This window comes from Mesoplodon densirostris, chromosome 2, assembly GCF_025265405.1.
Source record: "Mesoplodon densirostris isolate mMesDen1 chromosome 2, mMesDen1 primary haplotype, whole genome shotgun sequence".
Lineage (NCBI taxonomy): Eukaryota > Metazoa > Chordata > Mammalia > Artiodactyla > Ziphiidae > Mesoplodon > Mesoplodon densirostris.
Window position 1 is genome coordinate 103,342,291 of NC_082662.1, and position 103,348 is coordinate 103,445,638.

Here is a 103,348-nt window from a genome sequence, read left to right on the forward strand (position 1 = left end):
ATTTCGCATTCAGGGCGTGTATAAAATCCAATCATTTTGCCTTTAGAACTTCTGATAATAGAATAGTTTCTCATTGCCTCCGACCACTCCTGCTACTGCTGGTGCCCAGTCTCTGGTCCCTGGCTTCCAGTTCCTTTTGACTAAGCAGGGAAAGACCAAATAAGGTAGTCGGACTATATACCGTGCCCGGTGTGCAAATCTAGACCCCGACTTTGCCAAGAGCCTGGAAATGTTGGCCACGGTAATTGAGCTTGGTTACTCTTGGATCGATTATCTTTTACCTACAATTAGATAAATGTGTTAGCTATAGATTTAAGTGAAGTAAAATATCTTTACAGCTTAAGCAATTTTATTTCAAATTCTCCAGGAGATCCATGGAATTTTTTGTGTTTGTTTATTCATTAAAAGATCTATAAACATTTTATACAAATTTTCAGCGATTATTTTACAAATGTGTCCAGAATTTGTAATACTTTACAAACAAAAAATAAAACAGACTGAAGAAAAGGAAGCAGCTTCAGATCGCAGGGATAAAACTCCCATCCCTGAAGAAAAGGTCTCCTCACAGAGGGATGTCTGGGATTCACCACATAACACCTTATACCCCCATTTTATAAACACTCAATTCCCAGTTACTAATTGTTCCCTCAGGATGGGAGTGTCAGAGGAGACCAAATGGGGAAATGTCTGGTAAAAGCCCCACTGAGGTAAGCTGCTTAATAAACTTTTTTTTTTTTTAAACATAGGCTTAGTTCTATTTTCTGGACCCACATCTATAGGAATTGAATTATACAGCACCCATCTTAAATGGTGTCTGCTTCAGATCCATTCACGCACACCTGAATGGGTTGTAATGACAATACTGCACAAGTTAATAAGTTGTATCATAACACAACTTATAATGCTTTAAGTTTGAATAAATATTTTTTATGCCAGTTAAAGCCATCAGCAGGAGTTGAAGAAATCAAACTGACACTTGCTGTAACATTTATCAATTAGCGTTACACCAATGATGACAAATTCCTCTTTCATACCACTACTACTACTTTAGATATTAAGGGTTGGAGTGATTATGTGGTGTGTGCCCAGGAAATGTCCATATTCTGAGTCCAATTTAACTAGAGCAAAAACTCCAACATTTCTAGAGGAACCAAAAAAAGTCTCATCTAGACACCTATAGTTTGAAGTCCCTTATTCTCAGAGCTGCAAGTTGACTCTGGTACACTTCAGCTTAAAAAACAAAAACAAAAACAAAAAAAAGCTTTTTCAATAACTACAGTCCCACAGAGTTCAAATTTCCATCTGTAGGAATAACCAACTTTCTATGTGTTCATAAACTAATAGTCCTGGCTTCAGTTTAAAGTTATTTAAACTCTGAATTCCATTTTCCTCATTAGTAAAAATGCAGATGCAAATATCTCACAAAGTTGATTTAAAGACTAAACAAGATGACATACATACATGTACCACTCATGGCACATGATGGACACTAAAAAAGAAGGTAGTTCTCATGCCCTTAAAGGACATTTTCCTGTTAGGTATATATATTTTTCTTTTCTTGTTTTTGGCCATGCCACATGGCATGTGGAATCTGCATGGGAGATCTTAGTTCTTGGACCAGGGATCAAACCTGTGCCCCCTGCAGTGGAAGCATGCAGTCATAACCACTGGACTGCCAGGGAAGTCCCCCATTAGCTAAAATTCCCCAAAGTTTAATGTTGACATGCGTGGGACAAGCTGCCCAAGTGCCACACAATGTGGAGGAGGAGCTATAAAATGTCTATTTTTATAAGATACTCAATAACAGTGATAATACATAGGGCTTCCACGTAAGTGAGATTCCCCTAGACAGAGCATTAGACCAAAAAAAAAAAAAAAAAAAAAAGATGAGTATAGTCCTTAGCTCAGCTCAAACAGCCCATAGGTTTAAAGCTGCCATGGTATTTCAGTGATGAGAATTATGTGTGAAGGGCTAGTCCTCTACTTCTATCATGCCTCCGTAGTACCTTAAATGCAGCACTTTTCTCATTGTGCTCATCTTTGAGCTGTTTTTAAAATGCAACACCACCTCTTTCTTGTAAAAGACAAGTGCCTTCATAGTCTAAGCTCAAAACACAAAGAATGAGCTCAAGAATCAAAAAGAAAAGCCACTTAAAAAAATCTGGAGGCAGAGTAAAGGGAGCATTGGTTCCAGACTACTCCCAACAATTCTCCAGTGATTACTACAGCAGCAACAGGAGAATCCTCCTCCGAGAACCTGGCCCGCTCTGTAACCTTTCAACTTTCAAGATTTTGTAGAATACTTCAGGGCATCTTTACTCTTGGAAAAGTAGTTTCTTTGTCACTTTCTGTTCTATTTAGGATGGAGGCTGTCAATCAAAGATTTCATTTCTTCTGCAGAAATTTCATTTTACTTCCTAAAGGAAAAAAAGTAGAGTGAAACTCTCATTAGTTCATTTTTATTTATTATACATTATTTGAAGCAAGGGATTAAACCTAGTCATTCAGAACAGCCTAGAAGTAAGCTGCCATCTCAAGCTATCAGTTGATGTGTTTAACCACCAAAAAAACCCCAAACCAAACCAAACCAAATACACACACACACACACACAAAATCCCCACATTTCTAATTGTAGAGGTAGAAGAGAACTGAGACATCATCTAATCCCATGGTTTTCAAACCTGACTATAGGTTAAAGTCAGCTGTCCTGCTCCCCAGAGATTTCGTGGAGCCTGGTGTGGGCTGTGGGGTGGATTTTCTTTTTGTTTTTTCTTTTTCTTGCCGCACCACACAGCTTGCAGGACCTTAGTTCCCTGACCAGGGATCGAACCCATGCCCCTGCATTGGAAGCGTGAAGTCCTAACCACCGGACGGCCAGGAAATTCCCAGGATTTTCATTTAAGTTCCCCAGAGATTATAATATTGTAATCAGAGCTGAGAACCACCGATCTAATCTAACACCACGGGTATAAAGATGAAATAATAGCCCTAGGCATAATTTGTCCATGGTCTCTCAGCTAGTTAGGGGCTAATTTTAATTAGGGGGGCATATATTTCAAAGATCAATATAAATACCATAGAATACAGGTTCTTCATTGTTTGGGGCTACCACACCACTGTTCTCCTACATCATACTGGATAATTAAAAGTTAACTTATAATTGAAAAATCATAAACAACTGTGTTTCCTTATGAAGAGTAAAATTAGAGACTTGCAGGAAATCCTCTTTTGCCTCAGATGCCCTCTGAACCAGGTATTTTTAACCTGGAGTGTATGGATGGGCTTCAAGGGGGTTCATTAACACCCTAAAATTATATGCATAATTTGTTTGTATGCTCCAAGTATATTTTTCTGGGAAAAGGTGCAGATTTTAATAAGATTCTTCCAGGGATGTGGCCTAGAAAAGATTAATAATCATGATATGCAAAATTCTAATATCATGAGGGAGCTTCATCTGAGGAAAACAGCCCCATGGACAACTCTGATGGAGAATCCTAACTTCTGAGAAAGAGTTTTGTCTTTCTCCAAAACACTTTGAAAATACGGTCATGGTTTCTGGTCACCCTCCTTGAGGTTATATTGTTGATGTGATTATAAAGCTTTTGTGATGAGGCATGCTTACCGCAAAAGTTTTTTTTTTTTTTTTTTTTTTTTTACTATATTTATCTAACAGGAAAACACAGCAACTTACCAAGACTCCGCAAAATTTTATTCACTCCACTGGGCTCAGACTCAGGAATTGTTTCCAAATACTGGAGGGCCCGGACCTCAAACAAACCTACAAGAAAAACTCATGTTGATGAAACTGCCATAAATTCAAGACTGAAAATCAATTGAATAAAACTCTGTACTCACTACCAATGTACTTCCGTAGCTAAAACAACATCACAAAATAAATGTTTCCCATAATAAACAACTCATAGTGAGCCCTTGTACCTTTATGCTGTTTTTTGTTTATATTATTTTCAAATCTTTCAAGTACTCACTAAATACAGAGGGAGAACTTTATGATGAAACTGACCTTTCACCCCACTTTTCCGAAGCTCTCGGTCCTGGATGAATCCTGCAAACATCTGAGTTTCCATGAAGAGATCCAGGAAGTGGCGTACACTTCGGGAGGTGTGGGATTTACGGAATGGCTCCCTTTGGAATACACGTTCCCCACGCTCAGTGACAGTCATGCTCAAAGAATAATGTCCCACCAGTTCAACAAAAAACCTGACAAATGCTTCAGACACCAGAGAGTTGAGTGTCACATCTTCTACAAAATGAATGAAAAAAGAAAGAAGGGGGGAAAAATCCCCTAAGTTTTGTGTTTATAGGGACACTGGCTCCAGTTATAAAAGTGATGCCTAGGGGATCATAGATTAAAAGACAGAGAATAAATGTAGGAATCCTCATTCTTAGCTTTCCTGTACTCTTCATGACCTGAAAAAAACCAAATGGCTTATATCCTTACCTTCATGTTCTTCCCATGCATACTGTGGTCTGCACATCTGTGATTTCACTGTAATGGCTCTTCCAAAGGCCATCAGTGAGAACCAGCCAAATTTAATCTCCTTTTCTATTTTTATCCTCCTTTAAACTCTGTGCTGCATTTGTGCTGACCTCCTCCTCATTCCTCTTGTCTCCCACAACTTTATGCTCTCCTGATTTCCTGATTCCTCTCCTGCTTTTATGACCAAACATTTGTTTTGCTCTTGCCTCTTCTTCTTCTTCCTAGGCATGGTCTTTGGACCCCTTCTCTTCAACATTCCTTTCCTTAAAGAGCTAACTGGTATATACAGAGAGAGCTGGCTTTCTTTGTCAATAATTCTCAACTTCAGATCTCCAGTCCTGATATTTCACCAAAATTCACTTTCTACATTTTCAGGCTACCTGTAGGTGATCATCATTTGGCTGTCCCATTAGCACTTACATTCCATTTGTCTAAAAGTCACCATCTAGGGAATTCCCTGGAGGCCCAGTGATTAGTACTCTGTGCTCTCACTGCTGAGGGCATGGGTTTGATCCCTGGTCAGGGAACTAAGATGTTGCAAGCTGCCCAGCACAGCCAAAAAAAAAGTCACCATCTCAGGTCCTTTTGGGAAATTGGTAGACTACAAATCAAATAAACAATACATGCCAAAAACCAAATTCATTATATTTCTCCACCAAATCAGTTTCTCTCTCAACTTTCTCATTTCATATTGCATCATGATTATTCCATAATAAATAATAATGTATTGCGTGCTTTTACAAATTTTAAAATAATCCAGTGAGGTAAGTCTATTATTTCCCTTTTACAGCGGAGGAAACTGAGGCTCAAATCAAAGACATTCTCCAGGGTCATCTCATCCAGTACCATGGAGAAGCTGCAGGACTCCCAAGTCAAGTGATTCTTTTTTTATTTTATTTATTTATTTCTTTTTTGCGGTACGCGGGCCTCTCACTGCCGTGGCCTCTCCCGTTGCGGAGCACAGACTCCGGACACGCAGGCTCAGCGGCCATGGCTCACAGGACCAGCCGCTCCGCGGCATGTGGGATCCTCCCAGACCAGGGCACGAACCCGCGCCCCCTGCATCGGAAGGCGGACTCTCCACCACTGCGCCACCAGGGAAGCTCCTATATATATATATGTATTTTTTTTTTTTTTTTTTTTTTGCGGCATGCGGGCCTCTCACTGCTGTGGCCTCTCCCATTGCGGACACAGGCTCTGCACGCGCAGGCTCAGCGGCCATGGCTCACGGGCCCAGCCGCTCCGCGGTATGTGGGATCTTCCCGGACTGGGGCATGAACCCGTGTTCCCTGCATCAGCAGGCGGACTCTCAACCACTGCGCCACCAGGGAAATCCCCCAAGTCAAGTGATTCTTAACTACTATAATATAGCACAATGTGTTGCCTTCCAGGTTCCAGGCTCAAACCTCAGTTTCAACTTAGACTCCTCCTTTTCCTCCCATATCAAAATAGTATTCTTTCCCTCACAATGTCTCTTGCTCTTTCCCATGGGCTGACTGAGAATCTGGGACCCAGGCTTAATCAGACTTCTACCATGAAGCAGCTGTATAATAGTGGGCAACTTGCTTTACCTCTCATGGCCTCTCTTTCCATATCTGTATAATGAGGTGGCTGATTATGCAATTTCTGAGCTCTCTTCCAACATTACATTTTTATTCTTTTTTTTAATTTCATTTTTATTATTTGGCTGCATCAGGTCTTAGCTGCAGCACGTGGGCTTTTCTCTAGTTCTGGCACGTGGGCTTAGTTGCCCCATAGCATGTGGGATTTTAGTTCCCCAATCAGGGATCGAACCCATGTCCCCTGCATTGGAAAGCAGAGTCTTAACCACTGGACCACCAGGGAAGTCCCTACATTTTTATTCTAATCTAGATTTTTGTTATATTTGTTATATTTTGTTCAACAGACTTCCTTCTTATCTCTTTCTTTCTGCAGCTGAAAATCCATCACTGCTTTATCATTAACGCTTTTGCCCCACTCTCCCATCGCCTCCAGTTACTGTCCCGTATCTCCTCCAGTTCCCAGCAAAAAATTTCTTGGAAGAGTTGTTTATACCTGTTGTACCTACTTTCTTACACCTAATTCCCTTTCTTTAAAAAATTATGTTTTTCTGTAACTTATCTTCCATTCTTTGTTTCTGTTTTAATGAATAACTTTATAGATTCTTGTAACATGTATGAATATTTCATAAGATCAGCAGTGAGATGACCACACAAGTGCCCAGCACAAAGCTTAGAATAGAACATCACGTGTATCTCTGAAGTTCCCTGTGTGATGCCCTCTCAGTGGTGTTCTTCCCCTACTTTGCAATAGAGGGTGACCATTTTTTGTAATTTTGTGTGTATCATTTGCTTTACATTACAGTCTTACCATACACATCCAACATCAACAACATATTGTTAGGTTTTGTATGTCTTTGAACATTATATAAAACATTATATTCTTCTGCAACTTACTGTTTAATTCAACGTGTTTTAAAAAAAATATTTATTTATTTGGCTGTGCTGGGTCTTAGTTGCAGCATGCCGGATCTTTGAAATGTGTGTTTTTAAGCTTCTTTTTTTTAAATGCTATATTCTGTCAGTGGACATTTAGGTTGTTTCAGTTTTTGCTATCACATACCACTATAAAAATTATTGTACAGGGGCTTCCCTGGTGGCGCAGTGGTTGAGAGTCTGCCTGCCGATGCAGGGGACACGGGTTCATGCCCCAGTCCGGGAAGATCCCACATGCCACGGAGTGGCTGGGCCCGTGAGCCATAGCCGCTGAGCCTGCGCGTCTGGAGCCTGTGCTCTGCAACGGGAGAGGCCACAACAGTGAGAGGCCCGCGTACCGCAAAAAAAAAAAAAATTATTGTACTTGTTTCCTAGTTATCATGTGCAAGAGTTTTTCTGTGTATATATCTAAAATGGAATTGTTGGGTTGCAGGGTATGTACACCTTTAATGTTACTAGATGATGCCAAGTTGTTTTTCCAAAGGGGCTGAAGTAATTTACACATTCTCATCAACACCTGATACTGTCAGACTTAAATTTTTGCCAATATGGTGGGTATAAAATGGTATCTCACTGTGGTTTTAATTTACATTTCCCTGATTTTGATGGGGTTGTGTATCTTTTCATATATTTATTGGCCTTTCATGTTTCCTCCTCTATGAAATGACTGTTCATATCTTTCCCCCATTTTCCTCTTGGGTTGTTCATCTTTTTACTTTTAAATTGTAGGAATTTTTAAAACTAAATTCTAGATACTATTCCTTTGTTAGTTATATTTGTTGAAAATGCCTTCATCTAGTTTATAGTTTGTTTTTTATTTCTTTTAGGGTTAGGGAGATTGGGGTTGACATATATAAACTATTGATACCATGTATAAAACAGATAACTGATGAGAACCTACTGTATAGCACAGGAAACTACTCAGTGCTCTGTGGTGACACAAATGAGAGGGAAATCCAAAAAAGAGGGGCTATATGTATACATATACCTGATTCACTTTGCTGTACTGTACAAACTAAAACTAACACAATATTGTAAAGGAACTATACTCCAATAAAAGTTAAAACAAAAATAAAAACAAAAAAACATAACTGCTTACTCTTTCCTTCATGGAATACTTTCTTCACTCAGTTTCTACAATATCACATACTCCTGGTGGAAATCTAAGCACATCATTCCCAACCAGGGCTCAATCCTTAAATATTTTAAACTTTCTTTCTATACTTACTCTATTAGGCTATCTTATCTGGTCCCACAGCTTTAAAATAGCAACTTTTAAATGTATGTCTCTAGCCCAAATCCTTCCTCTGAATCTCAAATTCATACTACTTGATATCTCCAGCTGAAAGTCTGCCAGGTATTGGATGTCCAATAGGTATCTCAAACTTAATATTAAAAACTGAACTTTTAGTTACTCCTCTAAACCTGCCCCTTCTCTAATGTTCCCCATTGGTAAACAGCCTTAGTGTTCTCATCTGTAGAATGGGGATTAAATCATAACACGTGCTTCATAAAGATATTACAAGGATGAAATAAGATGTGTGCTAAGTGCTTAAAACAATGCCTGGCACAGAGTAAGCCACCCAGAAAATGTTATTCATCCTTTATTCAACAAATACTTATTGAACACCTATTTACTGAATGCTGTTTAAAGTACTGGAAATAGAAAACAAATAGACGGTCACTGCTCTGATGGAACTTACATTTTAGCACATCAGATGGTGATGAAAGCCATGGAGAAAAATAAGGTCAGGGAGGAGGATAGGACGTGCTAAGGGAACAGGAACAATTTTAAACAGGACAGTCAGAAAAGGCCTCACTAAGAAAGTGACATTTGAGCATGGGCCTGCAAGAACAAAGAGCAGGAGCCATGTGGATATCTAGGGGAATAGCATCCCATATATGGAACTGAGCAAGTGCAAAAGTCCTGAAATAGAAGGGGACTTGGCACATCTGAGGGTGAGCAAGAAAGCTGACTATAAGCTTATGAAGGCACAGGCAATCTCATACTACTATTGCATATGCTTTGGCAGGGTGCTGGGCATTTGGTATTTACTGCCTTGACCTTAAATCCTCAGACCACTTGTCTCATACCTTGTAAAAAATTCTGCTCCTGAGCCAAAATTTCATTTCGTTCTTCCAAAATTTGTATCAGGGCAGCTTGGAGTTTAGGTGGTAGAATTTCGTCCTCATCAGACACCTTAAGAGAAGAAATTGAGATTTTCATGAGCTTTGAGAGAGAAAGTCTCAAACATGCCCTATTTAAGTCCCTCAAATTCCACAGGTGGCTTTGTATATATTTTGGCTGAAGAGGCAGTCTCAAGCTTCCTTCCCTACATTGAGCAGAATCCACAAAACTTATGGTGTATACATCTTCATTACATTTAAGAAAAATAAATAATATGCCTTATAAAATTTTCTGGCACTTTCCCACAAAATGTTTCTCATCTCCAAGTCTTATGCTATATTACAAAGATACTCCCCAAATAAATGGTGCTTCACATGTGACGAGCTGACTGATTCTGAAAAAAGACAATCTTGGGAAACATTCTTTTCACCCTGTGCTCAGTGCTCACAAAACTATATATGGGTTACATACAGAGGGTTGCTCTAAGGCTTTACTAACTCTCCTCTTCACTTCACTATCCAGAATAAATGACCACTTCCTTTCTGCCCCTACTGTATCTTGTATAAGTTTCTATTACACCATTTATGGCTATGTCTGCTCCCCCTCCCCTCCCCTTTAAACTATAAGGCCTGAGGGATCAAACTGAGTATCTTACTCATCTTTAGTTTCTGACTGGCCAACAGAATATCTAGAAATAATTGGTGCTGAATGCTTGTTAAATTTAATTAAATTAGAGACCTATACATCAACCCATAAGACTTGAAGGGAGGGTTACCTCTTTTGAGAATGACATTTAATCTGTTTCCTCCTTCCCTTAATTGGGACAGTCAGCTATGAACCCAAATCAAAATTTTCAGGTCAGTCTTGTATGATTGGCCGCAGTGTCAAGTCAAGTATGTGTAGGAACTATAAGTCTTGCCTGAGTCACCTTCTCTAAGTACTTTCACATATTTTCTGGCCAATTATACCCAAACATTATGTAATCACCTCCTTTGTCACTCACCTCCTGTAAGAACTTGTCTGCACAGAGATCAACTATCAGCACCTATGGAATAAAGGAGCCAGACAAGTTAAACCAGAGACATTCACAGAGAAATACATTAGACACTGCTAGATCAGGAAGAGTGTTTTGATTCTTTCATGCAAATGGGAATAGTTTTAAATAAACTTAAAGGTTTATTTGCTTGTTTTGTTTTCTTTCTTTTTTTTAAATTGAAGTATAATTGACTTAAATATTATATTAGTTTCAGGTGTATAAAGTGATTCAATATTACCCTACAGTAACTTAAAGTTTCAGCCCATTTAAAAGTTAACTGATCAACACAAGTAAAAAGAATTTCAAGTTAAAAAAAAATGATGGCAGCATACCTAGAGATTAAAAGAGACTAAAAAAACCACACCAACCAAATGCACTGCATGGACTTTATTTGGAACTTAATTCAAACTATTTAAAATTTATGAAATAATTAGAGAGCTGAATACTGTACTTTTCTGATATTGAGGAACTGTTATTAAGTTTTTTAGGTGTGATAATGGTATTGTGATTATGTTAAAAATGACCTTATAGAAATTCATATTGCAATATTTAGAATTATGAAATTATGTCAGGATATATTTCAAAGTATTATGGGAGAGAGGTAGAAGTATGAGTGGCCAAAACTTTGTAAGTATTTAAGAAGGGTGATTGGGGGGCTTCCCTGGTGGCGCAGTGGTTGGGAGGCCGCCTGCCGATGCAGGGGACATGGGTTCGTGCCCCAGTCCGGGAGGATCCCACGTGCTGCGGAGCGGCTGGGCCCGTGAGCCATGGCCGCTGGGCCTGCGCATCCGGAGCGTGTGCTCCGCAACGGGAGGGAGAGGCCACAGCAGTGAGAGGCCCGCGTACCACAAAGAAAAAAAAAAAAAAAAAAAAAAGAAGGGTGATTGGATTTATTTTACTCTCTTGTTTATTTTTACATATGTTTAAGATTTTCCATTATAATAAGTTAAAAAAATAGGTTAATACAAAAATCAGAAGTGTTTCTATACACTAACAATGAAGTGTCTGAAAAATAAATTAAGAAAACAACCCCATTTTCAATTGCACCACAAAGAATAAAATACCTAGGAATAAATTTAAGCAAGGAAGTAAAAGATATCTGTGCTGAAAACTATAAGACACTGATGAGAGAAACTGAACAATACACAAATAAATGGAAAGATATTCCATGCTCATGGACTGGAAGAATTAATATTGTTAAAATGTCTAAATTACCCAAAGCAATCTACAGAGTCAATGCAATCCCTATCAAAATTCCAATGGCAATTTTCACAGAAAGAGAACAAACAATTCTAAAACTTCCATGGAACTACGAAAGACTCCAAATAGCCAAAATGATCTTGAGAAAGAAGAATAAAGGTAGAGACCATCATACTTCCTGATTTCAAACTATATTACAAAGCTATAGTAATCAAAACAGTATGGTACTGGCATAAAACAGACACATGGCTCAATGGAACAGAATAGAGGGTCCATAAATAAACCCCACACATAGTCAATTAATTTTTTTTGTTAATTTTTAAAAAATTATTTATTTATTTATTTATTTGGCTGCACTGGGTCTTAGTTGCATCACATGGGATCTTTAGTTGTGGCATGAGGGATCTAGTTCCCTGACAGGGGTCGAACCCGGGCCCTCTGCATTGGGAGCGCACAGTCTTCACCACTGGACCACCAGGGAAATCCCAGTCAATTAACTGATGACAAAGAAGCCAAGAATATAGAATGGGGAAAGGACAATCTCTTCAGTAAATGGTGTTGGGAAAATTGGATAGCTGAATGCCAAAAAATAAAATTGGATCCCTATCTTACACCATACACAAAAATCAACTCAAAATGGATTAATGACTTAAACATAAGACCTGAAATCATAAAACTCCTAGAAGAAAACACAGGGGGTAGCATCTTTACATTGGTCTTGGCAATGATATTTTGGATTTGACACCAAAAGCAAAGGCAACAAAAGCAAAAATAAGCAAGTGGGATTACATCAAACTAAAAAGCTTCTGCACAGCAAAGGAAACCATCAATAAAATATAAAGGAAACGTAAAGAATGGGAGAAAACATTTGCAAATCATATATTGGATAAGGGGTTACTACCCAAAATATATAAAGAACTCACACAACTCAACAGCAAAAAACCCCCAAACAATCCAATTAAAAAATAGGCAGAGGAACTGCATAGACATTATTCCAAAGAAGACATACAAATGACTAACAAGCACATGAAAAGGTATTCCACATCAGGGAAATGTAAATCAAAACCACAATGAGATATCATCACCTGTTAAATGGCTAGCAACAAAAGACAAAAGATAACAAATACTGGCAAGAATGTGGAGAAAAGGGAACTATTGTGCACTCTTTATGGCAATGTAAATTGGTTCAGCCACTATGGAAACAGTAAGGAGGTTCGTCAAAAAATTAAAAATAGAACCAGCACATGATTCAGCAATCCCACTTCTGGGCATGTAACCAAAGGAAATAAGATCACTCACTATTTTGAAGAAATAGCTGAACCCCCATGTTCACTGCAGCATTACTTACAACAGACATGACAATGGAAACAACCTAAATGTCCATCAACAGATGACTAGATAAAGATGTGGTATGTGTGTATACATACACACACACACACACACACACACACAAACACACAATGAAATATTACTCAGCCACATAAAGAAGGAAATCCTGCCATTGGTGACAACATGGATGCTAAGTGAAATAAGTCAGGCAGAGAAAGACAGATACCACTTACATGTGGAATCTAAAACAACTGAATTCACATATACAGAGAACAGATTGGTGGTTGCCAGAGGTGGGGGTCGGGGATGGATGAAATGGGTGAAGGGGGTCAAAAGGCAAAAATTTCCAGTTATAAGATAAATAAGTTCTGGATATGTAATGTACAGCATGGTGACTACAGTTAATAATACTACACTGTATATTTGAAAGTTCTAAGAGTCTATCTTAAAAGTTCTCATAACAAGAAAAACATTTTTCTAACTATGTGAGGTGATGGATATTAACTAAACTTACTGTGTAATCATTTTGAAATATATGCATATATCATATAATATCATTATGCTGTACATCTCAAACTAGTACAATGTTATACGTCAATCATATCTCAATAAAACTGGGGGAGAAAAAAGGGTTAACCCATCAGTGTAATAGGGAAGAAGAGCTATTTCAATAAGTGGTACTGGGATAGCTGGCTATCCATATGAAAAAAATGAAACAACCCCTACCTCCATTTTTCTTTTTGGCCACACTGTGCGGCTTGCAGGATCTTAGTTCCCTGACCAGGGATTGAACCCATGCCCACAGCAGTGAAAGCAGGGAGTCCTAACCACTGGACTGCCAGGGAATTCCCCCTACCTCCTATTATATAAAAAAAATAAATAAAGCCCCCGACTTCAGAAACAAAAATTAAAGGCATAATAATAAAGCTTCTAAGAGATAATATAGGAGGCTATGTCCATCAAGTTAATATAAAGAAAAACTTAAGCAGTTCACACACACACACACACACACACACACACACACACACACACACACAAACACTAACCATAAAAAATTGATAATTCTGACCACATTAAAATTAAAAACATCTCTGTATTTAAAAAACACCATTTGGGAGAATGAAAAGGCAAGCTACAAAGGTGCTCATATCCAGAGCTATAAAAGAAGCTATAAAAAGGCTTCTTGTAAGAAGCTATAAAAAGGCTTCTTACAAATCAGTGAGGGTAAACAATTCAGTATAAGGATATAGCCTATGAATTTTACAAAAGATGACAAAAGATGACATTCAAATGGCCAATAAACATATAGAAAGATACTAACCCTCAACCATAATCAAGGAATGCCAATTAAACCACAACGAGTGCAACTACATACCCATCAGATAGGCTAAATTACACAAACTGATGACAACAAGGGCTGACAAGGATGTGGAGCAACAGGAACTCTCATACAGTGCTGGAGGAAGTTTAACTTGGCACAGCTACTTTGGAAAAGCTTGACTTTACCTACTAAAGTTGAAGGTATGTTTACTCTATGACCCAGAAATTCCATTTCCAAGTATATGTCCATAAAACTGCATGCACATATGTACCAAGGGTCATGAACAAGAATATTCATAGCAGCATTATTAATAATAACTCCAAACTGGAGACAACTCAGATGTCAATCAACTGTAGAACGGATAAGAAAATTGTGGTACATTCACACAATGGAATAGTATACACAATTAGAATAATCAAACTACTGTTGTTAAACCCATCAACATGGATGAATCTTAAAGACATAATGTTGGGGACTTCCCCAGTGGCACAGTGGTTAAGAATCTGCCTGTCAATGCAGGGGACACGGGTTTGAGCCCTGGTCAGGGAAGATCCCACATGCCACGGAGCAACTAAGTCCCGCAACTACTGAGCCTGCGCTCTAAAGCCCAGGAGCCACAACTACTGAGCCCACGTGCCACAACTACTGAAGCCCGTGTGCCTAGAGCCCGTGCTCCACAACAAGAGAAGCCACCGCAATGAGAAGCCCACACAACACAACAAAAAGTAGCCCCGCTCGCCAACTAGAGAAAGCCCATGTGCAGCAACGAAGACCCAACGCAGCCAAAAAAAAAAAAAAAAGACATAATGTTGCTCCAAAGAAGCCAGACTGAAAAAAGAAAAGAAAAGAAAGAAAGAAAGAAAGAAAAAAAAATACTGTATGAGTTCATTTATTTCAAGCTTAAAACCAGGCAAAACTGACATTATATTGTTTAGGTATACATGCCTAGGATGTTAAACTATAAACAAAACAAGAAAATAAGCACCATGAAACTCAAGATAATGGTTACCTTTTGCAAGGGGTGGGGAAGGGAACAGTGATTAGAAGAAAGCATGATGGGGGACTTCCCTGGCAGTCCAGTGGTTAAGACTCCGTGCTTCGAATGCTGGAGGTATGGGTTTGATCCCTGGTGGGGGAACTAAGATCCCACATGACACACGGCATGGCCAAAAAATTTTAAAAATAATAATAATAAAAAAAATTAAATTAAAAAGGCATGATGGGGCCTCCCTGGTGGCGCAGTGGTTGAGAGTCCGCCTGCCGATGCAGGGGATACGGGTTCGTGCCCCGGTCTGGGAGGATCCCATATGCCGCGGAGCGGCTGGGCCCGTGAGCCATGGCCGCTGGGCCTGCGCATCCGGAGCCTGTGCTCCGCAACGGGAGAGGCCACAACAGTGAGAGGCCCGCATACCGCAAAAAAAAAGAAAAGAAAAGAAAAAAAAAAAAAAAAAAAAAAAAGGCATGATGGGGACTTCTGTTTCCATTGCCATAATATTTCTATTCTATTCCAATGTTGGTTACATAAGCATTCACTATGTGATAATTAACTGAGTTATACATTTTGTTTGGGCATTTATCTATACGTGTTTTATATCTGAAACAATTTTTAAAATTAACCCAGAGTAGCTTCTGTGAATGATTTTTTAAAAAAGACCTATTCTTCTATACAACGGAGAAAAGACAGCCTCTTCAATAAGTGGTGCTGGGAAAACTGGACAGCTACATGTAAAAGAATGAAATTAGAACACTCCCTAACACCATACACAAAAATAAACTCAAAATGGATTAAAGACCGAAATGTAAGGCCAGACACTATCAAACTCTTAGAGGAAAACATAGGCAGAACACTCTATGACATAAATCACAGCAAGAGCCTTTTTGACCCACCTCCTAGAGAAGTGGAAATAAAAACAAGAATAAACAAATGGGACCTAGTGAAACTTAAAAGCTTTTGCACAGCAAAGTAGACCATAAACAAGATGAAAAGGCAACCCTCAGAATGGGAGAAAATATTTGCAAATGAAGCAACTGACAAAGGATTAATCTCCAAAATTTACAAGCAGCTCATGCAGCTCAATATCAAAAAACAAACAACCCAATCCAAAAATGGGCAGAAGACCTAAATAGACATTTCTCCAAAGAAGATATACAGATGGCCAACAAACACATGAAAGGATGCTCAACATCACTAATCATTAGAGAAATGCAAATCAAAACTATAATGACGTATCACCTCACACTAGTCAGAATGGCCATCATCAGAAAATCTACAAACAGTAAATGCTGGAGAGGGTGTGGAGAAAAGGGAACACTCTTGCACTGCTGGTGGGAATGTAAATTGATACAGCCACTATGGAGAACAGTATGGAGGTTCCTTAAAAAACTAAAAATAGAACTACCATACGACCCAGCAATCCCACTACTGGGCATATACCCTGAGAAAACCGTAATTCAAAAAGAGTCATGTACCAAAATGTTCATTGCAGCTCTATTTACAATAGCCAGGACATGGAAGCAACCTAAGTGTCCATCAATAGATGAATGGATAAAAAAGATGTGGCACACACATACAATGGAATATTACTCAGCCATAAAAAGAAATAAAATTGGGTTATTTGTAGTGAGGTGAATGGACCTAGAGTTTGTCATACAGAGTGAAGTCAAAAAGAGAAAAACAAATACCATATGCTAACACATATATATGGAATCTAAAAAAAAAAAAAGGTTATGAAGAACCTAGGGGCAGGAGAGGAATAAAGATGCAGATATATCTATATCTATATCTATATCTATATATATATATAGAGAGAGAATGGACTTGAGGACATGGCGAGGGGGAAGGGGAAGCTGGGACGAAGTGAGAGAGTGGCATGATGGACATATATACACTACCAAATGTAAAACAGACAGCTAGAGGGAAGCAGCCACATAGCACAGGGAGATCAGCTCGGTGCTTTGTAACCACCTAGAGGAGTGGGATAGGGAGGGTGGGAGGGAGATGCAAGAGGGAGGAGATATGGGGATATATGTATATGTATAGCTGATTCACTTTGTTATAAAGCAGAAACTAACACACCATTGTAAAGCAATTATACTCCAATAAAGATGTTTAAGAAAAAAAAGACCTATTCAGAATAACACAAGAATTAGCCCATGGTTCAATACTGCAAATAAGATACAACTTCAGATTCATATGTACTATAGAATTTTTCTCACTTTCATAAACAGATACAAAAATATATCATAATGTATTAACAATCATAATTACATATTATTATTAATTAATGACATATCCACCACTGTTAAAGATCACTTGTTTTCATTTGCCAGTGCCCCAGTCTTTTCCACAGGTACTATTTCTCCCATCTCACCTCTTCAATGGGTAGGTCCTGGAGCTGTGGTAAGGAGCAAGACAGGATTCCAATAAGGAATGGAGTAGGTGAGCACACAATGTCGATCATAGATACTGGCAGGACTGGGATGTAGGTATGCTGCCAGGTGAATGGATACAGTGTGGCAACCACAGCGTGGCCACATTTTGACAGGGTGCTAGCCAGAGGAGAAAGCAAATGGTGTCACATAAAGAACAACAATGGAGGGCATTTCAGACATTACGTTACAGAATTACAAAGTGATGCCAGTTAGTGATCATAGATTAACAATTCTGTGATTACTCATTAAATTTTAACATTTTATTTAAATTTTAACTTAATTTACTGAATACCTTTAATCTCAATCTAGCTGTTTCCCACAATTTATATTGCTAAAAGCTAGTGTGTACTTAGAAAAGCAATACCAATTTTTAACAACAGTTTAAACAAAACACATTTTGAAGGTAAATTAATTGCAACCCCCAAAAGTCACTGTTATAGCAGAATGCAAATAGCTTTTGGATTATCCATGTCACTATAGCATTAGGTAATTAAGATCCTACCTAAGTGTTTTCTAATATGCCCAAATTTTAAAATAGTAAGAACAAGTAGAACAACAGTCTGAAGTGACATATTTTACTTATTTCTCACCTTAGGCTGTTGGCAACAAAGATTATCCTTCGCTCCAAAAGGAGAGAGGCACAGACCCGAATGAGATGGCACACACTCAGGCACTTAAAGAGACATTCAAAATCAACATGTTCCAATCGTGAGTCCAGTGGTCGGCACAGTTCAATTGACTGAAATGCAAAATTTGAATCAGGGGAGCTGAGGTGGGAAAACAATCCCTAATGACAATACTAATGGATCCTGTCATTCTTTTACAGGTTAAGTTCAAGAGAGAGGGTCTGCTACAAAGAGTTTGTGAAGCTGCCTACACTAATGCCAAGACTTAATACCTCACTTTTGGGCTGTAAATTTCGGGTGAAATCTTTCATCCCACTGGACAATAGTATGTATAATCTTCATTTATCACACTGAAATAGACATTATGCAGGGGTTCAATCTATGAATGATAGAAAACCTCTGGTTCCTGGGTCTAGGATCAACTATCTCACAGATCAACTGGATGTTTCTCCAGTGCTTTTGTGACCAAAACATATTCTGTGCAGTTTATGAAAAAGAGAAAACTATCCTGTAAGGTTTCTATCAGGTAAGGCCTACTAGTGTAAGGCCTGCTTTTTGGCAGCTATTAAACCTTTTCAAAATGAATTAACTTACCCCATCTCCAGCCCCAGGGAGGTAGCTCTTTACTGTGATGGTGCGTCCAGGAGCTGGGAAAGGAGCTTCCATGACACTTCGCAAAAATGGGTAAACCAAAGCTGGAGACATTTCTCTTCTCTTCTCTACTTCATCCAGAATCTACATACACACAAAAGAATTTTTTTTTAAAATTAGGGACTCAGTTCAAAAACATAAAAGAATCCTATTGAAGGAACTGCCAAACTGGGTGCACAAACTTGAAAATAATACCAACAGATTTTAAGACAGATAAGCTTCTGCAACCAATAGAAGTTCATTAAAGGCATCATTTCTCTTAGAGGTACCTTTAAATCTCCAAGAAAAGTTACTAAAATAAATCAACTTAATTTTAGAAGAGAAGCCCCTTTTTATATCACTAAGGCAGGGGCAAAGAAGGTGACACAATAATACCCTGCAGTTTGGTGTCTGGGAAAGACATGAGACAAGATAAACTTCAGGCAATGTTTTGCTTTAAGCTGGGAGGTTTAGCAAACCAAAATGAGGATGACGGGGCAACATCATCTGGATTCAAGGTCTAAATTTAAGACTTCAAACCCGTAGTTCTAATCTACTAATGGGGAACCCTTTCTAAAGTAGTATGTTAAAGTCTATGCCACTTAACATTGCCTAGTGAAGTCATCAGAAACAAAAACTTACTCAGAGCTCAGAAAGGACACCACTTTTCATAGGGCCCATTCTCCACTCACCTTTGAAAAAAGGTTGAAGCAGCCTAGGCGACTGACCATGCAGTATACCTCAGGGAGTCGCTTTCCTTTGCCTTCTGGCTAAAAAAAAAACCAAACAACAAAGCAAAAATTAAGCAGCACAAGTCTTTACTAATTTGGACTATTAATACCTCTTAATACTCCTTAGTATAGAGTAGGAACCAAAGCTCTCATTCTCAATGAACACTGAAAGATGAGTAAACGCTAAAAACAAAAAATGATAGTATGATTTATTCCAGTTTAGTGACGGCATATAAGCAAGAAGTAACTCAGAGCTCCCTCGATTGGCTCACTGTACTCCATTCCTCAAATATAACCAGACTGACTTCAGCTACGTCAGTGTTTTCTTCATCTATTACAAACAAATAAATAAAATAAATCCATACCGTTTCTATTATGGAACACTCTGTGGCTAACCTCCACCTTGCTCTTACTGTTTAAAGCTAACATAGCTTCGGGACTTCCCTGGTGGTCCAGTGGTAAAGAATCCTCCTTCCAGTGCAGGGGACTCGGGTTCAATCCCTGGTCAGGGAACTAAGATCCCACATGCCGCGGGGCAACTAAGCCCGTGAGCCACAACTACTGAGCTCATGCGTCTCAACTAGAGAGCCTGCGTGCCGCAAACTACAGAGCCCACACGCTCCGGAGCCCATGAGCCACAACTAGAGAGAGAAAACCCACACGCTACAACTAGAGAGAAACCCGTGTGCCACAACTAGAGAAAAGCCCGCATGCCACAACTAAGATCCTGTGTGTCGCAACTAAGATCCTGCGTGCTGCAACTAAGACCCACCGCAGCCAAAAAAAAATAAAGAAAATAAATAATAAATAAAATAAAAATATAAAGCTTAACTAGCTTCTTTATAATACACAGATCACTGAGTAGCCCCCAAACTCATCTAGAGATCGTGTTTCTGAAGTTCCTAGTCTGACTCTTTTGTTCCTCTACCAAAGCTGCCTGTAGCACAAGTCTGGGACTTACCAAGAGCTTCTTACAGTAACCAAACCACCGGCTCCCATCTTCACCAGTTAAGACAAAGGAGAACGTTTCACTGAAAAAAACAGTCAATAGTTTGAGATCCAAACAACTGCTAATGACATTCCTCGGAACAAGCAATTAAAAATTAGAGTCCAACAGCAGTCATTTTGTGATGTAAGAGGAGGCAGCAATATTATATTTATTGCAAGTCACATTCCTCCTGAGGGAGAACGTCCAGCCCTTGAGAATATTTTGCTTTGTACTGGAGTGAGAGAATAGAATGTGATGAGCTGTTGATGCCGCTGGCTCCTTTTACTTTCTTATTTATCCAGTCCAGCTATTAATCGAGCCTATTTTCCTTCTGTTGAATGTCCAGTTTAGTCAAATATATAGGTAAACTATAAAGAATTTTGATAAGCTATTCTTCCCTTCCAAATTCTTCTATTTAGTTCTGAGAGGTCATATGGAACTGTGATAGGGAAAAGATTATACCCTTAATACATAAAAATTATTAGGAAAATTATCATCTCATTAGAAACACTGGCAAAAAATATGCATAGATAATTTACAAAAGGAAGACCTAGAGATGCCCAAGAAATAAATTCATTAACAATCAAAAGAAATTCAAATCTGAACAATATATACATATGTCTATATTTGGCCACAAATAAAGATTGGAAGGGAACATCTCAAAACATTTACAGTGATTATTTCTGAGTAACCAGAATGCCAGTGATTTTTAATTTCTGCTTTTTATTTACTCCTCTGTATTTTTCAGACATTCTAGAATAAACACACATAACTCTTAGGGAAAGCCAACCATGGAGCAGCCAGGCCAGTAAGAAAGAAGCTGCCTATGCAATTAGTACAACTGACAGCACAAAAGCTTCAGGGTTGATGGCTCAGAGATGAGAGAGGCGATCAGGCTAAACTGGTTAGGAGAGACAGGAGCATAGTCTGGAGGCAACGTAGGGTGGAAGGGCAGAGCTACTTAGGCAACAGCTGAGGCTGTCTTCCAGCAGGTCATTGACATGTGATATGGTTCACATAATCACGCTTTTCAGCCTAAATACATGATCAATAATTACAGTTTTGAACAAAACAGTTATCTATTTATAAGCAGGATATGAAACGATGATGGTTTATTAATTGAAAATAGTGATTTCCTCTAGATACTGGGAAGCAATTTCTTATAATCCCCTTCTCAATATACTTACACCTTCCAAACTAGAGCCCCCTCTTCGCACAAGTTCGACAGGGAACATACAATCTGGGCTACGGCTTCTTCTAACAACTTGAAGGAGATAACAAGATGCAGATATTGCCATGTTTTATCTCTGTTTCTCAGTCCCTAAGTTCAAGTCTTTTTTCCTTTTCTGTCCACTTGGTGGCATTTCTGATTATATGTAAAGTGGAACTTTTTTTTCTGCAGAATTGGCAAATTGAAGAGACTCTCAAACTTGTTTTCCCTTTGACACTGTTTTTCTTTTTTGAGCCCCACATAGGAGATGTCCTAATTGTTTCTTCCTTTCCTCTCACTGCATCCTTGATCTGCCAGAGTCCACATAGCTTCGCTGCTGACTCTATCTGTTTCTCAAAGATTCTGGTTCTACTTTTGCTCGTCCAACAAATCGAAATCAGATAAAGTAGTCTATTCACCTCTTGAGTTCTGAGGTTGGCACCCAGTCCTTTGAATCAGGAAAACAAAATTTTGGGATAACTTTGAGCCTCTCTTCAGTGTCTCTGGACTGCTTAAGGCCATGATCACCCTGAAAAAAAATAACACTGTAAGTGACTAATATTCTATGTAAGCGGAGTATAGAAATAAACTCAGCCTGGACTTAAGAAAAGAGGTCTCTGATAAGTCTAGGTAGGTGTCTCAGAGTGGTTTTGTGCTATTTAATAAAACAGGAAGGCCAAGACTGGTAATCACTGAAAACATACTGAGAACTGAGTTTCTAAGGAAAAAGAATTCTGTTTTACATAGAGAGGGTACTTATGGAGATCCTATAATCTGATGTAAGAGAAATGATTGAAAAGTTTCTTAGCTAGAAGAAGAATCTTAATTCAGAATTCACATACTAGTGAGAATATTTTTATGAATCATGGGACATAATATAAATGAAAATCTATTCTACAATATACTGATAGCAAAAACCTAGTTAGCTCAAGACACTCTCTGATCAATAATCCAAGATGTTTTGAAAAGGCAGATGAACATTACTTAGAAAAGATACTATTTTTAGAATCCACCCCATATATAATCATTTCCCTTAGCATATAATCTTTGCTACCTAATTATGGGTTTGCAACTTCCTGTAAGATTTTAGCATGGAAGACCTTTTGTGCAAGTCTGGTATTGTACCTTAAAGGACAGTCTAAATTTAGTTAAACCAAAAGACATTTTAAAATTAGTATAAAAACAAGCAGATAAGTCTAATTACCATATTGCCTTCATGTAACGGATACCAATGATCTATCCTTTAATTTCTAAAACAAAACATGCAGCCATTCTGGGTCACTTAGAGATTAAGCTCTTAAGAAATGGAAAAGCATTCTAACAAAATTTTAGTTGTGTCATATTCTATTATTTTTATATTGTTAAATGATTCACAATCATCTTCATTCAAGGTTTTCCACATCAGAGTCAAGAGGGGCTCAGGCAGCTCTTTCCCTCCCAGACTTATAGATGCCTAATGCACAATAACACCAAGTAACTTGCTTAGAGACATCCTTGAATTACTGTCAGAGTCAACTGGGTCCTCATCTGGTTCCAAACCCATAACTCAGGCTGTGCTGAAAACAGGTTCAACCTCGAGATTTCTCTTTGCAAATGTAAGACTGATGAACAACAGAGAAAAAAATTAAGCTTCTCTTTATGGGAAATTTGATTCCTCAAGACTATCTAGATTACATTATTTTAGACTCTTACGGTACTGTGTTACTAAAGAGTGCAATGACACTCTGCTCTCAGGCCACACTGAGGAATTTTATAAGAAATTAAACATTGATTTATTTACAGTAGGAATGTTGGTGAGGACTTTCTTAAAAAATGAGAACCCATGCAGGAAATGTCTCAGATTTCAGTTCAGTTGTGCTTCACTAGCTTTTCTTATTTTTATTTATTTATTTTTTGGCTGCATTGGGTCTTTGTTGCTGCTCATGGGCTTTCCCTAGTTGCGGCAAGTGGGGGCTACTCTTTGTTGTGGCGTGCAGGCTTCTCATTGCAGTGGCTTCACTTGTTGTGGCGTATGGGCTCTAGGCGTGCGGGTTACAGTAGTTGTGGCTCGAGGGCTCTAGGCTCAGTAGTTGTGGCGCACGGGCTTAGGTGCTCCGCGGCATGTGGGATCTTCCAGGACCAGGGCTCGAACCTGTGTCCCCTGCATTGGTAGGAGGATTCTTAACCGCTGCACCACCAGGGAAGCCCTTCACTAGCTTTTCTAGTGAAACATGCAACTCAGGGTTTAAACCCAAAGTCCTAAAGTTCCTGAGCAGATAATGAGAGAAGTGGTCGAAATAGTAAGCTGGAGTGTGAGTAAATGTCCCTGTTTAAAGGGATCACTCCTTCCCAAGGCCAGCTACATAATTTGCAGAGCACAGTGCAAGATGAAAAACTGTGAGCCCCTTGTTCAAAAAGCAGGAAAAAAATAAATGTACAATGAAATACAAAACTTGTTACTTTCTTCTGTGGTTTCTTTCTCAACCTGCAATGGGGTTTTTGATTTTCTACTTAATGGCATGCTCCCTCAGGCATGAGGATCCTGGGGACAAGTGCAGACCCTCACAGGTGCCCAGGGACCCTGGCCTGCAATCTGGTGCCCAAGTGGCCCACCAGCTGCTGGGGTTCCCCTCGGGCCAGCTGTAGGACTGAAACTCTGTGTCCTGACTAAGGGTGGGAAAGTTGAGCCAAGGACTTGCCTTCCCATGGGCCCACTACTCCAACCCGCAGCAGCTAGGCGACCCTCAAGGGGTTGTAGCCTCCATGTGGGGATGTGCCTAGTACTTGGATTGGGGGTGGTAAAAAGGCTTGCCCCCCCAGGCCACCCACTGAACACAGGAGCAATGCCCAGGGTAGGGAAGGATCTACCATGTGTTGCTTAAGACACTTCGGGGTTAATGCTTGCCTGATCCCGACCCCCTCCATGCCCATGCAGAGGGTGGCAGCAGTCACTGAGTGAGGATGGAGAGGGGGAAGCCAGGCAGGGCCTGGGGAACCAAGGGGTAGGAGTGAGGACAACTGGAGAACCCATCCTGGAGAGGTGACAGCATACATGAGCCAAGGCTTTAAGACCCTGGCACGTGCCCCACTGTCTCATCAGATCTCACTCCTCACTTACAAAACACAGATTCAAATATAAAAGTATGAAGAACTTCGACGGTGACTGCGGAGCAGGGTGCAGGGCCCTTGCAAGTGAGGGCCCTTGTGTGACTGCTTGTGTGACTGCACTGGTCACATGCCCATGAAGTCAGTCCTGCTCCTTACTCAGCTTCAGCCAATTCATGCCACTTAGGAATGTAGGCTGAATGTTGGCAGTCTTTCTAGTTTCTCAGGAGAAAGCAGAAATACAGATTTTCATGTGAAATATGACTTTTAAACAAAAAATTGACAACAAAACTTTTATTATTTTATTACCGTGCAAACCCAAAAAACATATCTGTGGGCTAAATATGCTCAGAGGCCATCAGTTTGTTAAGCCCTGATGTAATGATCATGCTCTTTGTATTTACTGCTACAAAGCTCAGAGCCACATTTGGGGTCTATTTTGTAAGCTCTGTGAGGGCAGGGACCAAGGAGATCTATTTCAGTTGTATTCTCAGCACCTAATCTTGGCAAATAGTAGGTATTTATGAAATACTGATTAAATAAATGAATGAATTATTTTGTGAAAAAGGTAGAGTAAATGAAATAATACCGTTAATAACAGTTACCATTTATCAAGTGTTACTATGTGCAAGGAACTGGATTAAGCACGTTACATACATTATCTCATTAAATCCTCACTAATAGGGAATAACATTACATAGTGCTTACTGTATGCTAGACACTGTTCTAAGTGCCTTATATTAATTATAATTAGCTCATTTAATCCTCACCACAACTCCATGGGATAGACACTATGAAGATTATCCCCCTTTGACCAATGGAGAAAATGAGGCACAGAGAAGTTTAACTGCTCCAAGTCACAGAGCTAATAAGTGGCAAATGCAGATAGTTGGCTCACAGTCCATGCTCTGAACTGCTACCCTACTCTGCCACATTTATCACTCCCCTCATTAAGGATGAGAAAAACCGAGGCTCTGTAACTTGCTAAAGGTCACTTAGTAAATAGCAGAGCAAAAGATAAAAACCTAGCTTGAATAATGAGCTTTAATTCCCCCTTGGTTGCAGCTCATGCCTGACACAAGATATCATTAGAGTGCACCGGATCCTACAAGAAGTACAGTATTAGTAAAAGCTAACTGAGACAATAGTAAACGAGAGGGAATAAATACACAGAGACACAGAAACGTTCCTGGATGCCTCATAGCCTCCATGCACTTACCTTGCTAGGGAATTGTTGTATGACCTGGGGAATGTAGCTTATTTCTGATGGCTTCTTCTGTAGAGACACCACCACAAAAAGTTCAAACAGCTGCTGCTCCTGTAATTCAATTAGATCCCGCTCTAAGGTCTGGTAGTGAGGATTCCTCTTGGAAGATTGCTGCAGTTGTGCTATGCGCTTGTACCGACCTGTGATGAGATCACGGAGTCTTGTTTTCCTTTATAGCCCTATCTTCCCTCTAGCACCCAGAGGTCATGACCCACGCGGGACTAATCTTCACTCAGTCGTTGCGTTTACTAACCAATGTCTGCCACCCAGACACACTTGTTAGGGCTATGACACACTTGGAGGACAAGTGCAGATTCTCACAAGCACCTGGGGGCCCTGCAGCGGGACCGATGTTCTGTGTCCCAACTGATGCCTAGGTATGTCCCAACACATACTCTGTGCCATCCCATCTTTCATGGCATGACACCAGGATACACGGAAAATGTCAGGTACAAGCACTGGCCTGACAAAAGATGCCATTTTGGGGACCATGAAGTCATAGGTGGGGGAAAAGATTTGATAAAAGAACTGAGTCCTATAGAAGGTAAGTTCCTAAAGAGACAAGTTTGATAAAATTAAAACAAAAACTATCCTCACATTAAAGAAATGTTCTTTTCCCTTCTCTCCTTGGCATATATTACTAATAATGGACATATACTTATATCAATAAATGATGCTAAATGCAAGAGAGAAAAATGACATGTAAGAAGGTATCCATTAGCAGACTATTTCTCAAAAGAAAGAATTCGTAGAAGCATACTATGTAAACAGTATGAGCAGTCCCACCGAAAAGTGGATACCATTTATCCTTTATTCTCATTTATCTCTAAATTCTGAATAATTTGGGGTAGTCTCCACTAGGGGACATGCAGTACTTGCAGAAGAAATAGTCTAAGCATCCCAGAGATTTGCTTATGTGTCATTCTGAGCCAATGATGGAGACTCATCATCTAATCGTTTTGCTTTTCTTTTGAGATATGATGCATTCTGCCCCCAAAGAAGTTACAAGGTAAATCAAAATATTAAGAACACTTAAAAAATAATTTTGGAGTGCCTCTCCAAAATTATCCAGTACATTTAGTGCTCTAGGCAAACCTTCCTTACTCCAAAGGGCTCAGTTCAAGTCAAGAAAATTTTAGGGCCTGTTTCTCAGTAGCAACAGAACAAAATTAATCATCTTTACACATCCAAGCTGAACCTGATGATGACTTAAGTTTCACCTTCAGTCAGCCTACAGAATCAAGCACCTGAAGCAATTTAGGCTACTGGTAGGAGCACATGATTATTAATCATAAGATCCGAGTATCAGACCTGGAACTGCCCTGTACTCAGCTTTGATAATTCAGGTCTCCTATTTTTTCCATGCTTCAGTTAAACAGAAACTAAATAATTTGCTGTGAAAATCCATTAGATGAAGGATACAGAGCACTATGACTACTTGAACAAATACAGCCAAAAAAGCACGGCATCTTCTGTATTCTAACAGAAAGTAAATGGCACAATAATTTAGAATATAAATACCTATGAATAAGAAACAGATCAGTGTTTCCTGTCCCAATGTCAGAGATATCTAAGATACTCAAATGAATGACTATGAAAAAAATCAGATATTTAATGCAAAGTATCTGCCTCAGAGAATGACTCACATATTCTGTTTTGGGTGCTGCACATATGTCTGAACGTGCAGCTCTGCCACTCCCCTCTTAAGATGGAAGAACATTCCATCTTAAGAACTACACTGGTCTGCCTCACTCCACCATGGGAGATTTTTAATGCTGTCAAACATCTGACAGTGTACTGTTTAGTTCCCCAAATCTCAACAGGTTCTTATAATGAAGAAATCACCGACAAAGTGAAACATCGTGTAGAAAAAACATGCTTCATCACAAAGGTAGGTGCCACTCCACCTACAACCAGGATCATCACGCGAAAGGGAGCAGCCCCACTGACTCACTCACTCTTTGGCAGATACTCGGCATCACTTTCGTACCCAGTGGTTTCACCTGAAAAGAAAGAGTTTCCATTTGTATTGTTCAACAAGAACAGGCAGAACATGAGAACGAAAACAATGTAAAAGCTCCACAGACCTGGGGACTTATTGGAGTAAGGAATAATTAAGGATGCTGAGCCTTTCTCCAAACCACTTAGCTGTATCAGGGCAGGACAGGTGCAAAAAAGAATAAAAGGCTCGGAGAAGAAACTATTCCATTCCATCTTCTTCCCATACCCACCTCCCTCCTCAGTTCCCCTCTCATCCCTAATTCTAGAAATTAACAGCAGTTCAGACTAGTTTTAGAAAGTCTTGATCAGAGTGGATTTTACTTCTACCTTCATATCACTGTCTTTATATTCCCAAATAAGGTATCAAAGGTAAAACACCAACCTGGCTAAACAAAAATCTCAATATGGAACAAACTATGAATTTAGATTAACAGGAAAATGTGAGGCTAAGAAAGATTACCAAGTAAGTTTATGAAGTAATATTTATGATGCCTTTATGATGCCTCTAAGCCACCTCTAATGCCAAACTAAACTGAAGTTTACTCTGAATTCTTATAGTACTCAAATGGCTTTGAACTGCTATTATTTTCCACAATTGGATTTTAAGTATCTTGAGGCTAAGGGGCTTTGTTGTTAGAAGGGAATGTTCTGTACAATACTAGGCACATTGTCAATTTACAAAAAAAAAGAAAGAAAGAAAGAAAACAACCAAAACACAAAACAAAACATTGCGAACAGGTGAACGAAAAATTTCTAAATTAAGTCTGAAAAGTTAAAGCAAAATTTTAAAATATAAAGAAAGGGAAAAAATTTTAATGTATCAGGAAAAACAAGGAATATGAGTCATAAATGAAAAATGTATGGAAGTTTGATTGTATAAAAATGTAAAATTTCTAATCTAATAAAAAATCATTAGCAAATTCAAAAGGTAAATAAACTGGGGGAATATTTGTAATCCACATTGCAGATGCAAGACTAAGTTTCTTAATATTTAAATAGCTGTTACAAATGAATAAGTAAAAACACAGCACAACAAAATGAATGAATAAAAGAGTAGGAATAGGCAATTTATAGAAAAAGATTGATAACTATTGATAAACATAACTGTCCAAATTCATAATTAATAAAATAAATTTAATAAATTAAAACAATAAGTAAGATACACTTTTCAACCATGATACTGGCAAAAAATAAAAAGCTCTAATAAAACACAGTGTTAATGAAGATTACGAGGAAAAAACCATTTTCAAAAGCTCTTCATAGAAATATAAAGCTTTTTTTTTAGGCTGTTAAGATCTATTTGTGAGACAATTTGGCAGCAGTTATAAAAATTTTAATTTATGTGTTCTTTAAAGTATGTGTTCTTTGATTAAGTACACTGCTAGGAACTTATTCTACAGATGTATTCTTACTAATATACAAAAAATATATAAACAAAAAATGTATATTACAGCATTGTTTGAAGAAAAAAAATCTGTATCTATATATCTACCTATTTATGAAACTTAATTATCCACAGGTTAAATAAAATGTTAGAAACAGCCAAAATGTCTACCAGCTAAATAAAATTCTTTTACATCTATACCAAGAAATACAGTACAGCTATGTGGATCTCTATGTGCTGATACCAAAAGAGCTCCGAAGTATATTAATTATATATTTTTTAAAATGGCAAGACATACAAAGTCTGAATAGTATAAAACTATTTGGGGAGAAAAAATATTTTCATGTGCATAAGATTTTCTGGGATTAGTAGGAGGAGGTTTGGGAAACTTTGGCTTTCCGTTTTGTTATTTTATATTATTGTGATTTCTTGCTGTGCTCATTTTAATTTTGTAATAAGGAAGAAGAGAACATAAAAAAAAATACCGTCTCTTCATTAGATATGTGGGAAAGGTACACAAGACATGTTACAGAAAAAGCAGGTATTTAAATATTGTGTACTGTACAGGCTTTATAACTTCAAACTAACTACAATGACAAAAAGTATACTGGGGCTATAAAATATTGTTCAGTATGAAAGAACAAACACTGTGAGCTCCTGAGTCCTATTTGTATCCTTAGCACCAAGCACCTCTTCGGAGCCCATGAAGTGTTTGGAAAGAAAAAAAAAAGAAAGAGGGCAGGGAGGAAAGGTAATTTACCTGGAAAAGACCTTACAAAAGATCATTTAAATGGCTTTAACATATTCACATCTATGGGTTTTGATGATCTGCATTCCAAGACACTGAATGAAGGTTAAGGGGTTTATAAGCCAATAGGAAAATCTGTTGAGAATCTGTAGGGATCAAAAAAGTACTAGGTTGTCCCTTTTTTTAATGTGACTTCAACACACAAAATTATAATTTTGAAGAAGGACAATAAATCATTTTGTGATACCTGATAACTGAGAGTTAAGAACTGTTTATGCTGGAACAGATTCGGTAAAACCTAGCATGTACTGGCAGAGTAGGTAAATATAACTATCTGGTTCTATGAGGCACTGTTGATATACAGACAAAAGCTTAAGGAGGTAAACAAAAATCTGAGAACTGTGACTATTGAGACAGGAGATCCTCAGGCATGAGAGAAATTCCTCGGGTCCATTGAAGGAGTTGGCCACAGAGACTGAGTAAATGTATATTTCCTTTGAGCCATGCAAAAGAAAACAAATTTGTAGGGACTACTCCTTTTTGTATGTGTATGTGTTAGAAGTTGGCAGTTTATGCTCTTGAATTTTTTCTTTTCAATAATGATACAGTGAAAAAAAGGATTTGGCTCTTCAAAAACTTTTCTTAGAGCCAAATTTACTAAAATGTTCCTAATCCATAAAGCATTCAAATAAAATAAGAGATCGGTGATAATCTACCTAGGGTGGCATATCTGGTGAATACAGTTATCAGTAGAGTGCTGTTAATATGGGAAAATGATAATGTTTTCTAAGAATTTGTCCTGGTTCCAGTGTCTTGATATTTCACAAAATTTGCAATTTATAATTTATTTCCTTATCTATAAAACAATAATATTTGCTACATGCGGTTATTTAGAAAAACAATCATAGTAGAGAAGAATAAGACTTTGTGGTATCATGTTCCTTGATTCAAATTGATGTTTCCTCCTCTGGCTCAGCTTCTTCCTCTGTAAAATTAGGATAGTCCCTACCTCCCAGTGTGGTCATACGTTATACACCAGATAAAGTACATAAAGAAACTATTACTTCATTCAGTAAATGGTAGCTATTATTATTAACAATAACCAGAAGTATTTCTTCTACAGAAGAGAAGGCTAAAATGTTGTAATAATTGCTTTTGAAAATATGAAAACTCACATTTAAAATGGTGACGAGAGATTTTAATCATCACAAAGTAAGAAGAAAGAGTCTTGAATTACTGAAAGGGGAAGTTTATTTTCACATAGTAATTGTTAGAATGAAGAAGAGATTTTCAATGGAAATTAAGAAATTTCTGTCTTTGGAAGTCTGCAAAAATACGAAATATTCTTTTCTGGTATGACTTGGCTGTTGTTTCTCACTTATGAATCTCACAGACAAAAATTGCTAAACTCCACACATCCTTTGCCAGACAACTAAGTTAAAGTTGTAAAGAAAATTCTACAAAAATAATTCACTATAGATGTTAAAAGTTTCTTAATTAAGACAATCTAAGTTTTATCTCGGCATCTGAAGGATAAAACTACTAAACTTATTAGGTGACTATAGGTTGAGTACCACATACATTCAGTATATATATACTTAATATTTTCATTCCTCCACTGAGAGAGTCTATACTGACAAAAGACTATAAATCAAAGTAGTACTACAAAATAAGGATGCAACCTGTCCATGAAAATTAGTCTCATTGGTTTATAACTATTTTAAAATTTATTTACTTATTCATCTAATAGTTATTACTTGGTACAGAACTAAACAAAAGGGATTTGAGGAAGAACTAGAAATAATCCCTTAGCCTAAAGAAGTTTTATGTTTAAGTGGGATGGACAGGAAAGTAAACCAAAAATTATAATTCACATCAAACATTAAATTATATAATGATTCGCCCCTCATATGCTAATAGCTATGGACAGTTGGAACAATTCTTACCTTTAGAGGGAGGTACATCTTTTCCAGTGTAAGGGTGTAACTTTACCCTCTTCTTCCCTCTCTTAGATTCAAATATATCATCTATTTTCAATACAAGCTGAAAAAAGACCAGAAAAGTACAAGTTAAAACAAACACCAACATGTTTTGCAGCTTGATATTAACTTATTAGTTGATTCTCATTCAGAGAAAGATCTACTTTATACATAAAAACCTTTACATTTTTCGATTTTGAATCTAAAATTATCTTTAGTAAGATGATATGCTATTCTAATACATACTCCATTTAACATGGGTAAGAGAAGTGGGAAAGGATATTTCCTTTCCAGAGGAATTTACCACAGGTTCTTAGAGATTGCTTGTCATTCCAGGTCACAACATGCAAGAAATCTGGCCACTGCACTCCATATATTGACCAAGCCTTACCAATGGACTCAAGTTTTTGTTTGCCCAGAGTAGGAAGTGGGATATTTACTCACTTGTAAGGCAGGGTGAGGCACAGTTAAGTCTGCTCCCAGGAATTTTTGCAAAGAGAGGATAATCACGCTTAGAAAGCTTTAGCCAAAAGGAATACTCCTTTGCTACCGGGAGCACTAATACTATAATTTATTTTGGAAACATGTCATAAAAATAGGAGATTCTCAAATATGCCCAAGTATAAAACAATGTTCCATTTAATATGCATTATTCATTAAAGTTCTTTCTTTGCTTCTGGGAAGTGTGTATAAAAGAGACAGACAGACAGACTGGGCTTAAAAAAGAGAAAAGAATTAAAGCTGATCAACAGCCATTTTTAAAAGGAGAAATTGATTCATTTTTCTATGTATATTTTTCTTAAAATTCCAAACTTTTTCTTAACTATCAATCTTGATTTAACATATTTAATGCCCAGAATTACAGTTGTTAGGAACATTATATAATGTGATAACCAACAAAGTTGTTTGAGAAAAATGCTCTTGTTTTTTCCTTTGTCCTTGTTTCTCTAGCAATCCTGGCAATCCATAGGCAGTGAATCAGTCCACTGCAAGAAAAATAACATGTGAGAAACATGTGCTTCCAATATGCAGATTATTCCCACATTTTTGGAAGAGTTTATTCTTTTAAAGATTTTCATAGCTATAATTCAAACGAAAAGTTACCAATATTCTTAAATATTAGCATTATAAAAAAAATAAGAGAATCCAACATAAAAAGGTATTGCTAGGGGCTATAGGAAAGATGTATGAGAGTAAACATGTATTTTGGATACATAAGGACCAAAAATAGTAGAATTATTCATGTGTATTTGAAAAGTATACTTAAAAGTATAATCAAATGTTATAAAGGAAAGGGATCTATTCTAGAAATATGAGATAAAGTAATAAACTTAAATTTTGATTATGAGCTAGGAGCCTATAATTACCTTCTAATTACAGGAAATACTGTAAAATATTCTTCCTAAGAAATGATGGAAACCATATTGCTGTACACACTTGACACAAACAATATAAAACATTAGGAAATCTACTCTAGCAAACAATCCCACACAGATTGCCACAGTAGAGGAAGAAAGGAAGGGTAGGGAAGAGGCATATGGACTAGATCAGTTACTTTCAAACTATGAAACCAGTTTCCCTTCCAGAGATAGCTCTAGTCATCAAAGAGGAAATAAGTGAAAACTGCTTTCCTCATGGAGTGTTGTTCCCGAAGATAGTCCAAAAGCAAAATTTGTATTGCAAATGAAACATCCTAAAAGGATTTAATCCAAGGAGGGTCACAGGTAGAAATGCTAACAGTCTGTTCCTGCCTGACAATCAAGAATTCATCACCATTTTTCTCTTCCCCACTTCTCAAGAAAACCTTTGGGAAAATATCCGAACATGAAAAGTTGGATCATCTCACCTATAATCAGAAAGAGAACAGGCTTTGAGTACTCAAGGGATCCACAGTACATAAAATACTGAGGCGTGAAATCAAAAGCACTGCAAATATCCTTGGGTCTCATTAAATTCCACAATCCATAATTTCTAAATATTTGTTAATGATATTCCAAGAACCACATCTTAAATACAACTCCTTATGTGTTTGTGTTCTAGCCCCTGTGAACACATGATCTGCTGTTTCTGGAACATGTGGGAGGCTGCTTTGTTGTGCCAGCAATTCTTTTTTTTTTTTTTTTTTTTTTTTGGAAGTATAGTTGATTTATAATGCTGTGTTAGTTCCTGGTGTACAGGAAAGTGATTGTTATGCATTATATATACATACATCCTGGAAATTCTTTAAACCTCTGATTTTTAAGTAGTCCTCACTAAACACAGGAGAATAAACACCTAAAGATGTTTTTTTCCCAGAGAGATCAGTTTAGTGCTTTAAAAAAAACTCTGTGTCTTTAACACTTCACATATTAAAGAGGGAGGGGCAGGAAATGGATCAGAAGAATTAAAGTAACTGTGGAACAGAATATTTCCCAAGGAACCAATCAGCAGTTACTACACCAAGAAACAGCTATGACTTTTGTTTAATGTTAAAATCAGGTATAGAAATCATGTGCTAAATGAATATAGCTAATTCAGATGGGATTAAAGACAGGAATACTATTTAAATGATTTTATTTCTGCATAGTAATCCTGAAAACATTCTGAATTACAGAACAAAATAACATAAAGAGTTTTTAAATATTTTCATGTAATTTCTTAAAGTCTCTCCTAAAAAATATATATTACAAATAATCCAAATTTCTTTATTTTGGTTCAGTGGCTCTCACTGAGATGATTTACAGACTTATTGCCTTTTCTCCCTTGAGAGAAGTTATTTATTTAATATAATTGGCAAAAATTTCTTTTCCCAAGTAATAGTAAAATTTCTTTCTTCCTTCCTTTGAGTGGACATTTTTGGCATATACTTTGTCATTACTGAAAATTTGTAAACTCAGGCACAAAACTGAATTAACTTTGGCTGTTATACAAATGAGTGAGAAAAACACTGAAGCCAGCTTACTAGGAGGTCCTTTTACATGAGGTTCTAGGGCTTCCTTCACACCGGCAGCTGATTTTAATGAGAACTAAGGTAACTAGACTGAAGCCCTCCATCTAAAATCAATTTTCCAAATCCACACACACACACAAAAACCTTGGCAAAAGCCATTCATGCATTTTTCTTTCATGAGCAAAAACTTAGCTTAAGGCTGCTTTCCAAATCTTCTAATTACAGTAGGTCAGTTCTAACCTATTATTCGTTTCAGTCTAAAGTTTATTTATTCACATTTGTGGAAATGTTGAAGTAAGAGTTGAAGAATCAAAGTACTGGAGTCCTTACCCTTGGAAGATTTTTCCTTTTCCTGTTTGCAACTTCTCCAGCTCGGAAAAGCTTCCATTCAGTTAAAGTGACAGGCAACGTGGTATCCTTTGTGAGCTTTGACCATAAATAAACTTGTGAGTTCTTCAGTTCCATAGTCCTCCGGTGAAGGAACTGAGGTTTGGAAGCAAGCTAAAACAGAAGAGGTACTGCTAAGGTAAGATCATCTAGGTAATGCCTGTGTTCTCAAAGTCAAAGCTATCCCCCCCAAATATTTACCTTTCCTTTAAACTCATCTAAAGTGAGGACACCGTAATTTCTTTTTCACTGTTTGTAAAGAAGTTTCTTGGGTTTCTAATCCAAGTTCTTCTACAACAATGTAATCAAATTTCCAGAAAACAATAGCTCAGAGTTCTCATTAACTCAAGGCAGCCTTTGCTTTCAGGGCTGGTGAGTGTTTTCAGGGACCAGACAGGTAATTTAGGCCACAGGTTGATGTGAGACTATTACAGTGCTGTGGTAACTATAGTGAACTAAAAGTTTTATGGTCTGTCTAAAGGTGTTTGTATTCAAGTCTTCTGAAGCGCTAAAAAAACAAACAAAAACCCCCTCCCCAAAACCAAAAAAAAAGTTTTGTGCTGCTCACCCCAAAACAAAACAAAGAACAATAAACCCACATTTCAGTGCCTCTTAGTTTTGGCCTAGTTAAACCATTTTAACCTTTTTGTAGGATCATAAATAAGATTCTAATATTTTCTTATATTATTTCCCTGGTTATACCTTGGGTGCTTTGAAAGCACTTTTAGGGGGTGGTAGCTTCCATGTTGAAAGAGATCTCCACATGGGCAAAGGCTGTACTGGAATATCTTCATATGGATTTTCTTTGGTGGGATCTTGAAAAATAATGAAAAAAAAAGTTTAGAGGAACATAATTAAATGGGAACACACTGACTACACTTAAAAGGAAAAGAAAGCAAAAACTGACTAAATATGTTCAGCTTTCTACTCTACATTGCTGTAGGGATGTAGGTCTCAAAATCAATGGTACTTTAAGCTCACAAACCACTCAGGCATCCAACCAACCTCAAAGAATTCTCAAAATACCATATTACACACATCTACTTCTGAACTGAACAGTCCAATAAACTAGTTGTAAAATCCATTAGAGAATTAAGGAATTTATACAACAAAGGTTTCAATATTAGAAAGGAAAATCTAGAGCAAGACATGCTTGATTGTAAAAGAAAATAACAGACTCTAGTTAAGGGCTCCACCAACTACATACTCACTAAATTTAATTGCAAAGTTTGTGGACACCTACATATGATATCCTCATAGATATTGTCCTCAGACTGTGTGTAATAAAGTGCTGAGCCAGAATTTCTTCTAAGTTCTTCATGAATCTTCCATGAGTTCTGATTTCGAAAGTGCTGAATGTCCTCAAATTCAAAGGATTTCCTTAAGAAAGAAGATACATTTTAAAGTTGTATCTTGTAAAACTCTAGTATTCTTTATATTGGTATGATAGACACAAATTGATAAGAAAAGGACTTAGTGTACAAAATTACAAAGGTGTTTTATCAGATACCTAAAAATAATAAATTAGGCTGATGCCCTTATACGCACCATGAGAAAACTGGAGGCTTTTAGCCAATTACATTCATGTTCTTCTTTGGGTACTTTATTAAATTCACTCTGTAATAAAAAGTGAGGCTAACGCCAGCATGTTCTAAATGAACTAGAAGAATGTACTTGCTTCCCTATACATTTTTTTTTTCCTTTTTGGCCGCACCACATGGCAGGTGGTATCTTAGTTCCCCAACCAGGGATCGAACCCACATCCCCTGCATTGGAAGTGCGGAGTCTTAATCACTGGACCACCAGGGAAGTCCCCTATACATTTTTAAAGATATAAAATGGAAGTTTTTCTACTGTACTTATGTCAGTAGATTGTCCTGGATATTACCTATACTCCTACTGTTTCGCTTGTACGTATTTCCCCTTAGGTTAATCAACATCTGTATAATCAAATTATAGGTGTAACCCACACATGGAAATGGAAATTGGTTTGAAAAGGAAACAGAAGCTCAATAGTTCTATAAGGAAAATACTTAAAATCATTACCTTTCAAATAAAAACATACCTTTTAGATCTCCCTCTGATTTTTCTGCCATAGTTCTTTGGTTCAGGTTCCTGAGAAGAGGCTAAAGAGGACTCTGTACAAGAATTATTTTCACAGTATTTTCTGTCACAGTTTCTATCTTTACATGGCATAACACCAGATTCAGATAAATATCTGAATGTCCTACGAGGTTTTGGCAAAGGATTTATAGAAGGTCCACATTCCTGTCCCTCAGGTTCAGAGTAAATGTTTTCTAAGCTCTTCGTTACTCCATGTGAACTATCCAGACCTCTGAAATTCAGTTTTTTTTCTGAAGAGTCACAATGTTCTAAAGCTAAATTTAAGACTTTATCTGGAGGAAGTGCTTCTATCTTCTTCCACAATATCTGTGAGGTATAGAAATTTCCTGGAGGTAATGAAGTCTCTGGATCCAAAACTTCTTTCCAGCTTTCAGTTTGTTTGGCCTGAGAACATACCCAGTTGGATCCTGATTCATTTTTAAAGAAGTGTGTATCATCATATTCACGTTTCTCACTTTCATCCTCACTTTGATTGTGGCTTTTGGCATTTTCATTAATACCTTGATCAACATTTTGAGAGTTGGTGACATCTAGCTTTTTGCCCTTTCCCTCAGCAACAGGATTTCTCTTAAGAAGAAGCTCTTGATTACAGTTATCATATCTCACTCCAAAGTCCTTTGGATCGCACTTATCTGGATTAGATTTACCATTAGTTCTTCCTTCCCACTGAGAAATTTTTTGTTTGATGTTTTTGCAGTGGCTTCTTGACAGTGTATGAATAGCAGAACGAGAAAAACCAACATCCATGTTCCCAGTTGGGTGCATGACAAGTGATGAATTTTACTGAGGTTCCATTACAAGTAACTGTGAAGTACTATATTCTTTATCCTGTCAGTTAGAATCCAAACAATTCCAGTATTTTCCTTTCATCTTTAACTTGAAAATGTTTTAAAAAGAAAAATTCTGATCATCAATCCTTGTTGAAAATGGCTACAGCTTTATCTTCAATAATCCTATTAAAATGAAATGAATATGTTAACACAGTTTTATAATTTCCTAATTTAAACTCCACTAAAACACTGCCCACCTATCCCTAAATAAGTCGCTTATATTTCATATGTAAAGATGTACCTGTCACCCATTAAGCAATTCAACCTCATAAAGGCATTCCTAAGATGGTGGTATAATATTACAGAGAAAATATTACTTATGGTATTTCTCAAATTGTCTGCTTTAACATTCTGCATATTTAATTTCCTAAAGTTAAGTAGAATGAGGTTTTATAAGAGATTACACATAGTAGTAATACAATATTATTTTGTGATAAATCAATTCTTTATGAAACCTTCTGTTAATGAAACAAGGACCAACAGAGTATTATAAAAAGCATACAGAAATACATCTCAAATAACCAAAAAGTTTATGTATACATCCAGAGGAAGAGCCAGTTAGTCTGGAAACACACCAATAGCTGATTTCCTTCTCCAGTGCTACGCTGCGATAATATTAGCTCATCACATACCCTTATTTCAACTTTACTATTAGCAACACAGAATTCCATACACACCACTGTCACTAAAGACAATCCAAGGTACTATTAACTATCAGTTACTTTGAAATGTAATAACCTATTTTGTCACTGACTGAACTTTCCACATCTCTGCCACCACACACTCGACCCAAATCAGCAAAAATACTTACAGTCACATCCCTTCCTTTCACATAGAGGCTTCACTCATTTAGGCCCATTAACTGTTTCCTCAAATGCAAAATTTGGCAGAGAACTTTTCCTGTCAACTGAGTAAAGACCTGATCTCAAGTTCTACTGTATACTGTTTAAAAATAGCAACTGATTCGATACTTCCTGAGACAGGGGTCATCCTTCCTTGAGCTTTGTCTGTGTGGCCTTGATTAACAGGCAGGAAAATGTCTTGGCCCAGCTCTGTCAGGGTAGCTGACCAAAACTGATACATACACAACACACACACACAATTTATTCTAGGCAGAGCAACTGCTAGTCAGGACTACCATCAACTTTCAATTATTTCTTCAAGTTTGTAGGAAAACCAGGTTTGCTAGCAAATAAACTTTGATGAGGGTCTTATGCAAAGAAAATCATTCTAAAAAACCTTAAGAAATTGAACTCATGTGAGTGGAAAAAAAACAAAACAAAGCATGCAAAATATAAAAGCTGTTGGGCAGAACTCTTCACAAAAGACTAATGCATAGAATTTGAACATCCAATCAGCTTCTACTGCTCATTATTAAAACTCTGAAAATTCTTTACTAGTTTCTGATGTTTACAGAGAATTCCTAAGGATTTTAAGGTGTCCTTTAGACTCAGGTTTTCTTCACTACAGTCAGATAGGAGTATTTTTCTCTCTCCTGGGAGCCTAGTCAAGGTTTTTGGCAGTCCCAAACTCTTTCATTACTCTTCCCTTGTTAATGTGTTTTAAGTATGAATGCATCAAACTGAGAAGAAAAAGATGAAAATTGCTTGGGCTAAAAAAAAAAAATGTTTAACTTGAAAAGAACTGGCAACAAATGGCTTAATCTATGGAATTCACATACAAACATAAGTGATGTGTATTCATGGTGTTTCAGTGGCAAGAGAGTAGCATAGCAACATGAAACTCCTTAAATCTAGGTAGGTATTACGAAGAGAAATGCTACTTTCTCCTAACTAGGTATTAATACATTGCAGCTTTTAAAAAATGACAAATTATTTCAAAACCAAAAAGTTTTAATGCATTCTAATTAGATCGATGCCTGTATTGATATTATAATCTGTCTTTATACATGATTGCACAGCTCCAATTTTTGCCAAGTTAAACTCTTTATAATGTGGCTTGCCTATACTTATACATAAATTGTGATTTTGTCCTATCCAAAAAATAAGAATCACCAAACCAAGAGTTGCCTGTTTTTTCCTTACAGGCATCTCACATCTAACTGTCCTTTTAGTCTAATTAAATTGAGTCACTTTGCTACCCAGCACCTCCTCCCCTATGGCTCTCCTAGCCTGCAAGATTCTTTATATCCCATCCTTCACCTCTAGTTTCTTGCCTTGACCTCCACTATCAGTAGACATTCTAATCCCTACATGCTGGCCCAGTGTTCAAGTCCTAGATCTCTCCAAGCTTCATCTTTTGAAAGCTCCCTAAAGCCAACTTATTCACATATTTGCCCCTAGACACTGCTTTCTCAGCCTTGCTTCAACAGTTCTCACAGAAACACAGATTGAGAAAATATAACAGCTTCAATAATTTTTAAAATTTTGTTTCTTCTCTTAATACTACAAAATGAGTCAAAAGCTTCTCCAACTATTAAAGACTATTAAGTCAGGCAGGACTCACACGAAGAGAAGCTAGAGCTCACGATAACCACAATGGGCAACCTCAAGAGAAGAAACCAGCAACTCAGTTCCTCGGGTGGGCAAAATAAGTGTAAATGTGAAAAACTAAGCATGATTTTAAAAGTATAATAAAACAGAATGCCTGGAGTAAAGGCTACTAATCAATTCTTTTCTCCTACTCTTTGTTCCCAAAGAGGTGATTCTTAATCATGTCCTTTTGTTTTTACAGTAAGTCCTCCAGATACAAATGAGTTCCATTCTGAGAGCACATTTCTTAAGTCCAGCAAAGTTAGCCTAGGTACCCAATTAACACAATTGGCTATACAGTACTGTAATAGGTTTATAATACTTTTCATACAAATAATGCATTAAAAATAAACAAAAACAAAAAATAAACATTTTTAATCTTACAGTACAGTGCCTTGCAAAGTACAGTAGTACAGTACAACAGCTGGCATACAGGGGCTGGCATCTAGTGAACAGGCAAGAAGAGTTACTGACTGGAGGAGGGATAGGAGGTGGGAGATGCTAGCAGTGAAGGATCATCAGCAACAGGGGACAGAGGGCAAACTGCAAGTTCACTCACACCTGACGTTGATGGCACAGGTTCTGGTTCCTTGCTGGATTCAATTCTATCTACCCTCTTGAAAAAACAATCCAGTGATGTCTGGGTAGTAGCCCTTTTTTCTTGTCATAGATGACACGATAACACCGGATTGCATTCTGAACGGCTGCTTCAACCTTTGTGTACTGTTCTACGTTCGGGTCCTGTGCCTCAACAACTAACAGTGCCTCCTCAAATAAAGAAAATCCCCTTGCCATTCCTGCACCATGAATCTCTTTGGCTCTTCAGTTACTTCTTCCTCCTCTTGTCTCTCTTCGTCCTTTCTCTGGACCTCCAGTTCCTGGTCTTTTAGCAGTACCAGCTAGATCACCACTGCTTTTACACTTGCTTCAGGACATCCTGGGCTTCAAATAAAGATACTGTACTACTGTACTCTATACAGTACTGTAAAGTACACAAAAGTACAACCTCTTGTAGAGGATGCATGTACGTGACAATGTACACCAGACACGTGAACTAACTTTCGTGACTGGACATGTGAACACACATTCGCATCTTTGAAAGTTCGCAACTTGAAGGTTCGTATGAGGGGACTTACTTGTTTTCTATTGCTTTTCTGAGTATTTACTTTCATCCAAGATATACATCAACTACAGTTTATCAGGTTAAGATGTAATTTATAGTATAACCTAACACATATAGGATTCTGTGTTCTTAGCCTTTTAAAAGAAACCAATCTAAATCCATTCAGGTAAGTGAAATTCTCTTTAAGAAAGAGAATATTAACGTTCTATTTTACTGACTCAAGTCTATATAAGGAAAGTTTCTCACTCCAAATCCTTTAAAATATTTTATTTGATTAAATATAATCTGGCCAAATATGAAGAATTTAGAACATTCTAAAAGTTGACTTAAAAACTGATGAAAGGATATACTTTTAAGTGGTTAATTTTTGTTATGTGAGTTTTACCTCAATTAGAAAGAAAACAGATGAAAGGGACCGAGAAGACTCTCGCTTCTGGGATGATAGAAAAATTGGACTAGACTTGCCTTCCCAACATAAAAAACTATAAAACTGGACTTAATGTAAAATAAATGCTTTTAGATATTGAATAATAGCAAAGGACTGTGATCCCTGAAAGAAGGAAAACAAATGAAGTGGGCACCAAGATGGCCCAGCTTTCACCCTGGAGGCTCTTTTCAGAAAACAGCATAGAACATGGTAACCATGCTGAGTTAAGGATAAAGAGACCAGAGTGTGGAGGGGCAGAGGCAAATACAATCTTCAAGGTACATTATCAGAAAAGAGGGAGCAACACAGAGGAGAAGCTCCAGAAATCTACATAGGATCTACTCGAGTCTTGGGCTGAATACTAAGCTGGTAAGGTATAAGGTAACACTGCACGAGGCTAGACAACATATTACTGGGAAAGAAGAGCTAATGGAACCCTGTAAAGCTGACTAACACCCAGAGTTAACAAAGGTCTGGGAAATGTTCAACTTCCAATGATCTTCACAAGGGAGGCCTTGTCAAACACCTGGGTAATTCAGTAGAAACAGTAGGAGGTCACGGCTTGCCAGTGAGGCTAAACTAGCCCTAGAGTGAAGGCTACTTTAGAACCACCACCAAAAAAAAGCTTTAAAAAAGCTTTTCAGAAGGATCAAGTTGATTCATAAGTAATTTAAATAACCACAGAAACAAAAGTCAATAATTTTTACATGAACACATCAAAATCCAGACACACCACAATGTAACATTTACAATGTCTAGCATCCAATCAAAATTACTAAACATGCAAAGAAGCCTGAAAATGAGACCCATAATCAGGAGAAAAATCAGTTAACAGAAACAGAAGCAAAAATGACAGACATGATACAGTTGGCAGAGAAAGACTTCAATTCAGATATTTTAAATATATTCATAAACTTAAAGCAAAATATGAACATAATGAGTACAGAAATAGAAGACATAAAAAAGAAAACAAGGGGAGCTTTGTTTTGTTCTGGAGCTTAAAAATACCCCATATGAAAAGAAAGCTTCTCTGGATTGTTTGAACAGCAGATTTTAGATACTGCAGAGGAAATGATCAGTGAAGTTGAATAAGTAGTAATAAAAACTGTCAAAAACTAACACAAAAACTGAAGCACAGAGAGAAGAAAAGAGTAAAACAAAAGTCTCACTGGGACAATACCAAGTGGTTTACCTTACATATAAATGGGAATCCCAGAAGTGAGGGGGTGGGAGGCAGGGAACAAATATTTCAAGAAATAATAGCTGAAATTTTTCTAAATTGGATGAAAACTCTTAACACATAGATCCATGAGGCTCAACAAATTCCAAACAGGATAAATATAAGGAAAGCCTTACCAAGGCAAACCATAATCAAGTTGCTGAAAACTGGTGATAAAGAGAAAATTCTTAAGAGCCAAAGGAAAGAATATACATTACATATAGGAACAACAAGGTAAGCCAGAAAACAATGAAAAATATTTAGAGAATTCCTTGGAGGTCCAGTGGTTAGGACTCGGTGCTTTCACTGCCGTGGGCCCGGGTTCAATCCCTGGTTGGGGAACTAAGATCCCACAAGCTGCCCAGAACAGCAAAAAAAAAAAAAAAAAAAAAATTAAAGTGCTAAGGGGAAAAAAAATCTGTGAATCTAGAATTCTAGACATATCCTTCAAGATGAAGGTGAAACAAGAACATTTTCAGTTAAACAAAACCGTTGTGAATTTGTTAACAGCAGACCTGCACTTAGGGCCAGGAACATAATTTGTGGGTCCCCAGGGCAAATTGAAAACGTTAGGCTCCTTGTTCAAAGTGCTTTAAAGGTACATATGAAGCTTTTCCTTTTTCTGCAGTCTTCTTTTCAGCTTATCATGGAGTTTTAAATTTACTATTTAATGTTTTATGTGAAAAAATTTTAAATTTATATTATTAGCATGAGTTTTACCATTCATCTATATATTGTGCAATATCATTTTAAATGCAAATATCAGAGTGATACATGGAACATTTACCAATAGACAATACACTGGGCCATAAAATAAGACGTGATAAATTTAAAAGGATTGAAATCATTCTGAGGATGTTTTCTAACCCACCATGGAAATGAATTAGAAATCAGTTCTAAACAAAAAGGAAAATCCCAAAATATTTGGAAATAAATGTTTATATTACAAAAGGAAGAAAAAGTTTAAAAACAATGAATGAGAATACTATTTCTTGGTGTTTTAAATTGGAACACCTTTTACCCTGTTAAGTTACAAGTTATATTTTATCTATTTTTTATATTTAATTTTATTTATTCTTTTATACAGCAGGTCCTTATTAGTCATCAATTTTATGCACATCAGCGATTGTCGATCCCAATCACCCAATTCATCACACCATCACCACCACCACCCCACCGCTTTCCCCCCTTGGTGTCCATACGTTTGTTCTCAACATCTGTGTCTCAATTTCTGCCCTGCAAGCCGGTTCATCTGTACCATTTTTCTAGGTTCCATATATATGCAATAATATACGATATTTGTTTTTCTCTTTCTGACTTACTGCACTCTGTATGACAGTCTCTAGATCCATCCACATGTCTACAAATGACCCAATTTTGTTCCTTTTTATGCCTGAGTAATATTCCACTGTACATATGTACCACAACTTCTTTATCCATTCGTCTGTCGATGGGCATTTAGGTTGCTTCCATGACCTGGCTATTGTAAATAGCCAGGTATTGTAAATACTGCTGCAATGAACATTGGGGTGCATGTGTCTTTTTATCTCTGGGTATATGCCCGGTAGCGGGATTGCTGGATCATATGGTAATTCTATTTTTCGTATTTTTGTTTTTGTTTTTGTTTTGCAGTACACGGGCCTCTCACTGTTGTGGCCTCTCCGTAGCGGAGCACAGGCTCTGGACGCGCAGGCTCAGCGGCCATGGCTCACGGGCCCAGCCGCTCTGCGGCATGTGGGATCTTCCCAGACCAGGGCATGAACCCACGTCCCCTGCATCAGCAGGCAGACTCTCAACCACTGCGCCACCAGGGAAGCCCTATTTTTTGTTTTTTAAGGAACCTCCATACTGTTCTCCATAGGGGCTGTATCAATTTACATTCCCACTAACAGTGCAAGAGGGTTCCCTTTTCTCCACACCCTCTCCAGCATTTGTTGTTTGTAGACTTTCTGCTGATGCCCATTCTAACTGGTGTGAGTGATACCTCATTGTAGTTTTGATTTGCATTTCTCTAATAATTAGTGATGCTGAGCAGCTTTTCATGTGCTCCTTGGCCATCTGTATGTCTTCTTTGGAGAAATGTCTCTTCTGCCCATTTTTGAACTGGGTTATTTGTTTTTATAATATTGAGCTGCATGAGCTGTTTATATATTCTGGAGATTAATCCTTTGTCTGTTGATTTGTTTGCAAATACTTTCTCCCACTGTGAGGGCTGTTTTTCCGTCTTGTTTATCATCTCCTTTGCTGTGCAAAAGCTTTGAAGTTTCATTACGTCCCATTTATTTATTTTTGTTTTTATTTCCATTACTCTAGGAGGTGGACCAAAAAAGATCTTGCTGTGATTTATGTAAAAGAGTGTTCTTCCTATGTTTTCCTCTAAGAGTTTTATAGTGTCCGGTCTTAAATTAGGTCTCTAATCCATTTTGAGGTTATTTTTGTGTATGGTGTTAGGGAGTGTTCTAATTTCATTCTTTTACATGTAGCTGTCCAGTTTTCCCAGCACCACTTACTGAAGAGACTGTCTTTTCTCCATTGTATATCCTTGCCTCCTTTGGCATAGATTAGTTGAACATAGGTGCATGGGTTTATCTCTGGGCTTTCTATCTTGTTCCATTGATCCACGTTTCTGTTTTTGTGGCAGTACCATACTGTCTTGATTACTGTAGCTTTGTAGTATAGTCCGAAGTCAGGGAGTCTGATTCCTCCAGCTCTGTTTTTTTCCCTCAAGACTGCTTTGGCTATTCCGGGTCTTTTGTGTCTCCATAAAATTTTAAGATTTTTTGGTTCTAGTTCCGTAAAATATGCCACTGGTAATTTGATAGGGATTGCACTGAATCTGTAGATTGCTTTGGGTAGTATAGTCATTTTCACAATATTGATTCTTCCAAACCAAGGACGTGGTATATCTCTCCATCTGTTGGTATCATTTTTTTTTTTTTTTTTTTTTTGTGGTACGCAGGCCTCTCACTGTTGTGGCCTCTCCCGTTGTGGAGCACAGGCTCCGGAAGCGCAGGCTCAGCGGCCATGGCTCACAGGACCAGCCGGTCTGCAGCATGTGGGACCTTCCCAGACCGGGCCACGAACCCGTGTCCCCTGCATTGACAGGTGGACTCTCAACCACTGCGCCACCAGGGAAGCCCTTTTGGTATCATTTTTAATTTCTTTCATCAGTGTCTTATAGCCTTCTGCATACAGGACTTTTGTCTCCCTAGGTAGGTTTATTCCTAGGTATTCTATTCTTTTTATTGCAGTGGTAAATGGGAGTGTTTCCTTAATTTCTTTTTCAGATATTTCATCATTAGTGTATAGCAATGCAAGAGAATTTTGTGCATTAATTTTGTATCCTGTAACTTTACTGAATTCCTTGATTAACTCTAGTAGTTTTCTGGTGGCATCTTTAGGATTCTCAATGTATAGTATCATGTCATCTGCAAACAATGACAGTTTTACTTCTTCTTTTACAATTTGTATTCCTTTTCTTTTTCTTCTCTGATTGCCGTGGCTAGGACTTCCAAAACTATGTTGAATAATAGTGGTGACAGTGGACATCCTTGTCTTGTTCCTGATCTTAGAGGAAATGCTTTCAGTTTTTCACCATTGAGAATGATGTTTGCTGTGGGCTTGTCATATATGGTCTTTACTATGTTGAGGTAGGTTCCCTCTATGCCCACTTTCTGGAGAGTCTTATCATAAATGGGTATTGAATTTTGTCGAAAGCTTTTTCTGCATCTATTGAGATGATCTTATGGTTTTTCTTCTTCAATTTGTTAATACGGTGTATCACACTGACTTACGTATATTGAAGAATCCTTGCATCCCTGGGATAAATCCCACTTGATCATGGTGTATGATCTTTTTAATGTGTTGTTGGATTCTGTTTGCTAGTATTTTGTTGAGGATTTTTGCATCTATATTCATCAGTGATATTGGTCTGTAATTTTCTTTTTTTTGTAGTATCTTTGTCTGGTTTTGGTATCAGGGTGATGGTGGCCTCATAAAATGAGTTTGGGAGTGTTCCTTCCTCTGCAATTTTTTGCAAGAGTTTCAGAAGGATGGGTGTTAGCTCTTCTCTAAATGTCTGACAGAATTCGCCTGTGAAGCCATCTGGTCCTGGACTTTTGTTTGGAAGATTTTTAATCACAGTTTCAATTACATTACTTGCGATTGGTCTGTTCATAGTTTCTATTTCTTCCTGGTTCAATCTTGTAAGGTTATACCTTTCTAAGAATTTGTCCATTTCTTCCAGGTTGTCCATTTCATTGGCATAGAGTTGTTTGTAGTAGTCTCTTAGGATGCTTTGTATTTCTGCGGTGTCTGTTGTAACTTCTCTTTTCTCATTTCTACTTTTATTGATTTGAGTCCTCTCCCTCTTTTTCTTGATGAGTCTGGCTAATGGTTTATCAGTTTTGTTTATCTTCTCAAAGAACCAGCTTTTACTTTTACTGATCTTTGCTACTGGTTTCTTTGTTTCTACTTCATTTATTTCTGCCCTGATCTTTATGATTTCTTTCCTTCTGCTAACTTCGGGTTTTGTTTGCTCTTCTTTAGTTCCTTTAGGTGTAAGGTTAGATTGTTTATTTGAGGTATTTCTTGTTTCTTGAGGTAGGCCTGTATAGCTATAAAGTTCCCTCTTAGAGCTGCTTTTTCTGCATTCCATAGATTTTGGATTGTCATGTTTTCATTGTCATTTGTCTCTAGGTATTTTTTGATTTCCTCTTTGATTTCTTCAGTGATCTCTTGGTTATTTAGTAACGTGTTGTTTAGCCTCCATGTGTTTGTTTTTTACGTTTTTTTCCCTGTAATTTATTTCTAATATCATAGCGTTGTGGTCAGAAAAGATGCTTGATATAATTTCAATTTTCTTAAGTTTACTGTGGCTTCATTTGTGACCCAAGATGTGATCTATCCTGGAGAAAGTTCCATGCGCACTTGAGAAGAAAGTGTAATCTGCTGTTTTTGGATGGAATGTCCTATAAATACCAATTAAATATATCTGGTCTGTTGTGTCATTTAAAGCTTCTGTTTCCTTATTAATTTTCTGTTTGGATGATCTGTCCATTGGTGTAAGTGAGGTGTTAAAGTCCCCAACTATTATTGTGTTACTGTCGATTTCCTCTTTTAGAGATGTTAGCAGTTGCCTTATGTATTGAGGTGCTCCTATGTTGGGTGCATATATATTTATAATTGTTATATCTTCTTCTTGGATTGATCCCTTGATCATTATGTAGTGTCCTTCCTTTCCTCCTGTAACATTCTTTATTTTAAAGTCTATTTTATCTGATATGAGTATTGCTACTCCAGCTTTCTTCTGATTTCCATTTGCATGGAATATCTTTTCCCATCCCCTCACTTTCAGTCTGTATGTGTCCCTAGGTCTGAAGTGCGTCTCTTGTAGACAGCATATAGATGGGTCTTGTTTTTGTATCCATTCAGCAAGCCTGTGTCTTTTGGTTGGAGCATTTAATCCATTCATGTTTAAGGTAATTATCGATATGTATGTTCCTATGACCATTTTCTTAATTGTTTTGGGTTTGCTTTTGTAGGTCCTTTTCTTCTCTTGTGTTTCCCACTTAGAGAAGTTCCTTTAGCATTTGTTGTAGAGCTGGTTTGGTGGTGCTGAATTCTCTTAGGTTTTGCTTGTCTTGTAAAGCTTTTGGTTTCTCCATCGAATCTGAATGAGATCCTTGCTGGGTAGAGTAATCTTGGTTGTAGGTTCTTCCCTTTCACCACTTTAAATATATCATTCCACTCCCTTCTGGCTTGTAGAGTTTCTGCTGAGAAATCAGCTGTTAACATTATGGGAGTTCCCTTGTATGTTATTTGTCATTTTTCCCTTGCTGCTTTCAATCATTTTTCTTTGTCTTTAATTTTTGCCAGTTTGATTACAATGTGTCTTGGCAGGTTTCTCTTTGGGTTTATCCTGTATGGGACTCTCTGTGCTTCCTGGACTTGGTTGGCTATTTCCTTTCCCATGTTAGGGAAGTTTCTGACTATAATCTTTCCAAATATTTTCTCGGGTCCTTCTCTCTCTCTGCTCCTTCTGGGACCCCTATAATGCAAATGTTGTTGCGTTTAATGTTGTCCCAGAGGTCTCTTAGGCTGTCTTCATTTCTTTTCATTCTTTTTTCTTTATTTTGTTCCACGGCAGTGAATTCCATCATTCTGTCTTCCAGGTCACTTATCTGTTCTTCTACCTCAGTTATTCTGCTATTGATTCCTTCTAGTGTAGTTTTCATTTCAGTTATTGTATTGTTCACCTCTGTTTGTTCTTTAATTCTTCTAGGTCTTTGTTAAACATTTCTTGCATTTTCTTGATCTTTGCCTCCATTCTTTTTCCAGGGTCCTGGGTCATCTTCACTATCATTATTCTGAATTCTTTTTCCGGAAGGCTGCCTATCTCCGCTTCATTTAGTTGTTTTTCTGGGGTTTTATCTTGTTCCTTCATCTGGTACACAGCCCTCTGCCTTTTCATCTTTTCTGTCTTTCTGGGAATGTGGTTTTTGTTCCACAGGCTGCAGGACTGTAGTTCTTCTTGGTTCTGCTGTCTGCCCTCTGGTGCATGAGTCTAAGAGGCTTGTGCAAGTTTCCTGATAGGAGGGACTGGTGATGGGTAGAGCAGACTGTTGCTCTGGTGGGCAGAGCTCAGTAAAACTTTAATCCGCTTGACTGCTGATGGGTGGGGCTGGGTTCCCTCCCTGTTGGTTGTTTGGCTTGAGGCAACCCAACACTAGAGCCTACCTGGCCTCTTTGGTGGGGCTAATGGTGGACTCTGGGAGGGCTCATGCCAAGGAGTACTTCCCAGAACTTCTGCTGCTAGTGTCCTTGTCCCCACGGTGAGCCACAGCCACCACCCACCCAGCTCTGCAGGAGACCCTCCAACACTGGCAGGTAGGTCTGGTTCAGTCTTCCCTGCGGTCACTGCTCCTTCACCTGGGTCCCGATGTGCACACTACTTTGTGTGTGCCCTCCAAGAGTGGAGTCTCTGTTTCCCCCAGTCCTGTCAAAGTCCTGCAATCGAATCCCACTAGCCTTCAAAGTCTGATTCTCTAGGAACTCCTCCTCCCATTGCGAGACCCCCAGGTTAGGAACCTGACGTGGGGCTTAGAACCTTCACTCCAGTGGGTGGACTTCTGTGGTATAAGTGTTCTCCAGTCTGTGAGTCACCCACCCAGTGGTTATGGGATTTGATTTTACTATAATTGCACCCCTTCTACCGTCTCACTGTGGCTTCTCCTTTGTCTTTGGATGTGGGGTGTCTTTTTTGGTGAGTTCCTGTGTCTTCCGGTCAATGGTTGTCCAGCAGTTAGTTGTGATTCTGGTGTTCTAGCAAGAGGGAGTGAGAGCACGTCCTTCTACTCTGCCATCTTTGTTCCTCTCTCAAATTATATTTTAATTTTCTTTCCAGGTTAAATGCTCTAGCTTAACATTTGTTTAAGTTACTTTACAGCCAATCCTGAACAAAATGTACCATTCTTTTCAAAGTTACATTTTTCTAAGCCATGTAGTGAAATTTGAGTGTCATTATTCCACCTAAGAATTGAAAAATAAATGATTTAAGGTTCTGCCTTAAGAAGAAAAAAAGAAATAAATTAAGCCCAAAGCAAGTAGAAGAAAGGAAATAATAAAGAGTGAATATTGATGAAACAACAACAGATGAACAATGGAAAAATACCAATAAAACAAAAAAAGTTATTTAAAAAGATCAGTAAATTGATAAATCTCTAGGTAGACTGAACAAATAAAAAAGAGAGAAAAAGCACAAGTTAGCAATATCGGGAATGAAAAAGGGGGCATCACTGAAGATCCCACATTTAAGGATATAAAGGACTATTATGAATAAATTTATGCTAGTAAATTTGACAACTTAAAGGGACAAATTTCTTGAACGAAGCAAATTACCAAAACTGATATAAGCCTTGGCTGCAGCTTTTACTTTCTGTGTAATCTTAGTAAGGTTCCTTAACCTCTCTCTCCCCTCCATGAATGTGCCAGTTCATAAGCTGATACATTTTAACTGTTGATACTTAGATCAGTGCCTGGAACATAGAAAACACTCAGTGCATGCTAGGTGATATTAATATCATCATCATACAGACAGGGACCCCTTCTAAAGAACATATGGCATCTACATTAGATCAGTTTGAGAACTGTCAACCTCATCAAATACTACCCTAGTATGTGAGTGAGTGGGAAGATTACAACAGATGCAAAAACTGCATCAAAAAGAAACTATCTTTTGGTCTTTATTAGATAACTGCACTTCTGGCAATGGGAAAAATAACCCCTTCAAATGATGGTGTTTCGGATCTTAGTCTAAGTCTTCCTTCTTAAGCACGATTTCTGTTTCCCTGGGCTAAACTAGCCAGCTTGTTTTCACCATGATTTGAATTCAGACCACTACTGGAAATGTTTAGTGCTGATAATATAGCTTAAAGTACTTTAAATTTTTGTCTGGAATGGCTTCATGTACAAATTTGAGTAGGGTGGGATGATAAAACAAAAAAAAAGCCCATAAGATTTACCATTAAATTTTAAAAATAACCAAAAACAAAAAGAACTAAGATATAGGAATTCTGAATATCTCTATATTTACTTAAAAATTAATTTTAGGGCCTCCCTGGTGGCGCAAGTGGTTGAGAGTCCGCCTGCCGATGCAGGGGATACGGGTTCGTGCCCCGGTCTGGGAGGATCCCATATGCCGCGGAGCGGCTGGGCCCGTGAGCCATGGCTGCTGAGCCTGCGCGTCCGGAGCCTGTGCTCCGCAACGGGGGAGGCCACAACAGTGAGAGGCCCGCATACCGCATAAAAAAAAAAAAAAAATTAATTTTAAATTTTAATTAAAAACCTTCCCATAGGGCCTCCCTGGTGGCGCAAGTGGTTGAGAGTCCGCCTGCCGATGCAGGGGATACGGGTTCGTGCCCCGGTCTGGGAGGATCCCATATGCCGCGGAGTGGCTGGGCCCGTGAGCCATGGCCGCTGAGCCTGCGCGTCCGGAGCCTGCGCGTCCGGAGCCTGTGCTCCGCAACGGGGGAGGCCACAACAGTGAGAGGCCCGCATACCGCAAAAAAAAAAAAAAAAAAAAAAAAAACACCTTCCCATAAAGAAAATTCCAGGTCTAGAGACTGGTGAATTTCATTAAACATGTAAAGAGACAATGTCAACCTTACACAAACTCTCTTGGAAAACAGAGGAAGAATAAACACTTTCCAATTCATTTTACGAGGCCAGCATTATCCTGTTAGAAAACCAGACAAAGACTTTACAAGAGAAGAAAAACACAGAACAATATAACTCACGAAAATAAATGTAAAAATACTTTAAAAGTATTAGCCAAAAAATTCCATAAATAAATACAAAAAGGATACTATGCAGTGATTAAGTATACTTTATAACAGAATGCAAGGGTTGCTTTAACATGAAAAGCCATCACATTTATGACATAAAGAAAAAAAAAACCCTCACACTGGTCAAAATGGCCATCATCAAAAAGTCTACAAATAATAAATGAAGAGTGTGGGGAAAAGGGAACCCTTGTACACTGTTGGTGGAAATGTAAATTGGTGCAGCCTCTATAGAAAACACTATGGAGGTTCCTTAAAACCTCATCCCATTCCTGGGCACATATCTGGAAAAGATGAAAACTAAATCAAAAGGATACATGCACCCCTATGTTCATAGTGACACTATTTATAATAGCCATGGAAGCAACCTACATGTCCATTAACAGATGAATGGATAAAAAAGATGTAGTGTGGGTACACACAGACACACACACACACACACACACACACACACACACACACATACACACTGGCATACTACTCAGTCATCAAAAAGAATGAAATACTGCCATTTGCAGCAACATGGATGGACCTAGAGATTACCATACTAAGTGAAGTAAGTCAGACAGAGAAAGACAAATATCATATGATATTGCTTATATGTGAATCTAAAAAAATAGTATAAATGAACTTATTTACAAAACAGAAACACTCACAGACATAGAAAACTCATGGTTACCAAAGGGGAAGTGGGAGGAGGGATAAATTGGGAGGGAGTATGGGATTAACAGATGCACATTACCATATGTAAAAACAGATAGGGCCTCCCTGGTGGCGCAGTGGTTAAGAGTCCGACTGCCGATGCAGGGGATACGGGTTCGTGCCCCGGTCTGGGAGGATCCCATATGCCGCGGAGCGGCTGGGCCCGTGAGCCATGGCCGCTGGGCCTGCGCATCCGGAGCCTGTGCTCCGCAACGGGAGAGGCCACAACAGTGAGAGGCCCACATACCGCAAAAAGAAAAAAAAAAAAAAAAACAGATAAACAACAAGGATTTATTGTATAGCACAGGGAACTGTATTCAATATCTTGTAATAACCTATAATGGAAAAGAATTGAAAAAAAGGGTATAGATATATGCATAACCAAATCACTTTGCTGTATACCTGAAACTAACAGTGTTGTAAATCAAATATACATCAATTAAAAATAAATAAATGAAAAAACCTCTATATGATTATCTTAATAGATGCAGAAAAGGTATCCCAAGATGACAGAGTAGAAGGACCCTGTGCTCACCTCCTCTCACAGGCACACCAAAATTATAACTATTTACAGAACAAATATCACTGAAAAAGACTGAAATCTACCAGAAAATATATTCTACAACTAAAGATATAAGGAAGGAACAACAACAAGACACGTAGGAGGGGCAGAGATGCAGTACAGTCAAGACCCATATCCCTGGGTGGGTGATCCATAAAAGGGAGAATAATTACAAGTGCAGGGGTTCTCTCCAAGGAGCAAAGGGTCTGAACCCCACATCAGGCTCCCCAGTCTGGGGGTCCTGCACCAGGAAGATGAGCCCCCAAATCATTTGGCTTTGAAGGTCAGTGGGGCTTACTCTGGAGAGAGCCAGTGGGCTGTGGGAAATAGAGACTCTATTCTTAAAGGGTGCACACAAAATTTCACACACTCCAGGACCCAGGGCAGAAGTAATCATTTGAAAGGAGCCTGGGCCAGAACAACCTGCTGATCTTGGAGAGTCTCCTGGAGAGGCAAGAGGCAACTACAGCTCACCCTGGGGACACAGACACTGGTGGCAGCCATTCTGGGGGCTTGTTCTACCACGTGGACACTGGTGCCGGCAAGTGCCATTTTGGAATCCTCCCTCTAGCTTATTAGCCTCAGGACCCCTGTTTACCAACACTTAGGCACCAGTACTGGGACACCTCAGGCCAAGCAACTAACTAGGCAGCGACACAGCTCCACCCTCCAGCAGACAAGCTGCCTTAAGACCCCTTGAACTCACAGCCGCCCTTGGACACAGCCCTGCCCACCAGAGGATCCAAGACCTGGCCCCACACACCAGAACCAGGATCCTCAGGGTCCTGCAGCCAGAAAACCCAGAACCCAGCTCTGCCCACCAATGAACAGGCACCAGCCCCAGAATCTGCTGAGTCCCAGCCCCACCCACCAGCAAGCCTGCACTAGCCTCCGGACCAGCCTCACCCACCAGTGGGCAGACACCAGCCCCCAGGACTATAGCCCCACAGCCTGCCATGGCAGGACCCAGCCCATCCAGCAGCAGGCCAGTAACAGCCTTGGGACAATCTGGGAGTCAGCCTTGCCCACCAGCAGGCCAACACAAGCTTTGGGACACCCTGGACCTCACAGTCAGCTGTGTCAGGAACAGGCCCCACCCACCAGTAGTCCAACATCAGCTCTGGAACACGTGTGCTCCACAGCCAGAACCCAGGACCCAGCTCTGCCTACTAGTGGGCTGGCACTAACCCAAGGATCTGGTTTAACTCACTGGTGGGTGGATACCAACCCTGGGATCTCCTAGACCCCAACTCCACCCACCAATGAGCCAGCACTAGCCCCAGGGCCCTGTGGGGTTCTGCAGCAAGCCAACTCATGACCCAGCCCTGTCAAAAAGCAGCTGGCAGCCTCCTCACAAGGCAGGGCCTGGCAACTAACCAGGCTGGGGGCCAGCCATTTCTACCAGACTGTCAACAGTAGTCAGCCCACCGTAAGAGAAGGATCCACACAGCTCAATTAAGGGGCACCCCCAGCTCTGGTGACCAGAGAGGAGTGTGTTTCTGGGATGCATAGGATGTCTCCTACAAACGGATACTTTTCCAAGGTTGGTAGCATAACCAACCTACCACGTATACAGAAATAAAAACAGCAAGTTAGGCAAAATGAGGTGACAGTGGAATATATTCCAAACAAAGGACCAAGAAAAAAACCCAGAAGAACTATGTTAAGTGGAGAAAGACAATCTACTTAAAAAAGAGTTCCAGGTAATGATTATAAAGATGATCAAAGAACTCAGAAGAATAATGAATGAACAGAGCAAAAAATCAGAAGTTTTAAACAAAGAGTTAGAAAATATAAAGAACAACCAGAGGTAAAGAATATAATAACTGAAATGAAAAATATACTAGAAGGAATTAACAGCAGACCAAATGATACAGAGGAATGGATGAGTGAGCTGGAAGACAGAATAGTGGAAATCACTGAAGCTGAACAGAAAAAAGGGAAAAGAATTTTAAAAAGTGAGAAGAGTTTAAGAAACCTCTGACACAACATGAAGCGTACTAACATTTGCATTATAGGGGTCACAGAAGGAGAAGAGAGAGAAAAAGGGGCAGAGAACATATCTGAAGACATAATAGCTGAAAACTTCCCTAACCTGGGAAAGGACACAGAAATCCAAGTCCAGGAAGCACAGAGAGCCCCAAACAGGATCAACCCAAAGAGGATCACACCAATACACATTGTAATTAAAATGACAAAAATTAAAGATAAAGAGAGACTATTAAAAGCAGCAAGTGAAAAGCAACAGGTTACATATAAGGGAACTCCCATAAGACTATCAGCAGAAACTCTCAGGCCAGAAGGGAGTGCCTGATATATTTAAAACGATGAAAGAGAAAAACCTACAACTTAAAATACTCTGCCCAGCAAGGCTCTCATTCAGATTTGATAGAGGTATCAAATTTTTACAGAGAAGCAAAAGCTAAAGGAGTTCAGCATCACCAAACAGGCTTTACAAGAAATGTTAAAGGGACTTCTCTATGTGAAACAGAAAAGCCCACAACTAGAAACATGAAAATTACAAAAGGAAAAAGCTCACAGGTAAAGGCAAATATACAGTAAAGGTCATATACAAAACTGGTAGGAAGGTGAAAAGACAAAAGTAATAAATTCATCTATAGCTACAATAAGCAGTTAAGGGATATACAAAATAACAGATGTCAAGAACAGTAATCATGAGGGAGAGGAGTACAAATGCAGAGTTGTTAAAATGTGTTTGAACTGAAGAGATCAGCAACTTAAAATAATCATATATATGTATGTTTTATATATATATATGCATAAACTTCATGATAACCACAAAAGAAAAACCTATAATAAATAACACACATACAAAAGAGAAAGGAATCCAAACATAACACTAAAAATAGTTATCAAATCACGAGAAGAGAACAAAAAAAAGTACAAAGGAACAAAAAAGAAATACCAAAACAACCCCAAAATGATTGAGACAGTAAGTACACGTATATCAGTAATTACTTTAAATATAAATGAACTAAATGCTCCAGTCAAGACACAGAGTGGCTAAATGCATACAAAAACAATATGTGTGGGGCTTCCCTGGTGGCGCAGTGGTTGAGAGTCTGCCTGCCAATGCAGGGGACATGGGTTCGTGCCCTGGTCCGGGAAGATCCCACATGCCACGGAGCGGCTAGGCCCATGAGCCATGGCCACTGAGCCTGCGCGTCTGGAGCCTGTACTCCGCAACGGGAGAGGCCACAACAGTGAGAGGCCCACATACTGCAAAAAAAAAAAAAAAAAAAAAAAAAAAAGTGTATATATGCTGCCAACAAGAGACTCACTTCAGATCTAAAAATAACACAGACTGAAAGTGAGGGGAAGAAAAAGTTATTGAATGTAAATGGAAATCAAAAGAAAGCCAGGATAGCAATACTTACATCAGACAAAACAGACTTTAAAATGAAGACTGTTAAAAGAGACAAAGAAGGATATTACATAATGATGAAGGGATCAATCCAAGAAGATGTAACAACTGTAAATATATAGGCACCCAACATAGGAGCACCTACATACATAAAGCAAATATTAACATACATAAAGGGAGAAACTGACAGTAGCACAAAAATAGTAGGGCACTTTAATACCCCACTTACATCCATAGACAGATCATCCAGAGAGAAAATCAAAAAGGAAACACTGGCCTTAAATGACACATTAGACCAAGTGGACTTAACAGATACATACAGAATATTCTGTTCAAAACCAGCAGAATACACATTCTTTTTAAGTGCACATAGGACATTCTCCAGGGTAGATAAGATGCTAGGCCACAAAACAAGACATGGTAAATTTAAGAAGATTGAAATCATATCAAGCATCTTTTCTTACCACAATGCTATGAGACTAGAAATGAACTAAAAGAAAAGAACTGCAAAAACACCAACACGTGAAGGCTAAACAATATGCTAAACAACCAATGGATCACTGAAGGAATCAAGGAAGAAATCAAAAACCACCTAGAGATGAATGAAAACAAAAACACAACAACACAAACGCTATGGGACCCAACAAAGGCAGTCCTAAGAGGGAAGTTTATAACAGTAAAAGCTTACCTCAGGGAACAAGAAAAATGTCAAAGAAACAACCTAACTTTACACCTAAAGAAACTAGAAAAAGAAAAAAACCCGAAGTTAGTAGAAGAAAAGAAATAATAAAGACCAGAGCAGAAATAAATGAAATAGAGACTAAAAACAAAACAAAACAAAACAATAGAAAAGATCAGTGAAATTAAGAGCTGGTTCTTTGGAAAGATAAATAAAATTGATAAATCTTTAACCAGACACATCAAGAAAAGAAGAGAGAAGGCCCAAATCAATGAAGTCAGAAATGGAAAAGAAGTTACAACTGCTGGCAAAGAAATACAAAGGATCATAAAAGACTACTACAAACAACTACACCAATAAAATGGACAACCCAGAAGAAACAAATTCCTAGAAATATACAGTCTCCCAAAACAGAACTAGGAAAAAATAGAAAATATGAACAGACCAAATACCAGTAATGAAACTGAATCACGTGATTAAAAAAAAAAAAAAAACTACCAACAAACAAAAGTACAGAACCAGATGACTTCACAGGTATATTCCACCAATATTTAGAGAAGAGTTAACACTTATCCTTCTCACACTATTTCCAAAAATTGCAGAAGAAGGAAAACTTTTTAACTAATTCTGTGAGACCAGCATCACCCTGATACCAAAACCAGACAAAGATATCACAAAAAATGAAAATTATAGGCCAATATCACTGATGAACATAGATGCAAAAATCCTCAACAAAATATTAGCAAATGGAATCCAACAATCCATTAAAAGGATCATACACCACGATCAAGTGGAATTCATCCCAGGGATGCAAGGATGGTTCAATATTTGAAAACCTATCAATGTGATACATCACATTAACAAACTGAAGAATAAAAACCATATGATCATCTCAGTAGATACAGAAAAGCTTTTGACAAAATTTAATGCCCGTTTATCAAAAAGACTCTCCAGTAAGTGGATATGGAGGGAACATGCCTCAACATAATTAAGGCCACATATGATAAGCCCACAGCTAACATCATCCTAAATGGTGAAAAGCTGAACGCATTTCCTCTAAGATGAGGAAAAAGACAAGGATGCCCACTCTCGCCACTTTCATTCAACATAGTATTGGAAGTCCTAGCCACAGCAATCAGAAAATGAAAGAAATCCAAATTGGAAAGGAAGAAGTAAAACTGTCACTGTTTGCTGATAAAATGGTACTATACTAAAGACACTGCCAAAAAACTACTACAGCTCATCAATGAATTTGGTAAAGTTACAGGGTACAGGGCTTCCCTGGTGGCGCAGTGGTTAAGAATCCACCTGCCAATGCAGGGGACACGGGTTTGAGCCCTGGTCCGGGAAGATCCCACATGCCGTGGAGCAACTAAGCCCGTGCGCCACAAATACTGAGCCTACGCTCCACGAGCCACAACTACTGAGCCCATGTGCCACAACTACTGAAGCCCGAGCACCTAGAGCCCATGCTCCACAACAAGAGAAGCCACCCCAATGAGAAGCCCACACACCATAACGAAGAGTAGCCCCCGCTCGCCACAACTAGAGAAAGCCCGCATGCAGCAACGAAGACCGAACACAGCCAAAAATAAATACATAAAAATAAATTTAATAAAAAAGTTACAGGGTACAGAATTAATGTACAGAAACCTGTTTCATTTCTATACACTAACAGCAAACTATCAGAGAAATTAAGGAAACAATCCCATTTACAGCACATCAAAAAGAATAAAATACCTAGGAATCAACCTACCTAAGGAGGTAAAAGACCCCTACTTGGAAAACAGTAAGACACTGATGAAAGAAACTGAAGATGAAACAGATGGAAAGATATATTGTGTTCATGGGTTGAAAGCATTATTATTATTACTTTTTAAATTTATCTATTTTCTTTAATTTATTTATTTTTGGCTGCATTGGGTCTTTGTTGCTACATGAGGGCTTTCTCTAGTTGCGGTGAGTGGGGGTTACTCTTCGTTTCAGTGCACAGGCTTCTCATTGCGGTGGCTTCTCTAGTTGTGGAGCATGGGCTCTAGGCACACGGGCTTCAGTAGTTGTAGTACGCGGGCTCAGTAGTTGTGGCTCATGGGCTCTAGAGCTCAGGCTCAGTAGTTGTGGTGCACAGGCTTAGTGGCTCTGCAGCATGTAGGATCTTCCCGGACCAGGGCTCAAACCCGTGTCCCCTGCATTGGCAGGTGGATTCTTAACCACTACGCCACCAGGGAAGCCCTGAAAGCATTATTATTGTTAAAATGACCATACTATCCAAGGCAATCTACAGATTCAATGCAATCCCTATCGAATTACCAATGACCTTTTCACAGAACCAGAACAAAAAATTTTTAAATTCATATGGAAACACAAAAGCCTCCAAATAGTCAAAACAATAGAGAAATAAGAACAGAGCTGGAGGTACCATGCTCCTTGACTGCAGACTATACTTCAAAGCTATGGTAATCACAACAGTATGGTACTGGCACAAAAACAGACACATACTTCAACAGAACAGAATGGAGAGCTAGAAATAAACCCACACATCTGTGGTCAATTAATCTACAACAAAGGTGGTAAGAATACACAAGGGAGAAAAGTCAGTCTCTTCAATAAGTGGTGCAGGGAAAACTGGATAGCTACATGTAAAAGAATGAAATTAGAAATTCTCTAATACTATATACAAAAATAAATTCAAAAAACCTAAATATAAGAACAGAAACCATAAAATTCCCAGAACAAAACATAGGCAGAATGCTCTGTGACATAAATCATGGCAATATTTTTTTGGATTTGTCTCCTAAGGAATAGGAAAAGGAAAAGGAAAAAAAAGCAAAAATAATCAAATGGGACCTAATTAAGCTTAAAACCTTAACAATTAACAAAACAAAAAATGAAAAGCATAGTGAACGGGAGAAAACATCTGTAAATGAAATGACCCATAAGAGGATAATATCCAAAATATATAAACAGCTGATACAACTCAAGATCAAAAGAACAAACAATGCAATTAAAAAACGGGCAGAAGACCTGAATAGACATTTTTCCAAACAAGACATACAGATGGCCACCTGGCACATGACAAGGTGTTCAACATCGTTAATCATTAGAGAGATGCAAATCAAAACCACAAAGAGATATCACACCTCACACCTGCTAGAATGGCTATCCTCAAAAATACCACAAATAACAAATATCGGCGAGGATGTGGAGAAAAGGGAACCCTTGTACACTGTTGGTGGGAATGTAAATTGGTACAGCCACTGTGGAAAACAGTATGAAGATCCTCAAAAAACTAAAAACAGAACTACCATATGATCCAGCAATTCCACTCCTGGGTATATATCTGGAAAAAATGAAAACACTAATTTGAAAAGAGATATGCACCCCAATGTTCATAGCAGTGTTATTTACAATTGCCAAGATATGGAAGCAACCTAATTGTCCATCAACAGATGAATGGATAAAGAGGACACACACACACACACACACACACACATAAAGAGAGAGAATGGAATACTACTCAGTCATAAAAAAGAATAAAATTTTGCCATTTGCAACAAAATGGATGAACCTGGAGGGTATTATGCTCAGTGAAGTAAGTCAGAGAAAGACAAATGCTATATGTTATCACTTATATGTGGAATCTAAAAAACAAAAGAAACTAGTGAATATCAAAAAAGAAGAAAAAGAGAAGAAACAGACTCTCAGACACAGAGATCAAACTAGTGGTTACCAGTGGGGAGAGGAAGGGCAGGAGGAACAAGACAGAAGTAGGAGATTAAGTGGTACAAGCTACTATGTATAAAATAAATAAGGTGGAAGAATATATCGTACACAGTACAGGGAATATAGGCAATATTTTATAAGTATAAATGGAGTATAATGTATAAAAATTTTGAATCACTATGCTTCATATCTGAAATTAATATAATATTGTAAATCAACTATACCTCAATAAAAACAAATAGATGCAGAAAAAGCATTTGAAAAAACTCATACCCGGGCTTCCCTGGTGGCACAGTGGTTGGGAATCTGCCTGCTAATGCAGGGGACACGGGTTCGAGCCCTGGTCTGGGAGGATCCCACATGCCGTGGAGCAACTAGGCCCATGAGCCACAACTACTGAGCCTGCGCGTCTGGAGCCTGTGCTCCGCAACAAGAAAGGCCGCGATAGTGAGAGGCCCACGCACCGCGATGAAGAGTGGCCCCCGCTTGTCACAACTAGAGAAAGCCCTCGCACAGAAATGAAGACCCAACACAGCAAAAATAAATAAATTAATTAATAAACTCCTACCCCCAACATCTTCTTTAAAAAAAAAAGAAAAAACTCATACCCATTCACAATTGTAAAAAAAAAAAAAAAAAAAAAGAACCCTTCAGAAAATGAGTAATTAAATTTCCACAATCTCATAAAGAGCATCTGTGAAAAAAACTACTGGTAACAGCATACTAAGTGGTAAAAGACTGAACACCTTTCCCTTAAGATTGGGAAAAAGGTAAGGATGTCATCTTTTCCCACTTTTATTCATCACTGTATGAGAAGTCATAATCCATGCCATAAGGCAAGAAAAATTAAAGGCATTCAGATTGGAAAAGAAGTGAAAGTTTTTTTTGGCAAACAACATGATTGTATATTTAGTCAATCCCAAGAAATCTACAATTACAAGCTAACAGAACTCATGAATGAATTTAGCAAGGTCTCAGGGTACACGGTCAATATTTAAGAATTAATTGTACTTATAGATACTGAGAACACTGGAAAATGAAATTTAAAATAACATTTACAGTAGCATGAAAAACAGGAAATACTTAGGAGTACAAGACTTATACACTGAAAACTACAAGATAGAAAAAATTAAAGAATTAAACAAAGACATATCACGTTAATGAACTAAAAGATTTGATTTTGTCATGATATCTAATTCTCTCAAAATTGATCTGTAGATTCAACACAATCCTAATCATATTCATAACAGGCTTTGTTGTAGAAATTGACAAGTTGATTCTCAAATTTATATGGAAATTCAAACGACCTAGAATAGACTAAATAATTTTGAAAAATAATAAAGTGGATTTCAGGCATTATAAAGCTATGGTAATCAAGACAATGTGTATTAGTGAAAGCAGAGACAAATGGACCAATAGAACAGCATAGAGTCCAGAAGTAGACCCACTTGTATATAGACAATTGATTTCCACAAAACTGGGGAAAGAATAATCTTTTCAGTTAGTGGCACTGGGATAAATGGATATCTATATGGAAAAAATGAACCTCGACCCTTACCCACACCAGGTACAAAAATTAACTTGAAATGTACAGGTGTCCCCTCCTTATCCATGAGGGATACATTCCAAGACTCCCAATAGGTGCTGAAACTGCTGACAATACCAAACACTCTGTATACTGTTTCTTCCTATAATGGAGGGGTAGCGTAAACAGTGTGGATTCTTTGGACAAAGGGATTGTTCATGTCCCTTGAAGGACAGAGCAAGATGGCAGGAGATTTCATCATGCTACTCAGAACAGCATGCAATTTAAAAATTATAAATTGTTTATTTCTGGAATTTTCCATTAATATTTTTGGACTATGATTGACTGTGTGTAACTGAAACCACAGAAATTAAGACCATGGATAAGGGGGATCACTGCATCATAAACCTAAACTTAAGAGCTAAAACTATAAACCTTTTAGAAGAAAAAATAAGAAAAAAAATCTTTGTAACTTTAGGGAGGGAAAAGACTTTTAAGGACACAAAAAGTACTAACCATAAAGGCAAAATATTGCTAAAATGGACTTCATCAAAATTAAGATCTTCTGCTCTTCTAAAGATGTTTTAAAAATTAAATGGCAAGCCACAGACAGGGAGAAATTATACACAATACATATGACAAGGACTTAAATCCATAACATATTGTATATAAAGAGCTATAACTGAATGAAAAGTCACACAATTAAAATGTGCATCAGATATGAATAGACACTTTACGAAAGATTTTAAGAGTAGCCAATAAGTACAACAAAGCACCTGAAAAATGCACACTATCATTAGTTATGAAAAACATGCAAATTAAAACACAAGATACCACTGCACACCCACTAGAATGGCTAAAATTCAAAAGAATACTAAGTATTGGAGCTCATGGAACTCTCAAACACTGCTGGTATAATATGGTACAACCACTTTGGAAAATAGTTTGGCAGTTTCTTATAAAATTAAACATATGATTGCCATATGAGATAGCAATTGTGAGAAAGGTTGGGGCCTGGGACCTGGGACCCTTTGCTGCAGTCCTTACACCTGGACAAACGTCTCCTTGAGCAACAGAATACAAAGAAACTATAAGGAACTAAAAATAACTGTGTATGTGCAGCTGGGGCAAATTATGAACAACAAGATACAAAAAGACCAAAAACGTAACTGCCACTTCTGAGGTGTTGGGAGCAAAAGCAGGGTACTGGGCATGACCCCTGCACACTGCACCACCAAGCAGGTGGGCAGACCACCTAAGACATCCCTCCAGCCTAATGCATGGGTCCACCTCTATCCTCACCCCATTTAAGGGACCAGCTTGCCCTTGGCCTCAGGGCGCAAGCAAGGGAACCTATAACTTGTTTTCGTTCCCTCGAGCTGCAGCATGAATCCCATTAAAGCCTTGCCTGAATTTCTCATCTGGCCTCTCATCAAATTCTATTGATTAAAGAGTCCAAGAACCCTGGTAGGTAACAATCTCACTTAGGCATTTCATATGAAAGGAAAATAATGTTCACACAAATACTTTTACATGAATATTCATAGCAGCTTTATTCATGCTAGCCCCAAACTAGAAACAACCAAAAGGTCATCAAGAAGTGAATGCATAAACAAATTGTGATATAGTCATACAACAGGACATTACTCATCAATTAAAAAGAACTAATGATATGTACAATAACTTGATGTCTTTCAAAAACATTATGCAGAAACAAGAGTACATACAGTATGATTCCATTTATACGAAATTCAAGAACAGGCAAAACTAATCTATTATGAAAGAAAGCAGATCAGTGGTCGCCTAGGGCCAGGAAGGTAAGAACTAACCACAGAGAAGTATAAGGGAACTTTATGGAATGAAGAAAATTTTATATATCTTGATTGGGATGGTAGCTACATAGGTGTATACATTTGTTAAAACTAATGGACCATAACTTAAAATGGCTGCATTTTACCGTTTGAAATTATATCTCAGTGAAGTTAGTTTTTAAATGTGAAAAAAAAGATGAAAGGTAAAATATCTAGTACACTCTGAAAATCCTATGCATTTTTGCTCTTAATTTGAATGAGAAAATCATCCTTTTAAAACAAATTTAAAACATGTCATTTACTTCAATATTAATTTGCATAGTATTTCTAGTTACAAAGCAGTTTCAGTTAATCTATCTCCTTTCCTCCTCATAACAACCTTGATTATTATATTATCATATATATTTTTATAGGTGAGGATACTTATGCTCAGAGAAGATAAATGAATTACCAAACCCAAGGTTTTCTTCTATATCATAGCTACTATTAAAAACTTGACAGTTCAGTTCATGTCAACCTGTTCTTCCTCTGCCAGAGCCAGAGATACCGAGCTCTCTAATTGTTTGCCATGCCAGAAAAAGAAAAAGCCATCAGGATTTAATTTCCTGAATCTGAATGCTTTAAGGGAAAACACTGCCAATGTCAAATTTAAAAACAAAAGGTCTCCTTTGTTGAAGTTAGTGCCCTTCAAAGCAGGTGTTACTGGTCTTCTGTATCCTTAATAATGAAGTGACAATCATTTAATTAAATAGTGTTAATAAACTTGTTATTAAACAAAATCCAAACAGTGAATTTCACTCTGGGGACAATATGACTAACTTTCACTAAAATAGTCTTCTATTCAATTTTCACATAAGGCTTACTGCTTAAATGCAAAGGAAGCTTTGGACTTAACAAGGGTCCACATTTGTCATGAATTTCAGACCGATATATTTGTAATGAATTTCAGACCTTTTGGAAACAGTGAATGTAGGCTAAGATACGTTAATTATTCTAAACAAAAATCACTCTTTGTATTCAAGCCTAAATTCTGTAGGACCAGTATTACCTTTCTCTGAACAGCAGATTTTGATCAGGAAATGTAAAACAAGTTGTCATACAACCGTATCCTGGAACATCTAAATAACCTGATATTTCTTCCGCATAAATGCATTTAACCCCCAAGAATACTGTACTATTCACTGCAGATTTACCTTAAGCTCCTAGCTATTCCTTTGTCCTGGGAAAAGAGGAGGCTTGGGCATAGATTCCTATTTTTTAAAATGCCAGTTTCAGGTGTAGTGTCAGAATGACTGTTGCTATCTGAAGAAAATGGGTGCCAAAAGGATTCCAACTACTCAGATACTAGAAGGAACACAGCCAAGTGGAAAAAGAATCACTATTGGTGTCATAAGGGTGATTTATTTCAGGGAAGAGATAAGACTAAAGATAAAATCTCTGGAAAAGATGACTCCCCCTCAAAAAAAAAGAAAACACCCTTTACTGATTTTTCAAAAAGGCATCGTAGTAGAAAGAGGGGAAGAGAATTAAGATTCATTTTATGCCTTCAGTGTACAAGGTCCTGTAACAAACATTATAACCCTCCTCTCAACTGTATGAAGTAGATATAATCTTTCTGTGCATATTCTTTACCTGAAAAATGGAGATGAGAGATTTTCTCAATAGTCCAAGGTTTCAACAGCTGGAGGAGTTGAGATTCAGACCTGAATGTGATTACTCCAATGTCATTTGCTTTTCCCACTAAATATGTTATACTGTAACCCAAACAAAGAGTTTATTGAAATCAGAAGAAATGGAGTTCAGTCCTAACCCTGCAATTTATTAGCTGTGTGACCTCAGGAAGTCACTTTACCTTTCTGGGTTTCAGTTTCCTCATCTATAAATTCTGACTATTCACTGATCTCTGTGTACATCCTTTAATATTTCTTGTAGTGCAGATCTGTAGCAAACAAATTTCCTCTTCTTTCATTAATTTAAAATAACTTTATTTCACCTTCATTTTTAAATTTTTTATTTATTTATTTATTGGCTGCGTCAGGTCTTAGTTGCCGCATGCAGGATCTCTCACTGCAGCATGCAGGCTTCTCTCTAGTTGTGGCACGTGGGCTCCAGAGCACATAAGCTTTGTAGCTTGTGGCACACGAGCTCCTTAGTTGAAGCGTGCAGGCCCAGTAGTTGTGCCGTGTAGGCTTAGTTGCCCCACGGCATGTGGGATCTTAGTTCCCCGACCAGGGATCCAACCCACATCCCCTGCATTGGAAGGCAGATTCTTTACTACTGGACCACAGAGGAAGTCCCTCACCTTCATTTTTGAAGGATAATTCTGCTGGATATAGAATTCTAGGTTGATAGTATTCTTCTTTAATTAGTTTAAGGTTATGATTCTTCTGACTTGCAGTTTGCATTGTTTCTATAGAATGAGAAGTTTGCAGCCATTCTTATGTTAGTTCCCCTGTACGTAATGTAGCTTTTTTTCTCTAGCTGCTTTTAGGATTTACTCTTTATCTTCACTTTTCAGCAATTTGACTACAATAAGCCGAAGTGTGGTTTTAGTTATATTTATCTTGCTTGAAGTCTGTAGAGCTTCTTAGATCTTTAATTGGTGTTTTCTATAAAAATTACCCCCAGCTATAGTTTCAGGTATTTTTTCATTCATTCATTCATTCATTCATTCATTCATTCATTTATGGCTGTGTTGGGTCTTCGTTTCTGTGCGTGGGCTTTCTCTAGTTGCGGCGAGCGGGGGCCACTCTTCATCGCAGTGCCGGGCCTCTCACTGTCGTGGCCTTCTCTTGTTGCGGAGCACAGGCTCCAGACGTGCAGGCTCAGTAGCTGTGGCACACGGGCTTAGTTGCACCGTGGCATGTGGGATCTTCCCAGACCAGGGCTTGAACCCGTGTCCCCTGCATTGGCAGGCAGATTCTCAACCACTGCGCCACCAGGGAAGTCCAGTTTCAGGTATTTTTGGTTCACCTTTGGACTCAACTCAACTCTGGCAGAGCATCACTGCACAAATACATGAGACTGCACTATTTCTTTGCTCTTCCCACACCCTCCTGCAATGCTGCTTTCTTAGTAGAAATTTGAAGATGGGGGACACAGCAGATAATTGTTGGGCCAACTCGTTTGTTTTTACATTTGGGATTCTTCCAAATTCCAATCCACATTTCAATTCCAAGAGTCCATACTGTTAACTAAGGCTTGGCAGATTTCCTCTTGCCTCTATAAAGCCTCACCATCTATGTCAGGGCTACTTGTATCCAGACCATGTGCTTGTCTCCAGGTATGAAAGTTGCTGTGGCTTTCCACTCACTTATAAACACATTCATTTTGGAATTCAGTTCATCAAAGTTTCCTTTTGTCCACTGCTATGCACAAGCCCCAGAGAAATATATGATCTTTATTTTGTCCAGGATTTTCTTGCTACTATGGGAGCAAATGTTTTTCGAGTATTTCTAACCCTAACTAGAAGAGGAAGTCATAAAATGTTTTTAACGATATAGAATAGTGTGAAATAGAAAAAGTCAGAATACACTGTATGTAAATAAGGGAAAGTATTGCTTCAGAGATGTTTATTTCAGATGTGTAATAGACAGACTGCAAATGTATTTATTATGGTGGGGTGTGGTCAAAAATTTTTGTAAAGTCTCTGCTCTAGAGACATTAAAGTCCACTTCAGTATAAAGCACAAGTTTAGAGAAAGGATATTAGGATACCAATTTGTAAAGAGAACAGTCTACTGCTAGATCACCTTCATGCTCTGAAACTTTTCAGAAACCCAAAGGCTTTTATGTATCAACACAGAACAAAGTAAGTCACTGTAAAAATATACAAAACCATAAATTATCACAATAGGCAACTGCTGTCAGAGAAGAATAAAACACATCCAGATATTTTAATAACAGACAGCCTTTGATTTTTTATTAAAGCCAGTTTCTGGACCTATGTACTATAATTCAATTTGTTGTTAGTGATTACTATTATGAGATTAAGTGTGCAAAGAAATATCCTGGAGAGAAAATATGCTCCTTTTACATTTTCCTTCCTTAATAAAAACCTTTTCAAAATCTCTTTTTAAGAGTGAGGGAGTTATACTCCAATAAAGATGTTTAAAAAAAAAAAGTGAGACTTCCGGGTAAGATGGTGGAAGAGTAAGAGGCGGAGATCACCTTCCTCCCCACGGATACACCAGAAATACAGCTACACGTGGAACAACTCCTACAGAACACCTACTGAACGCTGGCAGAAGACCCCAGACCTCCCAAAAGGCAAGAAACTCCCCACATACCTGGGTAGGGCAAAGCGGAGAGATCCCCACACAGAGGATCGGTGCCGAGCGGCACTCACCAGCCCGAGAGGCTTGTCTGCTCGCCCGCCAGGGCGCGCAGCGCTGGAAGCTGAGGCTCGGGCTTCGGTCAGAGCGCAGGGAGAGGACTGGGGCTGGCGGCGAGAGCTCAGCCTGAAGGGGGCTAATGTGCCACAGCTAGCCGGCAGGGAGTCCGGGAAAACTCTGGAGCTGCCGAAGAGGCAAGAGACTTTTTCTTCCCTCTTGGTTTCCTGGTGCGCGAGGAGAGGGGATTAAGAGCGCTGCTTAAAGGGGCTCCACAGACGGGCGCGAGTCGCGACTGAAAGCGCGGAGCCCAGTGACGGGCGTGGGACGCTGGGGCTGCTGCTGCCGCCGCCAAGAAGCCTGTGTACGAGCACAGGTCACTGCCCACACCGCCCTTCCGGGAGCCTGTGCAGCCCGCCACTGCCGGGGTCCCGGGATCCAGGGGCGGCTTCCCTGGGAGAACGCACGGCGCGCCTCGGGCTGGTGCAACGTCACGCCGACCTCTGCCACTGCAGGCTCACCCCGCACTCCGTGCCCCTCCCTCCCGCCCGGCCTGAGTGAGCCAGAGTCCCCGAAGAGGCTGCTCCTTTAACCCTGTCCTGTCTGAGCGAAGAACAAACGCCCTCGGGCGACCTACACGCAGAGGCGGGGCCAAACCCAAAGCTGAGACCCAGGAGCTGTGAGAACAAAGAAGAGAAAGGGAAATCTCTCCCAGCAGCCTCAGAAGCAGCGGATTAAAGCTCCACAATCAACTTGATGTACCCTGCATCTGTGGAATACAGGAATAGACAACGCATCATCCCAAATTGAGGAGCCCAGAGTCAGTGCTGTGCCTCTGAGGTGGGAGAGCCAACTTCAGGACACTGGTCCACAAGAGACCTCCCAGCTCCACATAATATCAAACGGCGAAAATCTTCCAGAGATCTCCATCTCAACACCAGCACCCAGCTTCACTCTACGACCAGCAAGCTACAGTGCTGGACACCCTAAGCCAAACAACTAGCAAGACAGGAACACAACGCCACCCATTAGCAGAGAGGTGGCCTAAAATCATAGAAAGTCCGCAGACACCCCAAAACACACCACCAGACATGGACCTGCAGACCAGAAAGACAAGATCCAGCCTCATCCACCAGAACACAGGCACTAGTCCCCTCCACCAGGAAGCCTACACAACCCACTAAACCAACCTTAGCCACTGGGGACAGACACCAAAAACAACGGGAACTACGAACCTGCAGCCTGCAAAAAGGAGACCCCAATCACAGTAACATAAGCAAAATGAGAAGACAGAAAAACACACAGCAGGAGAAGGAGCAAGATAAAAACCCACCAGACCTAACAAATGAAGAGGTAATAGGCAGTCTACCTGAAAAAGAATTCAGAATAATGATGGTAAAGATGATCCAAGATTCTATTTCCCAGATCCAAAATCTTGGAAATAGAATAGACAAAATGCAAGAAACAGTTAACAAGGACCTAGAAGAACTAAAGATGAATCAAGCATTGATTAAAAACACAATAAATGAAATAAAAAATACTCTAGATGGGATCAATAGCAGAATAACTGAGGCAGAAGAACGGATAAGTGAGGTGGAAGATAAAATAGTGGAAATAACTGCTGCACAGCAAAATAAAGAAAAAAGAATGAAAAGAACAGAGGACAGTCTCAGAGACCTCTGGGACAACATTAAACGCAGCAACATTCGAATTATAGGGGTTCCAGAAGAAGAAGAGAAAAAGAAAGGGACTGAGAAAATATTTGAAGAGATTATAGTTGAAAACTTCCCTAATATGGGAAAGGAAATAGTTAATCAAGTCCAGGAGGCACAGAGAGTCCCATACAGAATAAATCCAAGGAGAAATATGCCAAGACACATATTAATCAAACTGTCAAAAATTAAACACAAAGAAATCATATTAAAAGCAGCAAGGCAAAAAGAACAAATAACACACAAGGGAATCCCCATCAGGATAACAGCTGATCTCTCAGCAGAAACTCTACAAGCCAGAAGGGAGTGGCAGGACATAATTAAAGTGATGAAGGAGAAAAACCTGCAACCAAGATTACTCTACCCAGCAAGGATCTCATTCAGATTTGATGGAGAAATTAAAACGTTTACAGACAAGCAAAAGCTGAGAGAGTTCAGCACCACCAAACCAGCTTTACAACAAATGCTAAAGGAACTTCTCTAGGCAAGAAACACAACAGAAGGAAAAGACCTACAATAACGAACCCAAAACAATTAAGAAAATGGAAATAGGAACATACATATCGATAATTACCTTAAATGTAAATGGACTAAATGCTCCCACCAAAAGACACAGATTGGCTGAATGGATACAAAAACAAGACCCATATATATGCTGTCTACAAGAGACCCACTTCAGACCTAGAGACACATACAGACTGAAAGTAAGGGGATGGAAAAAGATATTCCATGCAAATGGAAACCAAAAGAAAGCTGGAGTAGCAATTCTCATATCAGACAAAATAGACTTTAAAATAAAGACTACTAGAAGAGACAAAGAAGGACACTACATAATGATCAAGGGATCGATCCAAGAAGAAGATATAACAATTGTAAATATTTATGCACCAAACATAGGAGCACCTCAATACATAAGGCAAATACTAACAGCCATAAAAGGAGAAATCGACAGTAACACACTCATAGTAGGGGACTTTAACACCCCACTTTCACCAATGCACAGATCATCCAAAATGAAAATAAATAAGGAAACACAAGCTTTAAATGATACATTAAACAAGATGGACTTAATTGATATTTATAGGACATTCCATCCAAAAACAACAGAATACACATTTTTCTCAAGTGCTCATGGAACATTCTCCAGGATAGATCATATCTTGGGTCACAAATCAAGCCTTGGTAAATTTAAGAAAACTGAAATTGTATCAAGCATCTTTTCCGACCACAATGCTATGAGACTAGATATCAATTACAGGAAAAGAGCTGTAAAAAATACAAACACATGGAGGCTAAACAATACACTACTTAATAATGAAGTGATCACTGAAGAAATCAAAGAGGAAATTAAAAAATACCTAGAAACAAATGACAATGGAGACACGACGACCCAAAACCTATGGGATGCAGCAAAAGCAGTTCTAAGAGGGAAGTTTACAGCAATACAATCCCACCTTAAGAAACAGGAAACATCTCAAATAAACAACCTAACCTTGCACCTAAAGCAATTAGAGAAAGAAGAATAAAAACATCCCAAAGTTAGCAGAAGGAAAGAAATCATAAAAATCAGATCAGAAATAAATGAAAAAGAAATGAAGGAAACGATAGCAAAGATCAATAAAACTAAAAGCTGGTTCTTTGAGAAGATAAACAAAATTGATAAACCATTAGCCAGACTCATCAAGAAAAAAAGGGAGAAGACTCAAATCAATAGAATTAGAAATGAAAAAGGAGAAGTAACAACTGACACTGCAGAAATACAAAAGATCATGAGAGATTACTATAAGCAACTCTATGCCAATAAAATGGACAACCTGGAAGAAATGGACAAATTCTTAGAAATGCACAACCTGCCAAGACTGAATCAGGAAGAAATAGAAAATATGAACAGACCAATCACAAGCACTGAAATTGAAACTGTGATAGAAAATCTTCCAACAAACAAAAGCCCAGGACCAGATGGCTTCACAGGCGAATTCTATCAAACATTTAGAGAAGAGCTAACACCTATCCTTCTGAAACTCTTCCAAAATATAGCAGAGGGAGGAACACTCCCAAACTCATTCTATGAGGCCATCATCACCTTGATACCAAAACCAGACAAGGATGTCACAAAGAAAGAAAACTACAGGCCAATATCACTGATGAACATAGATGCAAAAATCCTCAACAAAATACTAGCAAACAGAATCCAACAGCACATTAAAAGGATCATACACCATGATCAAGTGGGGTTTATTCCAGGAATGCAAGGATTCTTCAATATACGCAAATCAATCAATGTGATACACCATATTTACAAATTGAAGGAGAAAAACCATATGATCATCTCAATAGATGCAGAGAAAGCTTTTGACAGAATTCAACACCCATTTATGATAAAAGCCCTGCAGAAAGTAGGCATAGAGGGAACTTTCCTCAACATAATAAAGGCCATATATGACAAACCCACAGCCAGCATCGTCCTCAATGGTGAAAAACTGAAACCATTTCCACTAAGATCAGGAACAAGACAAGGTTGCCCACTCTCACCACTCTTATTCAACATAGTTTTGGAAGTTTTAGCCACAGCAATCAGAAAAGAAAAGGAAATAAAAGGAATCCAAATTGGAAAAGAAGAAGTAAAGCTGTCACTGTTTGCAGATGACATGATACTATACATAGAGAATCCTAAAGATGCTACCAGAAAACTACTAGAGTTAATAAATGAATTTGGTAAAGTTGCAGGATACAAAATTAATGCACAGAAATCTCTGGCATTCCTATATACTAATGATGAAAAATCTGAAAGTGAAATCAAGGAAACACTCCCATTTACCATTGCAACAAAAAGAATAAAATATCTAGGAATAAACCTACGTAAGGAGATAAAAGACCTGTATGCAGAAAATTATAAGACCCTGATGAAAGAAATTAAAGATGATACAAATAGATGGAGAGATGTACCATGTTCTTGGATTGGAAGAATCAACATTGTGAAAATGACTCTACTACCCAAAGCAATCTACAGATTCAATGCAATCCCTATCAAACTACCACTGGCATTTTTCACAGAACTAGAGCAAAAAATTTCACAATTTGTATGGAAACACAAAAGACCCCGAATAGCCAAAGCAATCTTGAGAACGAAAAATGGAGCTGGAGGAATCAGGCTCCCTGACTTCAGACTATACTACAAAGCTACAGTAATCAAGACAGTATGGTACTGGCACAAAAACAGAAAGATAGATCAATGGAACAGGATAGAAAGCCCAGAGTTAAACCCACGGACATATGGTCACCTTATCTTTGATAAAGGAGGCAGGAATGTACAGTGGAGAAAGGACAGCCTCTTCAATAAGTGGTGCTGGGAAAACTGGATAGGGACATGTAAAAGTATGAGATTAGATCACTCCCTAACACCATACACAAAAATAAGCTCAAAATGGATTAAAGACCTAAATGTAAGGCCAGACACTATCAAACTCTTAGAGGAAAACATAGGCAGAACACTCTATGACATAAATCACAGCAAGATCCTTTTTGACCCACCTCCTAGAGAAATGGAAATAAAGACAAAAATAAACACATGGGACCTAATGAAACTTAAAAGCTTTTGCACAGCAAAGGAAACCATAAACAAGACCAAAAGACAACCCTCAGAATGGGAGAAAATATTTGCAAATGAAGCAACTGACAAAGGATTAATCTCCAAAATTTATAAGCAGCTCATGCAGCTCAATAACAAAAAAACAAACAACCCAATCCAAAAATGGGCAGAAGACCTAAATAGACATTTCTCCACAGAAGATATACAGACTGCCAACAAACACATGAAAGGATGCTCAACATCTTTACTCTAAATTAGAGAAATGCAAATCAAAACTACAATGAGATATCATCTCACACCAGTCAGAATGGCCATCATCAAAAAATCTAGAAACAATAAATGCTGGAGAGGGTGTGGAAAAAAGGGAACACTCTTGCACTGCTGGTGGGAATGTGAATTGGTACAGCCACTATGGAAAACAGTATGGAGGTTCCTTAAGAAACTACAAATAGAACTACCATATGACCCAGCAATCCCACTACTGGGCATATACCCTGAGAAAACCATAATTCAAAAAGAGACATGTACCAAAATGTTCATAGCAGCCCTATTTACAATAGCCCGGAGCTGGAAACAACCTAAGTGTCCATCATCGGATGAATGGATAAGGAAGATGTGGCACATATATACAATGGAATATTACTCAGCCATAAAAAGAAATGAAATTGAGCTATTTGTAATGAGGTGGATAGACCTAGAGTCTGTCATACAGAGTGAAGTAAGTCAGAAAGAGAAAGACAAATACTGTACGCTAACACATATATATGGAATTTAAGAAAAAAAAATGTCATGAAGAACATAGGGGTAAGACAGGAATAAAGCCACAGACCTACTAGAGAATGGACTTGAGGATATGGGGAGGGGGAAGGGTAAGCTGTGACAAAGTGAAAGAGCGGCATGGACATATATACACTACCAAACGTAAGGTAGATAGCTAGTGGGAAGCAGCCGCATAGCACAGGGAGATCAGCTCGGTGCTTTGTGACCGCCTGGAGGGGTGGGATAGGGAGGGTGGGAGGGAGATGCAAAAGGGAGGGGATATGGAAACATATGTATATGTATAACTGATTAAATTTGTTATAAAGCAAAAAATAAAAAATTTAAAATTAAAAAAAATTAAAAAAAAAAAGTGAGTCAAAGAGCCAAGAATATTCTCTCTATGTAGGAAAGTTATTCCTAGGTGAACAGAATAAACAACTTTTAACTCAGCAATCAATGAAATAAACCACAGAAATAGGTATGTAATAAAACGTAGGTGGAGGCTACAATATTTAATTTATAAGGGAGGCATCACGGCGCATGGTACAAAGAAGGCAGGCTTTTGGAGGCAGACACATGGATTTAAATTTAAATTCTCTACAACTTACTGTGTGGTGTAGCCTCATACTCTTAATCAATCCAGCCTTAATCTATAACAAGGGAATAAGATTCACCAGCAGAGTTATTGGAAGGATCAAATGAAATAATATATAAAGTATCTTGTACAAAGTGCCCAATGATGCCTATGACATTACTGCCACAACTTATTTAAATATTGTATATGTATGGGTGTCAGTACATATTCTCACCAATCTAACCTCCTGAATGTCTCTCTTCATTTCTATTACCATTACAAAAACCTTAATTTATGCCATATCATACTTCTCCTAGATCTACTATAATGTAGCCTCCTCTATGGCCTACCTTCCTCCAGTATCAACCCGCCTCCAATATTGCTGCCAGAGTGCTATTTTTAAAACTTAGATATGATCAAGCAACAAACCAGTTAAAATCTGTTACTGGTATTCCATAATCTACCAAGGTGATTAGCAAAACATACCCTCAAAGAACCATGCACTTTCAAGAACAGAGCAAGGTTCTGCTATCAAAATTGAATAATATCTCCCCCGACCAACACTACTTTGCAGAAATAAGTTAAATTAGTAGGCATAATTTCCTCAATATTAAGTTTTTTTTCTCTACAAATATATCTTAAACATTTGACCCTTGCTACTATTTGTGGTGATATTAAATACTAACAAAATGGCAAAACAAATAAATATATGGCCAACAAATATTAATGAAAAAATTGGAACAAGGAAATCATGAAGAGTTTTAAAGCTTTAAAAAAATGTCATAGGTACACACACATCTGTGTTTTTATAATGCATAAAAATGATCATGGTTTTGCTCTAAAATACTTTCTGGTTTAAATGATAAAGTTAATCCTGTCAATATTTCATGGTGTACTACCAGTGACAAGATAAAGTCCAAACTCCTTAACATGACATATGAGGTCTTTCACCCTTTGATTCCAGCTTTGACTCCTGACACTTGCCTTTGCTCACATGCTACATGCTAACAACATTGAATACTTTGCATCAACTAGTGGTTTAAAGCTAGAAAATTACGAGTTACACAGAGTTCAGATACCACCAGACTTGTTTCCTGGCTGTGTATCCTTAGTCAAATTACCTAATCCACCTAAGCCTACTTCCTTATCTATAGAATGATCATGATGATTATAGATAATACATATTGAGCACTTACTATGAGCCAGGCATAGTTCTACTCACTTTACCAATATTAACTCATCTAACTCTTGTGACAATTCATGAGGTAAATAGTATTGTTAGCCTCATTTTGCAGATGAGGAAACAAGGCACAAAGAGGTTAAGTAACTCATATATGTCTTAGCACTCTCTGCCCCAAAAGACACAGGTATCTATTTATTCTGTAAGGTTGTTATGGGGATTAAATGAGATGATATAAATAAAATGTTTAAGACAGTTCCTGGCTTTCAGTAACTGCTCAATAAATGATAGCTACTATTAATTGCTTCATGAACATACAATGTACTTTCAAGACCAGTTCAAAGTTTTTCTGTGAGATCTTCCTTAGCCCTTTACCCAGAGTTAATCACTCTTTCTGTGTGCTCCCATTACATTTAATACTGTTCTGTAATTGTTCCCCAATTTTGAATTCTCATTACAACAAATACTTCTTTATACCGTTCCATGACCTTGAGAATCTTAATATTCTGGAGTCATTCTTGCTGGGTATAAGGAAACTCAGGGATGAAAATGAAAAGAGAGATAGCATTAATAGCCAAGAGGAGTAAATGCTTCTGCAATGCTGTCTTAAAAGACCTAAAGTGAACCTAAATCTCAGAATGTCACTCCTGTACTTGTTACAGCAGAAGATGCTAAGACATGCATCAGAGAAAAATTGAACATAATAAAATCTACTCAGGAAGATGGGTAGGAATTTGAACTGCTCATGGTGTTTGCTTTTTGAAATTTCTATTAAGTATATTTAATTAAAATATTAATATAGCATTTCATTTGTAAAGCCTTGAGATAAATTTTTAATAAAAGGCACTGGAAGAAATCTTGCCTAAAATACATCATTAAATTTAGCTAAAACTATTTTAAAGCAAATGATAAAGGAAAAAAGAAACAGAGGGGAAAAAAGTAAATGTCAGACTGGCTTCTGCCTTTCAAAACTTTTACCATTTTGCTGACTGTTCCTTGAATAACAAATCTTCAAAGCAAGCACATACAGGATATCAGCCTTTTATCTCACTCCTATCAGAGGAAACAGCCTTATAGGTAACTAAAAATGATTCCCAAAATAGCAAAGAAACTTAAACCCTAATATTACTAATAATAGACAACATAAACATCTCAAGAAGTTACTGTGCCTAATTGCAAAGTAAGAAAGACAATTCTTCAAAAAAATTGAATTTTAACAATTCTACCAACTCTGTTGAGACATCCATCACAGAAATTTTTGAGGTTTTTCTAAAGTGAAAGAATAAAAAATGATAGTTGATTTAATGCAGATTATATTCAGAATTTTGAGGCACAAGCCAAAGACTTAGAATAATACTAACTTTGTGATTGTATTATACAGTTGGTTACCCACATTGTTCAAAAAAACTTCCAAATGACTACAAGTCCTCTTCCTTGCTGCCCACTGATTCTACTGGGTACTACTGGAGGTTTTATTTGCCACAGCTGTGTGACCTTATGAGTTATCCTTATAACTAACCCAATGGTGTTATGGACTGAATGTTTATGTTCCCCCGAAATTCATATGTTGAAGGCCCTAACTGCCAATGTGACGGTATCTGAAGGTGAGACTTTGGAAGGTAATTAGGTTATGAGGGTGAAGCCCTCACGAATAAAATTAGTGCCCTTATAAAAAGAGATACGATAAAGATGATTTCTCTCTCCATTCTGGGAGGTTACAATGAGAAGACAGCCTAAAAACCAGGAAGAGGACCCTCACCAGGAACTGGATTGGACAGCACCTTGATCTTGGATTTCCCAAACTCCAGAATTGTGAGAATTAAACTTTTGTTGTTCAAGCCACTCACTCTATGGTATTTTTGTTACAGTAGCCCAAACCTACTAGGACAAATGGTAATTCTTATTGGCTCCACTTTCAAACATATCTCTAACTTCAACCATTTACCGTCTTCACTGCTACCGCATTAATCCATGACACCATCATTTCTCCCTCTCTCATTTTTTGATTTGTACTCAGTTTTCACCTTCCCTGTTCATCTTATCTCAAATAAGGCTTCTTTCCCCACATATTTCTCTATGCCTTCACCATGCTATATTTTCTCCATAGGGCTTATCGTTTACCTGAAATTCTATTATTTATCTGTTTACTTATTGTTTGTCTCCCCTATTGGAACGTAAGCTTTTTCACTACTGTATCCCCAGCACCTAGAAGACTATGCACCAGATAGTAACCCTTCAGTAAATACTCGTTAAATGAATGACTAAATCCTGACTATAAGAATACATAATAAGGAAAGGTTTATGAAAATTAGCAATGCCTATTACTTTAAGGGCCTCTAATGATGTGAAGTTGCTCCATTTGTAGAATAGGAAAACATCTTAGAATACTTTAAAGATAAATGAGTAATACCAAAACAACTTACTTAAATAATTATAAGCACCACAATAATGACTTTTTTGTACATTTCTTATTTGCCAGGCACTACATGCATAATCTCATTTAACCTTTACAACAATCCTTAGAGGAAGACATCTTCATTTTCTAGAAGAGGAAACTGAGGCTTAGCAAGATTAGATAACTTTTTAAGGTCATATATGTTATCATAAGTGGGGAAAGTATAATTTGAACTCTAAAACCCGTTATAATTAATATCACATAACATATTACCTTCATGATAGAAAGACATTTTAAAAGGGGGCAATATCTAAGTCAGGGGTCTTCAAATTTTGGTTCTAAACTCTTCTGAACATAAAAGAATGATTTATGTATATAAGTTATAAACATACACAACTATAGTAACATCATGCATATTATAAAGCACGCAAAAATAAAAAATTTAAGAGATATTTTAAAAATCATTTTATTAATTTTCTTAAAAATTAAATATGTAAGAGGAAGGTGAAATGACCATTTCACTCTCACTAAAATATGATTAATTACAAATATTTTAAGTAAAAGCAATGTGATTAAACAGGATGTTTTTTCCTTGAAACAGTAATTCAAAGATCTAGTTCTAAATTCAGTTTATTTCAATACTTGGTTCTAAGGGTGCTATCAGCTGAATTATGTCCAAATTCATATGCTGACATCCTAACCCCTAGTACCTCAGAATACGACTATTTGGAGAAGGAGTCTTTAAAAAGGTAATTAGTTTAAAATGAAGTCACTAGGGTGGGCCTTAATCCAATATGACTGTTGTCTTTATAAGTAAAGGAAATGTGGACACGGACAGATAAGAGGGAAGACTGTGTGAAGACATAGGGAGAAGAAAGCCACCTATAAAGCCACGGAGAGAGGCCTCAGAAGAAACCAACCGTGCTAAACCTTAATCTCAGACCTCTAGCCTCTAAAAGTGTGAGAAAGTACATTTCTGTTGTTTAAGCTGCTCAGTCTGTGGTACTTTGTTATGGCAGCCTGAGCTGACTAACATAAAGGGCCATAGTAACTGAAAAAGATAACTTACCACAATACATAGAGCCAATGAAAGAAGAGCTTCATTGACTGAATCAAAATACTCACTGGTAAATTCCATTCACCAATTAAGCAAGAGTTTTTGTTGAAATTTGATTAGTATACCTCCATCTTCTCCAATGTCTGTCAACTATACTTGCAAACTAATTGGACAGTATTACATTATTTACATTTTTAACAAACTGATTAAAAATCCCCTGAAACTACTCTGAAAGATCTTAAAACAGACTAGAAAATTGTTTCCAAGAGTGCTAAGTGTGCAGATAGGAGAGTTTTATAGATGACATGCATACTTTGTTTTGGGCAATAACAAATAGCAATGGAAACATTCCCATTATCAAATTCCCTCTCCAAATCATGAGTTTCTTTAGAAAAACAATTGATTTCTCTCTCATTATTAACTTTTACCTTTAAGGAACAATTATATTTAATTATATTTAATTTTTTTTTGCCAATAACCACTTGTCATCACAGAAAACCAACAATTTTGGAACGTTTCTTACAGTAAAGGAAAATTGTGTGACATTTTAAGATTGGCAACTTTTAAAACTACTTCTCCGTAACAAACTAGAGAACTCCTGGAGATACAAAATATTTTCATGCCAACGTTCATCTTATTTTCAAGGACTGTAATGATTCTATCACTTAAAACATAATTTCTAAATCCACCTACTTGGACATATATAAACTGGACACATATGACTGTTATGTGTTGCAATAACTAAAAGAGAACAATAGCTAAAAGACCAGTGAGGATGTCACTGCCAACTCTTTTTTGTTGGGGAATGAACACCTTCCCCTTGGGATTAATGCCTTAGATGAAATCTGGTAAGAGTGGAGGCACCAGTGTCAATCTGTATATTAAATATTTGACAAAGCCTAACTTATTACCTTTTTTTTTAACTTATTACTTTTTGAGGTGAAAACAAATATAAATAACTCTAATGCTCTTTCCACATCCTAATAAATGGTCTTGTGCACCCCCAGCAGACCATGAGTATAGAGTAAGATATTCCAACTTAGACATGCATTAACTTTAATGTTCACCATTTTACAAAGGAACCTGAGGATATTCAGGGGTCTGCTAAAAAAACCAGGTGGCCCAAAATCCTATGAATAGAAAATGTAAACAACTCTTCCCTTTGAGACTTAAGAGAACTAGTCAGAAGAAGCAATAACTATTTCCCCCTCAGCTTTGTTGAGATATAATTGACATATAACACTGTGTAAGTTTAAGGTATACAACATGATGATTTGATACATACATATATTAATATATTTATACACACACACCCCCTGTGAAATGATCAGCACAGTAAGGTTGGTTAATATATTTGTCACCTCACACAACTACTTTTTTTTTTTTTTTTTAGTGAGAACATTTAAGATCTACTCTCCTACAACAACATTGTTAACTATTAACTATAGTCACCAAGAACTGATACTTTTTACAGATATTTTTTGAAAAGTGTAAAAGTACATTCCCACAGAGGTCATTTACATCTGGATGGTCCTTAGGCTTTCCTGAATGACAGGGAAAAGGAAAGGAAGCCTACAGAAGGGGAGATATGCACTACAGGCAGAAGAAAAGAAGGATGTGATTTGGGAAAACTTCCTCAGTCTAAATATCAAGGAGGCTAGAAATCATAACAGTAACTATACTTCTGTTGCAGCTGGACCTTAATCTAGTGTTCCAGTTAGTAATCTAGTTTAGAGACAACCTAGGTATGGTTACTGCAAATTATGCCATATCCAGAAATGTACTGGGTCCTGAAAGGTTGCAAGGGCCACTGAGGAAATAGGCCTTAAATAAGGTTGGAAAATAACCTCCCAAACCAGCTTCTTATACCACGAAGTTAGCCAAGACTATATCAGGATTCATAGAAAAATGTATTTTCTTGTAGTAGAACCACTGTTATAACATATATGCTAATTAGTACATGGATTAAATCACATCCTTGAACTGAAAAATAACAATTAAATGGAATAAAAGACTAGCATAATGCAGTTAGCCTATAAGGTTTTACCAATACCAGTGTTTTAATGATATTCAACTAAATTTACCCAAGAAAAATAAATTTATAAAGATACTTTGAAAAACTGGAAAATATATAAGCTCAAAGCTTAAAAAATATTTTCTAAATAATCTAATGATATGGTTCATTATCCACACCCCTGTTCCTCTCCCATAAATAAGGCTATAATTTAACAGGCAAGTATTTAATGTTATCTAATTGCATGGCTGATGTTCAAGGCAGTCCTCTCAGTCTAATTCAGTTCTTACGTATTTCTGAACTGAGAGTAGAACCTAATTACCACTATTTGAATATTTTCAGCAAGTAAAATGTAAATGAAAAATCCAGGAGGTACAGAAGAGATGTGTTTGTATAGAAATGTGATATTTTAAATGTCAATAATTATTAATTTATTAAGTGCTTACATGTACCAACCACTGTGTTTAGTACCTACCTAGATTATTACATTTAATTTTCACAGCTCTGATAGTATTACCTCCATTTTGTGGATGAGGATGCTGAGACTGAACTGGTTACGTAGGTTACCCAAGGTAACACAAACTTAGTTCCGCTTTACTCCAAAGCTTGTGCATTTAACCACTATAAATTACTTGTTTTTGTGGGTAGACATAACAATAACATCAGCTAATATAACAGGATGTCAAATGCAACTTTTCCTGTCCTCTCTGAGTTTCTGCAGGGGGCTCAAAGGCCAAAATCGAAACAAAAGGAGTCAAACACTTCCCTACTCTAAAGAGAAGAACAAGGCTTATAAAGTGGGGTGGCCAAAACCTGGTTCACTACCCTTGTCAAGACGATATGAGAAGAATTTCAAATCTTTAATTGTAAGGATTACAAGGGACAACAGAGAGGATTTCCTTAAAGAAACTAGGTGGTCTATGTTTCTCTGCCTCCTAAGGGAAAAGGGGGAGATACTTCCTGTCCACCTCAAGCCAAGGGACTATAACCACAAGATAACCACTCAGAGTGCTTTAACATGTATCCTGAATTAGGAGGGAGAGGGGACTAGTACCACCTCCTGACTGGGGGTAAAAAAGAGCTGGCTCAGAGCTAAATTTTAAAGACTGCTTAGGTACCACAGTCAAATAAATGTTTCAGTAGAAAAGGAAGTTTTACAAAATGAAACAATGTGGAAAATCACATATAAAAATAACTTTAATAACGTGAAACTTTAGAATTTCACTACATTAATGCAATGTTAATAACTATCTGCATAATTAAATGAGGTTTATCTTTTTTTATTGAGGTATAATTGACATGTAACATTGCATTAGTTTCAGATGCACAACACAATGATTTGCATTTCTATCAGTGTGAAAAGATCACCACAATAAGTCTAGTTAACATTCATCAACATACACAGTTACAAAATTAAAAATTTTTTTTCTTGTGATGAGGACTTTTCAGATCTACTCGCTCAGCAACTTTCAAATATGCAATACAGTATTACTAACTATAGTTGCCATGCTGTACATTACCTCCCCATCGCTTATTTGTTTTATACCTGAAAGTTTGTATGTACCTTTTGACCCCTTCACCCATTTTGCCCACCATCCCCACTGTCCCCCTCTCGTAACCACCAATCTGTTCTCTGTATCTATGAACTTGGGTTTTGCTTATTTGTTTGTTAGTTTCCACATATAAGTGAGATCATGTACTATTTGTCTTTCTCTGACTTATTTCACTTAGCACAATGCCTCAAGGTCTATCCATGTTGCAAATGGCAGAATTTCATTCTTCTTTTATGACTAATATTCCATTGTATATATATACCATATCTTCTTCATCCATTCATCTATCAATGAATACTTTGGTTGTTTCCATATATTGGCTATTGCAAACAATGCTGCAATGAACATGTGGGTGAAGATATCTTTTCGAATTAGCGTTTTCATTTTCTTCAGGTAATACCCAGAAGTGGAATTGCTACATCCTATGGTGGTTTTATTTTTATTTATTTATTTATTTAATTTAATTTTTTTTTTTTTGCGATGCACGGGCCTCTCTCTGTTGTGGCCTCCCCTGTTGCGGAGCACAGGCTCTGGACGCGCAGGCTCAGTGGCCATGGCTCACGGGCCCAGCCACTCTGCAGCATGTGGGATCTTCCCGGACCGGGGCATGAACCCGTGTCCCCTGCATCGGCAGGCGGACTCTCAACCACTGCGCCACCAGGGAAGCCCCCTATTTTTAATTTTTTGAGGAACCTCCATACTATTTTCCATAGTGGCTGCACCAATTTACATTATTACCAACAGTGCACAAGGCTTCCCTTTTTTCCACATCTTCGCCAACACTTGTTATTTCTTATCTTTTTGATAACAGCCATGCTAACAGATACGAGGTGATATCTTATTGTGGTTTTGATCTGCATTTCCCTGATGATTAGTGATTTAAGCATCTTTTCGTAGGCTTGTTGACCATCTGTATATCTTCTAAATGAAGTTTTATCTTAATCTTTTTGATCTATTTATGCTTTAAAAAAACGCTCTAATATAAGAAATAACTGTCCCAAATTAGAACTTTTCAGCTTTGTAAATACTTCAAATAACCTTAAAATAACCTAGTTTTTAAATCACAAACTCAAGCTTGGCTAAGTTCTTAGCAAGACACTGGAAAATAAAAGCAGCAAAATTCTTACTTCCTTGAGTGTACAAAGGTTGAAACAAATCTCCAAAAACTAAAAAGAAGCAATTTTTCAAAAAGGGATTTTAAAAGTCATACAGTAATACTGCTACTTTTTAGAAATTTTGAAAATATAGAAAACAGGGGAAAAATATCTATAAGCCTACCACATCCAGCATAATCACCAGTATATTTTGGTATATTTCCTTCCTGTTTATTTCATAAGATATAAATATTTTTTAATTTATTTATTTTATGTATTTATTTTTGGCTGCATTGGGTCTTCTTTGTGGTGCTCGGGCTTTCTCTAGTTGCAGCGAGCAGGGGCTACTCTTTGTTGCGGTGTGCGGGCTTCTCACTGCAGTGGCTTTTGCGGAGCACGGGCTCTAGGCACGCGGGCTTCAGTAGTTGCGGCTCGCGGGCTCTAGAGCGCAGGCTCAGTAGTTGTGGCACACGGGCTTAGTTGCTCCGTGGTACGTGGGATCTTCCCAGACCAGGGCTTGAACCCATGTTCCCTGCACTGGCAGGCGGATTCTTAACCCCTGCACCCCAGGGAAGTCTCCCATAAGATATTTTTATATAGTTGCAATTATAGTGTATATGTAATTGTATCTTGCTTTTCTTTTTAATGCTGTATAAGAAGATGTACTTTTCAAGGTTTAAAACTGAGACATAACAGGCTCTCCTAAAAACATACATTCATATCCATTGTACAATGTAACTTCCCATTTTATACTAAAGCTTTTAAAAAAGCCAGAAGACAGATTTCTCAAGTTTTCAAATCACATCCCAAAATTATACATCCACTGGGTATCTTATCTCACTTTACAATATAAAAGCAACAAAAAGTAAAACTGCATTCACACAGATATTAAACGTATCTCCTATCCCTCAAATTACCATTTAAAACACATAAAAGTATTAGTTCTGCAATATACTAACCCTCAGGCCCAACAGTATCATACAGAAAAGTTATTACTAAGATAAAAAATTATTACCAGCTCTTCCCCTCGCTTCCTGAACAATTCAGCTGAAAGCCATTGGGTGGAACAGAGTGAGGTAGGCATCCATTCCTGATGCTAAGGAGCCACAACAGCAGGGCAGGTTATCAAAGCACCAGAGCAGGAGTAAGGAAAGCATCTGTGTAGGAGGGCTGCAACTGTGGACCGTCAGGACCCACACAGGGTAAAGAGGGCAACTCCACAGAGGGGCAGCCTCTGTGAGATGTTAGTGTTGGAGCAGGATGAGGGCGTAGACAGCCTGATGGGTGGCCTGGTGTGGGTTGTCCGAGGCAGAGCAGGGTGAGAAGAGGATCCTTGTGGAAAGGGGCAGACAGGCACAGAGTATTAACAAGTGGACCATGGGCTGAATTTCAGCCCCTCACCTGGATGTCTATGTGTAATACATAAACTGCTCAATTACATAGGACATCCTGATTGAATACTATGCATGTATTAAAAGAATAAGGTAGAGACTTGTGTGCAGATTTGGAAAGATGTCCAAAATAAAAGTGGGAAAAATATTTCTCAATTATGGTTCCTTTTCTATAGACTTTTAAAAAAGGATACACATATATCTCCACACACCCACCCACACACATACCTTGCAATAATGTGAGTTTGGATATTACACAACTGACTCCTACCCTCTGTAGTCCCTTTTCTGAAATGCGGGTGGGTGGGATAGATCTCTTGTCTTCCTCAAAGCAGAGAAAGGTGGTTAGGAAGTGATCGTCTTATGATCATTTGGACATTCTCAGTTCAGTATATGGTCAGTTGTGTCAATAAAAGTTTCATTATCTTCACTTTGGTACTTTTTATACAATCAGACCATATTTTTTGTTATTACAAGACTGAATCTTATAAGCCCTGCTTACTGAATTATGGTGGATATGCAAGAAATTGCCTACAGTGTGACCAGTGAGAAGGACTTGGGAGTAGGGGAGCAAGTTTTTTACTCTTCATTTTATAACTTCTTACAGTGCTTGACCTTATGTATTTGTTGTTGTTGTTGTTAATGTTAAAACAGGATCTATCTGAACAGTCAAATAATGGGTCTTTTAAATTGCAATCTTCATGGGAGAAAGTATTTGCAAACGAAGCAACTGACAAAGGATTAATCTCCAAAATATACAGGCAGCTCATGTAGCTCAATATCAAAAAAACAAACAACCCAATCCAAAAAGGGGCAGAAGACCTAAATAGACATTTCTCCACAGAAGATATACAGATTGCCAACAAACACATGAAAGGATGATCAACATCACTAATCATTAGAGAAATGCAAATCAAAACTACAATGAGATATCACCTCACACCAGTCAGAATGGCCATCATCAAAAAATCTGGAAACAATAAATGCTGGAGAGGGTGTGGAGAAAAGGGAACACTCTTGCACTGCTGGTGGGAATATAAATTGATACAGCCACTATGGAGAACAGTATGGAGGTTCCTTAAAAAACTAAAAATAGAACTACCATACAACCCAGCAATCCCACTACTGGGCGTATACCCTGAGAAAACCATAATTCAAAAAGAGTCATGTACTACAATGTTCATTGCAGCTCTATTTACAATACCCAGGACATGGAAGCAACATAAGTGTCCATCAACAGATGAATGGATAAAGAAGATGTGGCACATATATACAATGGAATATTACTCAGCCATAAAAAGAAACAAAATTGAGTTATTTGTAGTGAGGTGGATGGATCTAGCGACTGTCATACAGAGTGAAGTAAGTCAGATAGAGAAAAACAAATACCGTATGCTAACACATATATATGGAAAGTAAAAAAAAAAAAAAAGGGTCTGAAGAACGTAGGGACAAGACAGGAATAAAGACGCAGACGTAGAGAATGGACTTGAGGACACGGGGAAGGAGAAGCTGGGACAAAGTGAGAGAGTGGCATGGACATATATACTCTATCAAATGTGAAATAGCTAGTGGGAAGCAGCCACATAGCACAGGGAGATCAGCTCAGTGCTTTGTGTCCACCTAGAGGGGTGGGATAGGGAGAGTGGTAGGGGAGACGCAAGAGGGAGGAGATATGGGGATATATGTTTATGTATAGCTGATTCACTTTGTTATATAGCAGAAACTAACACACCATTGTAAAGCAATTATAAAGATGTTAAAGATGTTAACATCTCTGATAAAGATGTTAAAAAAATAAATTGCATTCTTCATATCTTTCTATATTAAATAAGGCCCTAATAAATGCTTTTTAAAAAACACATATGATGATGCAGAAACATCACTTCCAATAATTTATCCTAAGGAAATAATTGAACAAATTCACAAAGATACACACAGACACACACACACATACATACACACAAGAGTAGATTTAGAATACTGTAAAATTTAAAATAACTTAAATTTCCAATAGGGGACTTAAATGTATTATGGTAAATCCATACAGTGGAACATTATGAAGTCATACATGTTCATAGTAAAAGAAGAATGTTATAAAGCACTGTATACTATAAGTTAATTTTAAAATCTATGAGGGAATTCCTTGGTGGTCCAGTGGTTAGACTCCACGCTTTCACTGCCTCAGGTGCGGGTTCAATCCCTGGTTGGAGAACTAAGATTCTGCAAGCCACACAGCAAAGCCAAAAACAAAAAACAAAAAAAAACACTATATGTATAAAAAAGTGAATATATATATAACACCAAAATGTTAACAGTGATTATCTTATCTCTGGGTATTAGAACTATGGCTGTTTTCTTTTGGTTTATCTAATTTTAAAAAATAAACATAAATTACTTTTATAGCACTTTTTCATAAAATATAACTGACTTTTTAAAGGATTCATCCAATACTTTCTAAGCACCCACTTCATATAACATGTTGTGGGAATTAAAACAGAGAGAACAGTAGTTAAGTTTTTTAAAATAAAATTTATTTCTTACCATACCATATCACAAATCCTTTACAGTATTACTAAATAAACATATTTCATTTTTAAATTGACTTTTATAGATCACCATGCTCTGTCAGAGATAAGCTTTATAAACTCCAAAAACATCACTAATCCAAAACAGGTCAGTTCTAGGACATTCTGGGTCAGTTTTCTTCTATCATAGATGGTCATTTAAGTCATAAAAGTAGTTAAAAGCAGGGAGAAAATACCAGGAGTATGTGGAATCATGGGAGCCAATGGAAGAGAACCTTTCAAACAGAAAAGAATGGTCAACAGTGCACTGTCAAAAGTCAAATAAAGTAAAGACTTGAGTGTCTATTGGTCATTAGGACCTGGGCAAGAGCAGATTCAGTGGAAGGAAGGAAGAGCATAGTGAATTGAGAAGTGGATGGGAAAGAACAAATGGAAACAGCAAATGCAGACAACACTTTCAAGGAGTTTATTTATCCAGGTAGGCAAGTGGACATCAGAGTAGTAGCTGGACGGTAACGTGTGGCCCAGGAAAGCTTTTTTCTTTTTTTTTTTTTAAGATAGAAAAGAACTAAGCTTGTTTTAAACACTGGTAGAAAAGAGTCAGTAGAGGAGAGAGAAGAAACAACGGTAGAGAGCAAACGCCACGCGGGAGAGAAGGCATGGCCTTCAAATGGAACTGGAGGGATTAGCACTTGACAGAAAGAGGGACAGCTCTTCCACTGGAACAGAAGGTAATGAGGAAAGAAAGACACAGAGGCAGGTACATTTGTAGGTTTGGGGTCTGTATGTTGATTAACTTGCCCTCTAATGGCTTCTATTTTCTCTTTGAAATAATATATGCAATTATTTGCTGAGAGTAAAGTGAGAGAAAAGCCAAAGGTTTAAGGGGAGTAAAGGTTTAAAGAGACATCACGGAGAAAAAAGCAAGAATACATAGTTACATACATACTCATACATAAGCAGAGAGTTTTTAAAAGGCAAAGAATTAGGGATTAAACCTTTGAGAACATTAATCATGATTAGGAACTATAGATGGAACAAAAAGGGAGAACAGATAGAGTGGAAAAAAGACTAGTGAGAGGAAACAGAACCAGGATAATGTGGATCACAAATAATCATGGAAGGAAAATGTCCTAAGAAGAAAAGAAAGAGGTAAGGAGAATAAGGACCGAGAAAGGGTCCTTGTATTTGGTAACAGGGCATTAAATAAATAGTGTCAAAAGACAGTGAGGACAGGGACTTCCCTGGTGGTCCAATGGTTAGGCAGGACTCCTCGCTTCCATTGCAGGGGGTATGGGTTCAATCCCTCGTCGAGGAACTAAGATCCCACGTGCCGCAAGGCGCGGCCAAAATAATAATAATAATAATTTTTTAAAAAAGGACAGTGAGGGCCGATAACAGCTAAAGCTTAGGGAGAAAATTAGTGAGAAAATGGATCAAGTATGAATACATTTATTTTAAAGTCAATAATAAGAAGAAGATCAAAAGGGGGAATCAATTTTAAATACAATGCTTTAAGGTTGGGAAAAAAAACCTATATATATTTTAAAACTGCAGCAAAAAAATAATGAAGGATATAATAAATACGTGGAAGAGGGAGGGGAAAGTTAGGTCACATGGAAGAAAGAGGTGTCAGGAGTCTGAGAAGTATGACAGTTCTTATGGAACTGGAAAAAAGATGAGAAGATTTGTGTATGCTTAAGACCCAGACCAAATCAGTTAAGCTTGCTCATACCATGTAACTTTAATCTTTGAAAATTACAATAGCCATATTAAGATTTAGAGAAAAAGCCCATCTACTTGAGGATAAAATTTTTAAGAGCTGCTCAACAATGAGCTGGGTGATGAATAGATTAATGGAAGTACACTCAATTGAAGTTGGAAACATGATGCATAGAGGGTCTGGCCTACCTACGTGATTCTTCATCTGTCTCCTAAAGCTGGGCACAGAGTGAACAAAGTAAACTGGAGCCAAAGATAGGAAAACTAGTAATTATCTCCAGCAGGGTGAATGCCTTGCTTCTTGTGCACAACAGAGATCAGTGGAGCAAAGGAAGCTAGTGATATGAGGAGAGCAAAACTGAAGTCTAGGGCACTGGGTAAAGGAAAGGCATGTTTGTGGGGAGAAACTGGGTTCGAGGGAAGCAATAAACACAAGGAAAGTAGGCACACATAATGTTAATAGGGAAGGAGATAGAGTGAGCAATCATAATTGTTTGCAGGAGGAATGGAAAATCAAAGAGGGATCATTTAAGAGCAGTAACAGCAGTAGTATAGGTTGGTATGGTTTTTTAGAATACACACACACACACACCCACACACACAATCCCTAAGGGTCTTGAGCCTGCTTAGTGGGAGAAAAGATTCGCCTATCGAATCAAATCCTCTTTCTGTTGTACTGTAGGCCAATGCTTCCTAAACCCTTCTGACCAAAACCCATGGTAAGAAATACATTTGATTCACAGTACACACACACACACAACTGAAACAGAAGTTTCACAAAACAATAATTAACCTTACTACATATGATAAAGTAAAACATAAAGTTAACATCAAATATTTGGACATTATTTAAATACATTAAAAATTCTAAAATTAATACATAATATAAATATTAAAATTAGAGAAGAGTCAATGTAATGCAATGAGTGACTTTTCCGGTTCATAAATTAATTCCAGCCTGGAACACACAAGGACAATGTTACGTACTTATTAGGTTCACTATAGAGTCTTGCACTCTTTTGCTTTATATTGGGTCAGGGTTGAAAACCCTAGATGAAACAATAAGTTGTTGTGAATGGTAAAAATAGTACCATACTCATTCTACTTAGTAATGGAAATTCTTTGGTCTTAATACAAAATGATGGTTAGCAATATCATTCATAATCACTTCAGAGTAAATTAAGAACTAAGCTGTAAGAATTCATTTTCTTCTTGGAATCCATATTGAACTCAGTTATTGAAGCAGGGCAAATGGATCTTTTAGCTAAATGTTTTTCTTTAATGTTTTAAACTTCCCCTCAGGAAAATAATAATTAAAAGTTTGGAGACAGAGAAATGAGATTTTACAATATCTCTATATTTTATTTTGTTCAAATTTTCTTTAATGATAATGCTCTCTTCCAGATGTAGCAACATGTTTGAAAGAGTAAAAGAGTACAAGTATTACTTGCCATAACAATGTTTTGGAACCCTTAGACATATAGCTTCAAATTTAGTTCACTAGGTTGCCAAAAATATCAGTTAAATATGCAAATTTTGCTATTCAAAAATACTGGAAAACACCTGCCAAACGAGAATGTTTTTCAACCAGAAAAATTCTAGATTTGCACAATCTGCTTAGCTCCTTACCTCTTAACAATTATCAAACTCTGCTGTGACATAGTAAATGGGTATAATTAGCTCTGAATAAAACATTTTTAAAACTTGGCTTTAGCAAGCCTCCTTTATAATAATTAATAACTTTCAATACTTTTCAATACACCTAAGAGATTCAGAGGGTTTTCAGCACATACCAAAGCTTTGTATACATAAAACAGTGATTCCAAAGAGCACTCTAAGCCCTTAGAACAAATGGGACAGAAAGAGAGCCCAGCAATGACCTGCTGGGCAGTGTGCTCATTCATGCCCAGCCTACTGCTTCTGCTGGAGGGAAAGCTTCAAGGAGATCAGTAGTCCAGCTGCCCTGGACATTCAGAAGAAAGAAGGAGGATGCCTGCACTGTAAGTTGTGCTGTTTTGACTACTGTCTGTATGTCCATCTCTGTCTCTGTCTGTCTCTCTGTCTCTGTCTGTGTCTGTCTCTGTCTCTGTCACTCTCCCTCCCTCCCTCCCTCTGCTTGAGTGTTGGAAGGATGCTTTGAGGAAATACTCAATAAAACATAAGTGTGGACCTTTGGGGGGGAAAAAAGCACTGTTATCAGTAGCTTCAAACAATGTTTAAAATAACTCCTCTATGTTTTCTAATCATATTTGCTATTCCACTACTTACAATTACTTCAAAAATTTTTCCCAGTTTAACTTACGAGGATCAACAATTCCTTTTCTATAAATATGCCGATACAGTTGGAGCTAAATTTAAACAACACAAGAAAATCTTCCTTATTAATTATCTTGCTACCATATGTGACAAACTAAAAGCATAGTGAAACTTAAATCAGTGATCCCAACAATTTGCACTGTAAAGTCTGCATCAAACGGTAGCCACCTTATAAGCATTGTTGAAATGTCCCATAATGATACAGAATAGAGGTATGTCAACACGAAGAGGCGTAATTTTCAATTTTCCACTTACTAATCACCGAACATCATAAACATAACACCCATGCATTCTAGACAAATACTTTTTTCAAGAAATATGTAGCCATTTTTCTCTTATGCCACTGATATGCAACAAAATAAAACAATAATGCATCTTTCTCAGGAATGGTCCTTAAATAAAAGGGAAATTGAGATAATTTTATATTCTTTTCTTTCTTTGAAAAAAAATACATATTTAAAATTTTTATTTATTTTTGGCTGCATTGGGTCTTCGTTGCTGCATGCGGGCTTTCTCTAGTTGCGGCGAGCGGGGGCTACTCTTCGTTGCGGTGCGCGGGCTTCTCATTGCAGTGGCTTCTCGTGTTGCAGAGCCTGGGCTCTAGGCGCACGGGCTTCAGTAGTTGCGGCTCGCGGGCTCTTGAGCACAGGCTCAGTAGTTGTGGCGCACGGGCTTAGTTGTTCCGCGGCATGTGGGACCTTCCCAGACCAGAGATTGAACCCATATCCCCTGCACTGGCAGGCGGATTCTTGATCACTGCACCACCAGGGAAGTCCTCTTTGAAAATATTTTAAAAGGCTTACTGAAAAGTCAAGTATGCTGTTTCCAAGAATCTTTTCAATTTTAAAGATTTTAACTTTCATTTGCAACATTAATACAAATATATGTCACTTTAGTCAGGTTTTACACATTTGATAAACCCATTTTTAAAATAATCTTCATTAAAGTCTTACACTTTTTCTCAAGTCACCATTTCCTCAACATTTTTGTACTTCTAGATGCAGCTATTGAACATGCCTCTGTATTTTTTTTACTACATGCTTTCTTCTGCTAATAATTAAACAGTACATTTAAAGGGTATATTGATCTAGTTTCTTTTTAAATAACAATTATCATTGAACTCTTAAAAACATCACACTTGAAGAATGCATTTAAAGTTAAAAAATAAAACCTAGTTAGATAGCGTCTCACCATTTTTACCAACCATTCTGCTCAACCTTGAATTATGTTAATATAAATTAACTGTGCAATAACCATTGCATTACAGCCATCACCAAACTGACCATCACTCTAATTCACATAATGCTGCTCTTTTGTTCCATGTTATCCCTTACAGTTTAAGTAGGAACCAGGGAAAAGGTGATTTTGCAGTAAATACTGTTGCAAAGCAGGCTGTGTTGTTTCCTCCCAGCAGGCCCTAACATCATCAGCCTTAACAGACTCTTATTTAATGAGTATCAAAGAATACAGATAAATATTTAAATACAAAACTATGCTTCATATTGTTAAGTAACCAACTCAAAAATATCCTAGACAGCCAGAGTTTTTTTGTTTTTTTAACTCGAATGGAAAAAAAGAGAAAGAAAAAAGCACACATCTTTTAAGTAGCACCAAGAACAAATCTCACACACACCTCCATCTGTCCTATATCTTAACATCCACACAGAAAAAAATCCACAAATATGCCACTTCTATGAATTTAAACTTCGAAGAAAAACTAATAATTGTCCTCCATGCCCCCTGTTGTAAATATTTATCTCTGTTATGAAAACCATGAAAGTCAGAAATCTAACATAAAGAAATAGAGCATAAATATTACTTATAACTAATATAAATGGATTAATACTGCCTGAACTGAATGTTAAAATTATGTTTTCAGGCTGCTAACCAGGAATCTAAGATTTATAAGCAAAAAAATATCATAAATTTCCTCCTCAAAAATATAAGGTGCAAGAGAAACATCTGGGATGGCTAGATGTGAAAAAGTTAAGTCCTTTAAATTTCTTCCTCTTATCTCACCATTATTTAATCCTTCAATCTTATAACCTGCTATAATGCCCCTGAAGTGAAGAAAAACTTCATGTTTCCTTTTCCTTATGATAAAAATTATTCACACAATTCAAAGAGGAAAAAGATAAAAGACTCCATCCTGCCCAACCCTCTGGGAACCAGTCAGGACACTCCTTCCAGTTTTGGTCTTTTATTCCACCTAGCTTTCAATGTCCCCACTTTCGCTGAGGCAAAAAGATTGCTGCTTAACTGGTTCAATAAGGAATACTGAATGTTGAAAAATATTTTCAAACATATTTTTGATTCTGACAGTGTACAAGTTAATCTATTTCTCTGTATCTCGGGTTCCAAACTAATGAAGAGAATGTATTCTAATTACTCTATATGAGAAATAGAGCATGAATGAAAATTTTTCAGATGTTTCAAGAAATGTACTAGAATTTGGAAGCAGGAGGTATAACTTTGAAGAACCATTTTATAAAAACTAAACTAACAAATCCAAGTACTTCAAAGAACACCTCTTAGAACAGGGTCAGCAGACTATGGCCTACCTGTGGGTCAAATGTGACCCAACATCTGTTTTTGGCCTCTGAGAATTTTACATTTTTAAATGGTTGAAAAAATAATCAAATAACTACATTTTGTGACATGTGAAAATGCTATGAAATCCAAAGTTCAATGTCCATAAATAAACTTTAACTGGACCTCAGTCCATACTCATTCATTTAAGTATTGTCTATGGCTCTTTTTTGGCAGAATTGGGTAGTTATGACAGACTGTATGGCTCACAAAGTCTAAAATATTTACTATCTAGCCCTTCAGAGAAAAAGTTTTCCACTCCCTGCCTTAGAAGATCATACACTTATTCTAATGATACTGCAAATTAGGAAAATATTTCGAAACTGCTTGTTTGAAAATGCCTTCAAAGCCCTAAGACTTTCTTTTGAATCTCCTCAGTGGTGACAAATCTTCACCCTTTGAAGATGAAAATGAATTTTGGAAATGGCTAAGCCATTTGGAGCCAAGATTGAATAAGTTGGTTATCAAGATGAATCAACCATTTACTGATAATCTAAATATATGGGAGGCTTTTTTTTTTAAGCACTATCTCTGACTTCTAAGAGCTAACAACCAAGTGAGGGGAGAGTCATATGCTTTCTTACCTTTGATTCAAGGTAAACAGGCTCTACAGACAGTCCCCAACTTATGATGGCTCCAGTTAAAATTTTCTGACTTTACGATGGTACCAAAGTAATATGCATTCAGTAAAAACTGTATTTTGAATTTTCATCTTTTCCTGGGCTAGTGATATGCAGTATGATACTCACGATGTTGGGCAGCGGCAGAGAGCCACAGCTCCCAGTAAGCCACAGGATCATGAGCGTGAAAATGCGATACACTTACAACCATTCTGTACATACAACCATTCTGTTTTCCATATACAGTACAGTATTCAATAAATTATATGAGATAATACACTGTATTATAAAATAGGCTTTGTGTTAGATGATTTTGCCTAACTGTGGGCTAATATAAGTGTTCTGAGCACATTTAAGATAGGCTAGGCTAAGCTACAATGTTTGGTAGGTCAGATGTACTAAATGTATTTTCCACTTATGATATTTTCACCTTATTATGGGTTTTTCAGAATGTAACCCCATGGTAAGTTGAGGAAGATCTGATAAAAGCCCATTTAAAAATAAAGTGTTGACTATTTCATGTAATTTATTGAATACTGTACTGAAAGTGAAAAACAGAATGGTCCTATGGGTACGGAATTGCTGTAAGTGTATCGGCTGTTTATCCTTGGATCAATATCATGTGGCTGACTGGGAGGTTGACTCCCTGCCTCTGCCCAGCATTAGGAGAGAGCACCACACCGCATACTGCTAGCTCAAGAAACGATCAAAATTCAGAATTCAAAGTACAGTTTCTACTGAGTACATACCAATTTTGCACCATCGTAAAGTTGAAAAATCAGAAGCGGAACCATCTTAAGTTGGGGCCCATCTATTATAAGCATGGAACTAGAAAGTACAGAGGAGGAAGAAGAATTCTATAATAAAGCCAGAAGATCTACTTTCTTGATTGGCTGTGAATTTGCTATAAAGTATTTTTTTTTGTTTTACAAAGAGGTACTCCAATAATAGTTTGGGCAATACACTTTGGGAATAAATGAGTGACTCCCAGTGAAATTTTAAAAGAACAGGATTCATTTGGATGTAAAGCTGTTTAATCTTCAATTAAAACGCATTTAATTTCTTTATAATCACAATTAATAAGAAAATTAGTATAAATGAATCCCTTCTATTCATACAAAGCAAATAATTTATCCTTGGCCCTCTTCTCTTCTAATTCCTTGTCTTTCCCCCAAACAATTTCATCCGCTCTTATGGCTTCAATTTCCACTTACTGGCTAACTCCGAAATCTGAATCCCCAATCTCAGCCTCTCTTCTGGGCTCTGGATCCTCTCTTGACACCTCTATCTGAATGCTCCATAGACACTTCCAACTCACCATGTTCAAAACTGAAACAAGGGCCTCCCTGGTGGCGCAGTGGTTAAGAGTCCGCCTGCCGATGCAGGGGATACGGGTTCGTGCCCCGGTCTGGGAGGATCCCATATGCCGCGGAGCGGCTGGGCCCGTGAGCCATGGCCGCTGGGCCTGCGCATCCGGAGCCTGTGCTCCGCAACGGGAGAGGCCACAACAGTGAGAGGCCCGCATACCGCAAAAAGAAAAAAAAAAAAAAAAAAACTGAAACAATTAAAAATTCCCCTCACATTAAAAATTAAATCAAGTTCCTCTATCCACAGTTTCCCAAGCTGAGAAACTAAGTTTTTACTTTTCTGTTCACCTTCAATGCCAATCACTTTTTAAGCCTTGTAATATCATCTGTCCTCTCCTCTTCATCTCTATTACTATTTTCCTACTCCAGGCCCTTATCCACTTTTATCTGGGCTATTTCAATAGCAACAGCCTTCTAACTTATCTCTCTACCTTTTGCCTCTCCATCCAATCCAGCCGCTATACCATACCACCACCATGTTATCTTTCCTAATTACTTAAAGTCCTTCGCTGGCTCTCCACTGTCTTTAGAATCAAGTCCAAAGTCCTCAGCATGATAAACAGGCTCTTCACCAAATGGCACCACAGACTTCTTTTTTCTCTTTCTCTGAGTCATAACTTTTTACTTGCATAAATCTGTATGTTGTTTTATAGTATATCCTGTACTTCAAAGTATTAAAACTACCTTTAACACCATATTCTAAAGTGAAAGATTATGCCAAACTGGGCAAATCTTCATTATTTCAAATGATAGGCACTGAAATCCCACACTTACCTTATTTCTAGAAATTTCAGCTATCCTAACGTGATTGGCAACCAAGCTCTGCAATTTTATTTTTTTCATCTTGTTTCCAGGCACCACCTTCTTTAGCCCAACCCCTAATCTCTATACACTCTGACTTTCAGTGACAATGTGGACTACAACACATTCCTCAAACATACCATATACTTTCATATAATATTCCTGGTTTTCATCCATATCTTCTGTTCCCTTCCCCAACTCAGCAAACTCCTATTCATCCTTTAAAGCCAAATTCAAATATGGTATCTTCTCACTAATCCTCCTCCCTACCATATACAGAATTATCTTCCCTCATCAATGGTCCCATTAACTCTATAACTATATCTCTGTTATAACTCTTATCACACTGAAATTGTAGGGACTTATTTACATGTCCAGTTACAAGCATCTTGAAGGCAGGGAAACATTTTCTTTTCTTGAATCTAGCTTTAACTTATGGTCTGAGAACAAACATTTTAAACTTCTTATTAAAAAATAATCACCTCTTATAGTATTAAGATAATGCCATAATTGTAGTAACTGAGTGACTGAGGGCTTAGAAACAAAAAGAATCCCACATCATTCACCAGGAAAAAAAAATTCTCCTTTATATAAAGTATAATTAAATTGTAGCTTGGATATGCCTTCATCTACACCTTGCAATACCAGTTTCTTTCTATCTTTCTTTCCTTCTTTTTGAAGAAGTTCTTTACAGCACTTTCTTTTAAATGCTTGTTGGATTTCATTTGTATCTCACTCACAGAATTTTACACTCAGTATAATGAAGAGGTTAAGATCAGGATTTCTGGAGCCCAACTGTCTGGTTTGAGTCTTACCTAGCTCTGGCACCTAGGCTGTTTGATATGGGAAAGTTATTCAAATTTTTTGTTTCTCAATGAGGAGATCATAATAATAACACCCCTCAAGATGCTGTTGTAAGGATTAAATAAGATAATGCATGTAAAGAATTTAGAGCACTGCCTGGCCCAAAGAAGGTCCCAATAAATGCTGGTTGATGTTATTGTTAACATCAGTTTTAAAAACAGCTTATGTTAGCCCACTTGGTAAAGTGTAATCTCCTAGATGGAAGTAATTATATCCTGCCCATACATGAATATAATATAAGTGCTAAAACTGTGCCTTGGAATGTATTAGGTGCTCAATAAATAACGTGAATATAAGGCTTCAGTCATCCAAGATCAACAAATTATAAATCACAGCAAAATTTATATATGGAGTACATGTTTGAAATTGGTGTTTCAAAGCATCCATCTTGCACTGAACTGTTGAAACATGTAAAACTGTTAAAGCAACACAAAAATTACATTCACTAGAAACTTTCTCTCTACTCCTCCATTTAATTTGATCTTGGTATCCAGTGGTCTAAAATTCTTGTCTATAATGTAAGACTTACTACAGATCATTTAAAACGTAATTTTCAGCTTTAGAAAAGTGCTTATTGTTGCATCAGAAAAATTAATATTCTTCCTTTATATCTGCATTTTAAAAAAAATCTATTGCCACACTCAACACAAAAAGACTAATGAAAAGCCAAGAGACACAATTACTACATTTCCTGGTTTCTGCCTGGGAAACGACTTCAGAACACGCCTATAAGTATCCCTAGTCAAAGTCTGCTGGTTGCAAACTACTACTCTTTTTTCATTTCTGCTCTCCCACCGCAACACCTCACACACATACCCACAGAAAATAATGCACATGTCTATAATAAAGGCTGTACCCCCAAAATGCGGCTATATATTAATTTTGTTTTGGAGGACTTAAATCTTACAAAAGCAAATACAAGTCTGATTTGAAACAATACTCCCAGTTTACTTTACCAGGTAACTTAAACTACAACTATTTATCTAAAGCAAAGACATAGATTGATTGCTACCAAACTTCTTGGTAAACGATCAGTAACAGTGTATCGATAATATATGCTATTCTAGAAAAATTCATTAATCAGTTAAAAATGGACCACACTTCCAACAATGGTGATTTGTGGAAAATGAGCTTAAGCAATTTATTTACACAGTAAACGGAGATGTAGGACTTTATCTAAAACACTGTAGGTGAATCACTAGCTTTAGGGTAAAGGTTTACAACGTGCCTACTATGTGCCTGGAACTTAGTAGTTGTTTTACAGAATATGCAATACCTAACACTTATAGAATACTCTCATGCATCTCATTTGACCCTCAGAATACCCCCAGGCATTCATGAGCATCTCGATTTTACAGCTAAGGAAACGTAGGCCCAGAAAAGTCGACGTGACCGAAGCATCACATCGGGTATGTGGGTCCTGGCCGAGGCTCCAGCTCCTGACTCATATTCTGATCATCATCTGCCATACTAGTTAGAAGCTCTTAGATGTTCCAATGCCAGATTTTTAAATCAAAATCCTACCTGACAACTTTCACTACTGTGCTCGTCAGATTCTGTTATGAATCAAAGCACAAAAAAACAAAAATGTAAAGTCCGTCGTCTCAGCCTGTCGACGTTTAAGCGCCGTAGCTAATCCTGGAGAGAGCCCCGCGTTTCTTCCTGGATGCGGGGCGCTCCCTGCCTCTACCCCAGGACTGTCGAGCGTCCCCGAACGCCACCTGGACGACGGTCCCCGCGCCCCGAGAGGAGCGGCGAGGAGACCCTCAGCCAGGCTCCGCCACAACCGCCGAGGCCGACGAGCGGGCTGCCAACGCGCGGCGTCCGCTGGGCGCCGGGCTGCACGCTCGGGCGTCCCTCCAGGACGAGGAGGTGCCGAGAGAGCGTGGCCGGCGCCGACACCTCCGCCAGCCCGCTCCCGCGCTGCGGCCGGACGGCGCCCGACGCTCCGTGGCCCCGCTCCCGACACCCGGCGTGCGACACCCTCCGCGCCGAGGGTCCGAAGCCCCTGCCTCACACCCCGCCCGGGTCGCCCTACCCCTACTTGCTCTCGTCCTCGACGCCGCCTCCGCGGCTGGGCTCCGAGGCTCTCGTCCTCCGCGTAGAAGCGCCCAGTCGGCTCGCTCCCACTCTGGGTGGGCTCCGTCCCGCCCCCACAGGCCCGGCCGCAAGCCCCGCCCCGGCAAAGCCCTGTTCTTATTGGTTCCTGTTCCCACCCCTCACGGTCGGGCCCGCCCCCGGCACCGCCCGGGGACCGTCCAGAGGGGAACCGCCCCCTCTGGAGTTCGGCGTAGGGGCCAGAATCTTGCCCAGGACCTTGGGCGCCGAAAGGGTGCGGCCCCAGCAGGCAGGCTACCGGCGCCACTGTCGTCCAGCCGAGGGCCTCTTGCCAAAGCCCCTTCGCCGTCGCCGTGCCTGCCGTCCGACAGGCCCCACGGCGAAGGACCAGAACTTTACACGAAGGTTGACTCCTCACAACCACCCGCGAGAGAAAGCCTAATCAAGGAATCCAAATGTCACCTCACTCTAAGAAACCATAGAATTGTCTCCTGCCACCGGGCTCAGTAGGCCTGGTGTCTCCAGTGAAAGAGCAGCACCATTTCTCGGGCTGAGCTCAAGGAGGAAACAAACATTTCTCCGGCAATTGCAGTACAGCGCCTACTTGAAACATACACAGATGCAAATGACGCTCCGGACACCTGAGGCTTGAAATCCCAGAGCAGGAGTGCCTCTGATACTCCCAGTGCCTGAGGTCGGCTCCCACGCCCTGTTGTGACACACATGCTTAAGCGCTACGCCTGCAACACACTCATACTCAGGTATGTGCATGGCGCAGCGCCTACTGCGAACAGCAGCCCAGTTTCACTAAGGCTGCGAGTCAAGGATGATTTGAGCCTGTTTTCCCAGGCACTTGCTAACCACCCCACCCTGCCTCTGCCCGCCCGACTCCACCCTACCTCACCCCACCCCCACCAGAACCTCTTGGATTTGGTGATCAAACTCTCCCCACATCTGTTCGCATAGAGGTACCAAAATAGAAGACGGCCAGAAAGAGCAGTGTTTGGTTACACACCACAGATGACTGTCACAAGCCAACGTAGCCAAAGCAATAAAAGCTGCATATCCCAAACCACTGTGAAACCATGAGCCGTGGACAATGAAACATGAATTCTCTTCTATGATGGGGGGGGGGGGAAGAGGAATGACAAGACATTTTTTTTTGACAAGACATATTTTTAATCATGTCTCAATGAGGAAATAAATTTGTAGTAAATTTTGAACACTGATCTTTATGGACTCCTCCTGCTCACCACCAAAAAAACCCTTATATATTTAGAAAACTTCCCAAACAATTGTTTAAGATAAAATTTGGGGCTAGAATAGTGTGGCTTTGGAATTTATTTTAAAATTCAAATTTACTTCAAAGTTCAAACTTTGAATTCCAGGAGATTATATGACAAAATAAGCAGATCGAATTCCAAGTACCAACTTGGAAACCAAATCTGCATGGATGTAATAAATGAATTAACATGTATGTATTCTACT

General features: G+C 38.2%; 1 protein-coding gene across 3 annotated transcripts; it reads right to left on the reverse strand.

The window, feature by feature from the left end:
* Positions 1-331: 331 nt before the first annotated feature.
* DENND2C (DENN domain containing 2C) lies at positions 332-101,937 on the reverse strand. Of its 3 annotated transcripts, none has more exons than XM_060090304.1 (19): positions 101,847-101,937; positions 37,470-38,481; positions 36,648-36,784; positions 36,107-36,219; positions 35,348-35,518; positions 32,056-32,152; positions 27,935-27,979; positions 25,929-26,116; positions 22,045-22,154; positions 20,389-20,458; positions 19,389-19,466; positions 18,661-18,801; positions 18,031-18,179; positions 17,380-17,557; positions 10,126-10,167; positions 9,089-9,194; positions 4,023-4,262; positions 3,693-3,779; positions 332-2,417 (listed from the first exon to the last, which is right to left on the reverse strand). In XM_060090304.1, the coding sequence occupies exons 2-19, from the start codon at positions 38,291-38,293 to the stop codon at positions 2,386-2,388; spliced, it is 2,808 nt and encodes a 935-aa protein (XP_059946287.1). In that variant the 5' UTR covers positions 38,294-38,481; positions 101,847-101,937; the 3' UTR covers positions 332-2,385. The 3 variants fall into 3 exon arrangements, with proteins under 3 accessions (XP_059946287.1, XP_059946288.1, XP_059946286.1); XM_060090305.1 differs by having other exon boundaries at positions 4,023-4,259; positions 101,841-101,937; XM_060090303.1 differs by having other exon boundaries at positions 101,841-101,937.
* Between the last annotated feature and the right edge of the window lie 1,411 nt (positions 101,938-103,348).

Bases quoted from the DNA above. Each gene is read 5' to 3' on its own strand.
- DENND2C (XM_060090304.1), bottom strand. From the start codon at position 38,293: ATGCACCCAACTGGGAACATGGATGTTGGTTTTTCTCGTTCTGCTATT. The intron at 35,519-36,106 runs GTATAACCAGGG...CTTCTGTTTTAG, and splicing joins GTGCTTTCAAAGCACCCAAG to CTTGCTTCCAAACCTCAGTT. The intron at 17,558-18,030 runs GTGAGAAATAAG...TCCTCTGGCTAG, and splicing joins TTTGTTGCCAACAGCCTAAG to CACCCTGTCAAAATGTGGCC.